This window comes from Molothrus ater, chromosome 9 (genome assembly GCF_012460135.2).
Source record: "Molothrus ater isolate BHLD 08-10-18 breed brown headed cowbird chromosome 9, BPBGC_Mater_1.1, whole genome shotgun sequence".
NCBI classification, from domain to species: Eukaryota; Metazoa; Chordata; class Aves; order Passeriformes; family Icteridae; genus Molothrus; species Molothrus ater.
In genome coordinates, this window is record NC_050486.2 from 25,523,982 (window position 1) to 25,639,800 (window position 115,819).

Sequence of the window (115,819 nt, forward strand, 5' to 3'; positions counted from 1 at the left end):
CTAAGGATTGGAATAGATAGGAGTCATATCTCTCAAATGAAAGCAGTGTTTAACTCCCTGTAAAATAACACTTGCTATTGTACTCACAGCTTTTTCCTAAGTTCTTGCCATTTGGTTTGTGGGTTAAAACAAAGGGGACTTACAGGATTGCAGCATAATTCTGTCCAGAAAACAATTTGTTCCTCCTCTTGAATTACTGATACTACCAGAAGAACTCTGAGGAGATGTCTGTTATGCAAGCTAAAAACATGTCTTCTTCAAGAATTTTGAGCACACACACAACATACTTTTGGCCACTGTTGGCCAAATTCATTTTGAAATGTGAACAAGATAACATAGATAATAGTAGTCCATCCCAATAATAGTTCAAGTAAGATTGCTCAGCTGCAGAATGAGATTAAGTTTTTTAAGGGGAGAAAGTTGCACACAAATATGAAGGGGGAAAAAAGTGACAAAATGACAAAATAACGTCTGAGTTTGTCTGCTACCGAGAGGAATAATGTCCAAGGCTAAAGCTCTGATTTCTCCCTCAGAGAAATCTGGGTTTGCACAGGCCTGGGGCTTTCAGGCTTGAGCATCTGCACTGTGATGTCGTTAAAACAGAAAAATCCCAGATGAAGCCTTCCATTCCCATCAGCAGTAGGTAGAGGGAGTAGTGCAAAGGTTAGCACAGCCTGCAGCTGAGAGAACTGGTCAGGCTGGTGTTTCTCCTGCAGGATTTAAGGAGATGGAGTAAAGGACAAAGTTGTGTATTCACCCCATTTACCTGCTGATGTCTTCTTTTGACATCTGTCCTGTATTGCTTCTTCACTTTCAGTACCTTCTTTGTGTTATAACTTGCTGAGTAATAAAAAAATAAAATTATATATTTTATATAATACTTCCTCTGGTTTTTCTGGGAGTGAGGGGGAAGGTGTCTTTTTCTAGAAATCCCAAATCCTCTATGAACATTCTGCAGAATATGACAACTTTGAATAAATAAATGTTAAAGTGGATAGAAATAATTTACTTTCATGAGGAAAAGCTCTGTGGTACAAAGCAGCTTTTGACATTATGAAGTTCTGTTGCTCATTTTTTGCATAACTCATAGCATTACCTAAGTCTGTACCATTTTAGAAATCTTGCTACAAAGGTTTTCGTTCTCCCTAATGCTCTGTTGACCAAGCAGTATTAAGTTCTTCTCTCAGCTAAAATCCCCTGTAGCTTTAGATCAGCCTTTTAAAAGAAGTTTCTATTACTGCAGTTGTGTTAACTGGATTCCTTGGGGGCAGAATTAGGAAGCTAGAGGTACCAAAAGGTGGCCAGTCACAACATAGCAGTGCTTTAATTTTGGTTTCAAAGGCCTTGTGTAAAGGAAAAAACTAAATTGGAATCTTCTAGGCAGAGGGTTTGGTGTTCTCAGACTCCCAGGTCAGATGAGGGGCAATCTCAGCTTTAGACATTAAAATGCTTGGGAGGGTTGTTCTTCCTTCATGGCTCTGGTGAGCACCCCCTGCCAGCTCTTGCTTTGGGGTTTTTTTCCCAGCTATAGTAAGTGTGACAGCCAGAAGTGTTGTCTGATTGGCAGGTATATCTTACCCTTATTTTCTTTTGCAAAATACATGTAATTCTTGCTTATTGGAATTTTCACTATAATGAAAAAAGCAAGAGAAGCATGACATGATTTGTCAGAGTTGGAGCCACTGAGCAGAGTTGATACCTGACTCAGCAGATCTGGCTTGCAACAATTTGAGTGAGTGCTTTGGTTTTGGAGCACAGATTTTATTTTTAAACTTTTACTTGAGTTTTGTCTTTTCAGCCCTGCTGCTTTGCCTAATAAGAAATAAGTTCAGTGCAGAAGAAAACCCTTACTTTTGAAAAAGTATGTGTGTAGCACAGTCTGGCAGGTGGCATTGTGGAGGCTCTGCCTGTGTACAGCACATCCTGGTACAGTGTGGGATCCCTCTGGAAAGCAGCAGAGCCTGGAGGCTGTGAACAGCTGAGCACAGTTTGTGGCAGCTGGGTCAAAGAGATGGATTTTTGGGCAATAGATCATTTCAGGATGCAGGAGGATGGGATTGAGGGCCTTGACTACATCTTCCTTCTTAGGATAGAAAAAACCTGCAGATAGTCACAAGGTTTTGTCCATTTCCCATATGTCCAATTCATCTGAGGTCAGATTCAACTCTTACCTCCTTGGAACAGGAAATCCATGGCTTCCTGCTCTGCAGAGCACCGAGAGCACTGCCTGTCAGCTCTCGTTAGGCAGAAAAGGCTAAGAATGCAATTAGCCTGGTGGATAAAAGGCAGGGAAAAGTCTCTTAACTATGAAAAATCAACACTTGAGGAAGCAAACCACATGTGGAGAACAAATGCTGGAAAAAGCCCCAACTGTTTGGAACAAATGCCTTTATTACTTAAACAAACAGCAGCGTAATCTGTTGGAGTGACAGTGTGAGCTGTTCTGTACCCTGTATCTCTAAGAAGAATTTGTTGCTAACTTGAAAGCAGATGGCTTTGTATGGCCCTGGGTGGGTTTTCTGGGAAATGTTATTTATATGCTGTGATACAGGAACAGAAACATCCTAATAATGCTGCAGCAGGCTAAAAGGAACATGGATAATATAAAACAAGTTCAAAATATGCTGTGTCTGTATCTCATATTTCAGGTAGATTAAAAGCAGTCATGGATTTTTAATTTTTTTTTTTTTAACTGTATGTGTCCTCTGGGAGAACAGACATCTCAGAGTTCATTTGGATCAAGACACAGATGCCAATAGGCTCATGGTTAGGCAATGTTGTGAATTCTTAGGTTTGAAAAATACTTCCTGCTTTGGAGACAAAGCCCCCTTTTATTACTTGTGTTTTGATTATTCATTTTTTGAAGCAAAATGACTGCAAGTTACTTAGAAGAATTTTAATGATTTTTTTTCTCTCCTTTCACATAAAGGCATAGTACCAGCACATAGCAGTGAGCACTTTAGGAATGTCAGTATTTCTGTAGAGTCTTAATCAAATAAATAAAGGTGAGAGTAAAGAATATTTTGTTACCTTTTAAGATATAACTAAAACCTCCAGAATGCCTTGTGGCTCACTCCAGGCAGATCACAAGTGAGCTGATGCCTGGAGAACCCCTGTTCTTGGAGCTCATGCTTCAGTAGATCTGATTATATCTTTTGTTCTGTGCCATGTTTTGTTATTTGACTTTATCATATCACAACTGTGATTGCTGTGTTTGTTATTTGAGTTTATCATATCACAACTAAGTTTAGCCTGTTTAGGACAGTGACAGTAGCTGAGAGGGTCTCACATGGAATATACTGCATAGTGCAGCTTGGCCCTGGACAATGCTAAAATCTGCAAGTGTTTCTTTGAAATCTGAGAGCTCAAGGTTGCCAAGTCTGTCCTTGATCAGCACAGGGGCTTTTTACTGCTGGGCAGTGCAGGAGGTTGTGTCCTGCACAGGGTGCTCTGTGCCAGGCCCATGGCAAAGCACTCTTGTGGCACACACTGCCTGTCACAGCAGCTGTTTGCCCAAGGACCTGCTTCTCTGCCATCTGTGTGGCCTGAAGAAATAATCATACCAAAGTTTGAACTGAGTCTTCAGCTTCAGTTTTTAAACTTGGAAATGTTTCTTCACACAGGCTGCAGCCACCACTCAGGAACATGCAAGAGCACAAAGACTCAAGTTTGACTGGAAATGTCTCCCTAAGCTCATTCTGTGCTGTGAGTGTTGCATGGAAATTCTTTGTTCTGAAAGCTCCAGAAAGCTGCAGTGACAAAACCAGTGGCTGCTGAGTCCATGTACCACGGCAGGGCATAGCCTTTGGCTTAGTGGTGTGTCAGAACAGTTTTACACAGATTTGACTCCAGCTCTGGTTTTCCTGAGAATTTGTGTGGATGATGAAAATGCAGCACTGGGCCTGGAGAAGGGAGACTGTGAGTCTGGGGTATGTTGACGTAGGAGAGTAAGATGTGAAAGAAGTGAAAACTTGGAGGAAAAAAAAGCCTGTACAAATAATTCGTAGCACAGTGTGAGGGTGCATTACCTTTGCACATGGGATATCTCGTGTCTGACTCTTGTGTGCTTCTGTTTCCCCACTAAAGGAGGCACAATGCCCCTCTTTTTATATTGCTCTGTACTTCCTCTAGATGCTACCTGACAACAAATTACTATAATTCTACAGCAAGAACACAGATAAAAATGCACTTTTGGGGAAGGTTGAATGCTGGTCACTTCCTCTCCCTTGTGGGCTGCTCTGGCCTCCATAGTGAGTGAGGTAATCCCCCTACTCCTCCTCCCTGAAAAAAATGTGCACATTTTGTTTTATGGACTCAGGGTATTGTAATACAGAAAGGGGAGCAGGCAAATGTGTCCTGGATCTCTGAGTCACCAGGAAAAAGCAGCCAGCTTTGTTTTGTTTTTATTTTGGTTTCAGTAAAAACATACTTCCCACTCTAACTTTTCAAACTTCCACGTGGCACACAGGGGGATCAGTTCCAGTTGATATAAGCCTGGATGAAGAGAGGGAGGAAATAACTTAATTGCTTTAGACTTCAGTTCAGCTGGAGTGGAGAGGAAAGAATCAGTGTCCCTTCTTTGGAATTCAGCAAGAAGGTCGTGTTGTTGGTGAGGACAGAGCTTCTGCAGGTTTTGTGGAGGTACTGTATGGAGCACTGCAGGGCACTCACAAAACAGGTGGCTTTATATTTAATATAGTAACTGCTGTCAGGGAAAAAAAGCTGTGTTGCTTTCTTGGGAGTATTGCTGCACTTTGAGCATACAGTTAGCAAATATATCTTCCTGTTCTTTCACCAAGAATGGGGAAATAAGAAATGTGAGGCTTCTGGGCTGAGTATCTGTGTCTGTGTGTGTGTGTGTAAGTGGTGGAAAGTTCTGATGTTACTGCTGTAATGCAGGGCATAGAAGATAAAGAAGAGATTGAGTGGATGGGGTGTCACAGCACACTGGGGACTTTGCCTGTTAGACATTTGTATTTTCAGCCTATTGATCCCTGGTCCCCAAAGATCAGTTAATGTGTTGAAAAGGAGAGAGAGTTAAAGGGGAAGGAGATAAAATGCAGGAAAAACTGCTGATCTATCTGTTCCTAGCTAATTTGAACCAGACCCCCAGAGAATGGGAGGACATTCCCACCTGGAATTCAGATTTGGGTTGAATGCAGCTAAACTCAAAGATGTGGTAACGGTGCAGCTCCAGTGTCCTGCAGTGAAATGCAGAAGCACACACACTGTCTCTGCCTCTCTTCTGCCAATTCCTGCATGCTGGCTCTTGGCTTCACTCACAGATCTTACAAACTGTGCTGACAAAAGTAATGGGAGATTGTTTATTTCCCAAGTCTTTATATTCAGGCCATAGCTGCTTCCTCTTTCCTACTCACATTTTCCTATATGGTGACTTTGGAAAATTCCTCTCTGATTTCGCTGGGAAGTGCAGGAAGCTCTCACTGGTAGAGGGTTGCCTGTTTCTCTCTCCAGTTCTGCTTCTCACATCTGGAAAGGATCTGGCTTGGAAAGGGGAGACTCACTCTGAGCTCAGTGCATGTTACTGACATGGCATGAGCTGAGAGAGCCTGTGGGGGCAAGAGAAATGTTCTTCTCCATTCATCTCATTTCTGACAGCAAAGGTGAGTTTTTCTATTTTTTTTTAAAGCTGGCTTGTCAGACATTCTGCAGCAGCAGCCTCCCTTTCAGCTGCAGCTTTTAGCAAGGATACTCAGTGTAACAAATTCAGTTAACCTGTTGATTTTGAAGGAGAATCTTCTCCTTCAGTGAATGTTTTTCCCTCTGTGTGTGTGTGTGTCCTGTGGGAATGTGTGTGGGGAATGATAGGTAACAGAGATGAGATATTTTGAAAGTGATTCTGTTGTTTATTGGGAGCACTGTAATCACTGAGAGGCATTCAGTAACTCCTGAAACTTCAGTTTACCTCTTGAGACTTTGTGGCAGTCCTGTGCTGTGAGGCGCTGAAGTGCAGGTATCAGAAAGATGCAGCCACAGAAACCTCTGAGCTGGCTTCAGTGTCACTTCAGTCTTTGGGTGGCAGGACCTGCTCCAAAGCCCACCTACAGCAAGGGAAGGGGACTGACTCTTTCTGGTGGGTTTTGAGCTATTCCTTTAGAAGCTTTCTTAACAAGGCTTTGAATCAGGCCCATGGGAATGAGTTGAAGTGGAGTGAGTTACTTCAGCCTTTCTTTGAACTAAAATAAAATCACCATCATGCCTGGTTTTACTGCCTGCACTCCAGATGTATACAGATGTTCCTCTATCCAAAGTGTCTCCCTGTGCTAGAGCAGCAGTCCCTCCAAAGGCATTGTAGCAGACACTTGCATATTGATGAGGGGGTGAGATTGCCCCAAAGTCTTAGTGTGCAATAGATAGAATATTTCATGTTAATTTTCTAACATCTTTTGAGCAACAGATGTAGAAAAGCAGCATTTTGCAAAGGTAGAGAGCCCAAGAAAAACCACAGTGTAACTGTGCTATGGGAACAGTGTTGATACTGTTACAGCAGATCTGATTGAGACCTGTATATGCAAGGTTTTCTGCCTATAGTTTCTTTGGCAAGTATCTGTAAGGGTGAGCTCTTATGTAGGAAAAATACTTTCTTACAGATCTGAAATACTTTCTGAGATTATTTTCTCTGAGATTTCTGAAATATTTTCTGAGATTAGGTCACCAAATACTAAGGATTTTACTAATCTACTGTTGGCATACTCATATGGCCAGTTTTGGTCTCAGTGTTAATATCTGCCACACAAGGAAAGTTCTATAAAAGAGATGAATTTCATTATATTCAGCTATTACAGATATGGAAGCTGTAAAGTAGTGGAATAGGGGAAAGAGAGATCAAGCACACAATGATAAATGCTTAAAATCACCCACCCAGCATGTTTGTAGCAAAGACAGGACTAAAGCAAAACCAGCATCCATGTTTTGGGATGCTCTGCCCTGTAGCCCCTCTTGCTCCCATTTCTTCAAGTACAAGTCAGTGTTTAAAAAAATTACTTAAGTCTTTAATGGCTGTGACTGAGAGCAGGATGTCTCCAATGCTTCCCAAGCATCCAAGCTCTCTGTGAGAGCTCCTGGTGCAAAGCTGCAAAGACTTGTGAATGATGTAAATGGAGACACAGTTCTGACAGCTGCCAGTCTGGTTCTGTGGAGTTCTTGTTTCTGATGCAAAGAAGGAATCTGGGTTAGCAGAGGTGAAGAGAGTATTTATTTGATAAGGTCGTGAATCCATTGTGCCTTTTCACCTAAAAGATCAGCCTAAGTCTTTCTCATTGCTGTCAAATCCTTCTGTGAAAAAATAGCTGAGAGGATAAATGGCAAGCCATAACCAGCTCTGACTGCAAACCTTTATGTATGAAATCTGAGAAGGGCAGCAAGTGGGACCGAGGGGGCTGGGTTAGGGCCAGCTGGCTGCTCCAGTAGATAATCAACTTCTGTTTGGATTATTTTAACCTGCTGCCAGAAAGATAAAAGCTGAACATTAGCCACGTGTTTTAGGTTCAGATCAGCACTGTCCAAAATCCATAGGAAGCCCGTTCTGTTTTCAGTAGCTGCAAGGTTTTGTTATTGTTCAATGCACGTGTAACAGCCCCTCTGAGAATCACTCCTGACCAGCCTCTATGTTTAAATAACGAGAAGAGTTTCTTCCTATGGAAAACTCTGAGGAACGGTACGACAGACAGCCACATTGAACTAACATTGCATAACCTCTTCCCTACATCTGGGGGATCATCTGGCGTTTCTCAATGTGAAAAAAGCAATAAATATCTCGGGGAGTCGGGGCCGGTGCGGGGGATGCTGCCGGGCCGCCGGCTGTACCGGGACCCACTGGTTGGGCAGCGCAGTCCCCAAAGTGCCTTGAGGGGCCGCGAGGGCGCCCCGGGAGAGCGGGAGGGCGGCGGCGGGGCCGGCTCGGCCGGGCCGGGCGGCGGGGCCGGGCCGGGCGCTGCCCCGCGGGGCTGACCCGCTGTCCGGCCCGCAGGGGCGATGCCCGCCGGCGGCCGGGCGCTGCTGGCGCTGCTGGGGCTGCCGGCGCTGCTGGCCCTGGGCTGCGCCGCCGACAGCGACTTCGCCGAGGGCGGCCCGGAGCGGCGGCGGCCCGGGCCCGGCCCCGCCTGCCCCCGCGACTGCGGCTGCACCCAGGAGGGCGTCGTGGACTGCGGCGGCATCGACCTCAAGGAATTCCCGCTGCTGCTGCCCGAGCTGACCAACCACCTCTCCCTGCAGGTAAGGGCGCGATCCATCGTCCCCCACCGTGCCCTCATTCCGGCCCTGAACCCCGACTCCTTCCCTCAGTCCCTTCTCGGCTTCCGGCGGGAGCAGCAGGTGCAGCAGGCCCCGCTCCTGGTTATCGGCATGCTCTCCCCTCACATCCAGGGAAGGGAAAAACAGCTCCACATTCTCTCTCAGCTCCAGGAGAAGAATTTTTCTCCAAGCTAACAATTTCTTGTTTCTCCTTTGGCCAACCCAAATTTCTGGTGGTGCCCTTCCATTTTGAGGTGTCTTTGAAGAAGACTAATGGCTAAGTGGCAGAGAATTCTTTGGGCAGCACGGTGTGTTAGTTCAGACACAGTGAGCCAGTCCAGAGGCAGGGCCAGCCCATGTCCCCCACCTGTCCCCCCCTCTCCCTGCAGCACATGGACTCAGCAAGGAGCAGGTGTGACATGGCCAGTGCCACCCATCATGCTGATGTCACGCCTACAGCAAGTGGTCCTGCTCCAGACACCTCATGTCTTGTCATGAAAAGGTCATATAAGATGTGAGATTCCAGCTTCAGGAAGAAGAATCAGGATGTCCTAGACTGTCAGCAGGTTTCTATGCTCTGCTCTTAGTTACTTGATTCCTGTGACCAGCATTTGGGCAGGTGTCCTTTCCCTGCTCTGACACCTGAAGGGCCAGAGCATGCCAGCCCTGTGGCTGTGCCTCCTTGGAGCAATGGCAGTGCTTGAAGTTTTCAATGCCTGGCCCTTCACCAACTGCTTTTGGTCTATTGCTCCCATCTGTCAATTCTGTCCAATGGATGAAATGCAGATTTTGTTTAGAGATTTTCAGTTAGAAAAACTGTAATATAAGCTGGCACCTTCCTCAGCAGATCTGTCCCAGGCGTGTGTTAGCCATGGCTCCTGCCTCTGCTACCAAAAGAAGCTTTTTGGAGCCACAGCTGTCACTTTCTGTGCACTGGCCTGGCTTCCAGGACAGTGGGGCCTCGACTGATGCCCTGGATGCTGAAGCCAGAACCACTCATTAATGGCTGGAATGTTAATCAGCATGTTAATGAGAATCTGATGGCAGTCACCCCTGACAGCACAACCAGTGCAAGTGAGCCTGGTTTGTTGCTCCCTGCCTGTGACCAGTGGATTTTAAAACAACCCATGAATAACAGAAGCCATAAGCTTGGAAATCCACCCTGCCAACCTTGTAACAAATGCTTTGCTGCAGCTACAAGGTTTGGCTGTGGCAGATGGACTGTGGGCCTTTCCAGGCATAATCACACTCTGTGTGCTGCTGGTGCATAAGCTGGATATTCCTGGGGATGAGCAGAAGTCAGGCTTTCAAATGCTCCTGGGTTTGGATGCTTTTGGTTTGAGATCTGAATTTGGCTCATTATGAGAGAAGTCTTGACAGGGATTTGACATGGTGGGTTCACTTCCAGATTTTGTTGAAGTTCACAGTCTGGGTTTACTGGGATCCTTTTTGGATTACTTTGTTGATGATTAATACTCTCCATTTTCTTAGAATAACCAAATAGAAGAAATCTTTCCAGAAGAGCTTGCTCGTCTTTATAGACTGGAAACTCTCAATTTGCAAAACAACAGGCTAACTTCAAAAGGTGAGCCACGGGGTAGACAGAGCCTGTGCCTCCAGAGCAGCAGCTTATGCAATGAGGCCAGTGACAGCTGATAAGGAAAGCCAGGGTGATGGATTGCTTGGTTTGCTGTGAGCCTCACTCCTCTGGCCATCTCACAGAGCATGGAGACACTTTATCATCTGAAGCACAATACTCAGTGTGGAGGAATGCAGCCCTGCTGAAGCAGTGGAGGAGACCTGGCAGCAGCTCGTGTACTGTGGCGTGAGATCTCCTCATCCAGGAAACTCCCTCTGCTCCCACAGGCACTTCCATGCAATGCACTTGAGAATCAGAAACGTCCACATGCTGAATGATTTCCTCCTGAATGACCTTGTTTAGTTCAGTCTAGTCGGGCTGGGCAGTTTGGTCCAGTTTTGTCCTTGTCAAATTTGGTATGAATTTATATGTATATTGCAAATAAGGACATTTCGACCCTTCTCAAACCATTTTGATTTTTGTAGGCAGGTTTTGCTTGTTTAGTCTCATGCTTATTAGAGAAACTTCACAAGGGGTTTAGTGAGGAAACTAAAAGAAACAGAGAAATTGGAGTAAACAGTAAGAGAGGAGGATATGGGATACAAAAGATGTAATTATTATTAATTGATGTGTCACCCACTTGATCTGAATGCTCTTTTTATCTTTACTGAAATGACAGAGAACAAAATTTATTGAGAATGTGGGCATATGATACATGGGCCCCAAGGCACAGCAATCTTACATAGCACAGGGAAAGCTGTGCTTATTATATCCAGCATTTGACACTTTACCTTTGGGCCTTCATGTTTTCTTTCACAAGCTTCAGTGCAGCCCTGAGTTTCCAACGTGTTTGGACATGGAAAATAGCTTTGCCTTTGACAAGTGCCAGGTGAAAGTGTTTCTTGCAGGCTTTCCATTGTGACAGCAGTTGTGCTTGTGTCATCAGCTGGATGTGGAGTGACTCAGTTGAAAATTAATCATTACTGGGGGAGGCTAAGCCCTGAGTTGGAGCAGCTCTCTGAGCTGGTTACTGTTTGGATACCTGAATTGTGAATCCTCTTAAAATCTGGGACCATTTGATGTTCTGATTAAATACATGTGACCACATTCAGGTTTCACCAGCTCTCTGAGCTGGTTACTGTTTGGATACCTTCTCTTACTGAAGAGTAAGAGAAGGGTTGTGACATGCAGGTTATTTTAGCAATATAGTCATTCATCAGGTTGATCTGATCACTAAGCAACCTCAGATTATATCCTTGCAAGAAAAAAGATTTGCAGAATCTTATGCAAATTACAGGAGAAGGTTCTCAGACTGTGGTTGCTGCAAGCACTGACAATCAGCCATAAGAGCAGGTCTGCACAGCTCTGTACCTGACACCTGCCAGTGGCCTTGGCCACAATCCTTGTGTGATCAGGATTTTAAATAGTCCTCCACTGCTCTTAACAAGTGTGTATTGTTTGATTTGATTTGTGGGTTTGTTTTTTGCTTTTCCCAATTAAAAGAGACACCAATAGATCTGAATCAGATTGTTTCAGTGGCTATAAAAAGTGTTTCAATCTCACATGGAAGATACTGAGAGGGAAAGCTACCCTGTGGTATTTTCACTCAGAAAAGCAGTAGGGTGCTGATGTCACTGATTAGTTATTCCTGTTTTTAAGGGTTGCCAGAGGAAGCATTTGAGCATCTGGAGAACCTGAATTACCTGTACCTGGCAAACAATAAGGTAAGAGACTCTGAAGCCTTTCAGAGCTCTTTTCTAATTGGGTTCTGAAATTAATGAGCAAGTTGTCAATTCTTTTAAAATGTATATAGTACATAAGTAAAACTGTGCTAAAATGATATTCTAATGCAGGTTCATCTAAGGTCAAAACAGTATGTGAAATTTAGAGGCTACACATGCAGGTATATTTTGAACATTTGTTTATTTCTGCACCTGGTGAAAAGATTCCCTTGTGTAGGGAGGTACAGAAAGCCCCTGCATGCATAAATTACCACTGCCTTCAGTAGGCTTTGGGTCAGCTGCATGCAGATTTGGTTCTTGCCTGTTATGAGGGTAATGATATGAAATTCTGCCTTACCAGATGAGGCTGGTTGAAAAAATTGTGAACAAACACATCCTACTGCCTGTGTTTGAACCATGAAGATCTGTGAAAAATGCCTTTTTCCCTGACACCCATTCTTATTAGGTTGGATATGGGGAGGATACCCCCACACAGTGAAACTGTGCCAGTCATTAATTGATTCTTTTAGCTGCAGTGATAGGAGTTGAATTTCTTCTTTTAATGGAGAAGATTCCAGCTGCTTTCCTATTGTGGCCCAGGTTGGATGTATTGACAGAAGCACATCTTTCCTGCCAAAGCTAGGAAATGAAATAGCTTCTCATATACCCTTGCATCTGGGTGGTTCCTGTTATGGCTTCTTTTATCCCAGTGGTTGTCCACAAGTATTTGCTACAGAAGAAATTAGGATCCACAGAAAAATATAAGTTAAAACATCAGGCAGAGCTTCTTTGTCTACAGAAATCCTGCCTTTCCATCCCACCCTCTCTCTCTCTGCATGTCTGTATATATATTTTATTATCCTCTTAAAATCTGGGACCATTTGATGTTCTGATTAAATACATGTGACCACATTCAGGTTTCAGTCAGGCCAAGACACATCCAGAATCACTCCATACATTTCTGTATGGAGTGATTGAGAATAGAACCCATTCCTAGTACAGTAACATTGTGTTCTTTTCTCTCTTTCAAGCACCATTTCCATGTAACAATCTTGGCAGTTAATAACTCCATAAAAAGGAACAAGCCAGACTGTGACTAATATTCCAGAACCTAGCACTCTGATTTTCCCTGTGTAACAAAACAAAGTGTTTGGTTTTTCTGGCTTTGCTGCAGAGAGAAAAGAATCCCAAAAGAAATTGCAAACATCAGCGAATGTCACAAGTAGTTACAGTGAGAAGTTGTGGACCCACAAAAATAACACATTTCTTTATAAATCACAAGCCAGGACAAACCAGATTGGCTTCAGACTGCATCTCCTCTGCAGCAGGAAACACTGGGGATCAAGTTACTGTGGTGTCTGGAGGAGAGCAGGGATTTGCTGGTAGTTTGCTTCTTGTTTTATGGATTATCTTAATGCTGCTTCATCTTACATTGTGATCCCATCAGATGTAGCTAAATCATCTTTCATTAAACTGGCACAGTTGGTCAGAGAAAAGAAATGCAAGAGACTAAAAGCCTTCTGTGGCCTGTGAGTAACAAGTACTTCAAGTAAAGAGTGGATGCAGTAGGATGGTAGTTTCCTTTTTAATTTTTCACCCCACTCTTGTGTTTTGTATCTCTCAAACAGAGTGCACAGTAAACCTTGTTAATGAGAGAAATTGTTCCACCAAATGATAGACTAGATCCTGAGCTGTCATGATTGACTATAAGCAGGTGATTTTGGTGACAGAAGGTTTACATTTCCCCATATCCTCAAAGTGATATGGGATTCACCTCAATCCAGCACTTCTGGTTTTATCAAAGCTTCATCCAAGCAAGAAAAATCCGAGCAATTCAAATCTGGTAATGACTTTTGTATTTACCTTCTGAATTCATTAGTTAACAGTGGAGAAACACTCTGTCATAAGGAAAGGAAGGTGCAGCAGGAAAGTTGAAAGAAAATTGCAGTAGGAGAAATGACAGATTGCTTCTTGTTAGGCAATAAATCAGACAAAGCTATTCAAGTCAACTTTATTTTTGCTAACACTTAAAACAATCTGGCATGAATCCTTCAAGAAGGTAATCAGTGAAAATCGGTCTCATGACCAAGTGCTGAAATGCCAAAGCAAAATCCTGAGCAAGTGAAAACTCTTTTTGGATTAAACATCTTTTTCTCTTTCCTCTTTCTTGTGGTTCTTATGTCTCTCATTTCACATGTCTGAGCCATGCCCTTTGCTTTGTACAAAAGTTATGACCTAATTGACTGGAGAAAAGCTTTAATGTACCACTGTGTATGAAAATGATTAAGTCTTGTTTCCTGTGTCTGAATTGTCAGTGTTACATCATGGCAGAGACTTATTTCTTTCTGAGGCACTGTCAGACCTTCTCAGTCAGAGATGAGTGCTTTTATCCAGCACCCAGCAATCATATCTCCCAGATCAGGAGGTGAGAGATTACCACCAAAGCCAAGAGCAACTGCAGGAATATGCAGAATGGCTCATTCCAGTGCTCACAAACCATCTGGAAATGCTGATAGGAGTGTGATTTGTGGGAAAGATCTTTTTGTGTGTTTGTGACACACAAATGTTTAAGGCAAGCTAAAGATGGAAGTTTTGGAACAGCTGAAAATGAAAACCAGTAAATAATGTATTCTTTTTTGAAAAGACTGTTTTATGAGTCCAGTAAATTGGAAGTTCATGGATGGAGTTCATCAATGCACTCTCGACATACCAGTAGAGAGGGGCGTAGGCAGCCTTTAGATAAATACATAGTTTAAGGCTTGGGTTAGGCAGTTCTCCAATAAAGTGTTTCTTCTTTCACACAGTGTTCATATCTTAGATATTTTTGGTTTTACACTATTATTCATAACCCACTGCAGTTTTATGGTAATAAAAGTTTGAAAAATATGGTTTATCATTATGTGAGTCTTGCTGTGCTTTGTAGGCTAAAAGGACAAGGTTCTGTTTCACACAACAGAACTGTGAGGAAGATCACAGATTCCATGAACTTCAGGCTAGAAGGAAAATCCCTTCCATTGCCCCAGTCTCCCATCCTGCTCTCAAAGAATTCAGTATCTGCCTTTGGAGGGCACATAAAACAGAGTGGTCTCATTAGTACTGCAGTGAACACCTGTAACCAGGGTGGCTGCACCTGCTGACTGCAGTCCATTGTCTCACAGCATTGTGGTAAAAAATTGTTTCCCAAGGGCTTTATCTTGATACATAAAGCTTCTGGGTGTGTGCTTGCCAGAAGACTGCCCTCCATCCAGCCTGGATTGTAAACTGTATTCTTAGTTTGTGGGTGAATGACTTTGTTATTAACAGCCACTCAGTGAACCTGGCTATTGTATTACCTGGATGCTCTCTAAAACTGAGCTTTTTTTGATCATTGCTTTTTACCCCACCAATTTGTTCAGATGCAAGTGTTTCTAGGGTTAGCTTTTAAAATAACTGATAAAAGCAGCAACAAGAGCAACACATTCAGTCCTATACCTGTTGTCAGCTATAAAGTTTTGAGGACAGGGCCTTTCTGTACTTCCTGATGCATCACTTGTTTATTGAACAAGGTATTGCTGTGCCCTTTGCTTTGAAGTGCCATTCAATATTCCATCATTTGGCTCAGAAGTGTCCTGGTTCTTTGGGAATCCCCCCTGCAGAGATCAGCATAAATGGCTGCAGTGGAGCAGAGGTGTGAAGTGACACCTCCCCTCCACAACACGCTTTGGTAGGAGAATGAGCACTAGGTCACTGTGAGGGGGGCTGGAGTTCTTTTGGCACAGCAGACTGAGGAATTAGGAAGAATAATAAGCAAAGTGTTTGCTCTCTGAATAACAATTTCTTGATTTCTTCCACCAAAAAGAGACAGGACCCTTCCAACCAAAACAAACATTTTCATATCTTAGAGCAAAAGTCTGTCTCCTTCCTGGAGAGATTAGTGAGTGAGGACAATTTGTTTTTGTTCATGAAATCTACATTCAGTTTAATTTATCTTTGCCTGTTTAGGAAAGATAAATTTGAAAGTGTTTTGCTGCTGCTCTAATACTTGGTTAAAACAGTTGCTACATTTCATTGGAACTCCCCTGTATATTTCTTTTACAGCTAACAGTGGCTCCAAAATTCCTACCAAATACCTTGATCAGTGCAGATTTTGCAGCCAATTATCTCACTAAGATATATGGGCTCACATTTGGACAGAAACCAAACTTGAGGTAAGGGACTGGGAAGTAAAACAATACTGGTGTTCTGCCACTGCTTGGATGCAGTTGGTGGGTGATAAGAAAATATCTGGCTAAACTATATTATTGCCTACTTGTGTTTTTGGAAAGAAGCTGTTTGTTATTCTCAGCATGAAAAATTAAACAAACACATTCCAAGGGCTTTTGCTAGCTGCCAGACACTTCTGCAAATATCAAATGAAGTTGTCCCCATTTTATTTGTGTATTTGAGTTGAAAAGAACAATTAAGTTTCTCAAAATGGAGATTAGCTGTCTAAAAATCTCTAGTTTTATTACAGTCTGTTCATTTTTAAAAGTAAAATCAGGTGGAGAGGGCAGTACTGAGTGCAGTATAACTCAGTTCTATTCAAGGTAAGCACCTCAGCACATTCAGAAGGGGTTCATACTCCAGATCTGCTGCCAAGGTCTCTGCTAGGTTCAGGCTGTGATTTTCTCATCTGAACTGATAGCAGCACATCCATGTCAAACCCAGAGGCACCCAGGCCATCTCCTGTGAGCTGTGGGCTTTGCTGAAGGGGTTTTGAGTAATCTGCAGCATCCACACACTGCACCAGGCAGATCCTGCAAAGACTCCCAGACTGTTGGGAGCAATTTGTGCAGCCAGGTTTGAAGCAGTTAATTACAGCTGACCCAGCTGAGCCCCTACAGCCCAGTCTTGTGATGAATTGAAGAACTTTCCATTCCCACTGAATTCATTGACAGCTGGAGCTGCTCTGCACTTCCTGGGCCTTTAGTCTCTCGGGCTCTTGGAAGCTGAAAGGGCTGAGTCACTCACAGATTTCTGGTGATATCTCATGATGAAAGAAGCTGGATTTATCCATGTTTTCCTCCTTAATCTCAGGTTGAGATGCTGCCGTCTTTTGATTCCATATTAAAATTACTGACTCTTCTGAAGTGATTTTCACACTTTTCTATATCAACACAAATTTTAATCAGAACAAGAGCTAATTGATTTCCAAGGTTACTCATATAAAATCCCAACACAGTTGTTTCAGTTGTTTTTTTGCCCCCAGCAGAGTTCATGATTTCAGACTGATTATTTGGAGAGTAAGTTTTTCAGAAAGGCAAATATTTGTGAGTTAAAAGTACAGCTGACCATGCAGGGTAAACAATACTTCCAGTGTAGCTCTGAACTCCCTGGAGTGTGTGATCACACAATTGTATTTCCATACTGAGCCTTTCCTTCCTTCCAGAAGGATGTTGCCAAGTTCTCTGCTACTGGTAGAGAATCCAAGAACAAGTTCAAAAAGCTCACTTGACACTTTTGCAGTTTTAACCTCTCTCTACAAATTTAGCTGCCTGCTGCATCTGGGGGTAACCACAGGAAAGGAAGAGGTAATCAAAGTCACTAAAAGCCTATAATTTCTTCTGTTAAAAAGAAGTAAAATGAATTAATTTAGCAGTTAAGCCAGTGAAAAGGAGGAATAACTTCATAGAGGTACAGTGCTTTGTACAGAATTGAAACCTGTGTAAGGATGAATCAGTTTCTGAAATCTGTTTGGAGAAACTATTTGGTGAGTATTAAAGGTTGAAAGGAAGAAGGGCAAAGGAAAAGTAAGAAACTCTGTCTCTGGATCCCAATGGCTCATTAGAAACCAAAGCATAGAAAAGAGAAAAGTCTGCCAGACTGAGTCAATGTCTTTCTGTCAGTATCCTATTCTGAGTTCTAGGAGTAGGAGCGAAACTGTTTCCTGGGGTGTTTCCAGCCTTCACGGGGGCAGAAAGAATGGAGGGTTGAGATGGTCCTTTCTTATGAGACCTCCAGGCTGATTTTGTAAGCCCAAGCAGTCCAGACTCAATTCCAAATAGAAGTTAAAGGTAGGGCTGTATCTGTTAAAAAGAGATGAATTCTAACCCTCTGAGTGAGGCCCCCACACTGGCATTCTGTGTTTCTAAGTACTGCAAAGTCCCAGGCTTGCACTCAGTTTCTTGTAAAGAAGTTAAGGCCACTTGTGAAATTTGTATTCATGTGCAGGTTTGGATTTTGAATAGACATAACTTTCAGAGAATGTTGGGGCTGACCATTTGGTTTTGCATCTGTATCCCTTGCTAAATTAAAAAGTACATTTTAAAAACAAATCTAATTATCTCAAGAAAAGAAGAAAATATTGAAATTAAGTTTTAAACTAAGCTTTCTCTCAGTAAACAAAAACTCCAGATCTCCCTATCTGTTGAACTTCATCTTTTGCTTCCTTCCAACAGATCTGTGTATCTTCATAACAACAAACTTTCAGATGCTGGGTTACCTGATAATATGTTCAATGGCTCTAATAATGTGGAGATACTCATCATGTCCAGCAATTTCTTGAAGTATGTTCCAAAGAATCTCCCTCCAGCACTATATAAATTACACTTACAGGTAATGGCAACAACGTTTTGTAATCCTTTAGGATTGTGACAAAGGACTGTGTTTGTGTGGGTTTCACACCACAGGGCCAAGACATCCCAGTGGCCCTGGAAACATCCCCAGGCCCACTTTAAGGCTTGCCTGTTGTATTCTCATCAGTAGCTGTCCCCATCTCCTTCCTTTTTTGTCCATGAGCAATAGCGTGTTTTTGCAAATCACCAGAACGCTCACAGGAGGCAGAAATGCCTTTCTGTGTTTGCAGAATCAAACACAGAAATTGGACTGTAAATCCCTGTGTGGTTGCATTGTTGGTCTCCTCCCTGCATAAAACAATATTAATACATATTAGAACAGGCCATGTCTCCATGACCTCCCAGGTAAGTTTGCCACTAATGCCACTCGTCCTGACAGCTGCTTACCCACTCTGTACTGGCTTTGCTCACTGACTCATTTCACACAGACCTCTGCTTTCCCAGCACCAGTGGCTGCTGCTTGCTACTGAGCTGGCAATGCAGTTTGGATTAGGCATTCTTTATTACTGCAACTCCTCTAGCCATAGTGCAATAGCAGAGCTGTGCTGTTAACTACTCTCCAGCATTTTTGATTGCATGTCATCTGATTCTGATAAAAACACTTCATCATGTCTGAGCTGGAGATCTGAGCCTCAGCAATGGGAGAGCCACAGTGGTGGGGAGTCCTGGGTCTGCCTGCTCTGAGTGTTGACAGCTCTTTGGACGTGCAGAGACTGGAGTCTGTTATCAGCCCTGGGCTGAGGCAGCTCTGTGCTGCCTCCCAGTTCTCTTTTCCCTTGAAGGTTTCACCAGAATTCCTGCTAAAGTCTTCGAGAGAACAGGCTCCTCCAGCTTGAAGAAAAGTAAACGCAACTTTACTTTAAATTGCTGGAATTTCTCTCCAAAGTATTTGTCCCCTGAATTTTTTCAACACTTACAGATAATCATTATTTCCCAATGGGGTCTCACACTGTGAGGATTACTCTTTGAACTTGTCTCCTCCCTGCTCTCCCCAGTTGTGTTAAGGACAGAGGAGATGAGCAGAGAAAGGAGTGTTTTATTTGCAAGTGCACCATCTGTCAGTAGTAACATTTACCTTGATATTTTGACTGGGAGAAAACAGGACAATGGGAAATGAGAGGCAGCCAAAAGTGGACCAAAAATTTCTGACAGGTATACTTAAGATGTGATTTTTTCTTTTACTATTTATTGAGACAACCAAATTTGTCTGTGTTGGTTTCTACTTTATTTAAGTTGACAAATGAATCTGGTCCATTATAAAGCTCCTTAAGTATTTCATGTCTAGCCCTTCTGAAGTTTAATTGCCCCTGCTAGTTGAACAGAACCCAAATGTTGTGTTGATTCATGCCAAATCCTGTGCTTTGTGCTTCTGGTGACTCTAGAGCAACAAGCTGGAGAAGATTCCCAAAGGAGCCTTCAGCGAGCTTGCCGGGCTGCGGGAGCTGTATTTGCAGAATAACTACTTGTCCAATGAGGGAATGGACAACGAAACTTTCTGGTGAGACTGAGAGTGCACTGTGTACCTCTGTGTCTGTCTGCCCCCTCTGGGACAGTCGTGCATCTACTGAACAAAGGACACAGTAGAAAGTAAAGTTATTCAAAGCTGGATATGTTATGCATTTCACTGCTTAGATGCAGATGCTGCCATTCAAGAGCAAAGGTCTGGGTGAGTGGTTGCAGAATTGTTTTATATAAAAGACAGAACACTGAACATTAGACTGCACCATTCCCTGCCTGCCACAGACCCAGTCACACCAGGTACTAAATCCCTTCTAGGAACAGCCACCTAGAACAACACCGAAAGCTACTCTCTGCTCTGCCAAAACAGTCAAAAGTGAGGTTACCTGGGACTTTCCAGTTTCTAGGGCACTTCACTGGGCATTAAAGCCAGACCTTCATCTTCACTGGAGGCACTTGTGTGTTTCTGTGAAGGTGGCTTGAAGGCAGCCCCACACACAGAGCTGTGAATTCCCCATGCCCAGGTGTATCCCAGTGCAGGTGGTTGCTGGAGCAGGCAGGGCTGCAGTGGTGCTGCCCAAGAGCCAGATGGCTGCAAAAGCTTTGCTACCAACTGGTGCAACAGAAATAGCATTTGGCTGTCCTAGATTTAGCCTGGGACTTAGCACTTCAGAAATTTAACATTTTTTTTTCTCTGCTTGCACCGAATGCTGTCTTTGTTCTACCTGAAAATCCAGACCACGCAATCGGTCCTGCCCATAATTTAGTTCTGTAAACCCTCCTGATCTCCAGACACAAAAATATAACAAAATGTGCTTTCCTTTTCCATTTTCCATGCCCAGAAACCTCTCTTAGTAGTTTACTATATCTGTGTTGAGTCCACCTCCAGGTCATGTTCGACATGTAATTTCTGTTAAGGTATTCCCATCCTGGGGAAACCTTACAAATGGCAGCAGTGAAGCATTTTACCTAAGGATTATATTTGTTTATTCAGAGCATGCTTGGATAGCTGGAACAGCAGTGTAGTAACCAGTAAGTAATGTCTGTAACACATTAGTCTTCCTGTTTCCTGAAAACTCTGGTCATCTGCAATGGGTTATGTTGTGTCAAGTAGATTAAAACTCTAATTTGAGCTGAGAAACTGACTTGAAATACAAGGGAATACAGGGTTCCTCAGTCCTGGCTGTGGAACAACCATTGATCCATATCCAGTTGGTATAAGTGGCTGGTCTGAGGATTTAATTTAGCTTCAACTGAGACCGTGGAATCCAGATTCAGTAGCTTACACAAAGCAGCTCTAGCCCTGACTCACTTCCATAATACTGGAGGGTCATGAGAAGTTCACTACCTTAGCCTAGGACACTAAGTTAGCATTTCTGCTTTTCATAAAAGTAACATTTCATCATCTAGAAAGCAGACCTGCCTTTCACTTTCAGCAAATACTTTGAGAGAGACAGAAATTACTCATGCTCAGGCTTTGTTTCTGTGAAACTGAGAGCTAAACTCTGTGTTCTGGTGGAGGTCCCATAGCATCTTCCTTGTGGTATTTGTTCACCAAAATTGCTCATACATTGCTGTCTGGGACTGCAAAACTTATCTCAGGCCTCAGCTCCATGGCAGTTTGGGTGTCAGTGGACTCTGGCATGTTCTCTTGTTGGTGTGGCTGAGGAGCAGTGGCAGTGCCAAGTCCCAATTCCTTATGGCAATATGGGAGCTCCCTGTTTTGGTGTCCGCATCACTCAAATCACAAGTCAGAAAAGGGCAGTCAGTAGCGGGAGCTGTCCTGGGTAAAAAGGCTCTAAAGCAAATCTTTGAGCAAGTTGGTTATTGTTTCACCTTGCAGAATCAAAATGTTTTCTTTCCTGCTTTCCCAAGGAAATTGTCTAGTCTTGAATATCTGGATTTGTCCAGCAATAACCTCTCCCAAATCCCAAGTGGTTTACCTCGAAACATCGTCCTCCTCCACCTGGAGAAGAATGCAATTAAGGTGATTGACAGAGATGTCTTGACCCAAATTAAGAACCTGGAGTACCTTCTGCTCCACAATAACAAATTAAAAGCCCGAGGTATTCACCCCTCAGCCTTCCACGGCTTAAAGAAGCTGCACACTGTCCACCTGTACAACAACATGCTGGAAAGGATCCCCAGCGGGCTGCCCCGGCGAGTGAAGACACTGATGATCCTTCATAACCAGATCTCAGAGATCAACAGGAATGACTTTGCTACCACTTACTTCCTTGAAGAGCTGAACCTGAGCTACAACAAGCTCACAAGTCCCCAGATCCATCGGGAGGCCTTCCGTAAACTGCGGCAACTGAAGTCCCTGGATCTTTCTGGAAACAATCTCCACACAGTGCCTTTTGGCTTCCCAAAGAACTTGCAGGTTCTAAAGCTGAAGGAGAACGAGATAAGCATCATCCCAAAAGGGACTTTGTCTGGGATGACAAAACTGAGGGAACTGTATTTGAGCAACAATAAACTGAAAGTAAATTCAATTTATTCAAGAGCATGGAGAGAACTCAGCAGTCTTCAGGTAGAAACACCACCTTCTCTAATTGTTTTAGTGATGCTGATATCCTCATCTGTCTGCCTAAATCAAATTTTGTAGCACCAATACCAAATGTGCTTGGTCCTCGTGTTTTGGGGTTGCATTGTAAGTGCTACACACTCTGTTTCTAGAGTAGAAATGTGCTATTGTTCCAGAGGTGGGTACCTTCCACTGCTGGCCAGTCCAGCTTTGTGTCTGAATCCTGACAGTGTCCTATATTTTTCAGAAAAACATTGGTGAATGTTGTAATTAAAACTGACATTAGGCCTTTCAAATAGCTTGTCTCCCAAAAGATTTAAAATCAGCTCTGAATAGAGACAGCAGGAGGAAGGAATGCATAAACAAAAACACTCTTAATTCTCAAAGCCCCCACATCAGCTTATAGTCAGACAAGCCAAGCTGTAGGATTTAGCAGCTCAGCTGGCTAAGGCACCTGGGGAGCAGCTCGGAGTCTGGATTCAATCAGCAGTCTTCTCATTTGCTTAATTGTTGGAGAAAGTTAAACACAAACCATAAGGCAGGCAGGAACAGTCACATTTGTGCTGAGCAAAATGACCTTTCAGAATTGTTACGCCGGCTGAAGGATTTGTCTGCATTTCCTTTTCGGCAAGGGCCCCTTTCCTGCAGTGAAAGGTATTGCCCGTGTCATACAGCAGCCACGGAGGGGGGATATGGTCAGGTCACTGCACAGCAAAGTGTGCACATCTCAGAGCAGATCAGGGATAAGGACATGCAGCATATGTCACACTGGCCCCCAGTGTGTTTTCAGACAATCCTGACGTTAATCTATAGGAACGTTTCCCTTTCTGTTGTGTCTGGGAATAACCAATAGCTTGTTTCTCAGTTAATGTCAATCAGCAATGCAGCAACAGTGTCTGCAGAGCTGTTTGCATCAGCTGCAGATTTGGTCCCTGGCTTTAATAATACCTTTTACATTTGTTTGGTGCCACACTGATACATGTGTGAGCAAATATATTTAATATGCAAAGCAGCCTAGAAGGAAGATGCCATTGAAAATTACAGATGGCTGGGATTGCTTTTCTGCAGTACCTTAATAAAATGTAGGTTGTTTTATTTTCAAACAAAAATGGGTGATGATCCCTGCTGGGTAGCTGGATTGCTGGTTGGAATGATGAGCTTTCCTTCTCAAAGGTCCAGATTGACAATTATGTGGAACTTTTGTTCTACTCTCCCTTCCTTGCAGTCGATGTAAAGCCAGAGGTGTTGCTGACTCAACCATTGGCCATCCCCACAGCAAACCCCACTCTCACTAAACAGGGTTCAGATAATAGCACAGACTTAAAGTTCTGCTGGACTAATGGGGCATTTATGGCTGTTGCTTTTCTTTGGAACAGCATTAATTCTTGTTGGTTGTTTCCAGCTGAATCTTTTTTATCATTAAGTGCTTAACTGTGCAGTTGGTTTCTGAGTTGTTGCACTGGAGTGAATTTGGCAAATAACCATCCATAAAGATCCTGATCATGCATATACTTAGTAAATACTTCAGTCCACACTGTTTCCATGGAAATCTGCAACTGCAAAGCAAGACATTTACATAATGGACTTGGCAGTACTGGGTTAACAGTTGGAGTCAATGATCTTAAAGCTTTTTTCCAACCTAAACAATTCAATGGTTCTATGATAATTGTTTTCCAGACTGGCATTATGTGAGGAATAAAAACACTGGAATGAGGACAATTGTTTGCAGAAGTGTGGCTTTGAGTAGTGGGTAAATAGTGTCAGGTTGGTGCTATGAAAATACTACAATACAGGATAACAAAACATTTCTATTGATCCATTCTCTCACAAAAAATTAATCTGAGAAACAACCATGACCTTTAGTCCTGCTGTCTTCATACATTCTCCATGTTAGAATATTTCCAGATGGTTTTATGTGTAACTGTACCTATCACCATCCTCAGCCAGCAAAGTGTTTGCAGTAGCAGATGCCAAGGAATTCTCCTGCATATCTGAAACCCAGCCTGTTTTTAATTTACTTAAACAGACATGGGCTAATGCCTGGGGACACAGATAAAGAAATGTTGGAACTCTGAAACAAACCAGCATGACATATCATGTGAAATCAGGATGCTCAATAGGAGTGTAAGAGACTAGAATTGTCTTGGCCACACTTACCTTGCTGCAAATTAGAGGTAGATTAAATGAGTTTATTCTATAATAAATATAACTTCAAAATTAAATCTCTTTCTGGTGTGTTTCTAATATTTAAATTCAGTTATTTGACCCCTTGTTGTCTCTTCCTTACAGTCACTAGACATGGCTGGCAACCAGCTGACATCTATTCCATTAGGCCTGCCAGAATCTCTGGAATATCTGTATCTCCAGAACAACAAGATCACAACGGTTTCAGAGAATGCTTTTGAATCTACACCCAAAATAAAGGGGATTTACCTCAGGTAAGGTCAAGCTTCCACTTCAACACACAAGATTTTTTCCTTCTTCATCTACTTTATAATTGCTTACTTTTTAGAAAGTATTTAAAATCCTTGTTTTCTGAACAAGCATATTTGGTTTATACTAATATGTGACAAAACTATATTTATCTGCTCAGAAACAACATGGATACACATAATAAACTCTTTTTAGAGAGCTTGTCTTTTCTATGCTTATTAGAATGGATTGGGCATGCCAGTAATTCTGGGCAATTAATGTTTAACACGATGTCATATTCCAATATTCAGCTGTGAGCCAAAAGTTTACTGTCCCCTTGTAGAAGTGCAGCTTTGCCTGTGTCTGTTGGCCCTGGATTTTGACAAAATCCCCCTCCAGTGAGGTGTGTGTGAGTAATCTTGGAGTTGTGTGCATTCCCTGGGTAGCTTTGTCAGAAACAAGTGACAAGTTACAACTGTGACAGTTACGTAACCCAGTTTAGGGGCTTTGCTGGGTTCTTTCCCACTCTGTCAGTTGGATGAGGACTTTGTTTTTGTAGATGACAGATACTGACCTTTTTTTACACGTAATGTAAACTTACAGTAACAACTGACTGAAGCAGAGATTTATAGCACACTAAGGGAATCTGTCCCTGTAATATATTCAGTTCTAATCTGGTGGAATATTATTGAAAATATTATTTAGAAGTAATTTACGAATTCCTTAATATATGATTAAGCTGATCCAATGGCTGTGTTCAGAAAGTCTAGGCTGCAGAAGACTAAATATGGTCTTATTTTGACTATATGCAGCTAAACTGCCCTGTAGTTCTGAATAGTTCTGGAGCATACCTTTATGGATGAATGATTCCATACCAAGCAAATAAAATTACAAAGTCTGGTGTAAATTAGAGCAGTCTGTCTATTCAGCTGCTCACATTTATGAGATTTTAGTGAATGCTTGGATGTGAACCAGAAACCACATGCCACATTCTATATTTCTATATAAAGAAAAAAGGAATTTGCAAAACAGTTTTGCTAACATATTCAGGAGGCAACTCCACCCAAGCTCAGTCGTATTTTTAATGGGAGGCCATTAATCACTGCAGTGTTGTGAAACAATAATATACATTTGGAATATTACACAGAATACAATTCTAGGCATGTTCAAAAGTAACAGAGCAGTATATGTGACAGGTTCATAAACTGCAGATTAGTTTATTTGTATTCCTGGAACTGCAAATAACAGCTGAAAAATGACTGCTTTGTGTTTAAAGGGTTACTTTGTTTTGTGTTTAGTGGGTGAAGAATTAAACTGTCAAGGAATGACACAGAATTTTTTGAAAAATCAGTTATAGTTTAAAATATGGGCTGTTAAGCAGATGCTTTTCCTCTCTGGGAAGGAGAAAGGAGAATAGCAAGAGAAAGAATTTGTGGGGGAGGAATTCCAATATTATGATTTTTTTTCTTTCCTCATCCAGAGGAGTCAGCACTTCTAGAGTGCTGTTGTGAGTCAGTGTAAACTTAGAGTAACTTGGGTTAGTATAGAGTAGCTGCAGAATGGTTTCTTCTTAGTCCCCTAATTTCTGTGTTGTATATAAAAACGGATTTATTTTAACAAGGGTGCTTTTTTGTTTGTTTAAGGTTTAATAAGATTGCAGTTGGAGCACTGAAAGAAAGTACCTTCCAAAACCTGAAGCACTTACAGGTACTGGATATTGAAGGGAACCTTGAATTCAGCAACAGTTCAAAGAATAAGGACGACTCAGAAGAGGAAATGGAAGATGAGGAAGAGGAAGAGGAAGAAGAACTGAGATAAAATGTGAACTCACACAATCCCATCGTGTGGGAGGTAACAGCTGTAGTTGAGTTAAATTAAGGCCCCAGTTTTCAGACTCCTGTGTAAATAATTCCAATTTACACACATGATTGAAGCATAACAAGTGAGTGTCTGAACCCTGAACTTAAAGACTTCCACTAAAGCATGACTGGGAATCACAAATCAAAAAGGGAAAATACAATATTTTGTAAAATGAAACAGTATATATCTGTTTAATCAATCTTCTTAATGGACTGTTCTTATTGGCTTTTGTTTATAGGCATAGCAGACACAGTAGTTAAAGATGCAGGTCCTTGTTCACTAATTATGATAACAAAAGATGCAAAGGTATTTCATGATACCTTTGAGCAATTACTTCAAAAGGAAAACAAAGAACAAAGTGTGGAGCTTGCTGATGCAGAAGACATGAGGTGAAAACAGATGACAAATTAAAGTAAGAGTAGACCCATTGGTCTTTGTTAAATGTGTCATTAGGTTACAAATTCTGTCTCAAGCAGTATTTAAATCACTGACCACTAGAGGAGAAAAATAATGCTATACTTAGTGTATTTCTTATGGAAAGAATAGCATCTCTACTTGAATCTCTTTTCAACTGCAGGAAAAAAAGATACAGGGACAAAGATATTTGAAGAATATCCTTTCTTTTCATAAGAATAGTTATCTATTTACTGCATCTCCTAAGCATCTTATGTTCAAAGATGATGAGGTTCAGGATTGCTCTTTGCTTCTGGAGACCTAAGAGTGGCGAAAAAATAGTTTTGTCCCTAATCAACATTTTGTCACTGAGAATGACACAAGGAATTGCTAGGAATAGTGCTAATAAGCTTAAAAGATGATGGGGCTTGAAAAGGGCAGAAGGTACTTGGGAAGTCAAACATTAGCCCTACTGGCTGAGGTATATGAAAACTTTGTTAAACAAGAAATAATTTCTATCTACAGACTTAAGGGTACATTCAAAATCAATGCCTCTCTGGTTTAGCTTTGGGACACATGTGATATGTCAACAGGTACTATGTTTGTCTTATTCTGAATTCTGTATTCCATTATATAACTTATTTTATTTTTCTGTTTTGCAGGAAAACATATGGAAAAATACATATATGTCTATGTGTATACATCTATATAGATATCCAGAGAACACTTAGCAAAACGTGCAATGAATTATGCAGAAACTGTCGTGGCACTGGGCCAGGCTCATGGAAGACAGTGTGTTTCAGTGCCTTATTCAGGGAGAGACCCTGAATGCCTTTCCAAAGCTTCCAAATCATCTTATACAAGACCCAGGATCATAAGGGATTGCTCTGGAACTCACAAAAGCTGGCTTTTGTTTCTTCTGTTTCTCTTCCCTCACTGTTTCCATCTGTAATAACAATATGGGACTGTTTTGAACACAGGCCTTCAAATGCCATTTTTGTCACTGCATTTTAAGTGAACCATGTTTATGCCTCTTTTCTTTTCCTCCACCCAAAAGAAGCTGTTCTTGGCCAGGGCAGATGAATATCTGCAGTAGTTTCAAGTGCAGAGCAGTGTATGAGGCATTTTGGTCATCAAGCAGCAGTAATAATTCTGGATGCAATTATTTCTCTGTTATAACAATGTGTATATTTGGATGAGAAAAACAAAATAAGGCTGGATCCCGTAATATTTTATCTCTACTGCCAAAACCTGCAGTATATTCCTGTTTTAGAAAGGTTTTAAGATAAAACAATGCTCTTGTGAATATATATATAAATACATATATAAAATGTCTGCCTTCCAGAGCTTTGGTAAAGTTTCTGTCTTGCTGTTGTTTGCCCATGGGGCAGTTGGGTGAATGTCTCTGAAGGTGTGATCAGAAGATGGAGTGGCAGGATGGAGTTTAATGGTTGTGGTAGAATTTTCCACAGTGCCTCTCATTCCCACCCAGAGGCAGGAGTGAGACTAATGGGGGAAAAGAGATTAGTGAGTGTGGGCTGTCTTAGGAGAAAACCATTAAATATCAAAAGAAATTTGTTTAGTTCAAGTCTGGAGACAGTGCTTGCTGTCATACTCCCTTAAAGCTTCCCCTATTTTATGATGTTGAGTGTTGTCAGCTCCTGTTCGAATCAGAAAATAAGAAACCAAGGAAAAGAAGACCTACAGAGGTACAAGTTTCTCAGTTGCTTATAATGTCCTACATCTGAGGCAGCTAATCTGCTTGACAAAATGGTCTTTTCTTTTGAGGATTTCTGATTGAACACATGTTGTTTTGCATACTGCATTCCAGGATTGACTTGGAAACACAGTTGGCTTAATTTTTTACCAGCTGTTTTCCTGCTGGAGATCGTTCCACACTCTCCCTTTGGTTTCCCATAGCTCATGACAGTAATTTCAAGCTGTTGTTCCCTACCTTAGACAATTCAACACACTCATTAATCACAGAAGGAAAGACTGCTTCCTGAAAAAGTAAAAGCTTGGCCCCAGAAATTGCAAAACCCACACATTTTTGAATATCAGCTATACAGCTGAGCAATAAAATACCCTTCCAAGTGACTGCTGGGATAGATTTCTATGTAAAATGTCTACAGAATGTAGCTCAAGTCCATTAGCAATCTCCATCTCCAGCAAACTTCCAGTGGAAGTTCTGCCAGACTTCTGTGAAAAAGACCAATTTATTAAACTCCTGAACAAGCTGAGAATATGCAGATTTGTATAGTTTTATGGAGAACTGTTCTATTGTCTTCAAACTTCTGTCCCTTGGATTAAGATTCTATGAAAAGTCAGATGCCTCAGACTTCTTTGAATCCCTTGAGAGTCTGATGCAGTGAGTGCAGGAGTGAAGGTTCATTTTAGCACCTGTAGAATCAGGCCCAAAATGTCAGGATGACACATGCACTGTTAAGCTTTTTGAGCAAGCAGCAGCCTTTGCCAAAGGAGACTCACCTACAGTTTAAGGTGCATATAGTGTAAAGGTAAAGTTAGGAAACACTTATCCAAGTTTGTTTCAAGTAGCTGCACACTGAACCTGTCCTTTAAATAGGGCACTGTTTTCCAGCAGCAAACCCCCCCCAAAAACCACCACCACTCTTACCCAGTAAAAGCCTCAAATGCTCCAAGATTCTTTGCTTGTTCTGTAAGAGATTGGTGAGGAAGAACCACAGGCCTTACTCCTCACTTACCTGGTACTATCAGCACCTATGTCATTGGACATAATGCTGTCAGGCCAAAATGGTAGTTTATTTCTTTCTTTTAAGGGAGGAAGAGATGCCATGAGAGATGTTGAGGAATCATCAGAAGTCCATGGGACTAAGCCTATGTATTTTTTGACTGTGGCTGGTACCCATTATCCAAAAGTCCAATCCAGACCTTGTATGGCAGGACCCAGGAACAGGCTCTAATTTTATTATTTCCTTTAGTGAAAATGGGAGTTGGGAAGTTGGCCTTTTCTTAGGCCACAAAGAGGCAACACAAACATTGCTTTCCTGTAATTTCCTTCCTGTAATTTGCCTGGATTTGGGAAAGAGAAGGATAGAAAGGTTTTAAGGCTGAGATAGATGTATGAATAGTGAAAACTTGAAGTCTAAAACATTCAGTTGGCAATTTTATCCCTAAATATGCATTTGTGCATGCTTGCTATTCCTGTGTGGTCTGTATGCAGACTGAGGTCTGGGTTTATTTGCCGTTTTTCTTTTAAAAGCCATGTTTCCTCATTACAGAGAATACTGCACAAAATGGGGGGAAATGGGATTTTTCCGAGCTATGATTTTTCACGGCGACAGGAGTACAAATGCAGCTTGAGAGCTATAAAGAATTAATCAGGTGCCAAAAATAGCTGGTGGATAATGAGCTTTTATTTCAGGCAGTGGGCACACAGCCCATCTGTGTGTGCCATGTGGACAGGCCGCTCTGCAGCAGCCCTGCTCCCCTCACCCTGGATTCCTCCCGGATCCTCGCCCCACGGCCATCCCCTCACGAGGGCACCCAGCGCCGGCTCCTGCCCCACACCGCCCCTCCAGACACCCCATGGCTTCTTCCTCGGGCATTTCTGAGGGAAAAGCCCTGCGAGTGCTGCATCTTCCCCGGGGTCTTCCCTCCCCACACGGAGTTACTCCCTTTGCCTCCCCGGCGTGCTGTGAGGGGCCGGGTGGGGAGCCCGTTCCCCTCTGCTCCCCACACTCACACAGCTGCAGGCTCCTCCTGACCCAAAGGGCCACGGAGCTCCCAGAGCGGAGCAGGCGCCATCCTGCTGGCTGTGAGGGGAGCAGCGGCCGCGGCCATGGCGGCCCCTCTGTGGGGAGGGAGGGAGGCGGCACAAGGCCGAGGCTCTCCCGGTGCAAGATGGTACCCTGTGATTCCCTCTGCAAGGAGCACCATGATCCCGATGTCCTCAGGCTCAGCTGGCGGGAGGGGTGAGCTCCAGGGGCCCTTGTGGGGCGGAGGGAGGGAGGATGAGGATGACGGAGCCAAGGCCTCTGTGGGGTGGTGAGGAGCGTCCTGCCCTGCCTCGAGCGCTTCACACGCTGTGCTGTGGTGTCCGGGGTCTAAGTGTTCTGTTTAATGAAAAAGAAGTGCTTTACGGAGTATATAGATAGTCTTCTGAAGAAAAAATATTTTAAAACTAATATATTTTTTAGTAAAGATAGGACAAGAATATTTACAAGAGCATGCAGTAACAGGACAAGGTGGAACATGTTCTAATTGAAACAGAGTAGGTTTATATTAGATATTAGGGAAAAATTCTTTATTGTGAGGATGGTGAGGCCCTGACACAGATTGCTCAGAGGAGCTGTGGCTGTCCCATCCTTGGAGGTGTTCAAGGTGAGTTGGATGGGGTTTGGAGCAACCTGGTCTAGTGGAACGTGTCCCTGCCCATGGCAGGGGATTGGAACTCAATGATCTTCAAAGTCCCCTTACAATCCAAAGATTCTATGATTCTATGAGAAAAAAAGAAAAATTCCCCAAGAAAAACTCTGGATGAAATTTGAAGGGGGTGTGGTGGGGGCAGAGGGAGGCTGGCAGTGCCTCCCTTGGGGGAGCAGTGTCAGCTCCTGAGGAGCTGACTGCAGATCTGGCAGAGGGACAGTGTCCCCGGCAGTGGGACAGGGTCTCTGGCAGTGGGACAGTGTCCCCAGCAGTGGGACAGTGTCCCTGGCAGTGGGACAGGGTCCTCTGGCAGTGGGACAGGGTCTCTGGCAGTGGGACAGTGTCCCCAGCAGTGGGACAGGGTCTCTGGCAGAGGGACAGTGTCCCCTGGCAGTGGGACAGGGTCTCTGGCAGTGGGACAGGGTCTCTGGCAGAGGGACAGTGTCCCCAGCAGTGGGACAGGGTCTCTGGCAGTGGGACAGGGTCTCTGGCAGAGGGACAGGGTCTCTGGCAGAGGGACAGTGTCCCCAGCAGTGGGACAGGGTCTCTGGCAGTGGGACAGGGTCTCTGGCAGAGGGACAGTGTCCCCAGCAGTGGGACAGGGTCTCTGGCAGAGGGACAGTGTCCCCAGCAGTGGGACAGGGTCTCTGGCAGTGGGACAGGGTCCCCGTGGGGCTGCTCCCCAGGGCTGGCAGCTGCTCCCCTCGCCGGGGGCTCTGGGCCAGGCAGCCCTGCTGGGGCGAAGAGCTGCTGCATCTGCTCTGCAGAAGAATCTCTGCTTTTGGGACTTGGAGATTATTTATCTTAGCTCTCATAAATCCTTCAGGACTACATTAAAAGGGCAGTTGGGGAAAGGATCCTCCAGCTCCTGCAGGTGCTGAAGAGCTGGGCTGGCAGGGTTGCTCCTGAGTCATCTATGGCCAAACGCGCTCCTCCCTCCTGCTGCTGTGCAAGGCAGACACGACTTTTCCTGAGCAGGCGTTGGGTGCATGCAGGAGTGAGGCTGGGGAGCTGCATTAGCAATGTGGATGAGAATGGGAAGTATCCTCCTTCCTGGGACCCCACAGCCATTTCTTCTGCTCCCCAGTGGTCCATGCAGAGCAGGGAGGTGGCAGGGGTCTGACCAAAACTTCATGATTGTTCTCTCTTGAAAGTGTTTCCTGGTGGTAAATAAGAATTTCATTTATGATGTCCCTTCTCACAGTGTTGACTGAGCCCACTAACATTTTTGCAAATTTTGCTTGAAAAAACCTAAGCAAATTTATTCTTACTTAACAAGAATAAAGACATATTTTACAAACAGAATTTTTGATAGGAAGCAGTCTCTTGGGAAGCTTCTATGATATAGTCCCAATATCCTGTTAATTGATTTCATTCTACAGTGTAATGTTGGTGAGTCTTGATTCCTGTGTTTGGGTGTAGTTATCCTAGAAACTTAAACATATATGCAATCTTACATAATATAAGCTTAGTTGTTTTTTTTTAATATTTCCTTGTTTAATGGATTAATTTATGGAGGCCATTGTAATTGGTTTATTATTCTAATACAAGAACAGTGAGTAAATTCCCTAAAGAACTCCATTGCCTTTAGTGAGGAAAATATTGGTGTGCCCTGTAGCTGTGATTCATGCTGCTATTGTGAAGTCAGCCAGCTGTGAGATATATGTGCAGGCAATGGATGATAAATGTGTTCTAATAATCCAGTATACAAAGTATTTCCATAAAAATTCTTCAGTAGTATCCAAGGACATTAAAAACTCCATCAAGAAAGTCCTTCTTTAAATGGTTTTGAAACAGGCAAAGAGTGTTTTAATGCACAGTTGTACAGGCTACTCAAATTTTCCCCATGATAGTTCCAGAATCTGTTTTTAGCATATGATTATGATACTTGCCGAGAATGTTGCTTCTGATAAAAAATTGTATTGATTTTCAGCATTTTCAACTCCAGTTGCATTCAAGAAATTAATGAGACTCATTTTGTTACTTGGGATAGAATTGTGTGTTTGTTGACAGCCATCACAGGAATTAGCTTTAAAAAGATCTTAAGATCCATCTTTTATGCAGGATTAAAATTCACTTTGATTACTTACATAACACTCTAGATGTCTCCCCTTCTTTCTGGTGGACCTCTGGTTTGGGTCTGTTTATTGCAAATGCAGCAGTGGAATAAACTCAAAGCACTCCCCTGATGTGCTGAAGAGTTGAGTTGCTGTAGCCTGAGGCACCCCCACCATCCCCAGCTGGAATGATTTGACCCTGGATGACTCCCTTTGGTGGTTCCTGCTCTCTGCAAAGCAGCTAGGAGGAACCAAAGGGAATCTCCCAATGTCACACCAGGCAGGAACAACCAAAGTGAATCTTCCAGGTTTTTCCCACCTGTGGGATGAACAAAATGGGATGCACATCACCTCTTAATATCTATTGTGAAATTTACTCTGGAGAGCTTGTGCAGAAAGTGAGGTGTGGAGCTGTGCATCAGTCCTGTGCTCAGCACCAGTGTGGAGACCACAGCTGAGAAGGAGCTGTGGAAATTCTCCCAATTGCAGAGCTTTTAAATTTCCTTTCAAAATTTCCTGCTAGAGCTAGATCCAACCACAGTGCTGGACTGACACCCTCCTGTCCATCCTGATTCCTCCCTCCCTACATATGTGGTTAGGAAGGATTAATGTCAGAGAAATTATTTCTTTTATTGAAAAAAGTGGATGATTTATTCTAAAACAAAGATTATACTGATTAACTTTCAGTATAGACTACCCAAATCTCTGCACTTTGTTTTCAGGAAAACTTATTAAAGAAATATGAAAGTATTTAAATGGAAAAGAAGAAGGGTTGAAAATGCACAGTTTGACTTAGTTCTGTATGCTTTCCACATGTTTTTAATAGCCTAGTGGTAAAACCCAATACAACCACTAGAAGCAATGAAATCATTATAAAACATCTCAAGGTCAGTCTCATTTTTCTTTTGGTTTTGCCGTTTAGTCCATGCAGTTTTTGTAGCAGATGTAATATGAGATATCTGTGAACATAAAACACTTCTTGTTTTGCTTCTCCTGCTTTTTCCATCTTATTAAAATACTTTTTGGTGCAGGGGGGTGGTGAGTGGTGGGCTAGAGATATCAGATCCTTTTTAGGGAAGTTCAAAAGCGATGATTAACTACGGTGAGTTTCATGTGGTGGGTCAAAGCCTGGCTTTCAGCTGGTGTGGTGTGCAGAAACACAGAAGCATACCTTTAATCCCTAAATGAAATGCAGATAGCTCTTTGTGATGAAAGAGGACTGATTTTAAAGCAACAGATGTAGAACTCTTTGTACCTTGCAGAACAAAACTTCTAGAGATGGAACCTGAAAAGCACATCTGTGACCTACCTGAGCACATCCCAGTGGAATTCCCAGTGGAATGGGAAATCTAGAGTTTTATAATGATTTACTTGCAAACTCTTCAGGAGCAACATTTGCTGGTTCTTGTGCTGGACTGAGAACCAGCAAATGTTCAAACTATGCTGGTTTGGAAGGAAGGACAGCTGTGAAGGGAGTCACGGATGCCTGTGGGTACCTGCAGAGTTGCCTTCAGGGGCCACGTGGGGACAGGAGCTTTGTGAGGAGAAGGGAGGCTTTGCTCCTTCCCTACATCTCCAGCTCTTGATACCATCTCATCGTGGAGCCAGCAGGGAAAGAAGGTTTGATTCTATTGCAGGAGAAGTGATTGAACATTTTCCCTCTTCACCCACCACACTCCCCAGCTTGTCTTTCTGAAGCCTTCTGTACTCGTTCCCCAAAATACCACTCTCTCAGTAACAGACTGCTACAATTTCACTTTGACAGCCTGCAAAATTTCTAAAATACCCTGTGACACAAATCTGCCAAAAGTCTCAGCTGTGCCAAATCTATTCCCATATATCATCTTCTAGGCAACAGAGATGCAACTGTTGCTGCTTTATAAATGATGGCATCTGAGGTTCTGTCGCTTAAAATGGAAGCCTGGCAATTCCTGTGCCTATTGTGAGTAGTGCTTCCAGAGAGACAGAAGTGGCTAATCCAAGGTAATCATGAGTCCCCTTTACTGTGTTATGTAACTGTCTCAGTCTTCAGCTCATTTATCCCTCACCCTGTTGATTTAGAAAGGACCTTTTCTCTGTTTACAGAGGGGAAGCAAACCCTGCATTCTTGTGGTCCCTTGGGAAGTCTGAGTGAATAACGAACCTGACCTTAAGTAGTGACCACCCTTCCTGTTCTATTGATCTAATCCATTTGGGGTTTTGTGGGACAAACCCTCTTACAAATTCCAGGAATATCAATCAGTATGCTCCAGAGTAGTTAGTAAGGAATATAATTTTGAGTGTCTCTCATCTCACTTGTAGGTGAAATCACAGGCTAAACTAAGAATTTTAATTCATGTGTTTAATTTTCAGCTCAGCTCTTAGCAGATTGGGTTCATTAAATTTGTCTGTTCTGGGGCCTCTTTTCCAAATGCAGCAAAGCCAGATACTTAGTACTGCAAGGAGTTGTGCTCTCCCCCTGCAAGGTAGGCAACAGTAGCATCCCTGCAGAAAAACCTTCATTACTTTCTCTCCTCCCCGTGTTAGTCCTCAGGTGTGGGGCTGTGGTATCAGTCAGCTCGCTGCCTGCAGGGGAAAGCCAGCAATTGCTCATTGCCCCTGTGGCTGCAGTGACAGAGCTGCTTGTGCTGGAAAAACACACCTGGCTGCTCAGCAGAGGCACAGCCACGGGGGTGCTCAGCGTTGGGCAAGATCAAAGGCAGCCTGAGCCTTCCACATCCACTTCATCTCCCAGGTTACACATTTTGCTCGCACACATCAAGCACCTTCTGCTAATAGTTACCTCATTTTTATGGAAAGCACAGAAAGGACTGAGGTCATTTCCAAGACTGTCCATCTGGCTTGAAGATGAAGCTTTCTGTCTGCTTTGAAAGTATTATAAATCAGTTTGCTGTTGTTAAAAAGGGACTAAAATTGATGTTTGTTGTAGAACTGAAAGCGAGACTTCATCAAATGGGGATGTTACAGAGTTCCTGTCTTTTCTAAGTGCTATAGAATTGCTGGAATAGCAGGGTGGGCAACTCCAATGTAATGTTTTGACTATTTAGGTAATCTTATTTGTATGTTAGGATTCATAATCAGGTGGCACAAATAAACTTAGGTGCAATGAAATAATTTAAGTGGAATCAATTAAGACTAGCAGAGCATATGAGTAACTGTATTAGTTCCATAGACTTCTGTATTTGGGTTGGCAGCCAAAAGCTGTTGGGAATTAGTGGGATGTGTAAGTGCTCTGGTTGTATCTCTTTCTCTCAGTTCTAATTGTTGCACAAGGATTTATTACAGCAATTCAACACTGCAGAACATCCTTGGCATTGGCAAAGTCCTCAAGATGTTTTAATGTGTCTTTAATGATGTTTTATGCCACAACAATCTGCAGTGGCTTCTTTCCTCTCAGTACTATCATCAGAGCAAAGGAGTTGCAAATTAACAAGCATAAAACCACTGCCTCTGATAAATATGTGCTGATTTGGGTTACTTCCCAAATTCTTTCTTCTATAGCTGTATGCAGTGCACCACCTTCATAATTATCTTCCTTCCCTCCTCAAGACTCTCCCCAGTGAGCCTTTAGAAGACTTTAATTGGCCACATTCCCTTTCTGTTTAGCAGGGGGAGGCAACTTCAAAATAGGATTGAATGTTGCCAGTTAAGAAATATGTTCTTTCCACATATGCTTGAAATTATACCATGCAAACTGTTGTAATAAGTGATTGACTGGTCGATTGATTGATTTTTTTAATACAAATTTTTTTGAGACTGTAAAGGTCACATGTTTGTTTTTATGCTCTGAAAGTAGGAGAAACATATTTACCAACACAAAGCTTGCACTTTAACTTGATAATCAACAGCTTTGTTATTTTTGTTGGAAGGGAGTGTGATTATAACTGGAAAATGTGAACAGACCCATGCATACAAATATCTTATGGAACCTACTGCTAGTCTAATTGCACTGTGCATCAAGCTGCTTGACAACACACACCATGAGACACAGAAAATAGCTAAATGGAGGAAAACTAACCATGGAAATGATCAGAAATTATCATAGCATCAGTGTTCACCTCTCCCAGCTTACAGTGTGTCTTGTGTTCAGTACAGCATGACTGCTGTGGCAGTCAGGTGCTCCAGTCAGGGACACAGTGCACTAAGCAACACATATTTACCAGAACCAAGCCCCAGAGGGCCTTAGGCCTCTAGTTAGAGCATTTCATACCACAAATGGAAAAGGCCAGGGGAGAAACAGGACCACTGCTGTCCTCCCAGCTGAATGGCAGGCACAGATTGCTGTAAGCCCCAAGTTTTAAAAATCCAAACAGTAAAATGTTAAAAACATAATGCATTTCCAATTTGCAGAGCAGAACTGGACACTCTTTGAGTAGGCTTTGCCTGCAGAAAGCTGATTTTAAAGCAGCCTGTTGATTCCATAAAAATATGCATTCACCCATGAGACTCCCATATTACCTACATGTGAGAGCATAATGGGCAAAACTTTTGAAAACTCATAATGGCTTTTCTTTATTGTGCAGGACTTGAGCAGCACAACTGACTGCTGGTCTTTGGTGCTTTATCTCATTTGAAGCTCTCCTTCTAGGAGTTGACTTAGACCTTTTGAGCCATGACTGCACCAAGTAAGCTGTCTCAGGCAAGGAGCAAAAGGATTTGCACTTGTAGTTAGCCAAAGGTTGTAGCTGGCTGGGCTGGAGGGTGGTGGTAAGGCTGGGAGCACTCTCTGCATGGCACAGTGACATGGTGTGTGGGCAGACTCTGCAAAACCACTTAGTCCAGAACTACTTGTTCCAAATCTTGGATCCACTTGGCCTCTCTCTTTGTTATTTTTATCTATGCAACGTGCTTGCAAACTGATAGATGACTGGCAGGATCACATTATCACTTCATGCAGCTGTAATTGACTGGGCCAAGTTGAAACTTTGGGTTGTGTTTGCTTTGTGGGTGCAGTTGGCACACAGAGACCCTGCCCAGTCCACGTGCCCTTACCCTCTTTCATCCTGGCTGCTTGATCTTGTCCCTGCATCACCCCTTCACTTGTGTTGATACAACTGTCTGTTAGGACTGTGCTAAAAACATATGTGAACTGGTTTGAATTAAAAATGATTCTCATCTGGTTCTTTGTCTGGCCTCATAAATAACTGGGTCTGTACAGCTGGGAGAGGAGGGGAGGCAGTGCAGGCAGGAATGGACAGCTGGGGAGGGATGAGGGGGACCTCCAGGAGCTGCCAGTGCTGCTGAGATGAGAGGTGTCAGATGTTGTGTTTGCCAGTCAGTGCTTCTGCCCATTCAGAGGGGCACAGACCAGCCTCAGCTCTCCCCAGTCACTCATTCTTGTGACACTCTGCAGAACAGGTCCTTTAGTGCTGGGCTTGTTCTGGAGGAAACTGCTCTGAATCATTTCAGTTCTTCCCTATTCTTTGTGTTCTGAGTTTGTTGTTTTCACTCTAGGGTCAAATTGAGAAAAGCTACCAACTGTATATATTTTCAAAATAATACGTAATTTCTGAGGAACTACAGACAAGGAAGACCTTGTGTTTTTTCTGGCTTTACTGCTTGGTAATTAAACTATCTATATATACTGCAGTGCTCTGAGGCAACTATTCAGTGCATTGATATAAGAAATAGTCTGAACAGGAGCCCTTAAAGAGGTGAACATGTACATCCCAGGAAAACCACCAATCATGAATGAATGATATACTGAATCTGCAATGAACTAGTGCATGAAACACTTCTGCTACTGGTTAATGCAGAAATTGTCCTTTTTGACTGGGTTTGAAATTTCCTTTTTGACTGCAGATGAGAAGAGCATATTAGAATACCAGGCACATGGTATCTCAAGCTGCTATGCCACAAGTAGCAAAATATAATATGTCAAGTGTATTGGTATGAGCTGGTATGCAATCTCTGGATCAAATCCCAACTTTTCAAAAGGTCTCCTCACTTCCACTCTCTATTTTAGCAGAGACATAGGAAGACACATAGGAAGTAGAAGTGCACAGACAGCCTGTTTTTAAATGGCAGGTTTATTAAAAATGTTCTCTATCACAAACATTGGAAACATATGCGGCAGATTTTACTGTAAGTGAAAGATTCAGTAGACAGTGGAAAGGGAGTAACTGTCGACTGAATAATGAGAAATAATGGGACAGTTTCCACAGCAAACTCCTCCCAAAACCCCATTTTAACTCAGCATCCTCGGGTCCCAGTTAGTGTTCAGTCTGCCCTTTGGACACAGTACATAATTCATGAGCTTGAGCTTTGAGTTTATACATATTTACAGAAGAACAACCTATAGGTTACAGGAGAGGAGCATTAGCACCAGTGCTTGTGGATTACAGCTCACATCGCCTCTGCCACTGCAAGTGCATGGAACTGACTTTACTGAAGAGTTAGGTTAAAAAAAGGTTAATAAATCTGGCACTTGGAAGGCAAACTGTGCTCTGCAGTGACCTAGGAAATCTTTGTGTTAGGTATCACACTTGACTGCCTGTCTCTGAAGGCTGCCCATCACAGTCATCTTAATGCCCTTTCTTGCACAGATGCACACTTCACTTCCCCCGTGCTTGCGCTGTTATTTAGGAATAGATGTAACCCCTTGAGATCAGGAAATCAGTGTGATTTTCTTATTGCTGTTCTAAAACTGAGCACAAACTCTATATTTAGTGAATATTAGACGAAACTAGAATCTTTAGCAATTTTGGTGAAACATTTTCACATAGCAAAAATTCTACAGTGTCGGTAATTACTGAGATTCACAAAAAAAGGCTTTGGTTAGAAAATCAAAAAGGGTCAAATAAAAAAAAGCTTAAAAAAAAGGAAGCCAAAGGAATGTCAAATACCATATTGAAGTCAGTGAGTGCAGAACAAAACAGTAGCAGTCCATTAGATAATTTTTCAGTAGTAAAGTCCTCCACCTAAAGAAGCCCGTGTCTCTTGCAAGCTGTGTGCCTTTCTTGACGTTCACAGCTGGTCTCCTAGCTCCAGTACAAGTAGGGTGGCGATAAATCCACACTTTCCTGTTCAAGGCAAAGAGTCCTTCTTCCAGCTGTGAGGTAGAGATTGGGTATCAGGTCACTGGGGTGTGAGATACCTCTGAGTGTAGCAGTCACACATTTGTTTCTAGTTCATTTATTTCAATAGTGCAGTGGTCTTTACTGTTGGATTTCTTAGTGTGATTCTCCACTGGAGTTTCTTCTTGCTCCACTTGTATGGGTATATGGTGCTGCAACCCTTTCACTGTTTCTGGTCCACGAGATTCATTCATGGTCTTCACACAGCCATTTCTCTGGTAAGCCACAATCTGATGGATGTTAATAGGCTTAGTTTCACAGATCAATGGCACCTATGTGAAAAGCATTAAGATCTGGAATACTGCCACTGATTGCTGTATACAACAGGAAGGGAATTTTTATTTGGAAAGCCTGTGGGCTGCTTTACATTCACCAGGATTATCTAGAGCCCCCATGGACTTCCAGAAGCTGTTTCTCATATACACTAAAGCATCTTTGCACCATCTGCATGAAGCAAAGGAGTCTGTGTAAAAATGCAAATTCTGTCACAACTCTTAATTGAACTTACACTCGTAGCAGCTGCTTGCCATTGGTAAAATGATACAAGTAGGATAAATAGAGGCCAGAATTCCAGGGCTCACTTCAAAAGGTAAAGACTCTCAATGGCCAGTGTGCTGATGTCTGGGCAGCGCTTGCTCTTGGGTGCAATTAAATAGACCAACAAATCATTTGTTGTTGCCTTATGCCTTTCTTCTAACCCAATAAAATAACACCTGTCTCTTCAGTTTGCTCTGTTTTGAAAGAAATAAAGGGGATTTTATTAACTGATTCATAAGTTAAATATTGAAGTGTTCTTTAAATCAAGCCAGATTCTGATGGGGAAAGTAAGACGTAAATACTGGCAAAGAAAGGAGGTGGGCTTGCAGCTGAGAAAATATGGCCTTTGGGTATATATTACTAACTGCACAAATTATGCAGCCAAAATGTATGGCAGACTAGCAGTATATTTTAATACCATTACAGAGCATGATTCAAAGAAAAATCTCATCACAGATGACTAAATAATCCCTCAGGAGGGATTTCATATTACTGCAACATCTCTTCTTAAGTTCTAACTGAGTTCTAAATGCAGCAGTGAAATGTCAGGAGGCCTGTGTTATGCAGGAGCTCAGCCTACACTTGTGGCTTTGTAATGGATGACCTCCCTTGCCCATAGGCTGTGTTTTAGGGGGTTTGTAGGTAGCTGCATGTGTAGCCCCTGTAGTCAGGCCTAATCCTGTCATCAGTAATTACTGCAGGTGCTAATTACCTCAGAGGACCCTGCCTGTCTGTCTACATACTTCTTGAAAGAGCAGGAATTTTAAATGAATGTTGCAGGAAGGCATGAGAATGGGATTGATCTCAAAATTGTAGAATGAGAGAAATAGTGATAGAAACAAAACTTTGCTATTTGTGTGGAATACTACAGATGATACACAGAAATGAAACTTGTCTTGTGGAGATCAGTCCCGGTGAAGAAATGTTCCTGCATTACTGTTCTTTGTTGAAGAAAGGTAATGAGAATCTGCCATGAGCTAAAATAGTTGGAGATTAGCACCTCCAAATCTGGTGGGCTCATGGAATTAGCAATCTCCTTTGTCAAGGATTGAAGGAAGGACATGAGGAGTTCCTGTTCCAAGGAAAGACTGAATTATGCATACCAAAGGGGAAGGAGAAATGCACAAGAGTGGAAGGAGGCAGGGGCAGAATACAGAGGTATGTGTGCTGTATGAAATAAGATACAGAGGAGGAAAAAACAAAACTCTAAGGAGGGACTTGTATTAAATGTAGAAAGCATGAAGATGTCTGAGAATGAAGTCTAGAATGGAGTCATGTGCTTGTGCTAGTCTGGAAACAAAATGATTGCAAGGGTAGCTTCAGATTATGCTGACTCAGGAGCTTGCAATGCCCAGGGTAGTTGCTTTTGATGTGAGGTCATTGATAACACATATACACACTCATGGATACCTTTACCTCTCCTTCCACACAGGTACTCAGGGACATCTGTCACCCTGCTCTGTTGCTGGTCACACCTCTAGCAGCACAAATTACTGGCCAGTCAGGACCTGGGTGCTGGGTGTGGGACTCAGTCCCAGCATCTCATGCGTTTGCAGGACAGCTCGGCTGCTTCTGCTGCTCCCATCCCCAGTGTGCCAGACACAGCTGCCTTGCAAGCTCTGGACTCCAGTGGCTTTTCACATGACCTCATGGAAAAAGATCCCTCCACCCCATGTGCTAAGCTGCCCAATTCTGTCTCCTCTCTGAAACATCCTTTATAAACTGGAGGAACCAAATGTGGGAGTGGGAGCTCACAGGTTCTTTGCCATAGTACAGCACACCCTGGCACACCCTGGCTCACAGTGTGGTTACCTCGTCACCATCCTTGATAAACTCCTTGCGGCAGATGTGGGCCATGATCCCAGCAGCCAGCGCGTCCCCCAGCACATTGATCATTGTTCTAAACCTGTCTCTGCAAAATGAAACAGTGATGGTGAGGTGTTGGCTCTTTGGGTAAATTCCTGTGCCTCCATCAGCTGTAATTATGCCTGAAGGCCAGTTTTGCTGGGTTTATGAGCTAAAATGTTTGGAAATGTTAAGAAGGTTGGTATCAGGCATCCTGTAGTTATTGAACAGGTAATTTGGGTTCTCCAGCCTTTTCTGAGCTTGGTGTGCTGTGCTGCTACACACTTGATTGTGTAACTGAGCTAAGTGGAGCAGCTGTGTCCCCCGAGAGATGCAAACTGATTCAGCACTGAAAAGGTGGAACTGCACATCACACCTGCATTTCTGTCCCAGTTTATATGTTCAGGTCCAGCAACATGGCCTGATTTGGAGACTGGTGCTGCAAATGTCCGAATTCAATAAAAGCAGAGATCATCCAGCACAACCAGTCCCTTTTATTACTGATCATGGTACAATCTTAGCAACCAAAGTGCTACTTAAGAATATTATTGTATTGGTAGAATGGGCAGGATACAATCAAAATAATTCAGAAGATTGCTATATAACTACACTCACAAACCAAGCAGCCACTGACCATAATTAAGTAATGTTTATTCCTGTAAAACCTGTGGTGACTTTGGCTCTTATGCAGCCTATGCAGTAGTTCTTAAAGACTCTTAATTTTCAGTTACCTTTTCCAATTTAAATTTGTATGCTTGACAGTATTTTGTGTATATATAGTTGAACTGTTTTTCATTTATTCACTTATGGGAGTTCTTCCCTGTTTGTTTACACCTTTTACACACTGTCTAAAAAATAAATCTATTAAAATACAGATTGTAAATAGACAAAAGCAACTGGCTGTCAAAGACAGGTGTTACACTTGAATCATCCTGGAACCCAGTAGTTAAAATTGATGAGATTTCAGATAGGTGATATAGCTTCTAAGTCTGAAATATGTCACGTCTTTTCCAAGAAAAACATACACATCTGAAAACTCTGTCATATTAGGAACTTAATTTATAAATGTAGGTTATAAAATGGAGGTTCAGAAATCTCCAGATGTTTGGCTTATTAAAGTCAGTGATGGTCCAATATCAACACTGCCCAGATTTCTGATCCTGTATCTTAATATAGAAAAGAATTGAAACTCTGTGCTGATTTTTTTTCTCAGATATTTTAAGCAGGTACTCAGTGCATATAAATGTTTATGCATTTGCCTGCTTAATTATCATGAAAATTCCTGCATGAAAGCTATTTGTGTGTGGAGTTATCAAATTGTACATACAGCTGCGAGTAACTTCAGCAATAATATTGCACAGCCTACACCTAGACACAGTTGTTGACTCCAGGACCCAGTCCTACACTTGTTTGTTCAATCCATTTTTTTAAATTCCTGTTGTTCTGATTTTGGGCTTTGCCTTGAAGAAAATTTCCACAAGAACATGTTAAACAGGGAAAAAAAGCAGTTACAGCACATACTGATAAAAGTTCCTGTTACACATTGACTTCTTTCCCTCTTGATTATCAAATAGTGATTCTTGGAAAGATATTCAGTCTTGTGAATTTTGGATTGTGCCACAAGTCAGCTGTGGTAGAGAAGAAGCTGTATGAGCAGAACTCAAGAGTTTGAGCTCTCTTTTGAGCTCTAATTAGCATCTTTTCAAGGCAGGATTTTTCCAAGGAAACAGTGCTCTACACTGAAACTCTTAAGCAAAGGGACTGCCTGGCACCGTTGTGTTCCCCATTCTGAGTGTATGGAGAGGTCTGCACTAGGCATGAGGAGAATCACGACACACACCATTGGCATTTCTCCCCTGAGAGGCCAGCCTGCTGCTGGTGGCATTTCTCTCAGTGCAAACATGTGAGTCACTGGTATTTGAGCTGTAATTGATATTATTAAAGATGTAAAACTTTTACCTTGTGTTTGATAAATGAGCTAGGGAACATTTTGGTTTTCTTCTTTATGTCTCTAAGCACTAGCTAAAGGTATGAAGGTCACATACACATTATGGCTACCTAAGAGAGTTGTAATACCTGCAGTGCATTGTAATGGGTATTTCAGTCTCGTGAGATCATCTAACCAGCCTTCTTTAAGCATTCTTCATACTCCAGTACTTCCAAAACTAGTACTGAAAATATTCATCGTGTCAACCATGTTGACACTTTGCATCTGCAGGCTCTTGAAACCACCAAGTGCCGAAATACAGAAATATGCTTTTTGTTTGAAAGGTCATCTGCAAAAGACAGAAAATTGGGTCTATTCCTTACTCACTTTTTAATACCATCTGGAGCTATAGCCTGAAAAGTCTTTTCTCTGTTGTTTTGAAAAGTTGTGTAAGACAAAAAGAAGAATAATTCCCATGTACACTGGAAGGCTTACTGGAAAAACAATGAAATGTTGATGTTGCAAGAGCTGGGCAAAAACTGAGCAATATAGAGGGAAAAGGCTTTTGTAATACAGTCTTAAAATATTCATACAATACAAGATTCATGACTTCTCTTAATGCTAATAATAATAATATTCTATTACACTGGACAGAATATATTTTTCTCACAATTCTTAATACAAAAAAAAAAAGTGGCTAAAAGTTGAATAAAATAGGATATATAACAGAATGGAGTTGTAACACAATTTACCCAGCACCCTGATGTAATGAAACTCCCTATATTAAAGGAGATATATTTTTTATAGCTTAAATAAAAACAATTTGGATGTTTCCTTGTATATGCATATGCTAGTTACAGTCCATGTGAATTTTTAGAGTGACTCTTCTCATGGGTGACACAAATCCCTTTCATCCTGACTGTGTTAAGTTTGAGCCCCTGGCTGTGCTTTAAATGCCCCCTGATTGGGGGTGCAGCAAAGTGCCCTCTCTACAGAGTGGCTGCACTTGCAAAACTGGGGGCTGCAAGCAGGTGCTGCCCATTTAGCACTGAAATCAGAGAGCACAGAATTGCATCAGGACCCGTGGTGAAAGGCAGACATTGCTGGTGCCAGCACTCAGGCTGCCTGTGCTGGGGCTGCAGCGGCAGGAGCCATCCACAGCCCTCACCATCACCGCGCTGCATGGCTCTTGTCATGGCTGCAGGGGCGCCAGTGGTACCTGCTGTCCTTAGCAGTGGCTCAGGCCTCTTGCAGAGTGCTTCACTACTCTGAGATGATGGCCTTGAAATGTCAGTGGGCTGATAAGTAGAGTGCGGGCAAACCATGTTTCCTAGGAATGTTGGCCCCTTATCCTTGCCCAAGGAAAGATCCAGAGTTGCCCCTTAAGCACATTTGTCTGGCTCAACCTTCAAACTTGTCTTGAAGATTATCATCCAGCCTGGCTACGTGCAGCCACTTCCACTGCCTGACTATCCTAGATAAAAGCAGTTCTTAAGTTCTTTTGGAATCTGATTTGAGGTAGGTACTTTGTTCTACTTCTTTATCCTCCCTCCTTGTGAACGTGAAGATTGATCAATGTGCTCTTCTGGACAATCTTTTCTATGTAAAAAGCTGCTATGGTGATCTTTTCAGCTCTGGTTTTAGTCTAAATGGACTCCATTTCTTCAGCCTTTCTGTGCAAGACAAATTTCCAAGACTCATCTAGACTCCCTCATTTGTCTATCTTTTTCAATACAATGTCCACATCAGCAGAGTTTTTAATCTAAGTCTACAATAATACCATTTTAAATTACAGAATCACTTCCTTTGCCTCTTATATATATATATGTATATATACATACACACACACACATTTATATTATATAAAAATTATATATATACACATTTATATATACAAATGTGTATATATATATATATATAAAAATGGTGTTACTTACAGTGCCCAGTCGACGGCAATAATCAATGTGATGTCATCTGTTGGGAGCCCCACTGAGGTGAGAACAATGACCATTGTCACCAGGCCAGCTTGTGGGATGCCTGCAGCCCCTATGCTGGCAGCTGTTGCTGTGATACTTGAACAAGGAAAGAAGGGAATAAGCTTTACTTTGTGGAAGAAACCACACATGTTTCTAAACCATGCTCTTACACAAGGCGCTGCATGGAAGTGCTAGTGTTTTGTCTCACCTGGCAGAATCCAGGTGAGACAGCAAGGACAGGCCAAAGTGTCTGCCCAGGGCTAAATTCTCACCCTCAGCCTTTGCAGCCTTGGCACTGCTGGGGCAGCTCTGTTCTCTCCCAGTATCAAAGGTGCAGAGCAGAGGGGCCAGCCAGGCTGTGGGCTGAGTTCTGCCAGCTTCTCCTGGGTGATGACAGCACCCAGAGCTCTGTGCCAGGAGCCTGCCAGCCCCACTCGTGGCTGTTGTCCTTGGCAGCCCAGCTCCCAGCAGACACCTCTGGGTCACCACGAGCAAATCCTCGGCTGGCCCTGCCTGGGGCCTTTTCTGTCAATCCGTCCCAAGGGCTGGGCCAAGGGTAAAGAGGCTGGGCCAGGGTGAAGCCCTTGCCCAGCACATGGCTTTGCATGCTTGGATCTAAATATGAAGCAAGCCTGAATGTGACTGTACATGTTCAGTTTCTGCAAAGTATTTTTGCTTGACCTTCATACAATTTTTTCAGCCAGGCAAGTAGAAATGAGTGGGGGACCAGGGCAAGAGTAGACCTGGCAGGTTTAACTTTTTTTGTCATAATGTTATTTTTAAGAGAGGAATTTAATTCCTTTTTCCAGGAGCAAAAGTGACTGGATGTATTCGTTTCCACCAAACTAGTGACTTCCAAGAGCTAGGCCATCCAGCAGAGAGACAAAGAACAAATGTTGACAGTTGTAAAAGGATGACAGAAAGCATTTACACTGATAATCCTCTGCATTCATCAGTCTAGAATGTCAGAGCTTTTGGCAAGCAGTTAAGTCTCATTAACCTACTATGGAAAATGAGGATAAGTGTATTCACCCATATGGAAACTGAAACACAGGGATATCCAGTCCCTTGCTTACAGCTGTACAGTGTACCAGTACATCAGCAGCAGTATTTCTACCTAGAGCCCTTTTTTTTTAAATTAAAAAAAAAAAAACTTTAGCATGTGGGTGTGATAGGGAAGGGGCAAGACATAAAATTAAATTTTGCAAAAGTTAACTTGTGTAGTATCCTAATAACATTGTAATAGAGGATAGATAGAAAGGGACAGAAGTTCAGCAGCTGAGTAAGAAATAACTATAATTAACATTAAAAGCCTTTCCAGTTTGTGCTATGAAATGGCTGTCTCATCAGGACTGCTTCTGCCTCTTACATCAGGCCACAGAGTCTCAAGTCTTATTTGGGAGTAAAACCAGGAATATTTAACTAAGATTTTACAAGCAAGCTCATCTGCTATTCCATTCCATCTCCACTTTAATGGAGATGTTTCTTTCTGTAAGATGATCAGTTGATGGAAATATTTACTTTCTTTCTCTGCTATGTCAATGTTTGCATTGATAGAAACTGTTAACTTGGATTTTACAAACTATGAGCAAAGTAGACTGATATTTTTTCCTCTGGCAAAAATATCCTGGCATTCAGAATTATTTGGATTTTAAATCTCCAGGTCCTAAAGTATCAAGATCTAGGGTAGGTTTGGCCTACAGAATACTGTTAGAATTTGATTACATCATTGATGGTACTGAATCCACCATGATTTCCTGTTAAACTTCCTCATTCGTGCATCTTTTTATTTTTCTTCTCTTCTTGGATTTTCCCCAATCTTTACTTGTATTTTCAGTCTACTGTTTTACTTCCGTCTGGTCCTTATGTACTAGCACTTAATGTGGGGGGTAAAAGAGAAAAAAGGAGGTTCTGCTAAGAAAAGTTAGAGCTTACATTCTTTCCATTTACTATCATCTTTCTTCTTCATTTTTAAAATTACTGTTCTTTACTTCAAAGTGTGTGTAATATCTGTTCATGCTCTGCCGTGTTTTAGCATCACATGCTAAAAAAAAAAAATCTCAAAATTCCAAATCACAAAAGACTTAAATTTTAGCACAGGCTCATTCCAACAGTTTTCAAAGAGAGTGTAAGGCTGAAGCAAGAGCTCATATGGGCACAATTTATTTCTTCTTTTTGTAGTCCAACCAGGTCTTGCCAGAAGCCCATTAGCAAACCTCAGCTGTCATCTGGGGTTGGTTTCAGGACTCTCCTCTTCTTGTCATGAAGGTTTTCAGGCCCAGCAGAAGATGGGCAAGGCCCAGCAGTGTAAATGGGGCAGTGGTGAGGTCAGTGGGTGGGTAGTTAAGCAGATCTCAAATATATTGCACAAAGCTCTGACTATGAGGAATGTTTTTATAATCATTTGTTCCCTGCTGGAAACCTGCAGGTTTCAGTCCCTGAGGAATTCTTTGGCAGTCACTGGAGTTATTCTGGCAGTAATTGTTCAGCTGGATCTTCCAGTCTTTTGGATCCATTACAGACCTTTCAAGGATGGAGTACACAGCTATAACACTCTCTACCCACTGAGAGCATGGTTGTTTATGAAGTCTTCTGCTTTAACAAGCAGCAGAGAAGACAATTTAAAAACATCTTAGTGAAAACCTGCCCTGATGGTAGCATCTGTCCTCCTTCCCTCTTCCCCTAATCCTGCAAGAGTTTCCCAGCACACACTATTCCCTGTTACTTGATATAAGACTTCCAGTTTTGCAACTTTTTAACCTTTTCCTTTCACTTGAAGACACAAATCAGACTTTAAATTGAAAACAGTTGTGAAGTTAAAAATAGTGTTCTAACCAACAATAATAATAAAATGTTCCAGTGCTAGAAGTGATCAGTGGGTTGCCTAAAAGCAAAAATTAGACATTTATCCTCAAACAGTAGCGCATTTCCTGGTGTCCACAAGCATCTTATTGAACAGGACCGCTCCAATTTCTCTGTGAGCAGTCCCTGATCTCTGTGTTACTTGGAAACAACCCTTCCATGAGGGATGCATCTGTGATAACAGCAGAGATGAGTTTTGTTCTTGCTGCAAGCAAGAGCAGTGCCTCAGACTCAATAAAATGATGGCCCTGATGGGTCCCTTCCAACTCAGCTGATTCCATGACTCTGTGCAGACAGGCGAACCCCAGCATGTGGGATTTGGGTGTGTACCTTATGGTGATGATCTGCCCAAAGTCCAGCTCGTAGTTGTTGACCTGGGCGATGAAGATGGCGGCCACGGCCTCGTAGAGCGCCGTCCCGTCCATGTTGATGGTGGCTCCCACGGGCAGCACGAAGCGCGCGATCCTCCTGTCCACGTGGTTGTTCTCCAGCAAGCACTTGAAAGTGATAGGCAGAGTGGCTGAGCTGCACAACAGCACAGGAGAACACACTGGGTTATTTTTGTTTCTGGGCAATTGTAGCAAACCTTGTCCTGGCAGGGGACGTGTCACAGGACCATCCGAGCTTCTCGCTCCTCGCTCTGCCCAGGGCTCCCTTGCCAGGTAACTCACTCCTTTGCTTGATGGAGGATAAAGACAGTTACACCTATAAATGTTGGAGTTAGTGCTAATTTTGCTTCCCAAAGTTAGAAATAGTTTTCTCTCTTTCCCTGTTTCAGAAGGAAATGGACAGAATTCCCACAGAGGCAGTGTTGTACACGCAAATGCAAAGAAAGGGAGCAACATCCTGTGCGGCTTAGTACTAAAATCTCTGAAAACTGTTTTACACTCATGGTTTCTAAAAATGTTTCCTTCCAGGCCTACCTCACGTGTAAACAATTTTTAATTTCTGCAAGGGTTAGACAAAGATCTTATCAACAGCAGGCTGAAAGTAAAAGTTGCAGACAAAATGTCTGTGTTTAAGAATATAAAATCCCATTTTTTTCCCTGGGACAGATCTGCCCTCATCCCTTGTCTGACCATATAACAACCACATAACTGCAGGTCATATAATAATGTGTACACATGTAAATAAGATGTGTGTGGAATAGAATGGAATTATATAAGAACATTTGATAGGTATTCATTTTAAATTGAGCTTGGTACCATAAAAAATATTTCTGATTTTTGTTTTCATTAATTGAGACAATTAACAAAACACTGTATGGTCATATATTTTCTCATTTTTAATAAAAGGCACACATTTTTAAATACTAATACACTGAAATATATTCATTTGTATATTTTATCAGCCTTTTGGTAACATTCTGCATTTTACCACGTGGTGTCTCATTCACTGATGTCATGAGTAATGAGACTGCATTCAAGTGAGTGAGGGGGTATTTTTTATGGCACATTAGTTTGTATGGAAAATAAGTAACACCACTGAAAAAATACACAAATCACAAAATATCTTCCTTGTTATTATACCAACTTTAATACACTGCTCACTATCTGAGCTGCTGACTATTTAAATAGATGTAATATAGCAAAATTCTACAAAATTATTCCAAAGTTACCTCTTAAAAAAAGATGGCAATAGGGGAAGTATGATATAGTGACACTGAGATCTTCAGTGTCCTGTTGTCCTGTGATTTTCATGCCCTGAGCCAGGAAATCCAGGTGTGTTCCCCCTGGTTTGGCAGTTCAGATTGCTCTGTCACCGTGTGTAGTGACCCTCACATCACAGTGGCTCCAATACCTAAATCTTATAATGACCATTAGCTGTTCTCAATTGATGATAACACATTGCATCTGCAAATTCTTTCTCAGTTGTTGCAATTGTCCTATAAAAGCACGGAAGGATTCCAAAAACTCCGAAATCACAACCCCACGTTTGCAGGAATGCCTAAGCAAAATGTTTCCATGAGTAGGAGTTGTCATTTCATATTTGTGCAAGCTGTTAGAGGAAAGTAACCGTGTTTGGAAAGGAAAAGTAACTTCCTGCCATAGAAGCATAAAGGAGAAAAGACAAGGCTATGTTTTCAGTATAATAGCTCTGTTTTCTATAACTTTATGAAGTCTAACTGCTGAATTATGTACTACAAACTGGCAGTCACTGCCTGAAAATCCAGACCAAAGTCTTTCTCTAAGTATGTAAATACGCTGGAAAGGCAAGAAAGCAATGGAAATCTGATTACCTCCTGTAATTGGGGTATAGTAAACTTTTTAATTCAGGCAGTCCTAGTGTTTAATCAATATTTACTTTGAAAAACAAACACAGCAAAGCATGACCCCATAATCCGCAAGCTGCTCATGAGATGTCATTTCTCTCTTGAGCGTGCCTGTCATTTTTCACATGGTCATTTGTGAATGACTGAACTCCTCTGCCTCTTGTTTACCACAAAATGTTCATCAAAGAAGAGGCTGTGGCTCACAAATCATGTAGAACTGAAGGCCTGGGAGTAGCTGCAACCAGGAGCAGACTCAGGAGCATTTCTAGATGTTCTGACTAGAGGCTTCACCAAGAAAAAATTACTTAACTCATCGTCTCCCCTTTCTGCAGTTCTCAGTTTTGGAGAGTGACTTGTTTTTAAAGACAGTCTTCCCTCAGCCATTTGGCTTTTCTGTAACAAAACCCTGTCTCATTTCTTTGGGTGGAAATGAGGACAAAAAGGTAATCTTACAAGTCCTTGCCACCCTGCCCACGCTCTGACATACCAGAATATTAAACCTGAGTGTCTGCCTGTTCTGAGGGCAGAGAGCTGAGCTGTCAAATGTGCAAATTTTAGCTGATTAACGTGTTGGTTGATATGTGTAAATTTGGTTGATATGTTTAACATTTGGTTGATATGTGTAAAATACTATGCAAAACAACCTCATAAGACCAATGGCACAACCAGGAAAATCTGTATCTATTTCCATTGTTGTAAGCAGATTTTATGACACTGTTTTTGCAAGAATTCAACTGTTAAACTTGTTCAGTGTCTCACAGTTAGATGTCTTTCATTTGAATTTTATGCTGCCTGAAGTAAAATTTCTAAGGTACATAACACATTGGATTTGTTGTTTGTTAAATATTACAGTAATAAAGAAAATGGTCAGAATGTAAATGCAATGATGATGAAAAACATGCAAGATATTGCAAGAAAACAAATTTCCAGATTCTTTTACTTTCTTAGACAGGCAGCTACTACAGTGTCTCACTCAAATTTATGACGCTGCATCTTAGAGTTAGTTGGATGTGTGTCCTACCTACTCCTGCTGAAAGACTTTCCAGAACTCTCTGCTCAGATGAAAAATTTAATTTATGATCTAGAGGTAGTCTTCTCAATTTGCACTAAATTTGCTTTTATGTGCTTTCTATATTTCTCCTTGCACAATCAGCTGCTGCAACACATGATAATCATGTTAAAAACCAGCTTTGTCCTCTCTCAGCCTGGATTGACCCAATCAGTTTTTTGAACCTCTCACTTAGAAGATTGCTTCTTTACATCCCTGTCACCCTTTCAGCACCTGTTTCATAGAAATTAACTTGTCCTGAGTACAGCTGACAAAAGTTGTGTGGAACATCCTAGAAGAGGTTGTCCAATGATGTTCCATTTTTACTCATATTGTATCATCTGGCACACCCCAGAAAAATATGTCTTATTTAAGGCTTTGGCTATTGGTAGCTCTCAGGAAGCACAGGGAAAAAAAAAGGTCCTACTGTAGTTTTGGAGTAATATTAATATATAATTTCAATATTATAAATGACATTATAAAATAATTTGTCTAGTTAAACTCAGTGAAGTTTGTTTTCTTGAAAGCTACTTTTATCTAGTGTTAAACAGTGGAGCAGTAACATTAAAGCCTGACATTTAATATTTATTAAAAGAAAAAAAATACTCTAAAGCACTGATCTTAATCTGTTAAATCTTTTAAAAACTGACCCAAAGCTTTCAGCTGAGAAGTATCTTCTGCCAGCATTAACTCTGACAATTAAAAATACATTTTCAGAGTCTTATCTCAATTTTAGGATAAAATGCTGCAGCTGCAGAGACTGAGCATAAGCTAATGGTGGCCCAGGCCAAGCTCTTACTAGTGAGAGCTACAAAGACAGCCAGTCACTGTGGAAGAACAGCTGTTCAGCCTGCTCTGTTTGTCTTATCATTCAAATGCATTTTGATATTTGCTCCAAAAAATCCGCAAACTGATCTCATCTCCCCTTTGTAAATCTGCCTTTAATTTACACTGTGCAATAGCCAAGATCTTAGTGTTTCATAAGCAGCAAAACCCTTGAAAAACTCATGGCTTATAATTTGTCTTCAGAGAAGATGAAAATTGCTTCTTTTGATGGGATGTACGACTGAAAAGATGCTGCTTTAATTCATTAATGATATGGAAAGATGACCTAGAAAAACAAAATTCCCTCTTGCCATTGGAAGAGGAAAGCTAAAATCAAGATGAATTTTGCCTGCTGGCCAAATTCTGCTTTTTCAGTGTGGTAAGAGGTGACAAGATGAGGGGCAGTGAGAGGGGAGGAAAGCAGAGTCAGAAATCCCCAAATGTGCAGCCAGAGCAGGGTGGGCAGGGGCAGCACGGGCTGTGCACCTCACAGTGGTGCAGGAAAGAGGAGCTGTGCACATTCATTTGTGCCCTAAAGGATGCACCAAAGGAAAAAGATCTGCTTTTCTGCCCCTGCCTCTGCACTGGTATTGGTGCAAACCAAAATGTTGCAGTGGTTGGGGTTTCTGGAGAGGCATAAGGGGACTGAGAATGGGGTGCAGAACCTTTCACTAAAGGGAGACAGGCAGAAATAATGTTGAGATGCAGTAAAATCCTTGCCAGCAGATGGCTGCTTAGTGGCTTTCAGGTTCTCCTGTGTTACATTCTTGGGCTTTGTAAATGGTATTGTTTTTGCTTCTTGTAAAAAGCTGTAAAAACAAGCTTTCCCCAGGTGCAAAGTATCTGCAATGAGTATCAGCACACTGACTCGTGGTTTTCTTTCTATCTTTAGATGTAGACCTGAACCAACACAGAAACATCTCCAAGAAACACATGAGTATTCTTAAAATCAACTCTTTGTTCTCCTCTAGGATGATCTGAAAATCCAATACCCACATGACAAGTATTATATAATGCCCCTGTGGCAAGCCTTATTTAACCAAATACAGATGTGTTGACTGTCAGGAGAGGCAGCTCTCCTGTCCAGCCCCAGTTATTTGTGCATGTTCTTTTGGCAACAGCTCAGTTATGTGCAGTATCCATTCCTTTCAGTGTAATGAAGGTGAAAAGTTCAGCTATCTCTAGAAAAGACACTGTGATTTGAGCAAAAAAACATTGGAAACCAGGTTGGGCCTGTGTTGGATTTGCAAAATATACACATTCTTAAGGAGGGACAAACAGCTAGATCCAAAAATGTCCAAGGCCCAAATCCATATGTTCAGAGCCTTCCCTCAGGACTCACCTTAAATTTGGTGGTACTTTAGCTGCTGCCAATAAAGATACTAAATCTGCTGTGAGTCCCACTGGTGGTTCTGGTGCAGACTGAGCTGCCAGTGGTGCCAGAGCTCTGTTCCCAATACACCCTCTCGGGGCCTGTAAGTAATTATTCCTTGCACAGCTGAAGGGAGGGGGCTGTCTCAAAGCACTTGCAAGCTCCAGAGGCAGGGTCTTATCTGGGAGTCAGAGCCCAGGAGAGTCAAAGCACAGGTTTGAGAGAAAGCTGAATGCCTTGTGTGTTCCCCACTGTCAGAGGGCACTCTCACATCAGCTTGTAATGGGTAAGGAAATGGGGCTGAATAAAACCTCAAGTAAGAATTAGTTTCCCTTACAGAGGCTCAGCAGAGACAGAAACCTCTCTCTCATCAGTTTCCAGATCAGTAAGGGACTCCTAAATTGGTGATAAAACCAAAATGCAATGCTGATGCATAATATGGAACATCTAAAAAAGTAATGATTTTGAAATGGTGGAATACCTGCATCTGTACTCATAAAAAACTTGTTTGTTTGTTTTCTAAAAGGAGAAATACTCAGATTTTTCATAAAAGCTGTCTCCTTCTAGAAAAAAAAAAGGAGAATGAAAGGAATGGCACAGATTAAAAATCTGAATTGTCAGCAAGAGAGTTTTCAGAAAGAGAATTCCTAGAGAAGCAGGGAAGGTGGTCAAGTGTGTCAAATGTGAGCCTGATGAGCCTTTTCCAACATTAACATCTTTGAGTACAAAATTCTAATTCTCATCTTGTATCTGGGGATGTGGTGACATCTCAAGCTACAAACTTTTTATGTTCTAATGAAAAAGCTTTCCTGAATTATTTAGGTGTAGTTAGAGTTTAAGCACCACCCACCATGTAATTTTTCTTGATTGTGTGTTTCTCAGCATGCTGTTCTTTATAGGTCATTTTGGAGCAAACTATTATATATAAATACACCTTGTAAAATGTCACAGTGGAAATCCAATACCTTCTGTACTGAAATAATAATTCCCTCTTCCCCTTTCTTTTAATCTTCTACATTCCTTCAGCCACAGATGCCATGAAACTGTGTTGTCAGATTGGCTACACAGAAATGTTATTTCAATTGTCATTTCTGTATCTGCTCCATGCAAGGCAATTCCAGCCCTTTCAAGTCCACCTCATGCACCATTTTATCCACGTTGGGAGTAATTTTCATTGCCTGTTCACAAGCTGGTTTCCATTTTCACTGTACCTTTGTTCAGCTATGGTCAAAACTCATTGTATATCTTCTCTAAAGAGGGTGCAAAAGATGTTATTCCTTGAGGAGAACAGTTAAATACTTTCCCAGTGCTGGACAATAGCTTGCAACCACAGTCTTTTGTTAATGTACCAAGAGACAAAGACTAACGTGTGTGGAAAGGATAAAAGGATAAAATGTTTCCACATGACTGAAATAGGAGGTTCCCCACTAACACCAAAAATTAAGTCTGAACAAACTGCATGTCCCTCATATACATTAACTTTGTAGAAGCACAATATTTTTTATATGGAAAAAGAACTTATTTCCTTTCTAGTCCTCTATGGAAAAAAAAAAAAAAGGTTTTATCCAATATTTTTTAAACCAAAGGAAAACAATGTGACAGATATTGTCCAGTGGCTCCACATAACTTCCAAATGTTGAGACACACGTTTTTAAAATTTATACCAGTGAATTGGACAGAGACCATTGTTCAGCTACAGATATATCTGCTCCACTACAGCAATAGTGTGCTCTTCCCAAGAGGCAGCTGTAGCAAGAATCTAGCAGGTATTTCATTGGGTCTGTCTAGAAACTCTGCAATACCTGGAGGATGTGGCCAGAGCAATGAGCAAGGCTTGAAGGATCCCTCTGATGAAGACAATGGGATTCTTCTTGGTGATGAAGAAGTACATCATTGGCAGGATGAAGAGCCCGTGCACCACCAGGCCGCACACCACCGTAATGGCATAGAAACCCAGCTTCTTCCCAATGGCCGAGGGGTCATCCATTTCTAAGATTTTGCCAGCTATTAGGAACACAATTCCAAATGGAAAATACCTGAGCAAAAAGAAAGACATTATCAGGAGACGGCTCCCTTCCGTCACACGGTAGGAGCTGCAGCTCCTTCCAGTGGCAGTGCAGTACCTGCCCTGCCTGGGTTTGGCTGTTCTGTCTCCACACCAGAGCAGGATGCCCAGAGCACTGGGCTGGACAGTTTTGTCTGTGGGGTCCCCCTCAGCATAGCTGAGGTTATGGCACTTGCAAGGAACGACTTTAAAATGTTTTGGTTCCAAAGGCAGCTCTGACTTCTTAGCTGCAGGCAGGTAAATGACTGGAAGAGGGGGAATGAATCCTGACCTCCTCTCATGTGTTTGTGCTCATGTAGCTGTTCGTGGATTTTCGTTGGAAGCTCTTAAGTAAATGTTTATGTTGCCTTTGGAAGACAGAGGAGAAACACCAACATGCATTAGACATGCTCTTGGACTGCCTGGGGGTTTGATTTGGGGCAGATAAATAGCAGAAGAATTGTTGGTTTCTGAATCGACTCTGGACAGGTGCTTTATAAAAACTGCTGTGCTTCTGTGCGCAGCTGCAGACAAAGTCATGGATGCCAAAAAGCTTTAAATTGAAAAAAAAATCTGGGAGCATCCAGCCATCTTCCACTTGCAGCTGTGTCATCTCCAGAGACTTGACACTACTTCCTCATTTTCCAGAAATAAACTACCTCCTTCGACATATCCACCCAAGCAATCATTCCCTGACCCAGGTCAGTCAGATTGGACCACGTAGCTGGAAAGAGAGAATGTGGGCTGAGTGCTGGTTCCCTGTCCCACATCAGGCTGAGCCACACTGGGGGACATCCTGAAGTGGGGAGAAGGTGCTAAGCTGGTAGCTCTTGTTGTTGGCAGCCACCTGCTGTTCCTCTGATCTTTGGGGACAGGTGTGTTGGCAGGTCTGGCTGGGTCTGCTGCAGTGCTGGAAGGGATGGGAGTACCAGCTAGAACATCCCATCATGCTTCTCCCTTGTGTGGCCTGGGTGGCTGTGATCCCCCTTGGCATGCCCAGGGATTGGCAGTGCCCTTGGGGCATACAGCACACCCCACCCAGCTATACCATGTTCTGTTATTTGGGAGTCACATAGAGGGTGTCCTGCCAAAAGGATGGTACAGACCAGGGACAGATGTATGTGCATCCTCAAATGCTGAGGCCCTGCAAAACTAAGGGTTATTCATCCTCATTTATTTCCCTGGAAATAAATGTATGAGATTTCTCTGTATTTTCTTCTGTTGAAATGTTCTTACTCTTTTTAAAAAATACTGATTCTCTTAGCAAAACAGTTACTTACCAAACAGCAACTGCCACTATTTTCATGACAGATTCATTCAAACACTGGCAAAAGCTGACCAAAGGGACGCCGCTGTTCCCCATTCTTCCCAACATTATACCTGCAATCAGAGCATTTGGGCTCAGTTTCTCAGGTGTCTTCACACACAGCCCCAGTGCTTTCCCTCCCTGCTGAAACTCTAAACCCCCTGGTAGCAAGGCTGTGTCCTGAACCATCAGTCATAGAGCCCTGTGCAGGATTTCCCTGCTCTGAGTGATCCGTGGAGCACAAACAAGGAATCTGTCTCTGCCTACAGCCAGGCAGCACCAACGAGGACTTGGGAGGCAAAGCCAGGTTTTGAGGTTTGTTCTGGTAATAGGGAGTTAGTAATGGAGTCTCTGTCATATTTTTAGTAGTTTTAGGTCTACATGATAATAATTAACCTTTATAGTCAGTCAGGCTTTGCAGTTTTGGGGGAGGTAAGGAAATGAAGATTCATGGAGAGAAAGGCCAAATTGCTGTGAAGACTAACCAGTAAAGCAGAAAGCAAATAAACCCCATGTATGTGCCCCCATTGCTCAGAAAGCAACTGAATACAGCTCTGGGATGTGTCATCTAACCATATATTCTCCAGACAGTGTTAGTTTCCATTAATGCATATAAATAGACAACATTTTCCTACAGTTAATTATCCTCCGTGAAAGGATTAAAAGTGATTGAGTCAACTGCTCAAGGAAACATTTCAAAAACTGGCTGCACCAAGGGAGTTTGCCTTTGAGGGGAGCTGCCTGGGGAGGCAGGGGCTGGCAGCGGGGTGTGTGCTGCTGCTTGCTCTGCATGTGCAGTGCCCTTGCTTTGAGCAGGAGCCCGGCTCTGTCCCTTGGAGCCCACAGCTCCGAGCCACGTCTCAGGCAGCGCCGCTTCCAGGGCCATCCCCTGCTGAGGCAGGCAGGGAGGCTTTCAGCTGCCTTATCCAGGGATTTCACAAGAGCAGTGCTCTCAAGATAGGAGTTTGTAAGCCTGTTAGATCACCTATGCCATAACTTTTAGGTCAGAAGACAACACTCTTTCATTAAGCTGTTTCAATGCTTCCATTTTGGACGGTGGGAGGGGGGGGGGGTGCAATAGGCTGAAGACAGCCTTGACACATCCTTTGTTCAAAACAAAAGCATGAAGTAGTCCTTGGTGATGCTAATTGTGGAGGGTTTGGTGTCTCAGGTTTGTTCCTGGCTGCTACAGCTAGAGGTGACCCAGCAGCCATGCTGTGGGTGACAATCCTGGTGCTGTTTTGTGTCCATCAGCCAGGAAGAAGCCAAGTCTCAGCTCCTGCCCTCTGAGCCTCAGGCCAGCAAGACTGAGGGGCTCGGTGAAAGTCGTACATTCAGTTCTGGGCAGACAATGAATGATCTTCTGTTCTCAGAAGCAGAAAATTGCCCTTGGTCCTAATAAGTAGATGTAATTAATTCATTCATACCCAGTAGGTTTTGACTGGAATAGTGTTTGTGGTGATGTTGTACTTTGGAAATGGACTATAAAATACTACAAACTGGGAGACAGCCAGTTTCCAGCAGGGTTGTACAGGGAATACCACCCACTGGAGAAGCTAAAAAAACAGAGACAAATCCACTAATTCCAGGTTTGAATCTTGACCCTTGTGCTGCTATGAACCATAATATAATAAATACAGTCAAAGATGTTTTATGGAACAACCTTTGCCGACCAGATTAACTTCCAAGAATAAATTTACATAAGGAAAATTTGATCAGCATTTTCTTATAAAAGTCATCAGAACTTTATGGTTAACTAGGAAATGGTTGTTTAAACTTCTTTCAAATCCACAAACATAATATAACACACATGGCACCAATGAGTTCCTCCAGCAAGTTAAACTAAATAAATAAGCCAGACAGAGGCTCTTACTCTTACAAGCTGAGCTAGTAGGTGGTATAGAACTATCTTCATTGCAGGATACCAAAAATAAAATCAAGAGGTTTCAATCAAAAAAAGTAATATCTACAGATTTAAAACTCATAAAACAATATGGGTTGGCATACTGGTAGAGGGGCCATGAGTCTGATCTGGTGGTAGTTCCTACCTCCTCTGAGCACACTGTACAAGGTTGTCTTACAGTCAGCAAAAGATGGGTCATAAATAAAAGCTCAAAATAGTTGAGAAAAAAAAAATGTAAGTGAATGCACAGAAAACCCAACTCCTTGGAACAAAAGTCATCAAGTTTTTGAAAATTTGTCTTTGAAAGGGTGGGGGTACAGCTCTGTAACAGTCTTGCCTTTTCCCCAAAAAGTTTAGATAGAAACAGCTAAAAAAGCTGAGTCAAGAAACCAAGCAACCCAACCCAATCCTTTTCTCTTGAATGGACACTTGGATTATTACAAACCAAACATGTCTGAAACCTACCCATGGTGGCAGAGAATATCACAATCCCCAGTACATTCATGCCATCACTGGCTCCTGGCTCTGATTTGTAAATCACTTCAGGAGGGGGGGTGATATCCAAGGCAAAGTTCTGGACGTTGGAGCCGTTCTCGTCCTGCACTCCGTAGATGATGATGCGGCGCGTGCTGCTCTCGGCCGACGCTTTGTTCGATTTGATGATGGGAATGCTCCTGGTGCGGTACTGAGAGCAAACAAAGTGCGTTTTACTACAATATCCCAACAGGAATGAATAGTCTCATGAGCCCTCCTAAGTGCTCTGTTTCAACAATGCTGCATGTTGAAGGGACTGGCATGAAAAGGAGAATGAACACTCCTATCCTTCTCTGATAAAATCTGTAAAAACAGTTGAATTTTTGGAAAAGCGTAACACAACCTGAGTTTCCTAGAATCAGACCTTGGTGCAGCAAACAGTTTGCCTCCTGACAGAGCAACTTTCCTGTAAGACATAATTAGGAATGACTTCCTGGAGGTTCTGAGTGCCCTTCTCTTTGTGAGGCTTCCATTAAATTTCCCCCAGGTGAAATAAATACAGCCATGCCTCTTGTTCCCTCAGAACTTTTAGATGAGCTTTTCTTGCCAAATTCCAACCTGAGTAATTAGATTCTTCTGCAGTACATTATTTTGTTGCTTTAATTGAACCTAGTATTCTGTTCTTCTTTGGTGTGGTGTTGCAGGATGCTCTTAAATAAATTCCAGCTCTCCTCTGGTGGACGTGGAACTGGCATAGGAGTGCATATCTATTCTCTAGTCACACTAGAGAGCATTTTATCCCTGTTTTGCCTTCAGATACCATGGCTACTGAGGCTAATGGAATGGGACTCATTAATTCCTAAATGCTGAAGGTACTAACAGTGTCTGCAGTCCTATGCCATGTCTATACCTGGGTTGTCTTTTAAAAAAGGTACATGTTTCATTTAATGCTGGCTCATGTTTTTCATCAGTAAAAGATATATAGCCACTTACCTGCTTGAATGTGGCCTCAACAAGATTGGCTGGAAACATGTTCCTAAAAATGAACAAATAGAAGAATAATTTCTATGGAACTGAAACCAACTTCTTTTTACTGTGTGTTGGGTCTGCCATGATGAATCAGTTCTTTGCCCTCCTGGAGAGCAGGGGCTGGGCAGGTGCAGAGGATGCCACTCTCTCCCACTGTGCCACACAGCTGTGCCTGGCAGAGCAGAGCCCAACAGAGAGACAGCTCCTCAGAACTGAGGTTTTGGGACTTGCTTCCAAACAAATGGGAGGAGACCCAGGAGCTCTGGCTGCAGATTCTGGCTTTGCCACAGTCTCCATGTAACTGGGGTGACAGAATTGCTATGATTCCCTTCTCCATCTGCTGACTGGGGGGATGAATATTCTTTTATTCCATGTTTTGCCTTCCCTGCTTAGATAATGAGCTCTTCAGGACAGTCAGGGATGTATTCCTGAGACCCCTGGGTGCTGTAATCTACTGTGGCACTTCTAAGTACTCCTGTGCTAATTGATAAACTCTAGTACCCCAATATATTTTCATCACTAAAATTGCAAGTGATGTAGACTTTGCAGTGGTTTGGTCAAGAACAGTTTGCTTTTCAAAAAGAGGATCTCATTCCTGATTAAAAGAGTTGAGATTAGAGCTGTACGCTGCTAAATTTTATTTAGATACAGTTCTGAGGCTTCAGAATAAGAACCTGAATGAGGTCAGCAGCTTCATCTTTGCTCACAGCTGAGCTACTGAGGAAGGCAATGACACAACACTGAGCATGCAGGGAGACCAATAGATTTTTAATTCCAAAAGGGACTCTTTTTGTCACCTTTTTTGACTTTCTGTATATCTCACTCTGTAACATTTCACACAATTATATATGGAGCTAATTTATAATTTCAGTTTGAGCTGCAAAGACATTCAATCCTTATTTGAAATGGAGAGCACACCCTCTGCAGGCTCCAAAGAGGAATCATAGTATAATTGGGAAAAAATAGCTAAAAAGTCATACATTTCCATGCAGCATTTGGAAACCAAGATTTGTGTGATATTCTAATAGGATCATTTTCAGGACTAATTTATTTCCAACCCTAAGCTTCTGAACCTTGGGGCAGAAGACAGTGACAGTCTATGACCCAATTATCTTCTTTCATATACCTGTATTTATGCAAGGAGAAACTCCTGAGTTCTCCAGCAAAATGACTTTTAATTCAAAGTCCTGCTTAAACCCCAAGTCAGGTTAACCCTTAAATATATGTGAAAAGCCTGTTCTCAGTTTCAAAGAGAATTGCTGTGTGCATAGACAGTTGAATGCATGCTGAACCAGGGACATTTTCCAGAGCTGCTTTCCTCTCTGCAGCAGCAGCAGCAGCAGCAGCAGCAGCAGCAGCAGCACATACTTGTTGCTAATGGAGTCAGTGTGCAGCACTGGCTTAGAAAACACTTTTTTTTTATTTTAAGTAATCATAACATGATATTATGGTCACACTTAAAAGTATGAGGTAGATTCTGCATCAGTAGCATCAATCAGTGAGAGCAATTGCTACAAAGAGGTAATTGATTATCATTTTTAGGGAGAACTGTGGGAGAAAAATTTTAATTAGGTGATAGTAGTACTGCCTAATGATGAAACAGAAGACTGAACATGAGAGGAACTTGTTGGCCTGCTGCTTGAGAGCAGATGAGTCTCATAAAGGCATTGGATTGTCTCTGCAGACTGTCCATGGAGCTGCTGATTGTCTGGTTCAAATGTCAAATGCTTCGCAGCCAAAGCAAGACACAGACAGGAGGCAGCTGTGCATCCTTTCCCTGTCAGGTGCAGGCACAACCTTCTGCCTGAGCCCTGGGGCTTGACTGGGGAACAGCTGGATGGAGCTGGGCCTGGCAAGATGGAGAGGATGTTCAGGAGGGGGAGCGCAGGAGGGCAAAGGTGGTTACTGCTTCATTGTGCCTCATAAGGGAATTCTGCTTCCAGACTGTTAAAGGCTTCATTAATATTAACTGGTCTTTGTTTTGCTGGGCTGAAATGTGCTACAGGGGTGCTCAGGGTGTTGGTTGTGCTCTGCCCTGCTGTGTGAATGTGAAATATTCTGAAAGCAGAGATGCACACAGAGATTCCAGCACAGCTCTGAATATGTACCTCACGTACGAGCTGTGGCTTTGCACAGAAACATCAATTGAATTGCTGATGATTTCCACTTGCTCCCTCATAGTCCTAATTAGTAGAATTAAGAACAATTAAGACTGCTTGAGAAAGGAAATATCATATGGTTAGTAGCTAGATTAAATGTTAGACAAATTTGTAGAGGATTAAAGCATTTTGTTTCTTTATCATTCTTTATCCTGCAGGAATTACAACTACCCACTTAATACTAGATGCTGGAATTCTCCCAATATTTTTTAATAAATTATGCACTGTGATCCAGTCTTTGAGACTGGCCTTACCAAAGTTACACAATTTATCTGGTGAAAGGATGACCTGAATGTGTTTGCCAGGGCCTCGGCTTATTTTTATTTTAAGCTGGTTTACTTGGATTGAGAAAATCCAGTATTAGCCAAAATTAAGTTTTGTTAATCAAAAACATTTAAGAGAGCAATTGGTGAATGAGAACTTTAATATGAGAAGAAGGAATTGAAGTGCCACCTAGAGATGGAAGGTAACTGGGAGGGTTTCTTGGGTCTGTCAGGCCTCTTCAGAAACACTTCTTGCTTGAGGGGTGTGTTTTGCTGCACATTGATACTGCCAGCCATGAGCTGGATGTTTAGCAAGGATCACCTGGGAATGGCTCAGAACAGGAGACTGAAGGGAGAGTGATATGGAGGATTTGACATTTTGGTGTGGAACTGGGATGGGGAGGCTGGCTGGATCCTCACAAGGTCCTTGGGACAGCCCCCCTGTGGGATCCTGCCCACCCGACCTGAGTCCTGGGGGATGCTGCAGAGTGGGAGCTTCAGGCTGGCTCAGAATCCACACAGGGGCATTGACCCAGCATACAGCACAGGGAATGGCAGAGTGTTGTAGCCTGTCCAGCTCTGCCCACTCTGTTCAAACACCCAGCCTGACACCAGATTGGCACCTGCAGATCTCTGTGCAGCTCTGGATGAGATCCAGATGTACCCACGTGGATCAGGCCCCCAGATCATAAAGTCAGGCTGTGTCTCTACTCAGGCACTGTGTTTTTCACTGATGTACCCTGAATTAAAGACACTGCCAGCACTAGGGAAGGAGTGATTCAAACTGAGCTCATCGTTGCTGTCAACACTTATAAATACTCTTGTGTTTGTTCAGTTAAGAAAGCCAAGCAGATAAAATACTTCTGAAGTTGCAGCATTGCTTGCAGATTACTTACAAGACACAGGTCACAAAATAATAGTGATCTGGGATTCATTTCTCTAGCACAAGCAACATTGTCTAACCTCAGTGGCTCAGCTCAGCATTCCTAGCAGAAATAATTTCACATAAGAGTAGGGAATTAAACCTACTGCACAACAGTGACTGAGTCTGGTTTAAACCATAGATAAATTTAGGTCTGAGACAAGGATATTGTTGTAAAACAGAAACTGAAGACATAGGCTTTCTGGTTACATAAAAAATTAACAGCTAAATACTGCCTGCCCTGAGGAATAACATTTCCCAGAGCATCTTCTGCCTCAGGAACTCTGCCAGATAGAGCAGGAGTATTCAGCTGAGGCTAAAAGGGTGAATGTGCATGAAACTCCAATATCAGCTCAGTGAACCTTCTGCAGAGCTGAGCTGCTGAGCCCAGCTGGCACAGCAGGCCTGGCCTGCATTTGCTGTGACAGCAGCACACACGCACAAGTGACCCACTAATCACCATCTCTGCCTGCAGCCTGCTGTGCTGCACAGGCTGCTGCGATCTACAGGCAAATTTTGGAGCCCTTCCCTAATTCTGCATGGGATGAGAGGATTCAGATGAATTAGGAATGTGTATGTACATGCACTTTGGTATCCAGTCGTGGATTTTGAGGAAATCCTAAAGACTTGTATCAAGTGCAGGCAGCACCTGGTCTGAGCAGCAGCTCTGAGGGTCCCATTTGGCACAGGATGATTTAGCATCTTGCCAAAAGTGGAAGGTTCTCTTCCCTTCTCCATTGTCTCCCAGTAACTGACTGTGAATGTAGAGTTGATTGATTTTGCTCCCCTAATTTCAGCTGCTTTGGGAACCTGAATAGTGTCAGGAAGCCATTCTTCAGCACTGCCCCCAGGATGTGGGAGCTCTCTTGTCTCTTTAGGGGGTGGTTTGCTCAGAACCACAGCAGTGGCACAAGGAGCAGCACAGTTAAACTGTGTCACTGTGACTCTGTTAACTGAACTGTCCAGAGAACATGAGCCTGCAGCCACGGGGACAGCTCCTTCACACCTCCTGGGTAACTCCTGCTAGAAATAACACAGGCCAGTTTCTGGTTCCAGTAATGCTACTGAATATCTGAAATACTCGCTCTGGGTCCTGACCACGGCGTCATTAACTCAGAGCATTCAGCTTTTGCAGATCCTTTCAGTCAGAAATGAGGCCAGTGGCTGTAGCACAGGACTGCCACAGGTATGGCAGATGTTTCCTTGACTCAGAGCACCCCTTCCCTCTGGCACTCTGTGCTCTGCAGCCCCAATCTGGTTTTGCTCTCAGACTTGGATGTTATCAGCCCCTAATCCCTGCCACACCAGACAGTCTGGCTGCAGTCTCCCACGCTGTGGAATTAAAGCCACCAGACTGGGGTTTTGCTGCATGTGTGTCCTCATAATATTTATTGGCCTATATTTGCACTAGGCAGAAAGCAGCTTTGGATGCTCTGCTCTCAAATTTGAGCAAGTGCAGCTGAGCCTGCAAGAACATTGTTTTAAGGCTGGAAATTTGACAGTATTCTAATATTGATGTGTTTGAAACCTTACCCTGTCACTATATACAGCAAGGGTGCAGAGAGCAAAACTGAAGCCTGAATGGCTTGACATGAGAACTGTGAAGTTTCTACGTTTTTCCAAGAGCAAACATCACTGTAGCTCCTATTTACTATAGGCTGAGGTCATTCTCAGTGACATTACCTTAATCTCAAGAATTTGTTTGCTTTTTATGTCCTCTGCATGAATTCGTCATCAGCTGTGTGGACTCCTCACTACTGTTACACATGAGCCACAAGTCCTGTCCTTCCTCACACATCTGATACCTTCCTGCAGGTGTCAGGGGCTCCAGCAGGGTTTGCACTGCTGAAAGCAAGGGCAAAATTTAATCCAGAAATACAAAAAACCCAACCTATAGCAGAGGCCATGTGAGAAACCATCTTGTACATCAGTAGTCATCTCTGGTGCCTCATCTAATTTCTCCATATCAGTCATACTACCTCCTGCTAAAAGGACCAAAGAAGCTGCTTTGGCAGAATTAATGAGGCACTAAAATCCTCATTATTGGGATAAAAAGTACTTACAGAATGCAAAAATCACTAATTGGGTTTAAGTTACTTTGTCTTGCTTTGTTGTTTTTTTTTTTCAAAGATCAGAGCAGAACTCATATTGTGGAATCATTTTGTCAAATGTGGACTTTTTATCTGTCCTGAGGGCTGCATGGCATTTCAGTTCCAGGAAGGGATCTGAACTTTCTTACCCTGCTTCCTCTGAAAGAAAAGGTCCTGACAAAGCCCCAGCAGGGCTGTGCCTCTCTGAAAGTGGAAGCACAAGTACATCACAGCTTTAAGCATCTCAAAAAGGCTGAATTGTATCAAAGGGAACACAACAGGCCCAATGTATTTCCACTGTGGTTCCAGCAAGGCAAGTTATTCCATGAAAAGTGTGTGTTGGCACTGGAAGAGGTCCAGACCAATTGTCAGGAGGATGGACAACAAATTCCCCTGCAAGGTCAAAGCTTTCCTAGTGCACTTTTAATTCCTGGTCCCTGTGCACCTCACCCTCTGTGACTAAAGCCTCCTGACCAGAGAGAAGAATTTGCTTCATAGTCCATCTCCTCAGGGTGGTTTTCATCATGGAATTATCTTCATTCCATGTTGGATTCATGTTGTGCCAAGTAGAGACCACACAGTCAGAGGGTTGAGAGTTCTTTGTAAATATTTAAGGTTGGGGCTCCTGTGGAGATCAAATTCTTAGAAGTTAACCAGAAGCAAAGGCCTGGTCCCAGGGCAGAACATTACTGGCATAAGGCTGGTTTTGTGAGATGAAAACAACCTGGCATTCTGAAAAGAGGAAAAAGTGGTGCTTTGCCATAGGAGACAGATAAATATTTCTATCATAGTACACAGTAGCTTTTGGCAAAAGATACCTTCATGTACAGCATACTTATTTTCAAAAGTTCTTTCATAGTTTAAAGCTGGATCATTTAATGCACTCTGAAATATATTACTGTGTCTACATACAATTCAGTCTTCAGCTGTAAACTTCTAAAGGTGTGATTCCTGATTCTGCACAGCCTGGACTTTTTCCACACTACAATAGAACCTGAGTTTTTCCTGCCCTATTTTCAAGAAACACTATTTCAATAATACAGAATATAGCCCTTAGCTTGAAAAAAGGGAAGTGATTTTAAAGAGTGCTCATGATTCCCATGAAAACATAAATCCTCTACAGTGTTTATATCCTCTTCTAACTCTTACTGGTATAAAAATAAAGCCTCTCTTGGTTAAGCCAAATTGATTTTCTGGGTACCTGCTATTAAATTGGATGCAATCCTGAATTTTCAGTGGTAAAATGGTCTGATTTCTCCCTCCAGTAAACTTCAGAAATGTACAAATTTATTTTTTGTGGGTCAAGATGTGATTTGATCCTGTCTGCCTTCACGGAATTGGTTTATTTGGGGCTTTTGAGCTGAATAAGTTTACGATGCCACTCTGTCTTGTTGGACTTGAGAAAAACCAACAATGTGCATGAACCCTGCACCTGCTGGTGCCCAAATCTGCAGCCAGCCTGATATGAAACAGGAGGGGGAACCCAGTTTGGCTGGGACTTTGCTTGTTTGTTTTATTTCATAAGCCAGATTTTATTTCCCTTGGTGGGAAATGAAGGTGGCACGATTTCAGTTGCAGCAGAATCTCCCCTTCTAAATCAAAGGTAACAGATGTTGTGGAAATATTAACTGCTAATGTCAACAGTGTCCTTCTGGCTCACAGAATGAGTTTTGCAAATGTTTGTCCTCAAATTATAGGCATTTCTCTTCTCCTAGTCAGGTCATTATGCTACAAAAGTAAACCTAATATTTTAAATGGAACACTATTCCTGCAAGTATGTTCCCTTTTGTCCTTTTGAATAAAATACACAAAAGCTGAATCACTTTAAAAAGATTATATATTGCCTTTCTTATTTTCTTAACTCATAAAGGGCTACTAAAATGTCACTGTAATTTTTGCAGACAAAGTATAAAGTTAATTTCAGTAATTGCCACAGGAAGAAGAAGGCAGAGATGTTTGTTGATTCACTGCTATTGAGATGCTCAAAAGCCACAATCCTACAAGAACCCTACCAGCTCTTGTATGAGCTGGGAATATTCCTTCTGGCCAACAGAATTTTCTGAACAATCCTCAGTGAAGTACTTTCTTTTCCATGTGTTTTGGTTCTCTAGCTGTAAGGAAGGAAAATGGTCCTTGCCTGCTTCACAGAGGAATTGCACATCCATGAGAATAAATCTATAAAAACTCATAAAGCACCAGGTGCTTAAAGACAACATGATCCTTAGCCTGAGAATTATATAGAGCTTTAAATGGAAGAAAATGTACTTTCATAGGCCTTGCAGTGCTTGCAGCAGAAACTTGAATAAAATTAGGGCAGATTTGTACATCTGTCTCAATGGACCAATAAAGTGGTGGCTAAAGAGAGAAGCACCTTGAGAGCAGCATCTCCTGCACAGCTTCAGAGTCACAGCTGCCTCCTTAGTCCAGAGCCAATAGAGAGAGGGAGGTTCCTGCACAGGAACCACCTGGTGACATGGGCATCTTCCACAGGCAGCAGAACATTCTGGTCCCCAATCTCCTGGGGCTCTCTTTAGAAAGGAAATCTTTCAAGTACAGCTGTTTAAAGTGGCAAAAAAAATGTTTGAACTGTGGATGCAATTTTTGAGGCATGAAATTCAGGATATTGATGAGATTGTGTATTTCCTGGCTGATGTGAGGTTAAGAGCAATTTCAGAACTATTCAGAATTATTATCTCCTCTCCAAATCATTGTTGTTTGGAGGTTTGGTTTTTTTTTTCCCCCTACATAATGGACAAATATACAGGGGAAACACCATCTCCAAAATAATTCAAAATAATAATAATAATAATAATAATAATAATAATAATAATAATAATAATAATAATAATGAGATGATGATGATGATGATGATGATGCTGATGATGATGATGATGATGATGATGATGATGTGGTTATTGATTAGTGTTGCAAGTGTTAAGGATAGCCACAAGGCTCTGCACTAGTTTTTGGTTTCATTTTTTGCTGATTCAGTGTGTTCTTTAATTTCTAATTAAAACCACTACTAAAAGCAAAAATCTCACAAAAAAATTCAAGACATTCAATTTCTAGCAACATCTTTCCTGTCAAAAGCTCTAGACAATGTCATATATAACATCAAAAGAAATAATAATGTTTTATATCATTTCAAAGTGGCTTCAAATCTGAAATCAATGAGGGTGAATACAAGTATCCCCATGCCAAGATTCATGCTTTTAAAATTAACCCCACAATAATGTCACATATATCATCTCTTCACTTGAACATTTAGCATTCTTCATTTGCAGAATACCAGATGTTTCCTGTGTAAACTTCTGGGCACATATGCAATTGATAAATGGAGAGGAAATTAATGAATTGAGAAGATAAGCCAATCTGGGCTGAAAAAGATGGTTTCCAGCTGTGAATGGAAGTGATTTATCATTGAGCTAAAGGATCAGCTTTTCTAGCTCAAACCAGCAGATACATCATTACATTTAATCCAGACTTCCACACAGATATTTGAGTCTTGCAACTGACTGCAGCAGGGCCAGAATTTCACCCATAGTGTTTGCCTAGGCTGAAAGCCCATTCCCCACAGTTCTGTTGTTATTATTTATTTATTTACTTAGGAAGTGTGGTTATTTCTGTAGCAGAGGAATAAAAACCATCCATTGGTGCTCTCAGGATAGAAAGATTACAGCTGTGGCTGATGCTGAGCACAGCAAAAAAGACTGAGCTGGATTCTCTCTTTTAACCTTTGGTAATGAGAGGGGCTTGTTGACCTTGTCATTGTTGACACCTGCCCAAACCAGTGAAGAATTTAAGGTTTTGCAGACTAGAAGCACGTGGCTGCTTGGAAACTTGAATACCTGAAATGTGCACACATGCTATTATGATTTGCTTGGGTAAATGTTTGTAGAAAAGTGAAATCCTAGAAGATACTTGCAAATGTTTTTTGACCTGCAATGAGGCCTCAGAGGAATAAAGTGTTCCCAAACCTCACCATAACACCCCTGGTGTGCAGGGAGTGGCCAGGCAGAGGTGAAGAGATGAGTTTGTAACTCAGGTCTTGGTCTTTTCTTGAAAACACAAAAGTATAGTAAATTTTGATTTTGAAAACCCAGATTACTTTCCATCTAACTCATCTCCATGACAAGCTTACTCTGAGCCTCTAAAGGCAACTGGGCTGCTGTGAGAAAGGGAATGAGGACCTGTGGTAAGGGAAACCTCCCCAGGCAGAGCTGGGAGGTCCATTTGCACCCTGTGTCCCACTGTGCCTTTCAGTGTCTCTGACTGAGGCCTGAGAACCAGCTCAGCACACTAGGAATGGTCCCCTGACATGGCCACTATGAAAACAGTCATTAAGGTCACGTTTTTCTTAGACTCTCTTTTATTTCTTATGCTACTCTGTCATAGTGAGGGATTCACACCTCTTGGTGTAGGAATTACAGTCCTTTGTGCAGCAGAAACAGAATAATGTGACTCAATCCCATGTCACAAACAGATGGAATTCCACTGCGCATCCATCCCTCATGGCAAAGTCACTGGAGAGATACAGATGGGTACCCAGTGCAGATGAAGATGATGGTTTTGTGGGAAGCTACAGAAGAGATTGTTCTCTGCTGCTGCTCCATGACTAAAATAATTTGGCCCATTCTCACAAAGACATTGATAAAATACAGGTGGCCTGGGTAAATGCAACTTGGAGGAGAAAAGAGGAGTCTTTTGTAAGCTTCTCTTCCCAGTTCCTTCTGATTTGAAGTCCAAATAAGTCTTAATTAAAGTACTTTGTCTGCTGTCAGGGTCAGGAATTTGGGTTTTTGAAAGGCAAACTGTGAACCATTTTTAATTTCAGTAAGTTGAACTCCAAAGAGAATTCTCTGTGCTAGATACACAGAGGGTCTGAAAGCCCTTGACTGATGTAGTATGAGATCAGCAACTTGAGCTACCAAACAAAGGCAAAACTTTCTGCACGAGCAAAATAAATCTGAGGCACAGAATATGTTCAGTCAACAAACTGATCCCACCAGCACCTGAAATACTGGGACAAAAAGGGATTTCAGGCAAGGCCATCAAATTCCAGCAGTGCCCTAATGCTGCTCTAAAAGGACAAGTGTGTCTTTTGCCAAACAAAATAAAATGAATAAGGAAAAGCCCCAAAGCAGAATAAAAAATACCCAACAGTGATCTTTCTAATTCTGTCCTTTATCTGCAAATTGGCATGAACAGCTGTAACTGCGCTTTTAAGAATTATTTTCTGAAAAATGTGCGTTTCACCCCTTTATTTAAGGTTTTGCCTGTTGCAACTATCGATTCTTATTTAAATGAACATTAAATTTTAATAGGCCCTTGACCCAAATAATGGATTTGATAGTGAGGTGCACAGGCTATATGGAGTCCTGTGGGGTATAAAGGACCTGCTCCATTGTTGTTGGTTGGTGGCCATTCATTTAAATTTTACAAGAAACAGCCAGTATAAACCTCTGATAACTCGAAAATTATCTTCTGTAACTTACTTTTTTCTCAGTCTCAACAAAATATTTATCCTTAGATTCAGAACTGAGGCTCAGGCCCCAGTTTCTCCTGCAGCTCTGTACCAAATGCTGCCTTCAGAAAGCAGAAAGAATGGATGTCGTTACCGGATTAAGTCCAGCAGTGCATCTGCAGAGCTCATGATGGGCTTTCCACCCTCCTCAGTGCTCTCCTTCTGGGCTGCTCCACCAGGGTGGATAATGGACACCATAATTATTCCCACAACCACAGCCACAAAGGTTGTCCACAGGTAGTAAGTGACAGTTATGATTCCCAAGCGACTGGAAGTCTTGGCATCCAGGGCTGCCAGCCCAGACATCAAGCTGTGGGAAGAAAACACAGCACAAATGGTATTGAAATCAACGTTATTTTGCATTGCATTAATGCAGCTGAAAGCCTAATTTCTGAATTGTTCCATCCTGCCTGCTTCTCTGACAGCTGATTTGTGTGTCAGTGTCTCAGTAAGCTTGCCAGTAACACCACAGCTGTGCTCTCTGTGTCTGAAAGGATGTTTTCCAAGTGCCACCTCACATCCTGGTTACTGGAAGGAACTTGCAAGCTCAGGCTGCACATGTGGGGACTGAATCCTACTCACTCTACCCTGAAATTCCAGTTTTACACAAGTTACACATGGGATGGCTCAGTTCACAGGAGCCATGGCAATAGTTGTTAAAACTCTGTGTATCATACTCTACACAGAATTTTACAGAATATTTCAGGTTTGAATGGACCTTTGAAGAAAGTCTAATCAAACCCACTCAGCCCTTCCTGTGTGAAGTGGGGACACAGTTTTGAAATGAAAAACACTAATGGGCAATTTTGTCATATAGTCCATTCTTTAGCAAAAAGAATAACTTTTTTCTTTCTAAGTAAATTCAATATATTTTTGCTTTGCTGGGGAGCACATTGGGAGCAGTCTGTAATTCAGTCTAAATGGGGACAGTGGATGGGATCCAGGGGAAACACCTCCATGGGAAGTGTGGCTGCCCAGTTGGGAGCAAAGAACATGCTGTGATCACTTCAGCCTTTCCATGGAATCAGAGAATAACAGAGTCCTACAGTCACAGAACATGCTGAGTTGGAAGGGACCCATCAGGATCTTTCCTCTTCAGCTCCCTGCCCAGCACTGCCAGAGCATCACCAGTGCCCCTCTTGCTCGTCCACTCTGCCTGTGCCAAGCCATGCAATGAGATTCCCCACCATGAGATTCAGCTCCCACTGACCCTCTTCTACAGGCAGGTGAGACAGGGCTCTCTTTGGCCCCTGAGGTTTCTTTAGGCTGCTCTGACATAGACCCTGGTGCAGTTTCCAAGTGATCTGAGTCTGGGGTTGGATTTTCCACTGACAGCAGTGTGGTTTGGGGCTTTAAATTGAGATTTTCCTTTGGATAATTCTCTGTGAACTCTCCAAAGCATACATCTCAGGAAAAGTACAGGTGAAATAAAATACCACATTTATCATTTGGTGTGTCCAGCTTTCTCATCAAAACAGACCTGTTTACCAGGCCTGTTCTCATAAATATTTACTAAGCTGCACCTCCTTGAATGAGATCTCCTTGACCTCACACTGCTGAGAGAGGTTGTCTAGAGCCAGTGCTAAAGTGCAGCTTAACCTTTATAGTAGATTTAATGAAATCAAATGGGTGGATTTAGTGTTCAGGTTCCAGCTATCCACTAGATTAATTAAGAAAATGTATTGCTTTTCTGCATTGCCAATCTCTCATCTAGCATGGCTTTTGTTAACACTATAGGAGCAAGGGTGCACTGGAGTTGGGATAATTTAGAAAAGGAGCATCTCAGCAACTCTCACTCTTGTAATCATTGTTCTTTACTTTTATTTATAATTTGATTTGATAAAAAGTCCACCTTTCTATGTGTCTGCAAAGCACTGTGTACAAACACAGCACTGCATATTGATAATACAGTAGTAGGAATGTTACTTTGTTCCTTGACATTTCCCTTGGATGAGTCCTTCAGAAGAGTGAATATTCTAAAACATTTTTTTAATAAAACAATTCAGCAAAATATATTTATCTCAAATTAATGTGACAGTTTTCTGTTAAAAACCCCCTGTGTTGTTACTCGATTTTTAGGACTGAACTCTTCTCTCAGGCTGAGGTTCCACAGGCTATTGAGCCAGTTTGACAGCTCATTGCTGCACAGAGTAGATACCTAGAGTACAGCACTGTTCCACCTCCACATTCCCAGGGAAAAAAAAAAAAAAGAAAAATGAGAATCAGGCTGATTTTTAACCAGTTGGATGTTTTTCATGGTAACAATTTTCAGGGTTCTTCATAGATACATTATGCAGGTGACATCAGAGGTGTGAAGGGCTGAGTGTTGAGCAGCAGAGTTGTAACTTGCAGGCAGAGCAGTTCCTGGGAGAGGGCACTGCCAAGGGGACAGAGAATTCACTCTCCTTCCCTCCCCAGTGCTGCCCTGGAGCCACTGTCACTGTGGGGAGCCACTGTCACTGTGGGGAAGCCACCACTGTTCCTGTTGTCCTTGATGCCTCTGGGCTGTGTTGGTTCTACAGAACAACAAAGAGATGAACTCTGTCTCGATTGCTCACCTGAGAAGCATTTCCAGAAGTACTTAGGACAAAAATCCTAATTAAATATGCCCAGTGGTTCAGGTGAGTTTAGGGTTGTTAGCTCAGCCTCAAGATGCAGGGCCTTAGGATTTGGGAGGATGTTCAGCTGGAATCTGATCTTACCTTGGCTCCTAGGTGGCAAATCCTGAGGGGGCTAATAATGAGATTGCTCTGTCTTGGGGATATTCATTAACAAGATCATCATCTGTAATGAGATTATCCTGTCACCAGATAAAGTCATGCTCAGTTCATGCTGTGATGAGAAAGTCATCAAAAGTAATTAACTATGGAGGTGCAGTGGGGTAACTGGGATGTGACAGAAGCATGAACAGAGGTCTGGGCCCTGACAAAACCCTGTGTTCTCCATGGCCTGCAGTGCTCAGGAAGGGACCAGTGGAACCAGTTCTCCAAAGGCTGGGGAGTAACAGTGGTCATTTTAGGCAATAGCTCAGAGTCATTTCAGAAAGAAGTGCCTGGAACTAGAATAAGACAGTAATCACTCATTCACTATTTTTTGTTTGACTTCATGTGTTTGATATCAGAAGGAATAGGACAAATGACACAAAGATTAAGATACATAGAGGTTATCACAGTTATTGTACAAAGCAAGTAATACACAGTCACATCACATTTATTGCTGTTGGCCTCTAGAGTTCTAACATTCACACAATGTAGCCACAGGATGACAAGAACAAGTACTTTTCTTACTTCCTAGGGAACAATAAGCTTCCAGCTAATTTAAACTAAGATCACTGTATCATGCTCAGGTCCTCCCTCAAAGTCTAATTTTTATCAGACACTCTTGTCTACATAAAAATTTCTGAAGAGTTTCTCAAGATTCTTCCAAACCAGAACAGAGCTATTCTCATGGCTTCCACTGCTAGACTCATGAAACACACTGGAATGGAAAAGTGTACCTTCAATTCTTGTCAAACCTCAGGATCTGGTTGGCCTTGGAAGAACAGGGCAGATATTTGATTCATAGGTTGAAATCATTTGAGAAGTTGTGTAGTTAAGTAGCTTCCACATGTATGATTCATGTGTAGCTTCTTCCATAGCGTGTTTTAATGATTGCCAAATGGACAAAACAGGATAAGACAATAAAAAACAATCTGGAGCTTTTCTAAATAATTACTGTACATCTCACTCCTTTAATCAGTTTGGGAAAAAAATCCACAAAATTGTAATTTAATGTTCAGACACCATTACTTAGCTTGTATGGAAAAAAGCCTGTCAAGCCTAAAGGGAAGGGGAAGGCATGTTCCATTCTAGGAATTATGTATCACTAGTTAACAAGGTAAAGACAGTTTCTACATTGTTTAAAGTATTTATAATTGTACAAACCAAAGAACCAAGTGCTAAGTTTCATGTCTGCTTTGAGGGAAATCCGTGTAAAACCCCCAAGACTAAAATAGAATTTTTGACGTAAAGAAGAAGGGAATTCTTTCCAATATCTTGGAAATCTAATTAGTCCCATGCAAACAAGTAGCTAAACCCTTTTGAGCACCTCTAGGCTTGTTCTGGCTGTCACAGATAAGTATCAGATATTTTATTTACAAACAAAAATAGAACTTTCTATCTTCTCTGCAATTCTCTAGGTTTTTCTTTTGCTGTCTGATGAAAGCATATTTTTTTGTCCTGTCTCAAGATCAAACCCTATATCCCCAAAAAGGGAAAATAGAAGAAGCTGTTGTCAAGACCCCATTCTGCATGTATATTTTGTCTTCCTCTCCACCAGAAGCCATCTGGATGTTGCTTTGAAATAGATGGATTATGGATAAAGTTATCAGAAGGGATTAGTGTGATTAGAAGGACATTAATCCTGTCAAGAAGTAATGGTCAAGTATTAACCACCAGCAGTTGTTCCTAGAATGATGTTTGTTTTCATTCATCCCGTTCCCTCCCTCCCATTCTCATTTTGTAATTGCATGCTGTGGAAAAGACCTTCCTGAGCAAGTTCTGCCAGTGAGGCTGGGAAGTGCCTGCAGCAGCTACATTAGAGATGATTATATTGCACTTGGGCATCATGAAAGGGAAGTGCTGCCTTCACTAATGCTGCTTGATCGTGCAGGCAGGCTGTCGCTCACCTTTCTGTCAAGGTCAGAGCCTCCAAGTCTCAACATGATAATAATGTGCATTTAATCATCCCAAATTGCTTCACCAGTGGAACCCCCCCTAATGCAGGAGGGCAGGGTCTCCATTTTATAGATTCAGAAACAGAGAAATTAAGGCACTTTTAAATGAAGACAAACCACTTACAGTGAAAAGAAAATCTGCCTGAAGTGATCTCTGTATTGCAGTGAACCATCACACTTTTCCTTATCTGTGCCCAGCTATCTGTGCTTTCAGAAAAGGCTGCTTCACTTCCATGGAGGCACCATTTTCAGAGGAATGTTTGCAACAGAGAAAATACAACTCTTCATGGGTGAAAGAAAGAGATAAGAAACTTTCTCTGGCTCTTTTTATAGTTTAACGCTTGATTTGCTCTTAGTCTCTAGTGTAGTTAAAATCATTCAGCAGTGAGAAAGAGGGATCAGAATGACTTTTTCTTTTCAGGATATCCTTTTGCTTTCTTCTAATATGAAAACCACCTACAGAGCAAGACCCTGCCATGGCTGCAGTAGAGCCAGGGCAGTGGTAGTGGTGGGAAGATCACAGCCCAGCCCTGTCTGCTTCACCCTGCCCAGGCTCTGCCCTTCCTGACACAGATGTGTCACAGGAGTTTTGCACACTATGGTGTGCTGCAGCCTTCTGGGGATCTGAGCACAACTAAGAGACTGTCTCAGTCACTGTGGCCAGTGCAATGACCCCAATGTCTTGTATTATTAAAAATTTCATAGTATTACAACCTGATTTTCAAAGGAGTTGACAAGTCTGGAACCCTCTTGAAGGGGCTACTAAGCTCCATCTCCTGTGCAAATCCAGTAATAGAAAACAGCTTTTTAAAAGTTTAGACATCTTGATATAAATGAAATTGTGTCTAAGCTCAAAAAAAACCCCAACTGCAGAAAGTGGTAGCTGTAGCACAAACAGGACTACTGCAGCAGTTTCTGTAGGGTTGGATTATCAGCTGTAAATAGTGCTTGAAATGTGCATTTACTTTTCAGAGCCCCAGTATATAACTATTTTACTAAACACAGGGGAAGCCCAAAGGTGTCAGGCATGATGGAAAATCTGGCTCTTGATCTTCAAGCAACAAAAACATGTCAGAGGATCAATACACTGTTTGCCGTGATTATGTTTAATTTTACAGCTAGGCTGCTAGGAAAGAAACCAGTCTACATTTCTAATGCATCATAACATGCATAATTTTGAGATTTGGTTTCTATTGCTTTATGAAATAGTAAGGTTTTTATTTTTTACCCAAAATGTTGATATCTCCTTTATAATCTAACACGTGGAACTCTTAATGACAAATTGACATACACAGTAAAAATCCTGCCAGGAATTCACATGATGCATTTTATTTTCTATTTCTTGTGCAATAGGAAATCTGCTTTTCTGGACTAATATAAACAAGGAAGGACTTTGTACAGCACACAGTGAAGGCTGATGTCCAGTGGCTGTTCTGTCACCTGCATATGTGAGGTTACTGTGATACATCTGTGAGTTCTGGAGGGGATGAACAGCAGCCTTTGCTCACTGACTGACAAAGGGCATTGCAGTGTAGATCATGCAGAATTCAGGTTGGCTTGTTGATTTCAGCTGTTCTGATTTTAAAAAAAGTGTTTCCTAAATTCAAAGGTCAGGATGCAATCAAACCCAAATTATCCATTAAATATGGATGTGCAGCTTCACATGGTGGAAGGAGCCAAGAATCTTATTAATACTTGATTTTTTTTTCTTCTGTCGGTTCTTTCAAGCATTTTTAGATTAAGCAAAAAGCAAAAGGATTTGAAACACAAATTTGGATTATAAACAAATGTCAGATTTATTCAACTGTTTTTTGTCTAAGAAAACAGAGGGAATCCAGCCAGCCCCTCAAGCTCCACATGTCATTCCCATTCCTTTGTGAGACACTAAGTATTTTAGAGCTCTCAGAGGACTACAGAAAAATTCTGTCAGGTCGCAAACAGTTCATACCCCATTTGTAATCATTTCAGTGCTTTCCACACCCATTCACTCTGTCACCACAGATTCCTCTTGCACGTCATTAGATCCCTACTGACACTCCCTAAATAATTTCTACTGGGTTGGTCCAATTTTGTCATTATGATGTGTAATTGTAACATGTCATTTTTCACTGAAACAGTCTGGACCTCTGGGTTGCACAAACAAAAGAAAACACTAGAAAACAGTATGGGATCTGAGCATTAGACTTAACATTTCTAAACATAGTTAATAGCATTGAAAATGTTCCAGATGATAGTGTGGAGAAACTTCTGAAGATGTCTCAGGCATGGAGGAGGGATTAAAACTTTCCTCTACAAGCTGAAGCCATCTCAAATGATGACTTTTGGGGTATCTGACACCAATTCTGTAATATAATAGCAATATGGAGAATTTAAAATAGTATAATGGTGTCAAGTGAGATGCTTTCTGACTGCTTCTTCTTACCCTTGGGTAATCCTTATCTTTCAGTTTCATCCAAGTAGTTTTGCTTTTAATTCTAAAAGTAAATATAGTTATTCCCTCTAGTCATCTCCTTAAAACTCACTTCTCTACACTGACTCTCTCCACAATCAAGACTTAAGATGATATATCCTAGGAAAGAGCTAACAAACACCTTGTTCTCACTGGGGTGAAATACACTTTTATTATTCACATTACAGTGTTACATGTGACAGGCAGTGCAGAAATGGCACTCTCAGCACTTTATGTTGTTGTTCAGGTCCCCCACAGATTTCCCCATACACACCCCACAGAAGGCTCACCCTCCCCTCTTGGGGAAGGGCTGTTCCCCAGAGCCAACAGAGGTGAAGCAGAGGGAAAAGTCCACAGGCCAATAACGTGAAGAAAACAAGCCCTGTGTTCCCAAAGCAATTTCATTCTATGGAAAATGCTTCTGCCTTGGTACTTCATGCAACATTTTTCTGAGCAGGCTCTTCAGAGACCCAGAGGCAGCACTTTGCAGCTGCTCCTCAGCACCTCACTAGATAATACACTACATAAATTTGGTTGCACTCGATTATAGAACCATAGAATTTTTTAGTTTGGAAAATGCCTCTAAGATCTTTAACCCCAACTGTTCCTTCCCCCAGCACTGCCAAGTCCCTCAAACCATGTCCCCAGGTGCCACATCTACTTGTCTTATAAATACACCCCAGTCTGGCAGCAGCACAAGGATGAGAACAGAACAGCTGGTATTAAGGGGAATAGTTTAACACATACATAGCAGAAAAGACCAAGCCCAGACTGACTAGAACCTTCTGTTATCCACCCTTTTCCTTTTGGTCTTCAGGTAAATTATGTGTCAAGGCACGGAAAATACCTCTTAGTACCAGGGGTGTATTAGAAGAAACAGTACTGCACAAATTGTCATTCATGTAAAACCAGTATTACTGAGTTGATTAATTTTGGCTATCCTCTTTATTTAAATAGAACCATAACCAGAAAAAAAAATCATAGCCTTTGAGACATCTGTTTTCCTTCTGAATGGATATTATACTGATTTTATCAGACAGTGGTTTATATTCACAGTAAAAGGTTTACATTGCCAATTGCAGTACAGGTCTTGGAGAATTTGGGTCAAACTTTTCATCCCTAACAAATGGTGATCTTGAGTAGGAAAACAGATGAACAATCTCCAGTGTGAGGTTTATTGCCAGTTTCATCTACAGCTGAGAGCAAACAAACAGTGCCCAACACAACCTACCCAGGCCAGTGGTCAGTTTGGTATGGCCCCATACAGCCAAAAAATGTCAAAGTTCCTTTAAAACACAATGAGCAATACTTGTCATTGGTCAGATGTTCAAATGCCAGCATGTTCCCCAGTCAGAGAGCTGGGGAAAAATATGGGAAAAGGGTACTAAAAAGAGAAGTTTCTAATTAAATACTGGGCTTTAAGAGCATGAGTAAGAATCACCAACTCAGGAATGTGAGCAGAAGGATGAAGGATTACCAGAACTGATGGCATTACGGACAGGAATCCCTTTAAAGAAAGACAGTACTATATTTAGAATATTGTATTTAATTAATCAACAAAACCACAATAGTAACTAATATTTATTACTACACCCAAATGGGTCTTCAAATACATATGAAATTTTAATAGCATACACTGGTTTGTACCAGGCACAACATACTCAGAGGAACAAGCTCTGTAATTTAAGTAATACAGGTCAAATAATTTCTTTTCTTTTGACTATAAAGGGAATAATATTTCTTTAACAGGATCTGCTCACGGGAAAGGATCAAATCTCTGCTACTCAATATTTCTTAAACATCTAGAAAATTGTTGGTGGTAAATAAATACAAAATGTAATAATCTTCCTAAGCTCAGAAAACTAAACTGTTTTTTCCAAAGGGAATATAACCAGGCTGTTACAACAGCTGAACAGTTTAAGTCTGACCTGACAATTCTTTTCCTACTCTCACTGCTGACTGCTAATCAAACTCTTAGAAAACTTGGCTCTGTATCTCTTTACAGATAAAAGCTTAATCATATAAACAAGGAGGTGCTAGAATACAGGATGCAACTTTCTATTACATGTATAGGTAGATGTATAGGACAAAGAGAACTCGGTATGTTCAGCTGGTGCCAATCTGTGTAACTCTGGCTTTAGCCTGCTTTTCTGAACAACCAAGGCTTGTGCAGTCAAACACTGTGTGAGAGCCCTTACTAATAAATAACATGTTCATTCTGAGTGGGTCATGTTCCTGAAAGGGCTGTGAAACTTCACATATACAGGAGAGAAAGAATGTGTGGGCTTCTGGAATTAACTTGAAAAAGATCCAGGGCTGCAAGCCCTGCCTCTTCTGCAGCCTTCCTCCGGGTCTGCAGCACACAGATTCTGCAGCTGTCTCGGGTACATGCGGTGGCCCTGCCTGCCGGCAGCAATGCAGTGCTGGGAGCCAGATCTGCTCCTCCCCTGCAGGCACCTCTGCCTTGTGAGCAGAACGGGAGAGCTGCATTTCCGTTCTGTGGAAAATGCCAGCGTGAGTTCCCTGCCTACTGGGAGGAATCCGTGCCAAACACCAGCATTAGAAATGCCTCAACAGGGGTGAATTATTCAATATTATTCAAATAATACAATATTGTTCTTCGAAACTTTGCAGTTGTGACAGATCAGGTTTCAGTACCAGCCTCCACAAAAAGCTTAAGTCGAAGCAGTCATGCTTACTGAAAATCAACTTCTGGCCCATTGGGAACTGATCAGTACAAAGCTGGTAACATGTGGGGCAGGGAGTGGGCACAGGAATGCTCTGAAGGAAGGTGACAGTGTCTGAGTTGTGGCACAATGCCTGCCAGCACCCCTGGCCTGTGCTGGAGCTGCCGCAGACAGGGGCAGGTCAGAGGGTTTACATTGTCTTTAGCAAATGTGAGAAGATATTAAAGGGAAAGTTGAGTCTTTGTTCCTCTCCCAGTCTTTTGTATCATGCGGAGATATAAAAGACAAAAACATTGACATCAGATTTGATTACTTCAAGCATTTAAGAAGTTGAGAAACTCAAGTGGTGCGCAGGTATCTCTGCCAATCAACTTGTCCTGGGAACAGGTGAAGGAATCCCATATGTGTGTGCGTCTGTGGAAGTTTATAACTAACCACAGTGAAAGAAAGTGGAAGGTTTCTTGTTTTCTGGATAGGAAATGGTACCGGCAGTCCCCGGGATGCGGGAGCCCGGGCAGTGGTACCGGCAGTCCCCGGGATGCGGGAGCCCGGGCAGTGGTACCGGCAATCCCCGGGTAGTGACACCGGCAATCCGCGGGATGCGGGAGCCCGGGCAGTGGTACCGGCAGTCCCCGGGATGCGGGAGCCCCGGCAGTGACACCGGCAGTCCCCGGGATGCGGGAGCCCGGGCAGTGACACCGGCAATCCCCGGGATGCGGGAGCCCGGGCAGTGACACCGGCAATCCCCGGGATGCGGGAGCCCGGGCAGTGACACCGGCAGTCCCCGGGATGCGGGAGCCCGGGCAGTGGTACCGGCAGTCCCCGGGATGCGGGAGCCCCGGCAGTGGTACCGGCAGTCCCCGGGCAGTGGTACCGGCAATCCCCGGGATGCGGGAGCCCGGGCAGTGGTACCGGCAATCCCCGGGCAGTGACACCGGCAGTCCCCGGGATGCGGGAGCCCGGGCAGTGACACCGGCAATCCCCGGGATGCGGGAGCCCGGGCAGTGGTACCGGCAGTCCCCGGGATGCGGGAGCCCGGGCAGTGGTACCGGCAATCCCCGGGATGCGGGAGCCCGGGCAGTGGTACCGGCGATCCCCGGGATGCGCGGGCGCTCGGTGTCCCGGCAGAGCCGCCCGGTGGCCGCCCGGTGCATTGCTGGGTATCCCGAGCCTCCGGCCGCGCCGGGGATGCCGGAGGGGCAAGGAAAGGGCGTGGAACAAAGCTGGGCAGCGGGGTCTGCCTGAGGGGTTTGATAAACAGAACTCTCAGGGCATGCACAGGGCACTGTGCGCCTGCCTGCTGGAAAACCTGAGCTCTGTTGAAAGCTGACGCGTTTTGCGTAAAAGGAGGAAAATACACTGTTTGCATTGTCCTTCTGTCCCAAAGACAATCCTCTGTCCCAGAGAGAATCAGGGAGCTTCAGAGCTTCTGCAGCTGATCTTTCAGGCTTGTTGAAGACATCTCCCTGTCGAGCTGCAGTAAGAGCTTGAACAGTGTCTAAATGTGAAACTACAAATTCAGATTTGGCTGCTATTCTCTCCAAGCTCTCTTGGTATTTGCATTCTCGGGTCTAACAGCAGTATCCCACGTTTACACATAAAGTAAGCAGTGCACATCTAGTTACTGCAGGCTCTAAAATTTGGTCTTGTAAGGTTCCGTTACTGATTATCCCTTGGGTAGACACAAGCTGTCAACTATTTGTAATTTTCTTTATCTTTCCAACAGAAGTGTTCTGTGGGTACCTGTTCTCACAGCTGAGAAAAGCAAACTCTACACTCAGGGGATACTGACAGGTATGAGCAGGGCTAAATCTCAGGCAGAGGATGGGTGCAGTAAATATATATTATTTCAGAGTTGTTCTGATGCTAGGAAGCTTTTTTATATAATCAGATAACTGAAATAATTTCAACCCCCACCCTTAATGAAGGTCCATGCCTCCACAAAAACAAAAGCTTGTGCAGGGCTAAGACTGACAGGCTAGTGGGTGATGGTTGCTTTTCCAAGATTTTTCTATCTATGGGAAAAGAAAGAAGTAAGACCACAGCTGACAGGAGACATCAGAAATAGGTACAGGAGCTCTAGGATAGAACAGTTCCAGGAGCAGCAACAAAGTTCAGGAAATCAAGAAATTGTACTTTGAAGAAATGATCTCCTGTTGTTTGACAGATTTCTTCTGCATCCAAGGAACTTTTAAAATAAACATCATCAGAGATACCTGACTGTATCATAACTTCCTCATTTCTAATGAATACAATCTGCAAAGTTCTGTTTTAACTCTCTAACAATCAAGAGGTCAAGAGGTGAAATACAAATTTTCAGCCATTTCTGTTCAAGGCTGGATTTCTGCTAGTGGAAAACTAGATTTTCTATTCTATTTTCAATCTTCTGACCAATCCAGTTGCCACTTTTTACTTCTTGTACAACCCTTCAAAATAAGCTCTGGACTTGGAAATAGGATAGTTTGCACTGTCTCTCTTTTAATCTTCCTTTCTCACCTCTCCTTTTCTTTACAAGTAATTTCTTCACTTATGTGTTCAAAGAAAAACTTGCATTAATTTCAACTAGGAGAGCAATATTTAGAGTTCTTTTTATGGTGCTGTGCTCCTGGCTTTTGTAAACAATAATAGAGAGTGTTTTAAAAGATCATTTAAATGCCAGTACTCTGGCAGGACAAGCTGAAGATATTCCAAATCCACACAGAAATGTAGTTTAAATGTGCATGCAGATTGATAAAAATACAGTACTGGTTTACTGATTTTATGAAATACATGTGTGGAAAACACTGTGCTTGTTATTAAAAACCCCAAAAGACAACCAGCCAAAAATGCCCAAACTGTACAAGAATGTTGTTATATCTGGAGTGGTTTTTTCCTGCAAACCTTGCCATTTCAGTTTGTGCTAGCAGGCACTGCTAGTTTGTTATACAGGGAGCTGGACTCACACTTGCAAGGAGAATGGAACCTCTTTGAAGGTTTGCAAAGTTTCTCTCTTTCCACCTCAGAGGACAGAGTGCAGCTGCTGTGACAGTGAGGCTCAGAGCTGTCACATCTCCAGCAACTCAGACCCATCACAGGCTGTGCCAGAGCAGCTCTTTCCTACTGTGCTGCTCTTCCTAACATCTCTGAATATACCAGAGGATCTAAAGAACTGCACATTTTATGGAAGGACACTTAAATCTGCTCCAACCCTTTCCTGTCCTCCTTACTATGTCACTTCCTCATGTAATACTCTTGTTTTCCTTGGAAAACTTCCATTTCACCTCTCAAAAATAAAAATCTCCTTACATGTTTTGTCTTGGTGTTCTCTAGATGCATGGGCCAGGACCAGGTGTGAGTCTGTGGTTATAAAACAGTTTCATGCATAAAGCACCATGACTCAGCTTTGTTCTGTGAAAAACCATGAGAAGGCAGATGTCAGGGTAGATGATTTAAAAATAAAATTAGTGCTGTTAATCCTGTTCATTTTCAACAACTGTCAGTGATCTGAAGACGAGAAACTTGTTTTTTTCTCCAAGTGGAAGATGAGGTCTTGATGTATGAATTTGGTTCCAGAACTGGAACCAAATATTGCAGTAATTTTTCCTTAGCTCTGGTAAAGTTAGCTTTGTTACTTTCCATCTCTTTAATAACCTCCCAGCCTTGGGCACATGAGGGAGTTTTTGGCCATCCAGCTGGTGGTTTTTTGGGACTGCAGTCAGTGGGAAGGCAGTCAAACTTAGGGAGAAGCCTGCCCTAAGTTACACCTTCCCACTGCAAAGGCAGCTGCCATGCACCAGTCAGTTCCAGCACTGAGATCATTAATTCTGCTACTGATAAAGTGCCACCACTAAGGGCTCTGTCTTTAACAATGAAGAAATCACTTTCACTTCCAGCCAAAGCCAGCTATATATTGTTAGTTCACTGGAGACACAGGGTTTTTTCAATATTTATCATACTATAAACACATACAGCACACCTCAGAATACTGCTGGACACTATGAATTAACTGTGCTTTTTCACTGTTTTTGTACAGTGTATTATTTCAATTGTTTAGATTTAAGGCAGGCTTTTTGATAAAGTGAATTATTTATTCCATATACTTAACTTCTAAGTAGCTTGAAGGAAAAGGTCTTCCATTACAAGGGAAAAAGTAAACAAATTTAAAACCCCCCATCTCATTAATTGTAAAGCAAATAATACCTATATGAGGTAGAAATGATGTATGGCAGAAATGATCCTATCAACTACAATACATGTTCATGGCTCCACTATGAATATGAATTGTGCAGCAGCTCTGATGCCTCTGGCACCGTCACCTAATTCAGTCACAACTAAACCATTGTGAGACAAATCTCAATTAGAAAACTTCAGAAGTTTTTGGAATAATAATTGTCTTCACTTACCTTGAGACAACCAGAGGGAGAATCAGCATTTTCAGCATCCTCATCAGTAACTCACCAGGAAACTGGAAGTAGCTAATTTCCTGGAAATACATGGAGAGATGCTTATTGTTTTGAGCTAAAGACTGACTGTCTTCACAAGTGCTGCTAGAGCTGTGGATCAGATAACATTGCTAGAATCTGCACCTTCGGTGCAAAGACAAGTGGCAAAGATAGCAGGCTTTAAAAGGGAATTTTAAAATTAATTAGATTACATAATGTGTTCTTATTCAATAAACACATGGCATTGTTTGTTCCTTTACAAAGGAAGACAAAAATGAAATGTGCCATCTCTTGGAGACTACTGTTAACCAGTTGCTCTGAATAATCTCTCCATTCTGCATTTTGTCTGTTTTCCTAGACGTGTTTGAAGCTATGGCTTGGACACAAACGATGTTCAGACAGACAGTGGTTTGCAGTAGCTGAGGCCAGAATTGGTTTAATTTAGTTGCATTTACTAAATGCCTTATTTTTAACTGAGATTTCTATTTTGTGCTCAAACAGTGCATTTATTAAAGCATGTTGTTGTCTAGTCTGTCTGACTGATACAGCAGAAATGAGCACCAGCAAAGGGCTTAGTTGAAGTATGCAGGGGGAGTATTCCCCAAGTGACTTCAGTAACATGTTCTGCTAATGATGGGAAATCTCAAATTTATTAATATGAAACACCATTAGTGTAATATAAACATCTGCACCCCTGTGCATCTGATACTGAAAAATATTCCCAGTGTTTTCTTTAGCTGTACATGTTCCAGAATAGTGTAAAATGCAATATATTGCACTACCAGTTTCTGCAGGCCTATATGAAATGCTACATTTCATCTAGCTTAAATGCCCATGATTATTATCCATACCTGCCACATTCTACTGTGCTCCTGCTGTGCTTCCCAGGAGTCTGAGAGACCAGAACCCTTTGCTAACCTATTGTTTGAGAATGTGTGAAAAGACCCAAAGAGCAGCACAGATTGACGAACAGATGAAATGAAACAATTTTAACAACACATACAGGTGACTTTTACCTTCCAGAGCCCACCCTGAAATTCCCCAAGGCACATATGTCTTTTGTTATGTAAGCCTGGCATTTCCTCTGCAGGGACTTGCTGGGAGCTGCTCTTACCTGCTGGGAGAGGCGCCTGGTCCTCAGGAAGAATCCCAGGAGGCAGCCGATGGTGACGGACAAGACGGAGAGGATGAGCAGCCCATTCCTTTTACAAACATCCTTGATCCGAGCGAGGATTGCATCCAGGGCCACCGCCATGCTGTCCTGCCTGCTCTTTGGAGAGGAATCAGCATCCCATGGGGAGAGAATCCACTCGCTCCTCTTGTTGGGGTGCACAGATCTGGCTCTGGATAGATCAGATCAAAGCACTTCCAGTTCTGCTTAGCTGACCCGCAAGGTCACCCCTCTGCCAATAGCCACCAAGCAAGCAGCTGGCATTATTGTTCCAAATTAATACCAACAATCCTATTATCAACTACATCATTAAGAGCCTGGAAGAAGATTAGGGGGCTCTGGAAAATTAGAACAGAATGCAGTAGTATTTCTAAAACAAGACCAGTTCAAAACAAAGTGACACTCCTGGGGGGAAAGGCGATGGATTCCTCAGACTCCCCGGTTTGGGGTCTGGACGCCCAAACCCAGGAAGGCAACTCTGCAAGCCAGCGCTCAGACAGGGAACAGAGCAGTTTTGCCAAAGGGCAGAGCAGGTAACGTTTTGAACAGGACTATCACAGCAGGGCAAGCTAGGTGAAACTGGACTTCATTAATTAAAGCAGGCTTGGTTTTTTTTGTTTTCATTGCCAAAAAAAGGCTGAATGAGCAGCATGAGAGACACGCATCAAACAGGAAATAGCCTCAGACTGGAACATGCAAGGACACCTTCTGTCACTGGGCATTTATTATCTTGGAAGTGAAATAATTTCACTTTTCTTCCAACCACTATGTTGATTAGAGTAGGGCCAATTTACTTTCAGAGGATTATTAGACTAAGCCACAGGGATTGCTTTCCTTTCCTTTGCTGTGTCCGCATTCAATCCCAATGCTGATTTTTATGCTAGTGAGTGTCTGATAAAAATACACCACCGTAACCATTCACATGCCAAGCTTTCTTGTGAAAGCATTTCTGTAGTTTTTGGTGTATTCTGAGATTATTCAATGTTTTTGTGGAAAATTTTCCCCACAGTACAACTAGGTTGTGTGTTTATAATATTACATTTTATACCGTGATCAAGTATTTGTTGCTGCATGCTCATGTATGAGTGAAAAAAACCTCAGGAGAGATTAAACTGTTCTTTTTGGGGGCAGGATCTCAATCTTGTGTAGTCAGTAGTACATATGGATACCCACACACACACAGAAAAAAAAAAAAGTGGAGTGGGAGAAAATAAAAGAAAAAAATATGTGGAGTCCGTATATTGAACATAAAAAGAAGTGGGTTGCAGAAAAACAAGAGGACTGCAGAAAATTTTATAATGAATCAGAACGTTTTATTAGTGTATATGTAAGAGGACTGATGCTGAACCGCCCCGACACCCTGGTAACTTTGCTGCCCTAGCGGCACGTATCCGATTGACTTTTGGAATGGAATAACAGAAAAACGGGAGGAGCGGTGGGCGGGGCTCCGAGCGCGGTGGGCGGGGCCCCGGGAGGAGCGGCGGGCGGGGCCCCGGGAGGAGCGGTGGGCGGGGCCCCGGGAGGAGCGGCGGGCGGGGCCCCGGGAGGAGCGGCGGGCGGGGCCCCGGGGGGAGCGGCGGGCGGGGCCCCGGGGGGAGCGGCGGGCGGGGCCCCGGGGGGAGCGGCGGGCGGGGCCCCGGGGGAGCGGCGGGCGGGGCCCCGGGAGGAGCGGCGGGCGGGGCCCCGGGAGGAGCGGCGGGCGGGGCCGGGGCTCGGCGCGAGCCTGAGCCATCATGGCGGCGCGGCAGCTGCTGAGGGCGGCTCCGGGGCGGCGCGGCTACAGCGGCGCGGGCGCCGCCGAGTTCCTGCACCGCAGCATCGTGCCCACCATGCACTACCAGAAGAGCCTGCCCAGGTACGGCTAGGCCGCTGCTCCGGGGGGGCGCGGGCTGGGCGCGGCGGCGGCGGCCCGGGGTGTCCGCTGTGAGGAGAGGGCAGAGGGAACGTCCCGCCCCGGGCTCCGCGGTGCGCGGCTCGCTCGGTGCGCGCTGTCTGCAGCGGAGCCGGTTCGGCTTTCCAGGTGTCAGTGTAAGCGGGTTCGCCCTTCCGAGTGTCAGTGTAAGCCTGCTACTGAAACAGCCCCTTGGCGCCCACACCCCTTGAGTGTAACGGGATTGTGCTATAGAAAACAAAACTCAGGCTCAGAGAAAGTTGGCAAAGATGCCGAATAGAAAATTTGTGAGAAAGAGATGTCCAGCACCCTAGCTGTGAGGGGGAGCCCGAAAAGGGCTGGCAACCGAACTGTTCCTTCTACAGAGCTTCTCTCCTAGCAGCGGTTCCTGACACTCTATTTCCAGTAAGAGATTTCCTCCCATCACTGCAGTACCTTTGTAAAAAGACAGTCAGTTTGGTTTTATGCCTTATTTCCCAAGACCATTATGGTGTGCTGACTCGTGTCCATCTGGTTCCTTGCTTCTCTTATTCCACTAGAAACTTATGAGGCATTTAAGTATTAGCCAAATTTATGTATAATAGCATATACAGTATAGTGTGTGTATGCATATCTGTATGTGTAGTATATATAATAGTATAAAGAAGGATATGGAAGAAAGGAGGCAAAGAGAGATGACTGTGTGACAAACACAGGCTTCATTCATACCCTTGCTCATCAAGTGTACCTCTCTGTGTTCCACTTCCTGCAGACTGCCAGTTCCCAAGCTAGAAGATTCAATAAAGAGATACCTGAATGCCCAGAAACCACTTTTAAATGATGAGCAGTTCAGGTATGGACAAACACATGTAGTGTCATGTTCTGCTTCAAACCAAGTGTTAACATAAGAAATGTGACTTGTGACAGCATTTTGACTCTTTTCTTGATTGTTGTAGGAAAACTGAAGAACTTGCTCATGCCTTTGAAAAGGGGATTGGAAGAGAGCTGCATGAGCAACTGGTTGCTCAAGACAATCAAAACAAGCATACAAGTTACATTACAGGTTCGTTGGCCTTCTGGGTGTAGGACAAGTCTGTAGGTCATCATACTTCAGAATTGCTCATGATACCCTAAGTATTATAGGCTAAAACTTTAAGTAGCCCAGAAACTTGGAATAACCTGCTGTGAACACCCTCTGTGGCTGTGTTTGAGCAACTTGAGAGGCTGGTAGAAAGAAGAATGCTCATTATCTAATGTCATCTCTTCTACCAGAATTCTGGGTAGATAGATACTGGAACAATGGTATTTTTTCTTGAGTTTATAAGGTTTAGGTTAAAGAGGAGCTTATCTAGCACTTCCCTTAAGGAAACTGAAGCAATCATTTCCAAATAATTCCATGTTATTTAGCAAGAAAAGTAAACTTTGAGGGAGGGGAGGGGTCACAAAGGATAACTAAGTTTGGGAGGCAGAAGTGATCAGTAGTTGGCACTTAAAAGCCCTTAAAACTACAAAACTATATTCTTTTAAAGACCCAAAGAAAAGGAGTGACAGAAATAGGAAAATGAGAATAAATAGAAACAAATCAGGAGAGGGAGAGCATGTGTATAGATTATTCTTACTTTTGATTATTCTGCTTTATTATTGCTTCCAAGTACAAGTGTCTGCTAATGAAAGTATTGGATAGCAGCAGAGATGGAAATAGTCCAATACCTATGGAAGTAGAAGTTTCCATGTTGCCCTGTGAATGCACTTCTATCCTTGCTGTCTGTTCAGACTGCCTGTTAAGGTGTTAGCTGCCACACAGTCTACAGAGAATACCAGATTATTTCACAAAAACTGCTCTTTGGTTTGATGTATTTTACTTTCCATTCACTTTGAACAACGTCTTGGGTTTTAAGTGGTGGCTTTATGTTGTTCATCAGTGCTAACCAGTATGCTGCTTTTTGTCTATGAATGGTGGAGTGTCTATTGCTTTTTGTTCAGTTATTTTTCTTCTTTATGCCTCATAAAAGACCTGTTCCACTTGAAATTGGTTTCTGAAAGAATGTAGAGTTGTCTCCACCCTGGACTTTCAAGTCTGATGTTAAAAGGCTACGTGTTGATGACAGATGTGGTTTTAAAACTGCAGATGAGTGTTACTTACCTGTGAGCACCTGTAATTAAAGTTGTAACTTAGCCCCTGGAACAACCCACTGCGCTTCTTACAGTACAGGTAGAAGGCTCAGCCTTCTAACCTCAGCAAGATGCAGTCAGTGACAGGGAGTTGCAGAAATTAATAGTGTAAGAGTAGGTAAAGGCATGAACCACTCCAAATGTGAGGCATGCACCAAAACAGAGCTGGGGAGCTGCACTCTATGTCTTGGGAGTTAAGGTTTATCATTGAGCCATAAAGAAAACAGGGAGTTGGCCCTTGTTGCTCATGACATGGACACCCTTGACATGGATTATTCCAAACCCAGTATTTTTATGATTAGCCAACACTATCCTTCTTCATAATGGGGGTTTGGAGAAGCCTTGGTTGAATTATTTCATATGTTTGTCTTGTTTAAAGGCACTTTAATGTGTATGATTCATGATCACTGTTGGACTACATGACCCTCTTGTCTGACTCAGGAAGCTGCTTTTATGTTCTGACCTCTTTCTCAACTCTCAATTTTCAGGTCCCTGGTTTGACATGTACCTAAAAGCACGTGAGCCTGTTCTTTTGAATTTTAATCCATTTATGTCTTTTAATCCTGATCCAAAACCAGAATACAACGATCAGCTCATACGAGCTACGAACATGACTGTTTCTGCCATACGTTTTATGAAGACCTTCAGGGCTGGTTACCTTGAACCTGAGGTTTTTCACCTCAATCCAGAAAAAAGTGACACTGAGATCTTTAAAAAAATTATCCGATTTGTGCCTTCTTCAATCTCTTGGTTTGGTGCCTACATGGTCAATGCTTACCCCCTAGATATGTCTCAGTACTTCAGGCTTTTCAATTCTACACGGATTCCTAAGCTCAACAAAGATGAGCTTTATACAGATGAGAAGGCAAAACACTTATTAGTGTTGAGAAATGGAAATTTTTATGTGTTTGATGTTATTGATAGAGATGGAAACATGCTGAAACCCTCAGAAATACAAGCACACCTGAAATACATCCTTAGTGACAGCAGTCCGGCCCCGGCCTTCCCTCTTGGCTACCTCACCAGTGAAAACCGAGATACATGGGCATCGCTGAGGAAGAATCTACTGGACAATGGCAATGCAGAAGCTCTTCAAAAAGTAGACTCTGCCATATTTTGTTTAAGTTTAGATGATTTTCCCATTAAAGACTTAGTGCACTTGTCCCACACTATGTTGCACGGAGATGGTGCAAACCGCTGGTACGACAAATCCTTTAGTCTTATCATAACTAAGGATGGCACTGCAGGAATTAATTTTGAGCATTCCTGGGGAGATGGTGTGGCTGTGCTCAGGTTCCAGAATGAGGTTTTTAAAGATAGCACCACGACACCAGCCATCAGCCCCCAGTCCCAGCCTGCTTCAGTTGACTCTTCCAGAGCAGTGCAGAAACTTGACTTTAAGCTGAACGATGCCTTAAAAGCAGGGATTACCAAAGCCAAACAGACATTTGATGCCACTGTAGAATCACTGTCTCTTAACATGATTCAGTTCCAAGAAGGGGGCAAGGAGCTTCTAAAGCAGAAGAAGGTGAGCCCAGATGCTGTGGCTCAGCTGGCCTTCCAGATGGCTTTCCTTCGCCAGTATGACCAGACTGTGGCCACGTACGAGTCCTGCAGCACCGCAGCCTTCAAGCACGGCCGCACAGAGACCATCCGGCCTGCCTCTGTGCACACCAAGAAATGCTCTGAAGCCTTTGTCAAGGGACTCTCCAAACACAGCACTGAGGAGCTGCAGAATCTGATAGTGGAGTGCTCCAAGTACCACGGCCGTTTGACAAAGGAGGCTGCCATGGGTAAGGGAATGCATCAAGCACTCCTCCTTTTGCACTAAAATGTCTGTAAGGTTGCTGTAAGTATTTACAACTCAATGTTTTAATGCTGATGAATGTCTAATGTAAACTTGACAAAAACAGTAGCAGAAGGCTCATTCTCACTCATTTCTTGATAGAGAGGAGTGCCTCTGTGCTTCCCACAGCACCTTTCATGTGTTGAGAATTTTTTGTACTTTAGTTTTTTCCTTAGAGCAGTTGGACTATTTGAAGATTTACTTAGTGCATGTTCAACAGGAACTTTGGCTTAAGTCTGAGGAGCTACTGTCTTATCTCTGCAGGGGATAAAGGCTTTAACAATTTCCAAATCAAACTCATCTTTTGGCCATGCTACTCCTGGCATTTTTGTAAATGCTTTCTTTTGAACTGCCCTTCCCAAAAAACATTAAAATTGACAGCAATAAAACTGACTGTTGTGTATTGTCCCATAGAGTCTAAAATTTGCCTTGTTTTGTTGGTGCAAGATGCTCTTCCTCTATAGATTGGTAAATTATAAGGAAGGCTTTTTCTGCATTAAACAACTTGGCTATGTTCAGGTAAATAGTTAATCAAAGAATGTGATGTATTATTAAAATTGTCTGTTAACACTCACTTTTGTGTACTCTCCTGCTCCTGTTGAGCCTTGCAGTAAAACAAGCAGGCTCCGTTCTCCTAGGACATGGGCATGAAAAGTCTGAAAAATATTTTCTATCATCAGTACAAAAATAAACTCCAGTTCTACAGACCTCCTCCTTTGTGGCAGAGGTGAGTTCCCACAGAAGTCAGGCACCTCTCTCACACCTGTTTTTCCTTTGTGCAGGCCAGGGCTTTGACCGGCACCTGTTCAGCCTGCGCTACCTGGCCTTGTCCAAGGGGCTGCCACTGCCGCAATTCTATCAAGACCAGGCCTACGCCCGCCTCAACCACAACATCATTTCCACCAGCACCTTGGTGAGCCCGGCTGTGCAGCTGGGAGGCTTTGGCCCCGTGGTGGCCGATGGCTTTGGAGTAGGGTATCAGGTACAAGATGACTGGATAGGTTGTAATGTTTCCTCTTACCCGGCTAGGAATGGTAAAGAATACCTTCAGTGTATACACAAGTCACTAGAAGATATCTTTAATGTTTTGAAGGGCAAGAAAATTGGTAGTTAGACATAAAGACATTGGAACACTTTATAGTTGCCGAACAAAATGCAGATTATGTCTAATTGACATACTAATCGATGTTCAGCATGGATGAGACTGCCCAGCCTAAGTGGCTTCATGTATCATCACTGAACTTGAATACTGTTAAATTCAGTAGGAAGTGTCTATCCATTTCAAAGAAATCAATTACAGACCTTGAATGCATTTCAGGAAATACAGACATTAACTACGTCAAATTAAGTAACAGATCCATGTGTTCTTAAAACACATAATCTAAAATAAGCATTTTTATTGAGTTAATGAACTTGGAATACCTGTGTTCCATGAATGTTTGGACAGACTACAGTACTGTGATACCGCTCTTAACTGTTTGGTTTTAAAAAAATACATGCAATAATTTTAAACATGGAAGAGTGGTTCCATTTGCACTCTTGCAGTAAGCTTGCTTACTAACTTATCTCTTTAAACTTGAATTTATATCAGAACTGATTGTGCCTCAACTGCTTGAAGCCTTTTCACTATAACAGCTTTTAGAGACACAAAAAATGAAGTGGGAGGCTTTAAGAAACCTGCAGTCACCAACTGGGTTGTTAAACTGACTGGAAAAGACTGTATTTTAATAAAGCTGTCTATTAATAACCACAAAGTTCTTTTATTGCCATATCTAAATCATACAGCATGGACAGACCCTTTATCAATAGCTCATGTTTCTTACAAAGGTTGGAAAGAAAACTGCTGCAAGTATTCTGCACTCTGGTATGTAGATCTTGAATTCCTGCCTTTTACCCCCTTGATTTCCACTCTTTCTTCTGGGAGGCCAAGTCTTTCTGTGGAGCTGAATTGCACAGTGGTGGTGGCTTCTGTCATCTGTGTAAATGCAGCTCATGTCCCACTGCCACGGACAACCAAATGTATCAGCAGAGCAGGAAAGTCTGAGCACATTGGTTGGATGTGACAGATCAGGTTCAGAGGCTCAGGAACTGCTTCCCTTTGCTCTTCCTTTGGGTATCTCAGTTTCCAGGTTCTCCCACGGTCTTTTTAATTTAGCACAGTAAGTGTAAGCAATACCCTATCCTGAAGTATGAAATAAAAGTGCTAGCAGGGGAAAGCCTTTCATATGTAAGCCTGAAGGCTTTGCTCTTGTAATGTGCTGTTCTAGTTTTCAGCTGAAAAGCAGTATTTTAAAACTTACTCTAAAACTCAGCATGATTGTTTTTGTTCATTTAAACAAAGAAAGGTGGTAATTTGGGAAGATGCAGGAAATAACCTATCAGGACACAATTATCAGACCAAAAGTCTGAATAAAATTCACTAAAGGCTGGGCTTTTTTTTTCCTTGTTGGGTTTGTTTGGTGGGGTTTTTTTGTTTTGTTTTGAAACATGAGAACAGCTGGCAAGATTGTGAATGCACTCGCCAAGGAGTACAAAGTCTGTCTTCACCTAAAAATGAGGTTTACTCAGTGACGTACTTGGAAAGATAACTTGCTTTTCAGAGGATGGTAACTGTGTAAATGTCAGCAGCAGTCAAGCTTAGGAAGTGTTCTCAGGAAACTCAACTCAGTCTTTACCTAAAGTGGCAGAAAGCTGCTTGAGGTGTAGCTGTTCCCTTGAAGAGTTAACACTGCCTTTACTAGTGCTTGCAGCCATTTCCTCACTGTAAGAATGCTGAGTGAGAAGACTTTATTTGCTTATGTTAGACAATCAAATGTAGGTACTTCCTGGTGACCAACTACTAAAACCTTTAAGGCTGTAAGTTGTGTAAGCAGTTACTCAATGCATTAGCTAGGCTACGGCCCACCACAACCATGTAATTCCCAAACCCCACAGCATTAAGGCCATGGCACTGTTCAGTCAATATGTTCTATTTTCAGTCTGTACTGAGGCCATCTCCAAGTGCTCCATGGGAAATATTTTATTAGGGCATGCTGGGGATGGAAAGTACAACTGAGCGATGTCGGTCAAAGGTTGAACTCAGTCTTGGAGATCATTTCCAACCTAAGTGATTCTGTGAACTTGGGTTTCCATTTCTCAAGTGCAGCCATGTAAAAAAGTAACTCCAAGAAAGCTGCATATCTGATGTTTACAGCTCCTCCATCAATAACCATGTCATAATTTATCACAGGTATGAACTTCAGCATTTTACAAATTTATGGGTAACTTCATAGATTCCAACAGATTCCTTTGTTTTTTCATCATAGTCATTCCAATCCTGTAGGAAATAGGATTTCAGTGTTAGTCACAAAGGACAGAATGCACAGACTGGAATTCAAACTGGAACTAAATGTTACTCAAAGTTTGGGTCTTAGATATCTGTAGGAAGTGAAATTTTAACAGGTGAGAGTAGCAAGATCAGTAACCTGAAATTAAATGAGCTTCAGTCTCAGTGTTTTTATATATGTATATTTTGCTGGGGTTTATTTTCTTATGTAGTCCCCAGCCTGTAGTGGACAAACAGCAGCCATGGCAGGTGAAAGGATTATCTATCATTTACAATACCCTAGTCAGGTGGGTAAGCAGACAAGCAGATTCCTGCCAAGTAGGATACCAGGGAACAGATGTGACCTTGAGATTCCTGCTCACACCCAAGAAGATTTGCAAGGTGCCGTTATCCTGAGCTATGAAGGACAGTGTCTGTATTACTTTTCAACCTCTCTGTGCACAGGACAATGGGCAGGGATCTTCCTAGACAGCCATTTAGTATTCCAGGTTCTTGGTTTCTGGAATTCCTGAGTGACTTAAATCTTTGTCAGCTGCTAAGTTAACAAATCCATACTTCTAAAGGGACACTGTCAGTAATGCTAGTTGTTCATATTTGATTCAGTTTCTCTCTCCTTCTGTGGCCTTCCTGTGGCTACAGGAAGAGGAAAACCAGTTTAGGGTGTGTATTTTAGAGTAGTGATGTGGGGAGGGCAAGCTAGGTAAGTAGTTTTGCTAGTGAAACTAAGACAACATACCTTTTCTAACAAGTTGATGTCATTGAAAGGTGTGCCAGATTCTGCGCCTTCAGCAGCAAACCCTGCCTGCAAACACATTTGCAGAAGGTTTTTAAATTACATTGTACTGACAAAATAATAAATATGAACACTGAAACATCTAAAGAAAAGCTCAGCACAAAAATGTATTGTATTTCTTTTAAATTAGGCAGAAAGAATGGGCAAGCTCTGCATCACTCTGCTCTAGTGATCTGGGCAAGCTCTTTCCTAGTCAGGGGTCAGTATAAGGTTGGGACCCTGCTTGAGCATTGGGAAAATTCAATCCAAGGAACCAGAGTAAAATGAGGGAACACTGCTCCTCTATTCTTCCCAGCAAAAAAAAAGTATTTCCAACTATTCTAGATAAGAAAGCTTAGTTCCTAAGTTTCTGTAGCAGCATCCAATTACTATCAATAGCTTTGTGTTCAGAGTCCACATAGGCATAATAGCTTCATAATACATTGCAAGGAAACTAATTGAAAATGTGGAAGAAAGCTAATAGTTCTGGCTTGAATACTGGAATCCAAGACACTGCAGAGAAGGAGCAGCTTGTATTGGATTTAGGCACACAAGTGACAAGCAAGCTTTATGTGTAAGGAGGATCAGCTGGCTGAGTGAACAGATTAGTATCCCAAACAAGCATTTCACAGGGGACAGTTCTTCACTGCCATCACTGCTGCTGTTTTTAAAGAGTGGAGAAAGGACAGCTCTAGGAAGGTGCTCTGGTTTATCTTCCATAGGAACAGCTCTCTCACTTTAGGGTTCACAGTTACCAAGCTGTACAGTAAGATTTACTAATTTTAAAAGTACATTTAAAAAATCCCAGCCACTTCTGTAGTATGCAAGAAGGTTTCTTACATTGTCAATTTTAACTACAGAATTTGATTAACAAGTGGCTGAAAATCAAAGGTAGCTTCTTCCTGGTTTTCTGCAAGGGATCTAAAATTAAGGTTTGTATCAGAGAAACAAAGGATACTTTCTCCTCTCTAACACTCAAATGTTTTGTGGTGGTAGTTGGGTTTGTTGGGTTTTTTTGGTAACTACTATAATTTAAATAAGACATGCAAGCATTAAGCCACTTTAAATTGACTCCAGGTGTGGTTGTCTTATGTGTACCAAAAAAATACAGAGAAAATACAGTGATTATATGGCCAAATGCCATGTTTAGTGCTAATCATATGTGAGATCTAGTGTTGTGCAGGAGCCAGGCTGGCTAGGATCATGCCAAATATAAAGCAGTTGACAAAATTGTTCAGAACTGCAGACGTCACTTGAGCAACAAGAAACTCATTTACTGATTTAGGCATCCAAAAATTCAGTGGAATACCTCTTCAGGGGTTCAAGTACACCAAACTCAGAATATGAAATTAAAACTTTTGTTACAGCTGTGAAGTCTTTGTTCTGTAAATAAAATTGACAGCTAGGATGTAGAGCTATAAACATCTCCTGCATTTTTTAGTCTTCATCTAGATTTTTCTGCAAGTTCCCAAGTCTGGTTGCAAAGCTTTCAAGCAGGAATAAACTAATAACCATTCTGGAATAAAGACATAACCATTCATCAAAAAGATGGACTTCACTTAAATAAAGACTTCCCCCAGCACACTGCAGCAGGGTTTCTATTTATATCAAATTCTTTGTAGGATCAGCTTTTTTGGGCTGTTTCTTAGCACAGCATCCCAGTCTGAGAGAAGGATAAGACAGATTTATATTTGTCAGTCTATTTACACCTAATCGGACTGGAATAATAGGTTAAAAATAGCAGGGAGTTAAGTGGCATAGAGCATGACCATGCACAAGAGATGAGTCATTGCAGACTGGCCCTGAAGAATCCTTTAACTCTGAACCTTGAGGTGTGCTTTGCACAGGCTGCAACTGCCAGTGATCTTCAAGCTTTGTCTGCTCAAGCTGCAAATGGAAAAATGCCAGTGTTCATCTCCTGTGGCTCTGGTGATGTCAACCCCAAAGAAAATCTGTTTGTATTTTAGACAACACACACTGAGGTGTGTTCATAACCTGAGCTTGACAACTCTGTAATACAACAAGGGGCAAGTGGTGCTTTGTCTAATGCTGCACTTTGCCTTTGGGAAAGACTCTTTTGCAATGACCTGAGCAGTGAAGACCTCTCAGATGAATTCAGATTAACACTGAGTTACCTGTGAGGCAGGTTAAGTATGACTCCAAGGTGTGCTTAGCTTTAGATTTTACTGGCACAGAGTATACCAGTTGTTTGTGTTAGCTCTTGGCAAGTTTTTGGTTTGGTTTGGTTTTTTTTCTTGAGACAAATGAAAAACTCAAAACAAGGAACTGTGGAAGGATGGGAATCTGGAATGGTCCAAGATGTTCCAGAACCATTTCAAATAGTGTGTACTTTGTCACTCTAGAAGAAGTTCTTTTAAAGACAGAAACAAATCACAAATAAGAACTCACCTGTGGTTGAAAGTCGACTGGTTCCAGACCTCGGCATTCAAATTCCACAATTGTTTTGAATTTCTCGCTGTCTTCAGCCTGTGATTGAGTCAGAAAACCATTAGTTTCCATCTAATAGAGACAGTGACAAGCATTAGTCTAGGAATGGATTGCTTTAAAGGCAGCATTGTCATCTCTGATGCTCCTAACTAGAATTTCTTTATCTGCCATGAGGAAGACTTTGAAAGGAAGCCTAGAGGGGCATTATATAATCACCTCTGATTTGGGTGATACAGTTCTCTGGTGGCTTTTAAAATCTATCAGATTATTCTACACATGAGACTGTAAAGAAGTCTACAAGACAATTTCTGTCCAGGGACAAGACCAGCTTTTTGTGCTCTTGAAGGAGGGTGATAAAGCAAAACTCAAAATACTGTTAATGCTTGTTTATCTTTCACATAGAAGAGGAAACAAACTTACTTACATTGTAAGGCTTGATTGTCTGACTTAAAATATCTAAAACAAAACAAAAAAGAAAGTATACAAGTGAGTGGCACTATGTCTTCAGTTTTATTCAGCACAAACCAAGGACCAGGATCTTCTTTCACAGCAAATTCCTTATACAAAGCAAAAGAAACACAAGAAATGTAAGGTTTTCCTGCAGCTGGTCTTCAAAAGTCAGAATTCAATTTTTCTCCCTTCTCCTGAGAAGTTTACACTGCACCATTTTTCCATACCAATGCCAAAAAGATTTGCATGCTTTTGTAAAATAACAGTCCAGATGAGTTGTGTTCATGCAGAAGGCTGGACTCACCAGGAGGCCTTGCTGTCTCCCTGAATGTGATGGCCAGAAAGTGCCTGCTGGGAACTCAAGCACCAGCGCACAGGGCAGAAATCCCTGGTGAAAGCTCTTTACAAATGGTGTCAAGCAAAAATGGGGACTAAAAGAGAAACTGAAATGGACCCTGCCTGGTCAGTGTCCCAGCACGTACCAATGGAGTTCTCCCTGGAGCACAGCTTGCACTTCTGCACCATCGTGGCGCTTCCTCGGCCGCCCTTCAGGGGAGCGCTGTCCTAAAATCCATGACAAGAGAGGCATTTTTATCCACTTCAGCTTAGCCACTGCAAAGGTAAGGTAGTTTTTACAACAACCTTTTTAGCTTTTTAAAAATACTGCAACAAGGCAGCGTTTTTCTTAACTACAGAGATTAATAATTCAACAAGTCGAGATTATCAAAGAATAATTCTATTCTAGACTTTAAACAGGGAATAATAGATATTTGTGTCTTATCCGTATAGGCATGCTCTACTAATTCTTCAAAATACATTCTTACCATTCAGCTATATGCAAAACAAAAAGGGATGATTGTTTCTAAGAACAGACAAGTATCCCTGACAAATTTTATCCTGCTTTTTCACCTTCCAAATGCTGATTTAGCATGCTAACCTTCTCCAAAAGGATTCCATCACCATCAGAGAAATAGGCTACAGAGAAATATATATTTACAGAATAGAATACATTTACAGATTTTTTACATCTGTTTTTAAAACAGATGTAATACTTTGTTAGTAACGGTCACCACTCAAATGGCACACGTCAATTAACAGTCACCAAATATTTATTTTAATACGGAACATGACAATTTTCTAAATGCATATAGCTATTAAAAAAACGATCTCATCTGGAGGGTAAGCTGTCACATCCTTGATGCGGATACGTGTGTAAGAGGCAGGTTTGTGTTCACATTTTTGCTCAGAGGTAGGTTACGAGGGGCGCACGCACCATCAGCCGCAGGTACTGCCACTTTTCGGAGACTTCACCGCAGTTCCCACATTTCAGCTGGAGAACACAAATCGGAAGTTTGAAAGCTGTCAATAGTCAGGGATACGCTCCCGGCCCCGGCCCCGCACCTTGAGGTACCATCGGAAGTCCTCGCCCTCGGCCCGCAGCCGGGTGATGTTCTCCAGCGTGGCGCGGAGCTGCAGCCCGATCCTCTGCAAGGCAAGCGGCGCAGCGGCGTCAGCCCCGGCCGGCCCGGCTCCCCGCTACCGCCAGGGCCCGCGGGGCTCCGGCCAAGGCTCCCCGCTGCCCCCACGGCCCGCGGGGCTCCGGCCAAGGCTCTCACCTACCCCCATGGCCGCACGGATTCTGTGCTATTCCCCGCTCCCGCGGCCGTGCCCTCAGCCAAGATGGCGCCTCCACGCTCCCTGCCCGGCTGAGCCGGCGCGAAGCCGCGTCTGCCCTCAGCCAAGATGGCGGCCGCCACCGCCCCGTGCGCGCGGAGCGGGAGGTGCCTGCGGGGAGGGGAGGGAAAGCGGGAGACACTGTATTCAAAATTACACATAATCACCTTTTAATATTTTTTTTTTTAAGTCGCAGCGTCTTCTTATAGACATGTTAAGAGAAAGCAAAAGCGCAGTTTGGCAGCACTGCCATGGGGTCTGCCCTGAGGGCCTGCGGGGGACTGCTCAAAGTCTTTTAATGAATGCTGCATAACAGAGATGTGCTAGCCTAGAACTAAACGAAATACATTCTAGGTTGCTTTTCAGCTTCTCTGAAGCTGAACGGGACAGTCAGTGAAGATCCCTGGATGGCTCCTCAGTCCCCTGTTGTTTGTCTCTGCTCTGGAGGCAAGCGGGTAACCCCGGGCTGGGATGAAGGTGATGTGTATCTGCTATAACCATTTACCTGTGCAGAGTCAGATGTTGTTCTTGGCTGGCCAACAAAACACCCAGCTCAGGATAGTGACAAAAGTTTGCCTTGACAACTGGCAAAAGTTTTGTTTCACAGAGCCAGGCTTCATTCCTTTTTCCACTGCTGTGTAGAGAAGTGCAGTGTGTGGGTGGTACAAGTGAAGTGACACACTCTGAATGCACCATTATAAAAGAAGTATTAGAAGTCAGTCTCTCACCACAGCTTAAAAATTAAAAACAGAAATCTTACCCTTTTATTGAGTCACTGACAGTTTGTAACAACAACAAAATAACAATCAAAAAAATAATCTAAAGTACAAAAAAACTTCAGAAACAATGAAGAACTGGAACAGGATCCTCCCTCCCCATCCTTACTGCTGACATTGCAATACAAACTTCAGTTTGTCTGATTTAAATTGGCTTAATCTTGAAGTGGAGTCCAATAAGACTGAAGACGAGACATTTAAGGTCCTGGACCAGGTAGTAGAATACTCTCAAGCCTTCTGGATCTCTGCAGTTCACAAAAGAAGAAGAAAGGGGAAAAAAATTAAAAGATTTAAAAAAATTAAATTAGACTGATGCTCTTAAAGAACAGGTTACAGAACTAATGTATTAAAAAAACCCAAAGTCAATATGGGGACTTTTTAGAGGTCATCTTAGATTTGTTTCATTTTACACTGATTAAATATTCTGTACTCCAACTGTGAACATTTTAAGTTTTTACAAAATATGCATTTTTTATAATGAAAACAGGTATCAACAGCACTTAGGATTTTACACCCCACCCCACCCCTTCCCCAAAACAGTCAGTCTTTTCAGCTTAGGTGAAATACAGCTATCTTGATTCTTCCTAAGAAATTGGCACAAACAGGCCAATGTCAGCTCAGACTGTATGCGTGTAACAGGGTTCCTACAGCAGGGTCTGCTCTTTGAGTTTGAGAACATAGCCTGTAACACCACAGCTTAAAGGCATTTGGCACATTGTGCTGCAACACAGAGCACTGGTGCCCCCAGGAGCTGACTCCTACTTTGAAACAATATAAAATACATGTACGAAATAATCAGGAAGTTCTAATACAGATTTATAAATAGAAACAAGGGCAGCATGAAAAGCAGAGTACGTACTTGGACTGATTTACATCAATGAGGGAACCGATTTTTGACGTGGTAAAGGAGATGTGTTCGTCACCAATTACTATCTCAAGTTCCTGAAAAATAAAAGGTTATAGGAACTTACTGCTTCATGGTACCAGTTACAGAAATACTTCAGTACTGTGATGGTTTTTATTACAAATTTCTATTACAAAGATATCAAATGCAGCAGGTCTGTGGATTGTATTAGCTTCCACAACTACACTGCCATTGAGGCACTACTCAGGTTTTATTTCCCTTTCAGCTGGAAAAAATACTGTCTTGAAGAAAAAGTTTAGTTATGCTTCCAAGGAGCTAACATATGAAAATTAAAGAGCAATTAGAAGAGATACTATGCACCTGTACCTGTCTGCCCACTCTGTCAGGAGGAGGCCACAGAGCATCATCTTCTTTTGTGATTTCACTGTCGTCGATTATTCTCTTCAGCTCTTCCATCACACTCTTGTGCACATAAGCCTGGACACAACATTCAGCAGAGAAATAAATACAGCCCTGCCCACAGCGCCCCGGCAACGCCATCAAGCCTGACCCAGCGCACAGTGCCTTTCGCTGGCACAAACGCCTCAGCAGCGCTGCCCTCACCTCCTTTCGGATCATCACATCATTCTTGTAGTTGCTGTTGTTGGCGTAGCGCAGCTTTCCTGCGGGGAGAGGCTGAGCATTAACCCTCGCATTAACCCACGCCGGGGCGCCGGGGCCCCGCGGCCCCGCAGCCCGCCCTCGCCTCCCCCGGCACCCGGTCCCGCTCTCACCGTCAGGCCGGAACTCGAACTCGAGGAACTCGTGTCCGAATTTCCCCTTGTGCCCCACATAGTAGCGGAGGTAGAAATCACTCGCCATGGCCTCTCTACAGAGGATCTGCGTCATCAAAGGGAAGCGGAGCGGCGCCAACGCTCCGACACTCGGCACCCTTCCCACAGCGGCCGCGGCCGCCCCCTGGCGGGCCGGGGGTGAAGCAGCTCCGTGAGGGGGAGTGCGGGCCCGTTCCCTCAGCGGGGCTTGTCCGGCACGGGGCCGGCACCGAGCGGGACACAGCACAGTCCAGCCGGGACACAGCCCAATGCAGCCGGGACACGGCCTAAAGCCACCCGAGCGGGACACAACCCAGTGCAGCCGGGACACGGCCTAAAGCCACCTGGGGAGATCCCACAGCGACACGAGACGCTGTCAGGTGAGGCAGCGCCGCACCTCTGCTGTTCCCAGGGCACAGTCCCAGCCCTCGGCGGGCCCCGCGAGGGGAACAGTTGTTCACTTGTTTCTCATAAGATAGCGTTCTAGTGATACTTAGTCATACCAATGAGAGAGGTGATGTGTAAGTGGCCATTTGTGTGTGATGAGCACTGATGGTTGCATTCAGTGCTGCTACAAGAACTTGAGTCACACTTTTTATGTGCACTCGTTCCAAGTTAGAAGGAACCCAACCAAAACCATCAAATTTATATTTTGATTAAGTGGCTAAAAGCAAGGATCGTACCCTCGAGATCTGCATTATTAGCCCCATCCTCTACCCACTCAGCCATTCCCAAAGGAGGTGGTGGATTTTAACCAGTTGCACTGATCCCAGAGCTGGTGGTGAGTTAATCCCAGAGGCACTTCCTCATCTCTTTTCTGCACAGAGGGAACAAACACTGTGCATTTATGAATTTAAGGACAATGAACTACAAGGGGAGAGTTTCTGTCTTCTGAAGCAAGTTTGGTGCCTCAGTGGGGCTGGCGTGTTGAGATCCCTCACCACAGGTGGCCTGAGGTTTGAGTAAATGCACTGGGGGTAAATCCTGCCCTTTTCTGCATTGGGAACTGCTGAAAGGAGATAGCCAGAGACACACCTTTTGTAAAATATTGCCTTCTGCAAGGAAAATCCAGAAACATGGTATCTCTTGTGCTCATCACTAGATGGGATGTTTTTTATTGAGGACACAGAATGGGGGAGCGTGGTTTGCCCTGTGGTGGTGTTGGAAATGGGTTGGCACTGATGAACCTGATTTCATTTAGATGGTGCTGCCTCACAGCCCTTTGCAGGGCTAATGGAGTTCTGTCTGCTTTCCTTAGAGTTATAGCAGGTTTAAATCAGGCAATATTTACTCTTATTCATTGTTTTCACAGCTTTGTGCTTGAATACTCTCAGTTGCATTCTGCATTCTTTAGGAATGTCCATTCTATAAAATGTCTAAAAGTTGTCTCTTCAGTAGAAGAGTTCTACTGATACAGAAATAGCCAACCTGTTGCTTTATAACATCTGCAGGTACTGCAAAGAAATTAAAACATAACCTTGAAAAATGTAACATTTGTATTTATACCAGACTGAAGGATTTTTGGCAGAATTATTACCCTTATTTTGTGAACTTGGTTGTCCAATTTAAAGGTAATACCATGTACTGTCTGTTTTTTCCCCAAGTTCAGATATTTGGTTTTGTTTGGTTTGGGGATTTTTTTGTGAGAGAATTACTCCACTGTTATTGTCTAAATTGTTTATAAGCCTTTTCAGGAATATCAGTGCTTAATGTAAATTTATTTAAATTACTGTGTTGGAAGGAAGAGCAAACTGGCATAGGAGTTATCCCAAGAACCTGCATTTTAATTCCTTCTGGAGGTGTCAACTGTCATTGAGTTCTCAATATTAATTCTAACGTTTTATGATAACTGCATACTATATATAGGTGAGATAAAAATGGTTTTTTGCTGTGTGTATATTATGTATTTTGTCTGAGTGAAATAACTATCGAGTTTGATGGCGATACAATGGGTAAAGAATTGCTGCCAGTGTTGTTTGGGTTATCTTGACACATTCACAATCCCAAACATGCTCTGCTTGAATGGATTGGCTTGAGTATGTGTTTGTGAAAGGCAAAATATGTGTGCTGTAGTTCTTTTCATTCTGCTTAAAAGCATGTGTAAACAGTGGTTGTTCCTGCCTCTGAAGAAAATATCTCTAGAAACACACATTTTTAGCATTACTTTACATATGATAGAAGGACTGTAGTGTAACAATGTGCATATGGAATCTTATTACTGGTACTGGTTTACAATGGGTTTGGGTTAGGGGGTTTTTTTTTGTTTGTTTTTGAAGAAGAGTAAAATTTACATGATTTTCTCCTCTGACCTATGGGAGCGGGTGGCTGTGGGACTTGGAAAAATGGGAGAAATCAGATAAACATGCTCTGAAAATTTCTATTTATTTAGGGTTTTTTCTCATGTCAATAAAAGAGCAGATGGCTTGAATGAATCAATCTACTTTGGATCCATAATTTAACTTGGTTTTAAAATTGCAAGGTTTGTGATTATTTCTTGAAATAGTTTTATTTCTGCTATTTTATTCTCTTCACTAGAAATGTTGAACACTTTGGAGAACTGGGTGACAGAATTTTTTCACAGATTGCAAATAAATCAGGTTGTTTTCTGATATCTTTCCATGTCTGTAACTCGTGAAACCATGTTCCAAACATAGAGAATTTTATACAACTCTTTTTCCTTGTGTCTGCAGAGGCTTTAATTCCCCTATCAAAGAAACTGCTTTGGCTGAGGAAAGTTATGACAATAGAATCTCTGAAAGTTAAAAATCCCTAAAATACTTCTTTAAAAAGCGTTCCATAGCATTTAACGTGCTCCATGGTGTGGATCTTGACTTTGCACATAGATCCTTGTTATGCCTGTGTTACTTCTTGCTGTGAAGAGAGTTTTGTTCTGGTTTTGAAGAACGTTGATTCCTTTGCATTGTGTGAGAGATAATGAGTGTGAAAATGCAGCTGAGTCAGCAGGATTGTGGTGTGGCTGCCGAGACAAACTGGGGGCGCTGTGTTAACCCTGAGCTTTGCACTTTACTGCACCATTTACCAGAGTTTGCACTTTGAAACTGCAATATTTAGGATAAGTTTCATCTACTCAGTTAAAGATACGCCTCTGTGAGAAGGAGCATTTGTTGTTTTGGTGCCAAGTAAAATAACCTTATTACTGTGAGGGGAGGCTGGGCTGCTGTGGCTGTTATTGACTGCAGCTCTCACTGCTCACGACTTGCTAAACAAAAATGGGCTCTATTGACTTGTGTGTTAGAAGAACCAAATCCTAAGCCTAGCATGGACTCCTGGGTGTAAATGAGTGTCTGAAAAGGAGGAAGATTTGTGGGAATTAATTGAAAACAGGACTGGAAGGGTCTGCCAGTGCTGCTGTGCTCAGCCGCCGGCCCTCAGACAAGATCAGCTCTCCCATGGGAAGAGTTGTGAGAGTTTTAAGGAAGCTTTTTGGTTTTGATCGATTTTGATTCCCTGTTTTCTCTACAGATAGTTTTTGTGTCAAATGCAAATTTATAATGTAATTACTTTCTCATTTAAAAAGTCAGCCCCCGTCTGAGCCTGCTGGGTTTGGCAGGGCTGGAAGTTGGGGTGCAGTGGTGTGTGAGAGCTGAGAAGAGTATCTGGGGTGCAGTTCTGGTGACTCCAGCTCTTCAGAGTTTATTGCCCCAAATAACTTAGGAAAACAAATATGACTTATTTAAATGGTTTATTTGTTTTTCAGGGTAGGACTGTGTCTTGAACTTACACAAAATAGGATCTGCTCTTATTTAAAAATAGATGTGTGTTAATTCTCACTTGAAGATTTTCCAAAGATAGTTATGAGGGCTGATGTGGAGGAGCTTGTCTCCAGTGGTTGCTTCTGAGGAAGAATCTGCACATTCAGACTGAAATTAGCCTTTGTGAATTGTCCTCTAAGTACTTCCCCAAAAACTACATAAGAAAGAGGTATTTGATTATTGGATGCCACTGCATGTTTCAGGCTCTTCATTTCCACATTAGCCAGGAGCTGCATTCCAGTCATGTATTTCTGTGTAAACTGATTTTATTTAAACAAATCTGCCAAACTCTTTAAAGGTTTCCCTGGTGGCAGGGAGTGAGCACAGGTATTTATTCAGCCCTCAGCCCATGACCTTCCTGTAGAGGTGGGTTATGTCTCCATAAATGTGGGAATAAACAAAGGAGTGTTGGACATTTTGCCTCCTTGATTGGAATGAAATCCTGGTTGTGCTGAGCTGCTTGAGATGATCCTTCAGACAAACAAGGGCTACAGAGAAACTTCTCTTTGCTTCCATGTGGCCTTGCTCTACCTTCAATAAACGTTGTTCTATGGTTTTTTCTTTTATTTGAAATGCTTTGCCAAGTTTGTTTGTTTGTTTTTTAAATCCAAGCTCTGCAGAACCTTCTGAACACAGCAGAATTTCACAAGCTTTACAGAGGTGAGAGAAACTTTTAGATTTTACCTTTAGGCATGTTTGTGCTGCTCTAAGTGGGCCTCATGTTCTCTGCTACACTTTGACAAAAAGTTAAATGGAATCTTATTTATTTCTAACGTTTTTACCTGTGTACTTTTTAATTGGTTTTGCATTTTTTTTTCAGGCTTGTCATCATCTCTAACACACAAGTTTTTCCACTGTATTTAATTCCAATATTTGAGTTTTTTCTTTTCCCTTATTCTATAAAGAAAGAAACTTGTGTAGTAAGTGAGGAAATCCAAGCATAAGGCTTCACTGGCAAAAAAGGGAAACACCTGAGGCACATCTGCCTTCCCACAGAAGACTTCCAGCCTTGCTTGTCCCCTGCATGCATCAGACTCTCCAATCTTTAGTGATTTGAAAACTTTGTTAAGAAGAATACTTTGCTTTCCTTTTACATGGATAATTGTGCCTTCGAGCAGGCTTTGATCTGCTGGATGCAGGAGTCCCATCCATTTCCTGTGCAATCCTTATTTTTAAAAACCTTGTGCAATTGTGAGGGATCCCGAGTGAGAAGCAAACCCTCAGCTTTGAAGAGAGCCCTTGCAGACAGACTTCCTGCACAGGTGATGAGCTGAATTCATTCAGGGTTGCCATGGCAACCCCCCCTTTTTTTCCTTTATCCAGAGAAAGATTGTTTTATCAGTAAATGTACCTTTCCACAGAACCCCATGGCTGTTGTTCAGGGGTCTCACAGCGTTTAGAAGCAAGAGATGGGCAGGCCCTGAAATTTACAGCATCACAGATCCTCATTGCTCACCAAGGCTCTTTATTCTTCAGCTCTGAGGGTACCAGCATTTGGTCCCTCCGCCTCTTCTCTGGGGTTTTTGGCAGAAAACTGTCCCTTCCATACTGCATGAGGCCGTATAATCTCAGATTCTGGGCTTTCAGCATTGTTGTTTTACAGCCAGGAGACACAGTTCTCAGTCTTGATGGTCTCCTGTCCTTTCCCCCTGATCTCAGAGAGTTCTTGGTCATCTTTTTCAAGATTCTGTTTTGCTGTGCATAAATGCTCTCCTGCCCCTAGGAGCCATCAGGTTGGTTCTGTTCCATGTTCATATCACTGGCAGTTTTTTAGTGATTTAAAAGCAAAAGAATAAGGGAATAGAGCCAACCAAGATGAAAAGGATAATACTGGCTGTAATACACTAATCTCCTTCCAGAAGCCAGGGAGTTATTTCTCAAAATAAAGTGATTTGTCTCTCTCAAGGAATTATTCCTGCTTTTCAGTCAGTCAGGATTACTCTGAGTCCATCCTGTCAAACCACAGGGATGGTGCACAAGCAGTTCCTTATTGACAGCACTTTAACACAGAGTGGTGGATCCCAGCTTCAGGAATTAATGTATATATTTTTATATATTTCCACATAGGCAAATGCACCTGCATGTGTTTTTTTCCTGTGTCAAATAAAAGGCCTTGCCCACAGATGGCTCTTGGGATTAAAAGGATTGGAAATAATAACACATTTCTATTTTCAATTAATAAACCTATTTTGCCATTATCCCAGGCAGCAGCATCCATCTGTTGAACATTACTTGGGCATTGCTTCCACAAGAGAAATATTACAGGTAAAATTATGTTTAGACTGTCATTACATTAATTATGTCATTACATTAATTATGTAAAACAAATTTACATTATGTTTTTATTTCATGGTGTTTCTAAAACAGTTTGTGTAGAGAATCCAGTAAATTATCAAGAACTCATCACAGAAAAGGTTAATTTCAGATAATGTATTTTGTGCTTCTGATTCTTTGAGAATAGCATACGAAATTATGTGGATGTTCTGGATATAACCTTGGTGTTGATATACTAGATAAAATATTCCATGAACATGTATCACTTTTAATGGTCTTCACTGTGCAGGTCCTGAGCTGATGCTTGTGTGCTGCAGAATGCTGTGGAGACACAGGGCTGGCTTGGATGGACACCCAGATTCCAGCCCAAATATCCACTCCTATTCCAGCCCCTGCCTGTGGGGTCTTTGCCCCTCCTTTTAGGGCCATGTCACAGATCTCTGATGCTGCCTACAGAGTCTGCTCCTGTCTTGGGGAAGATGTGCACAGTTTCCTCTCTGTGGTGGCACAAACCTCTGATTTAGGAAGAAAAAAGAAAAAAAAGAGCTTAAATCACTTAAATCATCCAGTCACTTTGCGTCCTGCAGTGGAATAAGAAAGGTCAGGCAATAACTTTTGTTCAAAAAGAAGACTTCAGTAGATGGATGTGGTTTATTTAATAGTAAAGAAAAGGTCATGGATTTTGTTCTTTTATTTTCACATAAATTGATTTTGTAAAGTTGAAGTTGGTTTATCAGCATTTGTGTTCTGTTGCTTTGTTATTTCAGTGCTGGAGAAAAGGTCATCTTCTTGCTGGTGTCTGATATTCCATGGTCCATTAAAACTGCATTATTTCTGCTGAAGCTGAATTTCTTTTCTTGCATTTTTTTCTCTCTTTATTTCCCCCACAACTTCACTTGTCCCAGGTGAACTCAGCTGCAGCTGGGTAGTTTGTCCTGCAGCCTGTATATCAAAGGTGCCTGCATAGGACTGTATGTGTCTTATTTGGGTTACAGAATGACAATTAATGACTTGGCTGTGCTAGCCTGATAAGCAATTTAGGTTCATATAGATTTATTTCAGGTTTTGTTCACTATTCAGGAGCTTGAAGAGATACCCACTCAAGTGTTTTTTGTAGGGGAGTGAATTGCATTCTGTCTCAAAATGAATGTCAGTAGAAGGCAGTGACTGAGTTTTTTGCATAGAGGAAGAAAGAAAAATTAAAATATTTAAAAATATGGAGGTCTAGTGAGAAATTTATTATGTGACTCTTCTGCTAAGGAAATAATATTTTCTGTACAGCCAGCTCATCACTGACTTGTTTGCCTTTCTTCAGTTCTACTCCAGCAGTCTTTGAGATGGCCAGAGAAGAGCTAAAAAAAAAATACTTCAATGTGCTCATCAAATCAGAGATGTTAAGCCAAATGAGTGTCAGTGGGGGAAGGCTTAATTTTAGGGTAGTGATAGAAAAGAAAGTAATCACCTTTGTCTTCCTGTGTTGTCACAGCACTGTAAAGAAGGGGCTGGTGGAGTTGCCTTTTTATCAGAAATTACCATGCAGTTCTTTGCTCCTCTTGTTGAATGTGTGAATGCCAGCACAGTAATTACATGTGAACACAATTTTCAAACTGCCAAATATTTTTGCTTTATACTCAGTGCTGGTACTAATGATCAGGTGCCAAAGGCTGACATGAATTAATGTCTGAAAAGTTATCCTCTGTATTTTTTCTTTATAGTTGTTCTGTTTCTTGTCAGCAGCACCTGTGTGCATGCACTTGGAGGTTAAAATTCCTCCTTAGGTGATTATCAAATCTTCTGAATAAGTCTCAGCTGGGGCCATCACCCTCCCACAGTTCCATCCCAGCTTCCCTTTGTTTCTTCCTCATTGCCCCTGCTCTCAGATCATTCCCATTTCATGTTCCTTCCTTATCATCTCACCCTCTCTGGAAGCAAACGTCACACTTTGATCAGCATTTACTTTTTAAAAATGTTGGTGGAGAAGAGGAGATTCTAGAGGCCTGCTGCCTGCAGAGGTGGGGTAAGGAGGCAAAACTGATATTGCATAAGACCAGTGTCACCCAGCAAAGTTACTTCTTGGTTTGGAAAATATGGATTCCCTGTAGCCCCAGAAAACAAGAAGTGCTCTCTAGAGTCTCAAAAATGCAGTAGTTAATACTTCATGAATATAATTTCACATCTTGTTGGAGATTCATTGGGTCTGATGACATAAATATTCTGATAGCACTGTGTTGATTTTTCTCAAATGAGGGAATGGTAATCAAAATAATGTATGGCTGTGGACTCCTGATCTGCAGGAGCACCTGAAGGTTATTCCTCTTTGGCCTTGTTCTTGTTCTGAAGGTGGGGTGTGCTCTAAAAGGGAGACATGAAATCAAAGCTCACCGTGTTCTGGAGCCCTTGTAGCACTAATAGCTATTGGCACTACAAATTATGTTGTCTTCATTAGGATTTTTGCCTTGAAGTGACTCATTTATGTTAAAAGGCTGCTGTCTACCTGCTCATTAGGAGGTGCTGCTCCAGTACTTAGGATTAACTTGAACCCTTTGCAGCCTGCCTGTGTCGGTCACACAGATGGCACACAGGTCCCTGAGGGAAGAGGGAGAGAATTCTGCATCACATTAATATATAAGTACAGATGCTGATTTGTGTTTGTGTTTTGGCCAAGGTGTGAGCAGGTGTTTGAAGTTGTGCTGTTTGTGCTCCCCCCAGAAAGCTCCACTTTGCTCCTCTGGCCCATCCCTGCCCTGTGCAGTTCTGGGGGGTGGATTTGCCAAGTGCCCACCTGCTCTGGAAGGTGAGAACTCCCAAGAGGAAGCTGTCTCCATGTCTCCATAGAAACCACTGGATTATTGGGCCAGGTAGCAGAGATCTGCACACAGCCATTGGTGTTACCTGCAGTGCTCTGCTGGGCAGTCACATTTGAAGCCTGGTCAGTGCAGAGCTGCTCTCTGTGGTCACTGCAGGGACAGTGGCTGAGTGACAGGGACTTTGTAAGCACAGTCCTGTGCACAAGACTCACTACATTAATTACAGCTAGAGGCAAGTTTAGTGGGTTTGTCCATTGTTCTTTGGGTTGGCCAGGGTCATCTGCAGGGTCTGAAGCAGTGTGGGAGTGGTAAAATGCCAGCTGCTTTGAAAAGGGTACATTTTGACTAAATTGGAGAAGTATTTCAGGTGCACATGGAGGAGCTGGGTTTCACTTTCCTGAAAAGCAAGGCAACACCTGGCTTGGCTCAGCAGGGCAGCTTCAGCTCCTGTTCAGCTGGGTTTTCCTGAGCAGTTTGTCCCATATATCCTGTTGCTATGGGAAACCATAACTGTAGCTAATTCCTGGCATAGTGTAGCTGAAAGTCCAGAGTAATGTGTTACAAACAACACATCATCATCATATGGTCCTGTCACAGCTTCTCAATTAATTTATCTAGGTCTGCAGATGGCCCATGTCTTTGGTTGTGTGTAAATCAGGCTTGGGGTGCATCCCTATCTGTGCATATTTGTATTACTTAGAGTCTATTCTAGGCCAGTGATCATACTTGGAATATCATATGTTCCTAGTTTAATCATTCTGGTGCCATATTCATGGAATCATAGAAAGGTTTGGGTTAGAAAGGACCTTTAAGGTCATCCAGTTCCAACCTGCCTGCCATGGGCAGGGATGTCCTCCACTAGAGCAGGATATTCCAGTTTGGCCTTGAAAACTTCCAGGGATGGAGAAGCTGCAACCTCTGTATGCAGCAAATATTGTAGCTCTGTGATCTTCTGTAAGCTGATAACATGAATGAAGAAAACACCAAAATGTTCTGTATTTGGTGGTTGTGCATGTCACTTGTAATGATTAAAGCATCACTGCTTATTTATATCCTGAGCAGAGCCATAGCCAAGGCAAGGGAACAACTGTAACTGTAATCCTTGGGGATTGTGAGCCAAGCCCTTGTTTTTGTCTCTTAGTCTATAGGAGAGAAACTAGGTTGTTATGATTAGAGTCTGTATGGATAGTTCTAAATCACCTTTAAAAAAAGAAAAAAGGAAGACACAAGGAGAGATGTAATTTGGAGAGTTCATGTCTCACCATGCTGGGATGGAGCTTGTGTCAACTGAACTCCAAAAGGGCAAAAAAGGTTTTAATTTGGCTTTTCCTGCAAAGACCTCTATAGCCAGAGATTCTCTTAACCTCACCTGTTCCTCTGCAGGCTGCCAGCCACTGATGTGATTGAGAGAGTTTTTATTATTAACTTCATGACTTTTTATTGCCACTGATGCCTTTAGTATCAAAGAAATATGAAGTCAGGTCATGAGGTAAGGCTTTTGAATGTGATACCCATTTCAGATATTGCTAAAAATAATGTCAATTTCCATTAATTTTGAGTCAGCTTTTCATTGCAGGAAGTCTAGAAGTCAGCTTTAGCCTTTGTAAGAAAATTTCTGTCAATGAAGCTTAGACCTAAATATTACCTTCCAAGTATTGTTTATCTTCTAAGCATCATTTCAAGGTCCTCTCTTTGCTTAGAACTTATTTAGGTCTGTGCCTTATTAGTAAAATATGTAGATTCAGGGATTTTTCTTGAATGTTTGATTGTAAGGCTTTCCATAATCTTTTATGTGTAAT

At 42.4% G+C, this 115,819-nt stretch overlaps 5 protein-coding genes and 1 long non-coding RNA gene across 9 annotated transcripts; 3 read left to right on the plus strand and 3 right to left on the minus strand.

Annotated features, from left to right (window-relative positions):
- The first annotated feature begins 4,383 nt into the window (after positions 1–4,383).
- On the plus strand, positions 4,384–28,142 carry PODN (podocan). Its single transcript, XM_054515827.1, has 11 exons — positions 4,384–4,641; positions 7,991–8,235; positions 9,745–9,838; positions 11,492–11,556; positions 15,631–15,740; positions 17,970–18,126; positions 19,529–19,644; positions 21,480–22,137; positions 24,421–24,569; positions 26,187–26,394; positions 27,459–28,142. The coding sequence occupies exons 2-10, from the start codon at positions 7,996–7,998 to the stop codon at positions 26,359–26,361; spliced, it is 1,764 nt and encodes a 587-aa protein (XP_054371802.1). The 5' UTR covers positions 4,384–4,641; positions 7,991–7,995; the 3' UTR covers positions 26,362–26,394; positions 27,459–28,142.
- An 11,864-nt stretch (positions 28,143–40,006) lies between these two features.
- Positions 40,007–88,240, minus strand: SLC1A7 (solute carrier family 1 member 7). The gene is made up of 11 exons (XM_036387923.1): positions 88,100–88,240; positions 86,947–87,026; positions 72,809–73,024; positions 61,721–61,763; positions 60,719–60,938; positions 58,325–58,424; positions 56,803–57,036; positions 49,814–50,008; positions 46,583–46,717; positions 42,686–42,785; positions 40,007–40,608 (listed from the first exon to the last, which is right to left on the minus strand). Exons 1-11 carry the CDS (start codon positions 88,238–88,240, stop codon positions 40,372–40,374), a joined length of 1,701 nt encoding a protein of 566 aa, XP_036243816.1. The 3' UTR covers positions 40,007–40,371.
- Positions 88,241–89,888: 1,648 nt separating this feature from the next.
- On the plus strand, positions 89,889–95,798 carry CPT2 (carnitine palmitoyltransferase 2). Its single transcript, XM_036387715.2, has 5 exons — positions 89,889–90,011; positions 90,799–90,879; positions 90,983–91,089; positions 92,687–93,991; positions 94,827–95,798. Exons 1-5 carry the CDS (start codon positions 89,890–89,892, stop codon positions 95,156–95,158), a joined length of 1,947 nt encoding a protein of 648 aa, XP_036243608.1. The 5' UTR covers position 89,889; the 3' UTR covers positions 95,159–95,798.
- A 1,241-nt stretch (positions 95,799–97,039) lies between these two features.
- On the minus strand, positions 97,040–102,835 carry CZIB (CXXC motif containing zinc binding protein). Of its 3 annotated transcripts, none has more exons than XM_036387718.2 (8): positions 102,660–102,835; positions 102,451–102,524; positions 102,313–102,369; positions 101,522–101,603; positions 101,014–101,045; positions 100,551–100,628; positions 98,106–98,171; positions 97,040–97,360 (listed from the first exon to the last, which is right to left on the minus strand). In XM_036387718.2, the coding sequence occupies exons 2-8, from the start codon at positions 102,451–102,453 to the stop codon at positions 97,283–97,285; spliced, it is 396 nt and encodes a 131-aa protein (XP_036243611.1). In that variant the 5' UTR covers positions 102,454–102,524; positions 102,660–102,835; the 3' UTR covers positions 97,040–97,282. The 3 variants fall into 3 exon arrangements, with proteins under 3 accessions (XP_036243611.1, XP_036243610.1, XP_036243609.1); XM_036387717.2 differs by having other exon boundaries at positions 102,656–102,804; XM_036387716.2 differs by having other exon boundaries at positions 102,441–102,524; positions 102,660–102,801.
- A 612-nt stretch (positions 102,836–103,447) lies between these two features.
- Positions 103,448–105,232, minus strand: MAGOH (mago homolog, exon junction complex subunit). Of its 2 annotated transcripts, none has more exons than XM_036387587.2 (5): positions 105,128–105,232; positions 104,958–105,016; positions 104,721–104,831; positions 104,349–104,431; positions 103,448–103,734 (listed from the first exon to the last, which is right to left on the minus strand). In XM_036387587.2, the coding sequence occupies exons 1-5, from the start codon at positions 105,213–105,215 to the stop codon at positions 103,635–103,637; spliced, it is 441 nt and encodes a 146-aa protein (XP_036243480.1). In that variant the 5' UTR covers positions 105,216–105,232; the 3' UTR covers positions 103,448–103,634. The 2 variants fall into 2 exon arrangements, with proteins under 2 accessions (XP_036243480.1, XP_036243481.1); XM_036387588.2 differs by having other exon boundaries at positions 104,958–105,029; positions 105,128–105,231.
- Positions 105,233–105,366: 134 nt separating this feature from the next.
- Positions 105,367–112,055, plus strand: LOC118689368 (uncharacterized). The gene is made up of 4 exons (XR_004980611.1): positions 105,367–105,546; positions 109,552–109,599; positions 111,144–111,204; positions 111,503–112,055. It is a non-coding gene; the product is annotated as an uncharacterized LOC118689368 (long non-coding RNA).
- Positions 112,056–115,819: the final 3,764 nt, after the last annotated feature.

Bases quoted from the DNA above. Each gene is read 5' to 3' on its own strand.
- PODN (XM_054515827.1), top strand. From the start codon at position 7,996: ATGCCCGCCGGCGGCCGGGCGCTGCTGGCGCTGCTGGGGCTGCCGGCG. The intron at 18,127-19,528 runs GTAATGGCAACA...TGGTGACTCTAG, and splicing joins TATATAAATTACACTTACAG to AGCAACAAGCTGGAGAAGAT. The intron at 22,138-24,420 runs GTAGAAACACCA...TCTTCCTTACAG, and splicing joins GAGAACTCAGCAGTCTTCAG to TCACTAGACATGGCTGGCAA.
- SLC1A7 (XM_036387923.1), bottom strand. From the start codon at position 88,240: ATGGCGGTGGCCCTGGATGCAATCCTCGCTCGGATCAAGGATGTTTGT. The intron at 50,009-56,802 runs GTATTGCAGAGT...GCTGTTGTGCAG, and splicing joins GCTCTGGCCACATCCTCCAG to CTCAGCCACTCTGCCTATCA. The intron at 40,609-42,685 runs GTAACCACACTG...CTTTTCACATAG, and splicing joins TTATCAAGGATGGTGACGAG to GTGCCATTGATCTGTGAAAC.
- CPT2 (XM_036387715.2), top strand. From the start codon at position 89,890: ATGGCGGCGCGGCAGCTGCTGAGGGCGGCTCCGGGGCGGCGCGGCTAC. The intron at 90,880-90,982 runs GTATGGACAAAC...TGATTGTTGTAG, and splicing joins TTAAATGATGAGCAGTTCAG to GAAAACTGAAGAACTTGCTC. The intron at 93,992-94,826 runs GTAAGGGAATGC...TCCTTTGTGCAG, and splicing joins GACAAAGGAGGCTGCCATGG to GCCAGGGCTTTGACCGGCAC.
- CZIB (XM_036387716.2), bottom strand. The intron at 101,604-102,312 runs GTGCGTGCGCCC...CATGGATTTTAG, and splicing joins GGCAGTACCTGCGGCTGATG to GACAGCGCTCCCCTGAAGGG. The intron at 101,046-101,521 runs GTACGTGCTGGG...GTTTTGTTTTAG, and splicing joins CTCCAGGGAGAACTCCATTG to ATATTTTAAGTCAGACAATC.
- MAGOH (XM_036387587.2), bottom strand. From the start codon at position 105,215: ATGGCGAGTGATTTCTACCTCCGCTACTATGTGGGGCACAAGGGGAAA. The intron at 104,832-104,957 runs GTGAGGGCAGCG...TGTTGTGTCCAG, and splicing joins ATGTGATGATCCGAAAGGAG to GCTTATGTGCACAAGAGTGT. The intron at 104,432-104,720 runs GTACAGGTGCAT...TTTATTTTTCAG, and splicing joins CTGACAGAGTGGGCAGACAG to GAACTTGAGATAGTAATTGG.